At 44.4% G+C, this 122,581-nt stretch overlaps 2 protein-coding genes and 2 long non-coding RNA genes across 4 annotated transcripts; 2 read left to right on the forward strand and 2 right to left on the reverse strand.

Moving 5' to 3' along the window:
- Positions 1–14,685: 14,685 nt before the first annotated feature.
- Positions 14,686–52,835, reverse strand: LOC143829787 (acyl-CoA (8-3)-desaturase-like). The gene is made up of 12 exons (XM_077321189.1): positions 52,614–52,835; positions 43,629–43,739; positions 41,542–41,739; positions 32,930–33,031; positions 28,482–28,610; positions 27,891–27,948; positions 27,226–27,302; positions 25,798–25,895; positions 24,641–24,737; positions 21,984–22,063; positions 20,582–20,707; positions 14,686–15,244 (listed from the first exon to the last, which is right to left on the reverse strand). Exons 1-12 carry the CDS (start codon positions 52,833–52,835, stop codon positions 15,193–15,195), a joined length of 1,350 nt encoding a protein of 449 aa, XP_077177304.1. The 3' UTR covers positions 14,686–15,192.
- On the forward strand, positions 39,863–58,933 carry LOC143829789 (uncharacterized). Its single transcript, XR_013228232.1, has 3 exons — positions 39,863–39,999; positions 52,569–52,767; positions 56,985–58,933. It is a non-coding gene; the product is annotated as an uncharacterized LOC143829789 (long non-coding RNA).
- A 3,987-nt stretch (positions 58,934–62,920) lies between these two features.
- Positions 62,921–72,913, forward strand: LOC143829788 (uncharacterized). The gene is made up of 4 exons (XR_013228231.1): positions 62,921–63,003; positions 71,154–71,394; positions 72,005–72,051; positions 72,194–72,913. It is a non-coding gene; the product is annotated as an uncharacterized LOC143829788 (long non-coding RNA).
- A 3,466-nt stretch (positions 72,914–76,379) lies between these two features.
- On the reverse strand, positions 76,380–107,334 carry LOC143829786 (acyl-CoA (8-3)-desaturase-like). The gene is made up of 12 exons (XM_077321188.1): positions 107,043–107,334; positions 93,113–93,223; positions 91,458–91,655; positions 90,834–90,935; positions 90,571–90,699; positions 86,919–86,979; positions 86,304–86,380; positions 85,664–85,761; positions 85,021–85,117; positions 80,568–80,647; positions 79,540–79,665; positions 76,380–78,704 (listed from the first exon to the last, which is right to left on the reverse strand). Exons 1-12 carry the CDS (start codon positions 107,223–107,225, stop codon positions 78,653–78,655), a joined length of 1,314 nt encoding a protein of 437 aa, XP_077177303.1. The 5' UTR covers positions 107,226–107,334; the 3' UTR covers positions 76,380–78,652.
- Between the last annotated feature and the right edge of the window lie 15,247 nt (positions 107,335–122,581).

Genomic DNA, 122,581 nt, shown 5'->3' on the forward strand with positions numbered 1-122,581 from the left:
CTGGTCATGTGCCCAGACTCAGTCCCGGCACAGCCAGAGTCAGACGACAGCATGGAGGAGGTGGTTGGGCTCTTAGAGAAGATGCACTATGGCCATAGAGTGCAGAAGAAGCGCAAGGCTGCTGACTCGATGTCAGCATAGACCAGACACAGCTGATGCAGCTTCGGAGGAGAGTGATTGATAGTCCAGCTGGAATCACTCAGCTCATTATCAGGGCTGCTTTTAGGCAGGGCTGCAGCAGCGTTTCGGCATGGGTACAATCTGCAGAAACCCTCCTGTCCAGCTTGGATTCCTTTTGCCCTGCAAACTCTTGTGTGATTTCCTATCAGCTTCCCTGACCTTGGCATACGGCTTTCAACTTTGCTCCTTGTAACTGGACTGGCTTTGACAACTACCCCTGCTTATCTGGATCCTGACCTTGGCTATCCCTCAACCACTCTTCGCCTCACCCCCGACTCTGTTTGCTTCGGTATGTGTAACAATCCAGACAGGACACTGACTTTGCTCTTGTGTGGTGACTCAGGCTTGGCTCCACAGACAAGGCACCTTCAGCCCAGCTGCCACTGAATGTAGCCAGATAGGGCAGCACAACCATAGTTGGAACAATAAGGAGCTTCAGGACGAGAGCTATGACAAGTACAACAACCTGTACCGCAACCCAAAACTTAAGAAGCCACTGGTACTACACAACATTATGGAGAAATTAAATATACTCTCAATAAACTTTAATGGTCTAAATACATCTGCGAAACAAATTAAATTTTTCAATCAGCTTTAAAAATTTAGGGCAGATATTATCTGCCTACAAGAAACCGATGTTAAACAAAAACATTCTAAGATCTAGGAGATTAAAAAAACTATGAAAAGTCTTTGCTGCCTCAGCCTCAGTCAAAAAGAGAGAGGTGGCAACCTATGTAATGAACCCAAATATCAAAGTTGAGTCATTAATGCAAGACCTGGAAGGACGTTATATTACTCTTAATATTACTTTGCTAGATGGACAGAAGTTTATTTTTGTAAACATTTATGCTCTTAATAATGCAAAGGATAAATTTAATGAAGATTTCTTTTCTGAAACAGAAATTGCAGATACTGGATTTTTTATAATTGGAGATTTTAACGCAATTGCAAACCCCTTGACCGACAAGCCATGTAAATGAGCTGGAGCCAAATTTCCAAGATCTGCATTGTCAAACTTTAAACTTTCCCCCCTAGTTGATGTGTGGAGAGAATTCAATCTGAAATATAGAGTACGCCAATATACTCATTAGGGATGTTCATTTTGGTCCGCCTCAGACAAAAAAACCCTCTGAAGCAGGGCCATCTCAGAGACAAATCGCTCCAAGGAGGTCCAAGCAGTTCAATCCCTACGTCTAACAGATCCAACATGTGAAACATGCTTCAGAGCCAACTCAGACTGCCTCAGCCGCTTCAGACCTGCCTCAGACCTCAGCGAGGTGCACTTTGGAAGCAGCCATTTAAAGTTTAAAGGGAAAGGTATACACTTACCTTGGCTTCTTTCACACTCCGCCTTCCCCGCTGTTTGTCTGGAGTTACCAGGCCCTGGAACAAAGGGAGGGGGGAGTGAGAGATACAGACAAATGGCTGGGCTTCCTGATGGAGGCCAATCAATCATTGCAATGCATTTTGCATTTGCAAATGTATTGCAATGATGAGGTTCTGCAGCTTTCTCTTCTTGCTTGCTAAAAAGGAAGACAAGGTAGGTGGGGGGAGGCTGGGGGGAAAGTTAGCCTATAGGGAGGCATGTTTTGGGAGAAAAGGGTTTTTCCTTTTTGAAATTTTTCTGTGCTTGGCCAGGAGAGTATATAAGGTTAGGGGGTCTTCTTACCTGCTTCTGTTGCTGGCTGCTGCCTCCTGGCCTATGCTACCCTGGCAGAGCAGACTCTTACAGTTTGACGCCAATAGAGTATGCTGGGCCTTGCTGTGTAGCTGGCTGGCTGGCTGGCTGGCTGGGTGGGTGGGTGGTGCTGCACTGAACATTGGAGGATCTTCATCGCTGGAGAAGACATCAAACGGTTTGACTGAGGGACTCTGATCTTTTTTTCCTCTTCTCTTCTCACTTTTCTTCTTCCTCTTCTTAATCATTTCTTATTTTCAAAGCAAACTATTCTTTTGGTTTATGTGGGTGGGGTTTGGGGATGCTCTGGGATTCACTGTTTCTTCTCCTTGTTCTTTCTTTCATCATTTTTATCTGACTGAGGGGCAACACTGTTTGGCTTTTCTTCTTGGGGTGCTGTTGTGTTGCTTTTAAAAGCTGATTTTTATAGTTGCTTTTTACAGATCTTTCAGTGTTGTTTTTGTGGTGGGGTAGCCCTCCTTTTGGTGGGTGGCTTGCTGCCCTGCTGTGGTTGATGCTGTTTTGTTTGGAGTGCCACTGTTGTTGTTAGAATTATAATCCATTTTCCCATTTTGGTAGCTGTTGTACTTATTGTTGTGGGTTGCCACCTTTGGGTACTATTGTTCCCTGAGTGACTGCTCTGGTTTGTCAATTTGGTTGTGGCCTGGGGGGGCACTGTTTGGCTTCTTTTCTTTGGGTGCTATTGTGTTGCTTTTAACAGTTGATTTTTGCAGTTGCTTTTTACAGTTGTTTCTTTACAATTGGTGTTTTGTTCTGGGGGGCACTGTTTGTTGATGGTTCTGGGGTGCTAATGTTGTTGTTAGAGTTGTAATCCATTCTCCCAGTTTGGTAGCTGTTAAACTTGTTGTTGTGGGATGCCCATTTTGGGTAATGTTGTTCTGCTCTGGTTTGCTGTTGTTGTGGCTGTTGAGTTAGAGGCTCCAAACTTTCAAGTTAGTTCCAGGAGCCTCTTTTCTGACTTCCCCCCAAGTCTCAAGAAATTTGGAACAGGGGGGCCAATTCTAGGGAGTCCCCATCTTCTCTCCATTATATCCAATGATGAGAAAAAACACCACTGGAAGTAATGGGCCCATTATGTCCTATGGTGTTTTCTCACCATAGGATATAATGGAAAGGATGGGGAACACCCTCTTTGGAAGCCCCTGGAATGGAACACCCTGATCCAATCTTTTTGAAACTTTGGGAGAGTCAAAGAAGAGCCTTCTGAAGGTACCCTGAGAGTTTGGAGCCTGTACATTTAACCCCCACTCCCACTGTGGAAATCTATCTCCTCTAGCAAGGAATTTTTTTTTCATGCAACAACAGCAGCGAGATTGGTGATAGCAAGTAACTGGAAATCACTAGAACCACCACCACTATCAATGTGGTTTGATAAATTGGCAGAACTTCCTGAAGTGGCCAAATTAACCAATATGTTATGTTATGTTTCAATTTATACCCTACCACTTTCAGCAAGCTGGCTCGTGGCAGGTCACAATAAAAACCCCAATAAAATATACAACATTTGTCCCCATGAAAAAAACATTTGTCACCCATTAAAAAAAACCTTATGGTGGCGACAATTCAAGTACCATAGAGCTAGCTAAAAATCCATTAAGTTAGTTAATGGAAAATCTTTGGAAGATCTTCAAGAACAATGGCACTATTATGCTGATTACCTTGCCAAATAGAAGACTAGAACAAGATTTTGAATCAACATCAATCTGATGGATTATACTGCTATAATGGGGGAGGGGGATCAGAGATCAAAGGAAAATTATGTACTCAATAACATCTCTTTTTCTTTACTTTTATCTTTGTTACATATCAATGAAGTCTATTATAACAAAAAGCAGTGAATGTAGTATGTTGTCAAATTAATGTTTGTAAAATGCAGACACTTTGCAAAATCACTAACAAAGACATGTTTAACAGATTTACTGTCTTATTAAAGGGAAAAGAAAGTCATGGTGTACAAAAAAAGAATGACTACGAAGAAACTAGGAGAAGAGGTACTGGAAGACGAAGATCACCAAGTTGATGTATCCAGATAATGTGGGGTCAATCAATCAATCAAACAAGCTTTCCTATAGTTGTTCAGACCAAGTTATATGAAGTCCTTACATAAGAGACCAAAAGAATATGGTCATTTAATATAATACAGTTTAAAACAGATCATAAAATAAAACTTAAAACTATGCTAATCTGGAGCATTGGATTTTTATGGTGGCAGCACAAAATTTAGCCAGCTGAGTTGTCCGAGGGGGACTCATCACTTAGCAGCCTCTTTGCTCGATCTACATCATGATGTTCTGGTAACTTTTTAAGGAGTAGTTCAATCAAGTTGCTACAAATGTCTACATATGCAGGCCAGTGGAACAATATATGCTCTCTTGTATCAATTTCACCACTCCCACAAAAACATTGTCTCAGTGTAAGGGGAATGTTCTTATAGCGACCCTCTAGAAGAGCTGAAGGCAAGAAAGAGCATCTTGCAATGGTAAATAACCTTCTTTGTTTACTTCTGTGACAGATAAGTGGCAGGGGCCAGAAGATATCTTGTTTTAACAGGTGAGTGGGGAGAGCCCCTTGGGGGTCATACTGCCCGCTTTGCGCCTGTGAGGATCCAGCGTGGTCTACTCACCGAACAAAGTGCAACCTGGAGGGGAAGGAAGCCAGGAGGGCTTCCCCTTTAAAACCTTCTCTAGAAGAGCGGAGAGTAAAAAGTGGAGAGTGGAGTCTCCTGATTGCCACCCAGAGGCTGACAGGAAAATCTCCCAGAGCTTGGCCTCTGGGTTTAGTGTCTGTCTTTTGGCGCCATCTGGTGGCTCTGGTCAGAACACCGATGGGCCTATTTCTATTTCTCTCCCGGCTTTCCTTGCTTACCAGTGTTGGAGTGTTGGATTGTATAAGGAAGGAGGTGGAATGTAGTTGGAGGAACATCACCAAGAGAGAAAGGGAGATATAGGGCTGGTCCAAACTGAACTGAGGAGGGAACAGACTGGAGTGGCAGAGAGAACCCCTGTAATAGGTGGGATCTCACCCTGCAGCTGGACCCTACCTCGCCAGCTGCTATATTAGGTCGGGTGGGAGGAGGGGGGGTTGGGTGGTTATAGTAACTGAGGGGTTGGGAGGCTTAGGGTGGGTTAGTGCAGCTGGGGGGGAGGTACTAGCTCAGGAATTAGTGTCCTCTCTTGGGAGGCGACAAGATATGGAGGGAGAGGGTAGGCCAAGGGAGGCACATAAAGGGGCCGGGATCCCAACGATCATGGGTCAAGGGCACTATGGTTGGGGGAGGAGGCTGGACAAGAGAAGGGCTGGGAGCACTGGTGTCCCATGTAGGGCCCGGCCATGGAAACACGGCCAGCGCTCTGGGTGTGCTCGGTTCCCTTCTAACCTCTGTCCCATCCCCAGGGATGTGAGGGTGGAGGCTAGGGGAAAGGGCCTTACATTGGTCTTGTGCAACGCTAGGTCAATTAATAACAAAGCCGTGACTCTGCAGCACTTCTTTGCAGAGTTGAAAGCTGACCTAGCTTGCGTGCCCGAGACATGAGTGGGGGAGGGAGAGTCAGTGGCCTTGAGAGTTCTGGCCCTACCAGGCTACTCTGTCCTTCACCAATCGCGGATCCATAAAAGAGGAGGGGGTGGCAATTCTGGTCCAGGAGGCTTTCTCCTACAGGGCTCTCCCAGTGCCGGAAATCAGCGAAGTGGAGTATGTCAGTATTGGTTGGGACTTGGTCGAGAGCTTGGCTGTCTGGCTGGCATACCATCCTCCCAACGCACTACCATACACCTTGCCCCATCTCCTGGAGGCGGTAGCTGCCTGGGGGTTGCAGTTTCCCACGCTCTTAATCCTGGGTGACTTCAACGTTCATGCAGACACGCCCCCTTCAGGTTCTGGTGGGGACCTAGTGTCATCTATGGCAACACTGGGGCTCTCTCAATTTGTTGCTGGGCCCACCCATCACACCGGCCATACGCTTGACTTGATTTTCGGTGCCAGCTTAGAGGTAGATCTGGATGCAGCCTTGGCGGTGCCATGTTCATACCACTATGCCCTGCAGGCCCAGCTCAGAATACCACCCATTCCCCAGTTGGGCGGCGGGCGCACTGTGAAACATTCCTCCCAGGGAATTGCTGGTAACTATCCCAAGGCCAGGGAGTCAAACTCAGAATTCCATTACATTCCCATATCTTACAGTCACATTATCACAAATAAAATAAATAGTGAGGAATATGGATACACATGTTGAACAAGGTTAGCATGAATAGTGAGATAAAAAACCTTTGTCCCTGTTGAGTCCTGGGTATATCATAATATTGAGTTTTGTAATAACTTGCATTTCTGCAGTCTCCCTTTCTAGCCTGTTCTTGAAGTTCCTTTTCAATACAACAGCTACTCTCAGGTCCGTTATTGAATGTCCTGGAAGGTTGAAGTGCTCCCCTAAAGGTTTTTCAATTTTGTGGGTTTTGATGTTACACGTGCCCATTATGATGTTAAAGAGAGTGAGGGATAGCACCACCCCCTGAGGAACTCAGGTTGTCATAGTTGCATTGCATACGGCACTGGTCAGACCACACTTGGAGTACTGTGTGCAGGCCTCACTTCAAGAAGGACGTAGATAAATTTGAAAGGGTACAGAGGAGAGCGACAAAGATGATCTGGGGCCAAGGGACCAAGCCCTATGAAGATAGGTTGAGGGACTTGGGAATGTTCAGCCTGGAGAAAAGGAGGTTGAGAGGGGACATGATAGCCCTCTTTAAGTATTTGAAAGGTTGTCATTTGGAGGAGGGCAAGATGCTGTTCCCATTGGCTGCAGAGGAGAGGACACGCAGTAATGGGTTTAAACTACAAGTACAACGATATAGGCTAGATATCAGGACAAATTTTTTCACAGTCAGAGTAGTTCAGCAGTGGAATAGGCTGCCTAAGGAGGTGGTGAGCTCCCCCTCACTGGCAGTCTTCAAGCAAAGGTTGGATACACACTTTCCTTGGATGCTTTAGGATGGTTAGGGCTGATCCTGCGTTGAGCAGGGGGTTGGACTAGATGGCCTGTATGGCCCCTTCCAACTCTATGATTCTATGATTCTATATTACACAACCTGAAGGTATTAAGCTCAAAGGATAGGAGCATTTAGTATGCATGTTGCACAAAAGCCTGTATGGTCTGACGCAAGTGGCCTACATGCAGAATGAGAAGCTTACCTCACTCCTAACCAAGGAAGGGTTTAGAAGGAAGTACAATAGATATTTTAAATTTGTCTTATGCTTTATAGATGAACTGTTGATTTATTGTAAAGTCAAGGCAGAGAAATTGCCCAGATATTGGGAAAGGATGTTGAAGTGAAGATGATGGGAGAAATCAAGCATTTCTTTGGAACTGACATTGAGAACACACTCAGTGGAGGCTATTTGCTTAGCCAGAGACAAAAAAATATTGGAATTCATAGACTCTGTTAGCATGAAGCAGTGCAGACCACTTAGGACAAATCCTGAAGAGTACTACCTAAAGTTAGAAGGGGACAACCCCCTAAAGCAGTGGTCCCCAACCTTTTTCAGGCCAGGGACCGGGGGGGAGAGAGAGAGAAAGAGCAGCGCTCGCTGGCGTGTGCAAATGCGCAGGCACGGAGCTGATGCACCTGTGTGTTTGTGCCTGTGCTTCCCCCCCTGCAGCATGGCTAGGCTTGAGCGATTCGGCTGCTGAAGCAGCCGATTACTCCCGGTGCAGCGAACGCCACTCCATGGGGGGGAGGCGCGCCTGCTGGCGTGCTGGCACTGGCTTTGGTGCCTCTCTCCCCCTGCCACAGCCCGGTACAGAGGGCTCCATGGCCTGGGGGCTGGGGAATACTGTCCTAAAGGACAACCAAAATATAGTGAAGCAATTGGAAACTGCAATATTTGAGTGGAGTTGCTAGACCAGACATTAGTGCAGCAGGTGGGAGAACTGCAAAACCCAGACTGTGACTGGAAGATGGGGAAAAGGCAGGCAATTGTGGATTTTAAACTGATGATTTTACCTTGATTGGATACATGGATGCCAGTGATGGGAATGATCCAACTGACAGAAGATCAGCCGGTGGATTCATGTACTTCTATTACCTTTTTAAATGAACAGAACAGCCTTCTTAAATGAACAGTGCAAACAAATAGAAGAAAACAATAGAATCGGGAGGACCAGAGATCTTTTCAAGAAAATTGGAGATATGAAGAGAACGTTTCATGCAAAGATGGGTATGATAAGGGACCAAAATGGTAGGGACCTCACAGAAGCAGAAGAGATTAAACAAAGGTGGCAAAATTATACAGAAGAACTATACAAGAGCGAGCTTAACATCCCTGATGACCACAATGGGGTAGTTACTGACCTGGAGCCAGACATCCTGGAATGTGAAGTCAAATGGGCCTTAGGAAGTCTGAGCAACAATAAAGCTAGTGGTGGTGACAGCATTCCAGTTGAACTATTCAAAATCTTAAAGGACGATGCAGTAAAAGTGCTACACTCAATATGCCAGCAAATTTGGAAAACTCAACAATGGCCACAGGATTGGAAAAGGTCAGTTTACATTCCAATCCCAAAGAAGGGCAATGCCAAAGAATGTTCAAACTATCGCACCATTGCACTAATTTCTCATGCTAGCAAAGTTATGCTCAAAATCCTACAAGCTAGGCTCCAGCAATATGTGGACCGAGAACTTCCAGAAGTACAGGCAGGATTTTGAAGAGGCAGAGGAACTAGAGATCAAATTGCCAACATACGCTGGATCATGGAGAAAGCTAGGGAGTACCAGAAGAACGTCTACTTCTGCTTCATTGACTATGCAAAAGCCTTTGATTGTGTGGAACACAACAAATTGTGGCAAGTTCTTAAAGAGATGGGAATACCAGAGCATCTTATTTGTCTCTTGAGAAATTTATATGCAGGTCAAGAAACAACAGTGAGAACTGAACATGGAATCACTGACTGGTTCAAAATTGAGAAAGGAGTTCGGCAAGGCTGTATACTGTCGCCTTGCCTATTTAACTTGTATGCAGAGCACATCATGAGAAATGCGGGATTAGAGGAGTCACAAATTGGGATCAAGATTGCAGGGAGAAATATCAACAACCTCAGATATGCAGATGATACCACTCTAATGGCAGAAAGTGAAGAGGAACTAAAGAGCCTGTTGATGCGGGTGAAGGAGGAGAGTGCAAAAGTTGGCTTGAAACTCAACATCAAGAAAACAAAGATCATGGCATCCGGCCCTCTCAATTCCTGGCAAATAGAAGGAGAAGGGGAAGAAATGGAGATAGTGACAGATTTTATTTTCCTGGGCTCCAAGATCACTGCAGATGGGGACTGCAGCAAAGAAATTAAAAGACGCTTGCTCCTGGGGAGGAAAGCTATGGCAAATCTAGACAGCATCCTAAAAAGCAGAGACATCACCCTGCCAACAAAAGTGCGTTTAGTCAAGGCTATGGTCTTCCCAGTTGCAATGTATGGCTGCGAAAGTTGGACCATAAGGAAGGCCGAGCGTCAAAGAATTGAGGCTTTTGAACTCTGGTGCTGGAGAAGACTCTTGCGAGTCCCTTGGACTGCAAGGCGTACAAATCGGTCAGTCCTAGAGGAGATCAGCCCTGACTGCTCTTTAGAAGGCCAGATCCTGAAGATGAAACTCAAATACTTTGGCCACCTCATGAGAAGGAAGGACTCCCTGGAGAAGAGCCTAATGCTGGGAGCGATCGAGGGCAAAAGAAGAAGGGGACGACAGAGAATGAGGTGGCTGGATGGAGTCACTGAAGCAGTCGGTGCAAACTTAAATGGACTCCAGGGAATGGTAGAGGACAGGAAGGCCTGGAGGATCATTGTCCATGGGGTCGCGATGGGTCGGACACGACTTCGCACATAACAACAACAAATTACCTTTTCTGCATGGCAGCAGCCACACTGGGCCACTGCCAGTTTCTTATGATGGGGCAATTAGCCCCACCGCTTCCCGGGTCCTCACGGGGGAAGATTTCCCCCACTGGTCTGGGTCTGCCCAGGATTTCTGCCTCCACATGGAGGCAGCCAAGGGAGGAAGGTGGGGGTGTAGGTCGGTTTTTAATTTTAGCAAATGTGTGGAGTCAATGTGTGCAAAGTGCCGTGGAGCCAAGTGTCCCCTCCAGGATGCTGTAGGAGGGAGAGGACAGGCTCAGCTTTTCCCTGTCCACATGGGCCTGCTACGGGATAGACCTCCGTTGGCCCTTGCAGCAGACATGGGAACATGGAAATATCCACATTCCCTTGCCACAGGGCAACTAAGGGCCCAGAGCACGTGAGGGATGGGGCTAGGCCAGCATTGATGTTGTGTGGAAGCAGGGATTAGCCCCACTGCCATATGAGTGTAGGCCATACGGAAAAGGTCTAAGGGGGAATCCTCATCAGCTGGAGGAGTGAGAAGCAAACCACAGTGGCAACCTCTACCTCAGTGGCTGAATATGTCTTAGTGGCCTGTGCCTTCCCCAAGCTGGAGCGGATAATGTTCCTGCTAGAAGATTTTGGAATAATCTGTAATACTCTATGAGGAATAATCTGTAATACTCTATGGAGATTTATTGTAAAGTTATGGGATTTTAATGGGGGTTTCATTGGGGCTTTATTGTATTTGGACTGTTGTGTAACCCGCCACGAGTCAATTTCCGAGAGTGGCGGGTAATAAATTACATAATAATAATAAATAATAATAACAACTGCAACTGTATCATCTGGTCTGAAACTGATGATATCAAGGCATCGGCCATAGCCACAGTTGTGAAATATCACTCTGTAAGACAGAAGCATGAAGGACAGATTAAACTGACAAAGTGTGAAATTAATGAGATGGTGGCTAATAACTTGACAAAGCCACTACCTAAGGACAAGTTTCAATATCTCAGAAGCAAGATGTGCTTAATAGATATGAAGAACAAACCATAGTATTAAGCTTATAGTTGCACAGGAAATGTTCGTATATCTGTGTTTGTTGCTAATATGTCTTTTCAAAGTTTCTGATTTTTAGGTGCTGTCCTGAGTCCAAATGTCTTGCTGCTTGAGAAGGGGATTATTGGAATTGCAATCAGCAAGTAATTTAGTGAAGTCAGCCTTAAAGAGCTGTTGTTAAGCTGTTAAATTGTTAAGCTGTTAAACTGTGCTACATGCTCACTAGTGGCATCAAATGGCATCATTGACCTTACAGTGGAAAAATCCCAAGCACATGCTCTGGGGATTCTTTTGTTTAATGTGGGCTCCACCTTGCCTCCTCCTTCTTCAGAAAGAGAAACGCAGTGAAGCAAGGAACAGCCACCATTAGGTTCAGCTCTCTCCATCTGCTGATGTGTGGCATGAAGTCATGCCTGTAGCCTAGTCATAGAGACTTGCAAAATGCTGCTTTTGTAACTACTCTGTCAGTTTTTTGTACTCTGCTTCAGTAAGGAGACTGAAGCAGATGAATATGATATATTTGTAAATAATCTTTCCAGTTGGGTGGATAGGGAATTGGTTAGAGAACCACACTCAAAGAGTTATTGTCAGTGGTGTTTCATCAGACTGGAGGGAGGTGAGTACCAAGGTACCTCAGGGCTCGGTGCTCGGTCCGGTACTTTTTAACATATTTATTAATGATATAGATGTTTGCAGATGACACCACATTTGGAGGACTGGCAAATACTCCAGAAGATAGAATTCAACGAGATCTGAACACAATGGAAAAATGGGCAAATGAGAACAAGATGCAATTTAATAAAGATAAGTGTAAAGTTCTACATCTGAGTCAGAAAAGGAAAAGCATACCTACTGGATGGGGGTTACGCTTCTATGTAACACTGTGTGTGAACGAGACCTTGGGGTACTTGTGGATTGTAAGCTTAACATGAGCAGGCAGTGTGATGCAGCGGTAAAAAAGGCAAATGCCATTTTGGGCTGTATCAACAGGGGCATCACATCAAAATCACAAGATGTCATGGTCCCATTGTATATGGCACTGGTCAAACCACACCTGGAGTACTGTGTTTTGGGCTGATCCTGCATTGAGCAGGGGTTTGACCTAGATGGCCTAGATGGCCTCTTCCAACTCTTTGATTCTGTGATTCTGTGGTGTTTCCAAGGCTGGAAAATTCTACTCTCCCTGTTGACTTGGAGTTTTGTAAACAGTTTAGTTGCATGGAGACAGTCTGTTTAGAAATGGAATCATCCATGAACCATCAGAAACCACCACAAACAGTACCAAAGCTTGTGAAATATTCATGCCAGTTGCCTTTCCATGAACATCACTTCACAACCAGCCACAATTTTGACAAATTTTAGTTCATGAGTTGGTTTGTGCCCATCTCTAGTTTTAATGATTATGGTTCAATTGGCAAAAGTTTAGGGTGGGCTGTCAGAATCACTATGCTTCTTTGCAACTGGACCACACCAGACTCAAGCAAAATGTGGCCTTGGGCAAGTAGGTGGTAAGTGTATGTGCCTACTGAGCTGAGCTGGCCAGCTGCTACTCAAGCTTTGGAGGGAAGGACCTAAATGGTCTGGGATCATCATATCTACAAGACCCTTATATACTCAGCGTCCCTAGCTCTAAAGAGGTGAAATTGGCCTTGACCAGGGCCAGGGCTTTGGTAGTCCTGGCCCTGGCCAGGTGGAGTGCTCTGCATAAAGAGATCAGGGCCCTGTGGGACCATAATCAGTACCACAGGGTCTGCAAGACAGAGCTATTCCACCAGGCCTGTGGTACAAAATGACCATCAAGAGGTGCTGGTCAGAAAACTGAAGGAAGATCTGTTCCACCCCCACCCCCACCCCACTTGTCAGTTATGAGGGAAATTAGATAATATTTTATAGTATTACCTGATAGTTTTAAAGATGTTGTTAGCTACCTTGAGCTTTATTGGAAGGGCAGGCTAGAAGAATAAAGATTTATTTATTTTATTTATATACAGTGGCTGCTGAAAGGGCAGAAGTCATCATTAGAGATGCCTCCCAACAATCCCTTTCATTGTCTGCCAGTGCCTTGGGAACCTGCATGAGGTAGTAAAGGTGAAGGAATTGGCACTGGTGTTTTGTCAGGATGTTTGTGTCACTTTCAGTTAGTTGAAAGGGACATGGTGGTTCAGCTCCTGGCATTCTTGGAAGAAACTTTGGCTCTCGATTCACATCAGTCTGGCTTTTGTCCTCGCCACGGGGTGGGGACGGTGTTGGTCACTCTGACGGATGATCTCCGGTGCCAGCTAGACTGGGGTGGGTTGGTCATTCTTGTAATGTTAGATCTGTCAGCTGTCTTTGACACCCATGAATTATGCGCCCACCGCCTCGCCAGAATGGGGAAATGGGGTACAGCCTTAGGCGGGTTATGCTCTTTTCTTCAGAATGGGGCCCAGAGGGTGTTAATGGGGGATGAGCAGTCGGGTTCCTGTTGGCTCCCATGTGGAGTTAGAATCATAGAAATACTGCCTTCTATGACTATGACATCTTGTGATTTTGATGTGATGCCCTTGTTGATACAGTCCAAAATGGCATTCGCCATATTTTCTCATTTAGTTCTCAGAAAGGCTGTTTTAACATCAAGTTGTTGCAAGCCTTTCGTTGCTGGGAGAAGGAAGCGACCCATGCCCCCAGGCTGGAACGTGGCGGGGCCTTCTTCCAGGCCAAGGAGCGGGCTCGCCACATTAGCGATGCGGCAAGGGTGCTCCTGGGGCCGGGAGAAGCCGGGGAGCCAGCGGGCAAGGACGGAGCATTGCGGGGCCTTCTCCCAGCCCCAGCACAAAACCCATCATATTATTTTCATTTTTGCATTGCAAATGCTGCCCACAATTCCAGCAGTGTTTTTTCAGCAAAGCTTCTGAAACTAGTTTTACAGTGACTTTTCTTGTGTGATGGCACTCAGGACGGTCTTTTTTGATGCATAAATGTTAGCGTGTTTTTGGTCTCCTCCCCTTTTCTACTCGCAGTCTCACGTCCACCAATAGGAGCTTGAGGTGCTTGCTGCTGATTTCTGCCTCCTCATTGTCTGCAATCACATGAATATCCAATTTGATTCAGACTCCTATTTCCTGTAATAGCCTGAGGACTGCCTGGGTGCTTTGCATGGCTTTTTCTTAGGAAGGAAAGGACTTTGCCTTCACTCCGAGTGGCTCTCTAGCATCTGGGTAGTTTAGAGCAATTTCCCCCAGGATCTCTGTCTTAAAGATACTGGCTGCAACTCCAGGTGAAGCTCCAATTGAAATGCTAATTGAAGACAAAACTGGTTGGAATGTGAATGGTGTTGGCTAGCAATGGAATTCCCTCCTTGAATGTTCCTGAGACTACAAAACTAACTTCTGTGTGGAACTCTATCGCACAAGTAATTACTTGCAACAGTAGTCTACCTCTCATCAGTGACTATGTGGGGGGCTGTTGTTTGATAATTTATCAGGCTGGCAAAGTGGAGGGGTCCCCATGGAAATTTCTCATTTGGTCTCTATGTCCATGAACTACAATGTGCATGAGGTCCTGCCAGCAGCACATACCAGAGTGGCAGTCAGGTGACAATGCAGCACAACAGAGAAAATCCCCCTCCCAGCATCGGAACATTTTCAAATTCATAATTGTGGCAACGCAGTATCAGAACACATGCATTAATGAGAATGTTTTAAAAAACAATTTAAAAGGGTTGTCAAACTGACTGCCATGAAAAGTGATACATTAATAATGGGCCCTAGTCAAGGAGCTTTAATCAGAGGAGAGGAGTATGGCTCGTATGGGTATGCTTTTTTTCATTGGATGAAATCTGCAGGACTCCATATTAGAACTAGATGCACAACAATTCCATTCCAAAACTTTATTTGTATCTTAAATTTTTATCCCACCCTTCCTTCAAGGAGATCAGGATTTCATATATAGCCCCCTCCCTTCCTCCACTTACTCACAACAGTCCTGTGATGTAGGTTAGATTGTGACAAACTACTTGACCCAAAGTCTTCTAGTCAGTTTCTTGACAAGTCTAGTCAGTTTCTTGACAAGTGGAAATCGGGGGTCCCGAACCTTCATTTATACTCTGATTACTTAATAATTTACAGACAACTGAAGACCCCAAGTCATTCCACTTGGAAAAGAACTCATAGAAACTTCCCTAAGGCAAAACCAAATAGCTTCTTATTCCAAATCAATGTCCATTCTCAGCCTGATTCATTCATAAGATAGGCAATAAGGTCCAATGGTTAGGTCAAGTCTCAGCTGTTGAACAGAAAGCTCTTCATTCATGATGTGATGACTTCAAAGCCAGGACTGCCTTTCCTCCCAATTGCTGGAACTCTGTAGTAGCAGCAGTATGAAGATTGTCTTTTCTGAAGATCTGTCTTTTTCTTATGCATGTAAATAGGCTTCAAGCCAGGTGTCTCCTGATTCCTTTAGAGAGCTGTTAAAAGAAAAGGTAGTTCATTAATTATGGCACAGATTTCTGAAAATATAAGTGGGAAAACTATCATACACAGCAGGCAGGATCGCAGCAACATACTCTGACCTAAATGTATTCATTAGAATATGCTACAATATACGGCATGTCTCAGGAGCTCCAGAGCACACACAAAATGAAATTATTCTCAAAAACACTGAATACTTCATCTTAGTAAGTAAGTGTCAGGAGATGGTCTTGACCAAGACATCATGGGGGATTAGGGGAGGTGTCCCTGTACTTTCAGCTAAACAAATTGAGCAGCTATGTGTCTCACCTTGAAGAAACAGCAGCTTAGATTCTGGAACAAAATGTGGAGAAGCAGAGAGACACCACTGAGTTTTGACTGGAGCACCTTGGGGGGGGGGGCACATCCTCTCTTACTCTGGGATGTGATATGGAATGGAAAATCTCTGTTGCTTTTGCTCTGGCCCTGCAGATGTGCTCTACCTGTCTGTTTTTAAGTAGGGTAAATACTGCAAAAATACTGTCTTCCATTCTCTTTCTTCCAAAGGGAACCAAAATACAAATAATGTCAGCATTAGTACACTTGGCCTCAACCAGGGTAACAGTTTTTAAAAATCCTCTCCCCTCTCTACTGTTGCTTAGAGGTCATGAACCCTAGCCTTGACCAGGGCTTTAGCAGCTCTATTCAGTGGCCATGTTCACAAGTTATGGTGAACACACATAATATCCATATGTACTCTGTGTTCTGATTCATAATGCATTGGCTGTTTCCTATATACAAGTGTATATATTTCTAAGGCTTCCTAGAAATTAAACCATTAGCTCCCCAAGAAGAGCCAGCAAAACCTCAGACATGGATGGCCCACAAACATCGGGCTTAATCATAGTCGCAACATCAGCAGGGGACCCAAGGGGGTCAGGGATCCCAATAATAAGGGGAAGAGGCAGAGACAGCGGTGGGAAGAGATTGGACAAAAGAAGGGGCTTGAGATACAATTTAGCTCGGGCCCCTTATAACCTCTGCCCCATCTCTCGGGCCACTAGGGTGGAGGCAAGGGTGAACAACCCACCTCCGACACAGATGCTGTACAATGCCAGGTTGATCAACAAGAAAGCCTCCACTCTGCAAGCCTATTTTGCAGAGCAGGGGGAAGACCTGGCATGCCTGATGGAAACCTGGACCAGGGATGGCGAAACAGTCACCCTCAAAGAACTGGCCCCTGCCAGGTTTTCCATCCACCATCAGTCGCGGACTGTGGGGCGGGGAGGAGGAGTGGCAATCCTAATCTGTGATAAGATCCCCTTCAGGGCTCTCCCTGCACCAAAAATCCAAGGAATTGAATGTGTTGGCCTTGGGTGGGGCACAACTGAGAGCGTGGCCATCTGGCTGGTGTATCATGCGCCCAATGCACCCCCAGATGTCCTGCCAGCCCTGCTGGAGGTGGTGGCCTCCTGGATGTTACAGTTCCCTAGACTGCTAATTCTGGGGGACTTTAATGTCCATGTGGAACTGCCGTCCTCTGGCAATGGGCTGGACCTGTTATCAGCCATAGCGATGCTAGGGCTCTCGCAGTTTGTTGTTGGCTCTACCCACCAGGCAGGCCACACCCTGGACCTCATTTTCAGTGCAGGGGTGGACCACTATACCCTGAAGACCCAGCTTAGGTTGCCACCTCCCCCTCAGTTGGGCACTAAACACATGTCAGCTCGCCCTCTGAGACTTAAGGATCCAATTGGATTCCTGAATGCTCTGTGGGACCCAATGCCTCCCAGCACATCTCTAGATGGACTGGTCAGCGACTGGCATGACAGGATGCAGGCCGCCATCGATGAGATAGCTCCCAGACATCCTCTCTGCTCCCGTCTCAAGTAGGCCCCCTGGTATATTGAGGAGCTACACTGGAAGAAGTGGAAACTGAGATGATTAGAGTGAGTTTGGAAGAAGACTCATGACGAAGAATCAAGAGCATCTTATAGAATGCCTATGAGATGGCGGTGAAGTCAGTGAAATGCAACTTTTACTCGAGATGCGTCGAATCTTCACACTCATGCCCAGCACAATTATTCATGGTAGTTCGATCCCTCACTGCTCTTGATGAGGAGCAGCAAAACAATAGCCAATTGGATATTAGCTGTGAGGCATTTGCGAGTCACTTCGCAGACAAAATCTCGACTCTCCGCCATGACCGTCCTCCAGCCTTAGATACAGAAAGTGAACTAGAGGCCCCTTGGCCATCTTTGGAGAGAACACTGAGTTACTCCAGATGACTCTCAAAAATTGAAGTGGACAGGATGCTAACAGCAATGAGGTCAACCAGTTGCTCATTAGACTCATGCCCATTGTGGCTCCTAAAAACAACTGACATAAGAATTGGGGCCCCCCTCCGGGAAATAATCAACCTCTCTCTTACAATGGGAGAATTCCAGGAAGGACTGAAAGAAGCAGTGGTATGCCTGTTGTTCAAAAAACCATCCTTTGACCCGCAGAAGCCTGACAACTACTGCCCCGTCTCGCACTTAGTGTTCCTGGGGAAGTTAGTTGAAAGGGCTGCAGCAGACCAAATATCAGCATTCCTGGAGGAAACTTAAGCCCTTGACCCATTTCAGTCAGGTTTCCAGCCTGGCCACGGGGTGGAAATGGTGCTAGTCGCCCTGATGGATGACCTCCATCACCAGCTAGACAGAGGCGGGTCAGCGTTGCTTATACTATTAGACCTTTCAGCAGCATTTGACACTGTAGATCATGAGCTCCTAGCTCACCGCCTTCCTGATGCTGGGATATGGGGGACAGCTCTCAGATGGCTGATCTCCTTCCTCCGGGGTTGTGGGTTGAAAGGAGAGAGAGTATCCAACCGTCATCAGCTCACATGCGGAGTCCCACAGGGAGCAGTCCTCTCTCCTATTTTATTTAACTTCTTCATGCGCCCTCTTGCTCAGCTGGTATGAAGGTTTGGGCTGGATTGCCACCGATATGCAGATGACACCCAGCTCTTCCTCCGATGACCGCCCCGATTCCCCCCTAGAAATCTTAGCCAGATGCCTGGAAGAAGTGATGAAATGGCTCAAGCAGAGTCGTCTGAAGCTCAACCCTTCAAAGACAGAGGTCCTGTGGCTGGGTAAGAAGGGACCAAATGAGGAAGCACGCCTACCCTACCAGGATGGAGTGCGTCTAACAGTAGCCCACTCTGCCAGAAACATGGGGGTGATCCTCGATGCCTCCCTTTCCATGGAGGCACAGGTCACAAGAGCAGCAGTGCAGGCCTTCTACCACCTACGCCAAGCCAAGCTACTAGTGCCCTACTTGGCACCAGAACAGTGATCCATGTGATGGTCACCTCTAGACTGGACTTCTGCAACTCACTCTACGCAGGCCTTATCCTTGATCCAGAAAATGCAATTGGTCCAGAACGCAGCAGCCAGGATTCTCACCAATACACCGTGGAGATCTAACATCCGGCCTGTACTTCAACAACTCAACTGGCTTCCAATTGAATTCCGGATCAGGCTTAAGGTTTTGGTTCTTACCTTCAAGGCCATACGCAGTCTGGGCCCAGTGTACCTAAGAGACCGTCTCTCTGCCTATACCCCCAAAAGAGCATTACGCTCTGCCAATGCCAACTGGCTAGTGATCCCTGGCCCCAAAGAAGTACGTCGGTCTTCAACGAGGGCCAGAACGTTTTCTGTCCTGGTCCCCACCTGATGGAATAAGCTCCCTGAAGAGATCAGGGCCCTGTCTGAACTTCCAAAATTCCATGGGGCCTGCAAAAGGGAGCTCCTCCACCAGGCATTTGCCTGAGACTGTCAACAGGTCCCCCCTCAGACATCCCTCCATGGCCTGAACCAGTCTGTCCTCTCAGGAACCTTGGCTGGGTTCAATTCCTGTTGTATGATCACTGAAATTGCATTATTGGGTGGTTGTTGTTGTATTTGTTTATATTATGTACTAATTTATTCCATGTATCCCCCATGTTGTATGTAAACTGCCCTGAGCCATATGGAAGGGTGGTATAGAAATTAAATAAATAAATAAATAAAATACACAGAAGATGCTTGTTAAAACGCTGCAGCGTCATAGCACAATAACCTTGTTTTTTAAAAATAAAGCATTTTGGTCTTGGAGTGGGTGCTCAAATGTCACAAAATGGCACTAAAGATGATTGGGAATTTTTGCCACATGACTATGATCGAGAAGTTTTTTAAAAGGTGGGAAGTTTCACTTTATGTCCCTCAGGTAATTGCATGTGGACACAAATCTGGGGGCAAACGGGGGGTGGGGAGTGGGGCAAGGACACCCCTATGTGGGCACAGGAAAAGATTGGGAGAGCCACCCCAATGCAAAAAAACAGGGGACTGCACAGCATAATAGCTGGGTGAGTCCTCTATGCGGAAAAGGTCTGAGACAGAGCTTTAGACTGGCAGGATAGCATTTGGCTAAATAAGACACAACACAGTTTTTTGGGTAGTAATATGGCCACAGCTTTATTGCTTTCCCCTCCCTAAGCCAGAGGGTTGGCCCAGCACAGGAAATGAGCCAAACCCCCACTGCAGCCATTTGGCTGCTACGTACGTGGGCTCCAGAGGCCCCCTGGGATCTGACTCTTCCTAGCCAGGAAGGCAGATCCCTTGCCTACAGAGTTCTCACCATGAGGAATCAGTGGTACATGAGAGCCGATGGGTTCCCACCTAATTTGGCCTCATTCGCTGCCTGGTTCTGAGCCCCTGATCTGCCCAGCCAGGTCAACTACGCTCACTTTCGTGCCGGTCTCTTAATGAGACTCCTCATCCTCAGGGATCCAGTGCGCAAGCTGGGTCCCCAACAAAGGCTCATTTCTGTGCTACTAAACCACAGCTGTGACAAGGAACTTCAAAAACATGATACAAATGCAACCAACTTCAAACCCAAAGACAAACGGCAGGAGGGAGGGGAACTGTTCAGGCAGCAAATGTGGCAGAGAGGCTAAGCACTTCCATGTGGTACTTTAAATAGGCAACCACGCCTCACCCCTTATGGTGCCGCCTAGTGGCCATCACGTCTTCTGAGAGCCAGGCCATCCACAGTGTCAACTGGCAGCCATTTCTAAATTGCGGTCACTCTTAATAAGGGCAGGGCAAGTGAAATTTGAGAGATGCAGAAAAATTATATCATGACAAAAATAATGATATGTGATTATTACTCTTGTTATTTCTGTATTTACCTGAGGGGTGCAATTTTATATTCTTGCCTCAGGCACAAAATTAACTAGTTTTGGCTCTGCCCTGAGTGCACAATTCATTTTTAAAAAGGTTGGGACTGCCGGTTCTATTTATGTATAGTTGAAGTCAATGACTACTTACTGTAAAATGTCTGCAAAGGCAGTGAGCAATGACTTGCATTGGTAGTTCACACCATGCTTGGCACAGAGGGATTTCACCAGGGGGGCCACTTTCCAGTAGTTGTGACGAGGCATCATGGGAAAGAGACTGTGGGAACAAAAGAGGAAGATGCAGTTATTTGATTTATTAGTTGGTTGACTTAAAATACTCTTAACCCACTTTTGTCCTCATAGCTTGCAGAAAGAAAATTAGAACAATTCAGATTACAAAATACTAAAATAGTAAAGGTAACAATAGGATGATATAGTGCTTCCACCAAACTGGCCTCCCAGTCAGAGCATATTTGAAATATTGTATTTTTAAAAACGTGCAACATCATCATGGGTGACAACTGAATCACTGTCAGTCGGAGACCTAGGTCGATTCTGCACTTTGCTTTTTATCCTCTCCCAGCCCGAATAAACCCCTCCCCTCCGCACTGTATTCAATTTCTACTTTGATTTAAATTTTCCCTCTGCAACATGCATGATAGATCCACAGTGACCCTACCATTCTCCCACAATATCCAGGAGCGGATATAAGTCACTGTATTTTGAAAGTCCCCAGTATAAGTAGATCTCCCTCCAACGCTGACCTAGTGAAATACTCTGTCCCTGATTGGCTGGGCACCAATTCAAACACTTTCTGGTTCCCGGTTGCAAGGCTTCCCCCCAAGACTTTTTTTTGCCCTGTTTTAAAGTGACTGTGCTCCAGAAGCTCACACTTCTCTCAGCATAGACTTGTCTCTTGGATTTATTTTTCTCTGTGAGGCTGCCACTCCCTCCCCCCTTTATTCAGGAAAAAACACAAAGCACTCTCCTTTAATACTGTCTGGACTTCACCCAAACTCCCCCCCCCCTCACTCGAAATAAGCAGCTTTCCAACCACCGCTCCCCTCCCCGCTCTGAGCTTCCCCAATCAAGTGCAGAACCCTTTCTGTTTGAGGAAGACCCAGGTTCAAATTGATCTGGATTCAGCAGGATCGACAATGGAAAAGAACAAAGTAAGTGCAGAATCAGCCCTACACTGTGGAGTTGTTTAATTCCAAATTACCAACTAGTCTTGGAAGCTCTTAGGTTTCCAGAAGAATTCAAACTATTTGAAAGCCCCACAGTGAAATATGAAAGGTTTTGCAGCTGTTGCTCACATCCTTTCCCCCTCTTCCACACATCTCTCTAGTAATGTGTAGTAAAAGAATCTAGTGATGTTTTGTCATTGAGTATGTTGTTATTGCACTGATGCACTCCCATTTTAACAGTTTCACACATGTGCCAACTATTTTATAACTTATAGTTAGGCTAATAACAACCAATTCATTTTGATGAAGATCTCCACCAGGAATAAACTCAGAGCACATCCTTTTTCATTCATGTTCTATACTCACTGGTGTTCAATCTGGAAATTCAAGTGCCCAGTGGACCAGTCATTGAACCAAGACTGTTTAACATTACATGTTGCCGCCAGCTACAGAAGAGAGTCAGAAAGAAATACAGAAGAAAGTCAGAAAGTTTTATTTCATAGTCTTGTTTATTCCTACTCAGGCTCTTGCTGTTTTTCCTTCTATTTATTTCCTGCTATCTAGGGCTTCCCATTTGCCTGCCTGCAGCAAGCAAACTCCAAACCCAGCCCATAGTCAGCTATACTTGATCAACTGAACAGTGAAGGGGGGCAGGGACTGAATGAAAACATTGCATATCTTGTGATGTCACTTCTGGGTGATTACCTGAAAGTAAAGTCACAGCATCTGTGATGCTCTACAAATTACCTCTGAGTAGGGACTTGTCATGTCACTTCCAGATAATCACTCAGAAGGTGTCCCCAACACATCTCTATTTAGGTTGTCCCTCCCATTTAAAAAAAACTCCCATGATTCACAGGCATGGGCCTAACAATCCTACTCTCATTTATTTTAAGTCACTGGGAGAGATTCTCAAGAGATCTGAGCTAAGTTACCACCAATATGCAAGTAACACTCAGCTCTATCTTGCATTTTCAGCAAATCCAAGGGAGGCTGTGGAAACTGAAAAATGGAAGCAGCTTTGGGATGAATGAGTGCTAACAACCTGAAACTGAATTTTGACAAACAGAGGTACTACTCATAGGGGGAAGGTGTGACATGGGAACAGTGATGTCTCCTATTCTGGATGCAGTTGCACTCCCCCTAAAGGAGCAGGTTTGTAGTTTGGAGTGTTGTAGGACCTGGGCTTCCTGTTGGACAAACAGTTGACAGCAGTCGTCCAGATGGAGTTGTTCCTCAGCAGGAAAGATCCTGCCAAAGCCCTGCTAACATCTAGACTAGATTACTGTAGTGATCTGTATGTGAGGCTGCCCTCCAAGACTGTCTGGAAGTTCCTGTTGGTGACTGTGGTGGGTTGTATGGACAGTATCACTCCAGTCTTGTACCATTTATAATGGCTCCTAATTTGCTTCCAAGACCAATCCAAGGTGCTAGTATTCTAAGGCTCTAAATGGCTCAGAGCCAGCATATCTGAAGGATCACTTACTCCCATATGAACATATCCATCCATTCTGATCATCTTTGGAGGCCCAGTTTCAGATGCTCCCACCAATTAAGACAAAGGCCTTTTTTGTTATGATACCAAAATTTTGGAACTCCTCTGCAGGAAGGAGTCTCCTTCTATCGCTAGTCTTCTGTTTGTTTCGTTTGGTGTTTCCTCTCTAACTCTTATTAGCTCAGCCCCCGCCCCCCCCGGTCCATGTGTTTTTTATGTTTTTATATTATTTTTATATGTATTTAAACCACCTTGAGGACCCTAAATTGGGTGGAAAGGTGGCATAGAAATGTCTTTTAAAATAAAATAAATCCCCTCCTACAGCATTTGTGCCACAGAATCTCACACAGAGGGTTCTGAAGACATCCATGAAGGAACAGAATCTGATGGGATCACCACTATTCTCTGACAGTCATGCAGTATTGGCCCTGATACTAGCTCTGATTTAAGAATTCCCCAACCAGTAATACTAGAATAGGGGAGTACAATAGTGAAAAAATAGATTCCCCAAATGTTCTTAAATATCCATGAACTAGAATCAGATATCATCATCATCATCATCATCATTTTAAGATACTCATAAGGACTGGTTGCTCTGATATGGCCCTGCCTATGTTAATGGCCTTTACAGGAGCTCTACCAGGATCTTCAAAAATGAAATGGGGACAGGAACTTGATTGTGGCACCAGATTACAGAATGCTGTCCACTGGTGTAAGTGCCACAAGCCCCATTGCTGCTGTTTCCATATCCACTGAAGATCTCTTTTCATTGACTCAGCAGTTTAGCACCTTGTGATGATCTGTTTGTGAATTTTTGTCCATGGAAGTGAAGGTGCCATTTTCTCCTTTGAAGCCCTGGTGTTTGTTACATTGTTTTATGCTTAGTGTGACTGTTTAACATTCAGTAGAAAAATGAAGTAGTCAATGGTAATAAACTATTCAAAATAAACCTGCCTTAAAAACAACAACATATACATCTGTTTACCTATCAAGCCTGAAGAGCTTTTCATGAACAATTAGGTATGTATCTCTTTTAAAAAAAATCAAGTCAAAGTTACTAAGTGCGTCAAAGAGACACTTTACATCCAGGCAGACATATCACTAACACACAATTGAATTTTGCCTACTTTTGTACATATTGTCTTGACCTGGATAGTCCAGGGTTTATCCTGGTTAGTACTTGAATGGGAGACCTCCAAGGAAGGGCAGGTCACAATGCAGAGGCGGACAATGGAAAACCACCTCTTGCCTGGAAAGCCCTATGAGGTCACCTGTGACTTGACAGCATATATATATTGAAACCATCTTCAGATTGTGAGTTAACTAGAATTAATCCTATTACAATGCAATAGGTTATTAAGGAATAATAATAATCTAAGCATGAATGCTCTAACATGTCAGGATCCACAAATATCTAGGTAAGTGTACCCTAGTACAAAAAATGACTTGTGAATTCATCTTCAGATTGTCAAAATATGTGTTTGGGGAGGAGGTACCCATTCCCAGCATGATGCTTCACAGATAGTACCTGACCCGAGACCCAGTCCAAATTCTTGTCATAATCAATTTGCATTGGGATGTGGTTCATTTGTGTGACCCAGATGAACCAACAAGCTTGTAGGAACCTGTGGAGAAAAAGGTCTTGCAGTTAGTGAAATAGCAATTTTTAGATAGGGATATACAACCTCAGACTATAGGGGAGAGGGTTTCATTTGGCCAAATGTCTCTCTGTACAAAAATATGTCCTATGACCAAAAATCAGTATGTCTCAGACAGCAAGGCTGGAGCTTCTAGCCTGTTATTGTTTTATATAGAGTGTTTTTTTTACTTTTTCTGTAAGAAGGAGCAACCAGTCCTGTGACCCCATACATGCATTGATAAACCCCAGACACAGTGCTCTACCAGGGCAATAAAATATGTAAATCATCTTGTTCTTTCTGATCCATGTCATAATTAACCACTTGCTCAATAACATAATTCTTGCTTATGTCCAGGTTTTCTTTTATTCATTCTGATCAAACATACTATATTGCTACTGTAATGGGTGGAGTCCATACCCTCATAGCAACAAGCTATTCCTAAATTAGGAAGAGGGCACCAGCATTCCTTCCCCCTCCTCTGGCCTCATCAATAGTTGGGAACCCAAAGGTTGAACTGCAAAAATAATATTTTTTAAAAAATGCAAATATTTCTTACATAAAGGACACTAATCCAAAAATTTAAAAACTTCTATAAATCATATAGTCAATATAATTTTAAAACATCACAATTCTTACTACACATAGAATAAACCAACATGGAATGGACCCAATGCATTTTGACCCCAAGGGGGTCTTCCTCAGTGGTCAAATTGTTATGGGAAATGCACTCATGCATAAAATCAAAGGGCTTGCTGGGTGGCAAAGAAAAATCTGTTTGATGCTGCTCCAGCTAGTTTTTCTAATATAAAAATATCTGATTTGGAGCCCACCACTTAAAATCTATACTTCCAGAGGCCACCAATCTCTGCTTTTGCCCAGCTCTCTATCACCAATGCATTCCCACGTGTGTCAGAAAAAGCTTTTTCTTTAATGTTCCACAGGACTTTTGCCATACCATATTAATGTGGGCACCCTTCTGAAATGAGACTTTTTGTAAATTCTTTAAAACTCTTTAAAAAAACAAGATAGGAAGAAGTTTTATTACCTGGCTGAGAAGTAGTATGCCACGAAAATCTTAAATCCCATTAAAGGAATATACATGAGAAAGTTGCGGACCAGGAAGAGAACTATGAAAAGAAGCTCCTGCCAGATAGTAGATTAAAAAAATTTAAACAGGAAATTCTCTTAGACTACTACAACTTATCCTTTATGTGCCAGAAGGCAGTTTATAAACCTATAGAAGATCTGCTTGTTAATATAATCATAGTGTTGGATTAGTATAGCATAAAACTGGATTTAAATCCCTTCCTCCCATGAGGCTCACTGGTTGACCACAGTCTAGTTGCCTCATCAAAGTTTAAGGCTGCTTCTAATGATTGTTGTAATAATCAAACCCATGTACACCAACATGAACTCCCTGGCAGATACCGGTATGCTGCTAAAACCTCAGGTCTGAACATGACATAATTTGTAACCCTAGTCTAGATTTATCTTTAATGCAATCCCTTGCCAACCCACATCAAATTCTCCATGCCATTGAAAATTGTAGAGAACCTGTTCTAGCATGATGTTCTTCTAGAATGATTTCCATGGAAGAATACAATAGAAACGTTCAGTTATAATTTGTCATTCTCCGTTTTTTTTCTTTTAGGACATGTCTAGAATCGTTTGTTCTGCCCAAGAGGATGGCTGATCCAGGTATGACTTCACAGACATCTTTTCAATTGTATCCTCACATATTAGAAACAGACCGGATAGTTACTTAAAAGTTGTTTCCAGTGTACTTCCTAAGGTTGACCAAACAAGTCAAAGTTCAATAGAATACACCCCTCTTCATACAACTATTTAGCCTTTCTTGACCAGTTTAGTGTATTTTTATGTACCTATTCCAGAACTACAGTACCCTTTTCAAGATATGGGAATAGGAACTGTCCACAGTATTTCAAATGCAGCTACATTCAAATGCAGATCTATATAAATGCATTAGGATACCAGCTGTTCCATTTTCAGTCCCTTTCCTACCTGTACCTAGTATATAGTTTGCTTTTCAATGCTACTATACATGGAGTTAACATTTTCTCCAGTCTACTCCCCATGAGCCAAGATTGCGTTCCTGGTTAGTTACTGTTAGTTTGGACTAATGATGGGTGTGAGCATTCCTGTTGAACAACTGGAAATACTTGACAGGCATTAGCAAGTGTTTAACAGGATGATTACAAAATTGTTGTATACACTCATATACATATCACCTCATACAGAATAATCTAGTACCATCCCTATCACCAGTCCCAACCCACAAACGTCATTTATCCAAGAGTAACCTGTACAGGGTATGTTTCCTTTTTTATAAAGAACTGGCCTGGCTGGGATCTGTTTTTCCTGTACAGTACTCTTCCCAGTTTTCCTCTATACAACTTCTTGCTACGTTGGCAAAAGCTATAATTAGCAGGCCAAACTAACGAAAAATACATACCAACCATTTTTTCCTTGTGTATGTGAAGTAGAATATAATCAATTGAAAGAAAGGGACAATTGCACCTGGAGCAACCACTAGAGGAGGAAACAAAAATGTTGCTATTACAAAGAATGAGAAATGAACATGTGTACAGTAGGCAAACTAAGATCTTTCCGCCAAATCTTTGGAAGACTATCCTATATTCAATGCATAGTCTAAATTCTCAACCCCATTATCCAAGTACAAACATTTTCAAAGCTTCCCACAGTCCATATTTGGTAGGAAAGAAATAATGATGTGATATGAGTAGCCAAGAGATTCATACATTGTTAGTAGCTTTTCTCCACATGTACAACATGCCCCCTTGGTATAGTCTGCAATCCTTATCTATTCTGTGTGAAAAGATGCAAGGGAATCAGCAGTGCAAGGAAATTATGGAACTCAAATGATCAGGTGTACAGAAGGAGGTATCCCGCAGGAGAGATGGGGAGAAAGAATAAGAGAAAGAACCGGGGATGCAGGAGAAGGAAGTAGGGGAAAGAAGGGAGAAAGTGGGAACCAAAAGCAGGGTGAGATATCTGCTCCGTCTTACCTTGGGAGCTCAACTGGGCCCAGCAATAAGGTTCAAGAAGAGAAAAGAAATGGCAGTGACACTATTTGGGGAAGGTGGCAAAGACACTCACCACTGAAGTACTTGTGCTGGTGGTTATAAGGTAAAGATTTCTTCTTCATTTTCCCAAGCTATAAATGGAGACAGCACCACAATAAGAAAGCTGAGCAGGAGAGGCAAGACCCAATATATTTCTCAATATGTCCTAAATGCATTCATATCAATGAATGCTTCCCCTCTTATTTGTTCCTTCAGCAAACAATCATCCACATGCCCTGCACTTAAGGTTACACTGTTATCCTTTAACTCTGTCTGAATTTATCTTGCTCTGTGCCTGTTTGTTTTTTTTGTTTTTTTTAATTTCCTCCAATCCTGTAGTATGGACATCCTTTAATCCAGCATATTTGGATGAGGGGTCCAATTCCCCACCAGTTCCAGATCAGTGGCATACATTAAAATGAAAGATTACACTTTCTGCTTTCTCATTCCTTGTTACAGAGGGTGAGGTAGTAAATCTGACACTAGCAGGCACATAGGAAAAGAAGAAAAATCTTTCTTTGGAATCTTATCAGTTATGGACCTTTGTTTCTCTCCACTGTCATTCTATGCCTTGAAACAATTGGCTATAACGGTAACTGTACAATAACACCATGTATATGCTTACCTCCCAAGAAAGTGGCTTCCCCAGGCTGAACAGGAGGGGATGCATATTGAGATCAGGGTCCTTGCGGTAGCAATTGGGTTTAGCATGGTGTTGGTTGTGCATATGTTTCCACCAGCTAGGTGTTCCACCCTGTGGAAAAATCAGGAATGAAAACCTTCCAAACAGAATGGTACCCAAAATAAACAGAATTTAAATCTTTTGTTTCTTGATTCATGTCAGGTACAACCATTGAATTGCATTCCCTCACAGCACTCACTTGTGAATCCTTCCATCTTTCCAAGGAACCTTTCCATGATGAAACAAGCACTTCTGACACTGGAAGGTTGCTCCTGACTCAACTGATAGGGCAGAACCCATCCATGTACCTAATATAGTCAGGTTGGCCACCGTGTGAACAGTATGCTGGACTATATGAACCTCAAGCCTGTCCAGCAGAGCTCTTCTTGTGTTCTTTAATCCTGCCCCCATGGGTATAGAGAAATTCATGCAATGGAGCCAGCCACAGAGAAGGGGGAGTGTTCTGCATATATAAAATAACCTCTAGTTGCGCAAAGAAATACTATTTTACCCCTTAATCCCCTAAATTGAGGCAACTTGCTCTCAAAAGTGGTCTTGCAATCTGTGCATGCTTCTGGGATACATCACAAACACTAAGATTACAAAGACAACCAAAATACTTCCAGAAGTCTTCATAGATGTCCAGTGCCTTTTTGTGCTGTGGTAGCAATTCACTCAGGCCCCAAGATCTATTGTACAGCAAAGCTTGTCTGAATGAGACCATTCAGGTGATGTTTACCCAAATGCTCTGTACTCAAATGCCACACACCTCAGCATACGTAGATTATTATGACAACTGGAAATGCCATCTGAAGTTTCACACTGCTTGGAACACCATTGTGAGTTGCCACAATAACTTGCTTTCCCAGTGATAGGAGCCCCTTCCTGTGTTTTCCCTTTGCTCCATTGCGGCTTTTTGCCACCCAGCAAGGCTACAAAGGAAAACAAGCCAAACTTCTCCCCCAGCTCCTTGGTTTGTCAATCACAGCAAACCACAAATCACAGCACAGCAGTTCTCTCATGGACTGAAACTTTGCCACATCCAAAGTGATTTAAGTGCCGACTTTCCTTATGAGGGGAAAGATTTAACCCACACATTACTGATTGTATGAGCAGTGAAATTAAACTGTTTTCATTGCAACAACCAAGTCCATCCATAAACATGTTTTTGGTGGAAGAGAAAGTGCTATAAAATGAGTCTTCTCCTCATACATTTTACAGGCTAATAGTGAAGAGATCAATGCAACTGTGGGTTTCTGGATAGACAATAATCTTGCCTAATTTTCTGCTGTAGTATGTTAAGAACATGTCATCTTGGGTGAACATCTTCTCCTCCCTTTTTCAAAGCTTGGACTTGGCCAGAGGCTTGGGTGGAAATTAGTAGAAGGAATTAGGAGAAGGAATTAGGGACATCTGCAAATCAGTTTTAAGCCTGGGCTTGGTCAAAGGTGCAGCAGGGAGGAGAGTGGGAATATCTGAGCATCCATGTAAGAATCCTGTATCCCAATAAAAGTCTGAACCACTTGAGAGCCAGTTTGGTGTAGTGGTTAGGAGTGCGGACTTCTAATTTGGCATGCCAGGTTCGATTCTGCGCTCCCCCACATGCAACCAGCTGGGTGACCTTGGGCTCGCCACGGCACTGATAAAACTGTTCTGACCGAGCAGTGATATCAGCGCTCTCTCAGCCTCACCCACCCCACAGGGTGTCTGTTGTGGGGAGAGGAATGGGAAGGCTACTGTAAGCCGCTTTGAGCCTCCTTCAGGTAGGGAAAAGCGGCATATAAGAACCAACTCTTCTTCTTCTTCTTCTTCTCTGAGAACTATTGGCACCAACCAAGTAGTTTTCAGAATCTTCAAAAGAATCCATATAGATTAGACCTGGTAAAGAGGCTAAGCTACCTGGAATAGATCAATATTTATAAGTGACCTCTGTGTCTAACATTGTATCAGCAAACCTGATAGAAACTTTTATCAGATTAATGATCCTAACTGCAAAAAAGTCATCTCTCTTTTTTCAGCAAAATGAGAAGAAATAAATACAGGTACAAATTAACCCTATGAGTATAGAAAGTTCACATGCAAAGTTTTTTTGAGCATAATTGGTTATATGAGATTTAAAGTAAATCAAAGAGGGTCTCCCCCCCCCCCCAATCAGAATACCTTTATTGGCATAAAGAATTGACAAAACAAAAATATCAATATCAACTAATAATATATGGGCTAGTGTATCTGGGACTTTGCACCCAATGGAGGCACAGGCTCTGAGATGAAGGAATTTGTTGGAATCTGCCCCGGGTTAAGTTAGATGGAAAGATATTCAAATGAGCTAACAAGTATGCTCTTTTTGGTGAGTTTACATTCAGAGTCAGCTTGGTATAGTGATTAGAAGCACCGACTTCTAATCTGGCAGGCCAGGTTTGATTCCCTGCTCCTCCACATGCAGCCAGTTGGGTGAACTTGGACTCGCCACAGCACTAATAAAGCTGTTCTGACCGAGCAGTAATATCAGGGCTCTCTCAGCCTCACCTACCTCACAGGGTCTCTGTTGTGGGGAGAGGAAAGGGAAGGCGATTGTCAGCTGTGTTAAGACTCCTTCTGGTAGAGAAAAGTGGCATATAAGAACCAACTCTTCTTCAAAATATGGGGGTACATTGGCAAAGTTTTATATATTAATGGAATTTCCCAGAACTGGAGGGAACATACACTGTCTTCTGAAGAACCCAGTGATTGGGCTTCCATATCTTCCAATCTCTGGGTTATTAGTTTTTTAAATACCACTTCCTCTTGGACTAAGAGCATCAATTTTCTGAATAGGGGCGGGGAAGATGGTGGTCTGAATAGATCACCCTTTGGTGAGCTCTCGATCTGGACAGAGGGGGCCGAACACATTAGCATTCAGCAGAAGAAAACAAGGCATGTGAGCCTCGTTAAACTCCCCCTTTAAGGGCTCTGAAAAGTCTTGGAGCTCTAGGGGCTCATTTTTGATCTATGGAAAGGCAGTCTCTAGATCTCAAGCTGCCCATGATTGGAGCCCAGAAACTGCCACCGCCGTCATACTCCTTTGTCTTTTCTCTTTTCTTTTTCTTTTCTGACTGTTGAACAGTTTTTTTGGACGGATTTAATCCTCTTCCTGGACTCTCTCTCTCTCTCTCTGCCTGCGGCTTGAAAGACCTGCGCTTCGTTGGTTAAGCCTGAGGAAGCGTGAGTAAAAACTTTAAAGTTGGAGTTCTCCCCCCCCCCCCGCTTGGCTTTCTTAGAGATGGTTGTGAAGCCATCACTTTACATAGAGGCTTCCCTGTCAGTGTTCTTCTTCCACTATTGAAGGGGGAGAGTCTGATATAAACACCTTTAATTTGGAAAACTCAAGAAGAGACTTTGCCTACCTTGTTTAATTTTCAGAGATCTTAACTCTGATACTGCCTCCATCACAAGACGCCTGGAGAGTTTCGTTTACATGTAACACTGGAAAACCTGGTATTTCCTTGTTCTTGGTCATATGTAATTGGCTGATGGGAGGCCCCCTCTCAACTGTCTACAATTTGGCCTGCTAACTTTTTTCTCCTGTGACTGGGGTGTTTTTATTCCACCAACTTCTTTTTCCTTATTTTGGTTTGCTTGTCTTATGGGTGTGGATTACAAATGAGGTGCTTCTCTGATCCTGTCTTTTTTTTTTTTAATTCTCTCCTGTACTGCCATTCGCCTGTTTCCAGAGGGGTCCTATGATTTACTTAAAAGGCCTTTGCCTGGCTGTCTTCACCGGTGCCTGAACACAACTGGATTATAATAGACCTGGTCAATGAGCTCCATCTTACAGGTCCTGTGAAAAGCTGAAAGCTACCACAGGGCCCATAGCTCATCCGGGTGCCTCATACAGTATCATCTGAGCTCTTCATACAGTATCATCCACCTATCCTGAAATTGGGGTTCGACTTTTGTCATGTAGGGGTGGATGGTCATTCACTTTTTCCAGATCAAGTTTCAAATAACTATCTCAGAATGCTTTAGAAACCTTTAGGTGACCAATACACACAAGCACATACATCTTACCTATATCTGACAGACATTCCATTCCCATAAATCCAAGTAGCTCTTCTATGTGAACTTTCATTTTTGTGAGAAACTGAAAGCCTAGGCTTGAACCATTGGCATGAGCTCAAGGGTTCTTTATTGTCCCATGATCTTCGGCTTGAAACTTGAGGCCCTGTGTAAGTTATGCTTCCAGAACCAGCATTACCCCCAGGATATCCTTGAGTCTCATTGCTGGGTTTAAGTTTGACTACAGGCTGCTTGGTTGTATATTTTGTTAAAATGTGCATTGTACTGTAGAGCCACTTTGAGTCCCATTGTGAGGGAAATCAAAATTAAAATGTTTAAATAAACCTGATACTTGCCTGAAGGAGACCCATCACAATCATGTGGGACCATTGGTTCCACTTTGTGCTCTGGAAGACTGAGATATGCCCCAGATCATGTTGGAACCACCCGTACTGGACCTGAAAATGAAAACACATTGCTCATAAAGATCAAGCTGACTCACAGAAATTAATGTTCAATCTATGCCTATTCATTTACATGTATGTGTTAATAGCAACTCTTGTTATCCTCCTACTACACTCCTCCTACTATACTCCTACTCACAATGCAAAACTTGATGTTATGTAATATGATATGGTTAGTCATACATCAAAGTATAACAGCCTGAGATAAGAAAAGAATGATAAGAAGCAAAATGATGCAGGTAGTGCTGTGTTGAAACTGCTGTTCCACTTATGATTTCATTTCACCTATGAAAACAGCCCAATTTATGGCTGATAGTAGCCACCTTCTTTTGTCAGAAATTTTCATCAGTTCTTAACATCATAATCCTTTAGTGTCATCTTTGTTTTTGATGTGGAACACATCTTCTAACATGCCCCCTAAAACGGATGTGAATATGGTCTTGACATCCATAGCCCGTCCCAAGGAGCACCCTAGAAGAAGCAGGGGGTGGCTGGTGGAAGAGGCCAAGGCTGCAGCTGAGGTGGTGACCACAAAACTCTGTGGGCCCAGGTGTTTCCTGCAAAGCATCTGCGGACCCAGGTGGAGGCCGCAAATTTTCTGTGGGTGGAGGCAGTGGTTGCTCATCCTATGCAGGCCCAGGTGGCAGCCACACTGCCTCCACAGGCCTGGGAGCAATGGCAGAAGGCCCGGTCAGCACCACCACAAAAGGTAAGGAGAGGCGAGGAGGGAGAAGGGAGCCTCTGTGTGTGTGTGACGGGGTTGGAGGTACCAAGGAGTCCAGAGCAGGTATGTGTTCCACATACCTTGTGAGAGTTGGGCTGTCACTAATTTATTAGTGGTGATATCTTGCTTTCAAACAAGCCTGTTTGCTGCTAATGGCTTGCTGCTAATATCCTGGAAGATCCTTAGACTCTCATGTTCCTTCCTTCTCCTCATATGCAGTCAGCTAATAAGAGATTTTCAGTTTTGCAGCAAATCACAGGGAAGGAAACCAAACATGAAAGGGATATCTTTGACCTCCAAACTGATGGTGAGAGGACTGTATACTATTCTATTCCTTCTCCTCAGCAGGGCTGCCAGCTTCCAAGTGGGGCCTCTATTCCCCTCAAGAAAATAGCTGCTTTGAACACAAATTGTCAACACATGTTTTGGGGGGAGCAGGCATGCATGATGGCGCTAGGTGGCTTCTGCAGCAAAGCTACAAATGTTGCTCTGCAAGTTTCAGATGGAGGGGTTGGGGGATACTTCTACTTTAGTAAACACCTGAAGCAGGGGAAAGGTGCCAAAGTGGTGATTCCCTTGGCCCCAGTGGGGGGTCTAGCATCCCTAAATACATGCTTCTCAAATCTTGAACTTAGGTGTTTTGTTGGACTTCATAACTTTAGCCTGATCATTTTAAAGGGATAAAGCATATTTTTGTGCATTTCTTTATTATGAACTATATAATCCTGTGGTCTTATTTGGATTTGGGGGCTTCAATCTAAATCCCTTACCTTGAACTACTTTGGATAAGCTACGAGTAAGTTTTTTGTGGAAGTCAACTTGCAAGAGTTGTGCTTTGGAGGGCTGATTTTTTTTTTTTAGTAACACCCAGTAGGGCTGGAGACTTGATTCCTCAGTCTCTCAGCTGATGGTTAGCTTAGAAGCACTGGTAGTGGCTCATTGCCCTGAGTAATGAGGATTCATTATCCAGTATAGTGCACTTTACTCTTGACCTTGACCTTGCTCTTCTTGTAGGCCAAGGGATTTTCAACAAATTGGGCCATAGTTTTCTCAGGGTCAGGCTGCCAGAGTAGAAAGGAAAGTTGAAAAGAGGGCAGATAAGCATAGGTTGTCTGTTGGGTAGAAAGGAGGGAAGCAACAAGAAAAGGAAGGGAGGCGATGGGTGTTTTGGGGGAAGGAAAAGAGAAAGTCCAGGAAAAAGGGAAATGAGATACCCCCACAGGGCGTTGTGGGTCCTCTGCTTGTAAAGATAATTTATTTGTATTTTTTATTCTATTAATTAGATTTCTATAACTGCAACCTCTCAGCGCAGCAGTCTTGGGGTGGCTTATAACATAAGCAGTAAATAATAAACATAAAAACAATTGGATAACAAAACCATTAAAAATGAACGAGTACACTGTAGCTGCCAGATTTGCCAACTGAACAGCTCTGCTCCCTTCTCAGTCCAGAGTTATAGAGGAGGGCCCTATTGATGGTGTTCTGTTAGCTTATTGTTCCCAATCAAATGCCTGGCAGAAGAGCTCTGTTTTTCAGGCCCTTTGGAACTGCAGCAGTTCCTTCAGGGCACTCAGTTCTTCTGGTAGTTCACTTTACAAAGTTAGGGCAGGATCAAAAAGGCCCTCACTATGTTAGAGGCCACGCATATGTCTCTCAGGCCACAGATCCCCAGTCTGTTCACATTGGCTGAGTGGAGTGCTCTTTACGGTATGTGGTCAGTAAGGTGGTCCCTCAAGTACACTGGGCCCAGACTCAAGTACTAATACCTTGAACAGGATCCAGAATTCAACCAGAAGCCAGTGCAGCTGCCTGAGTACAGGTCAAATATGGGCCCTTCAAGGTATTCTAGTGAGGACCTACTCCACTGCATTCTGGACTAGTTGCAGTTTTTGGGTCAGGGCCAAGGGCAGGCCCACATAGAGTGTATTACAGTAATCTAACCTGGAGGAGACTATGGCATGGATCACTGTAGCCAGGTGATCTGGGGCCTATTGTTATTGTTGGATTTATTTCCCGCCTCTTCTTTTAAGCTCGAGGTGGGTCGCAATAGTCTCAATCCCATTAAAATCCCCATTAAAAGACATTAAAAATACTAGCATGGCGGCAAAAAGAAAGAATCCCATCCCTCCCCCCTATCAAAACAAGAAGATGGAGGGGAACGATGTAACTTCCAACCCTGGCTCCCTGGGGGGTGGGGCGATGTCCCTAATTCGCTGACCCCAGCCTCAACCATAGACCTGGTGAAAGAGCTCCATTTTACAGGCCCTGTGGAAAGCTGACAAATCCCGCAGGGCCCGCAGCTCACCCAGGAACTCATTCCACCAGATAGAGGCCAGGACTGAAAAGGCCCTGGCCCTGGCAAAGGCTAGGCACACTTCCTTGGGGCTGGGAATGACCAATAAATTCTCACCCGCAGAGTATAAAGCCCTGCGGGGAGCATAGGATGGCAGGCGGTCCCTCAGGTATGTGGGTCCCAACCCATGTATGGCCTTAAAGGTTTTAACCTTTAAGGCCACTAGTATCTTAACTTGATGGAGGTCCTATGTCTGGGCAGGAAAGGTCCAAGTGAGGAAGCGCACCTACCCATCCTGGATGGAGTGCAGCTATCAGTGGCCCACTCCACCAGGAACCTGGGAGTGATTCTTGATGGCTCCCTCTCAATGCAGACTCAGATCATGACAGTAACACGGATGACATTTTACAACCTTTGCCAAGCCAAACTACTAGTGCCTTACTTGGTTCCAGAACACCTCGCCACAGTGATCCATGTGACGGTCACCTCTAGACTGGACTTCTGCAATTTGTTCTACGTGGGCCTGCCCTTTTCCTTGATCCAGAAACTGCAGCTGGCCCTGAACACAGCTGCCAGGGTCCTCACAGCAACACCTCAGAGGTCCCACATCCAGCTTATCCTCCAGAAGCTGCTCTGGCTTCCAGATCAGATTTAAAGTTTTGGTTATCACCTTTAAGGCCACACACTGTCTGGGCCTACTATACCTGAGGGACTGCCTCTCTTCCTAGACCCCTCAAAGAGCTTTGCAATCCACCACCTCCAACATCCTAGTGGTCCCTGGCCCCAAGAAAGCCCACTTCACCTCAACCAAGGCCAGAGCTTTCTCCATCCTGACCCCCACCTGGTAGAACGAGCTCTCAGAGGAGATCAGGGCCCTGACGGAATGTGAACAGTTCCACAGGACCTTCAAAAGGGAGCTCCTCCACCAGGCATTTGGTTGAGATCAACCTCCACCGCTTCCCATTGGTTCCCAAGCCTCCCTCCTATGACAACCACTGAAAATTTGTTCAACCCAGAGGACCTCAGTATGAGTTGAATATAATGCTCTTTGAAGTATTCCACCATTCTATAATGTTGTTATTGTTATGTTAATATTATTGACATCACCATGTTATTATTACAATTTTTTTTTTGTTCTCGTTTCATGTAAACCGCCCTGAGCCTCTGGGAAGGGTAATAAATAAATAAATAAATAAGAAAAATCCCCCAGGTTTCAGTATCAGCAAGGTGGTGAGCAAGAAGATCATGATCTACCACACCGAATGCCGCTGTGAGATCTAGCAGCACAAGCAGTTCTGGACCACTTTGGTCCAGCTGGCACCAAAGATAATCTGTCAGGGCAACGCAAGCCATCTCAAGAAGAAGGAGGCTTGGTTTTTATATCCCACTTTTCCTGCCCAAAGGCTTCTCAAAACAGCTTACAATCACCTTCCCTTCCTCTCACCACAACAGACACTCTGTGAGGGAGGTGAGGCTGAGAGAGCCCTGATATTACTGCTTGGTTAGAACAGCTTTATCAGTGCTATGGCGAGCCCAAGGTCACCCAGCTGGCTGCATGTGAAGAAACAGGAAATCAAACCCAACTCTCCAGATTATAAGCCACTACACTTAACCACTATACCATGCTGGTCAGGTTGGAAATCAGACTGGAATGGATCAAAAACCAAAGCTTCCTCTTGGTATGCTAAAAGCTGGTTTGTGACTGCATTTTCAACTACTTTCCCCAGGAATGCAAATTGCAAAACAGACAGACCTTCAGGGCATAGTGGTCTGACTGTGGGATGGGGTTTACTGCTATCAGATCCACATCTATCCCTGGACCAAGGATCAAATTCACAATACCAATCCTTGTGGGATCCCACTGCTTACTTCCCTCCATTGTGAGAAATGTCCATTTATCCGTATTCTTTGCTTCTTGTCATTTAACCAGTTCTTAATCCTTAAGAGAAGCCATCCTTTTATCCTATAAGTGCTAAGTTTACTCATGAGTCTTTAGTAAGGTACACTGTAGTGAGGTACATTGATAAAAGCCAGAAGTGAGAACAACCCGAACTTCTCTCCCCACTCCTCGATTTGTCTCAATCAATTTTATTTATGGTCATAAATAAAATCAAGGCAAGCCACCAATCCCTTCTTAACAGCAGTTGTTTTGGGGACTCAAACTTCCATCCCCCGAGCCCCGAAATTAATTTTTTAAAAAAATGCACTTCTGTGTTACTATGGGGAAATGCCACAACAGTAGGACATAAAAAAAAAAAAATTACACGGAATCACGCCACACCAAAAAAAACATTTATTTAGATATCTTTTAAGGATTCAGTATAATTGTCTCTTTATGTTTGGGTATATTTGTGATAGGCTGGCCATGCTAACTGGACCCCGTGTGTTCACAGTAAAGATATAAAGACAGAGGTCCCAAGACGGAGGTCCTGTGGCTGGGGGGAAGGGGGCAGGAACAGGACATCGCTCCCCCCCAGGAGTTGGAGTGTACGCTACTCCCCTATCCTTTCCTCTTCACCTCTTTATTAATTGGGGGAGGGATGGGATTTTTAGTCGCCATGTTAGTAGATTGATGTTTTAATAGGAATTTTAATGGGATTAGTTGTGACCCGGGAAATAAATCTAATAATAATAATAATAATAAAACAAAGAGCATGGACACCAAGCTAACAGGGAGAGGGCTGCTTCATCACATGCCCCCCTTTTCCCTGTTCATACCCCACTGCCAGAAAACACAAATGGGAATGTGTTTTGGCTGCTTGATCCCAAAATTTCTGTGTGCAATGAGAACATTTATTTTTACTGAGGGCATGTATCTTTGCAGTCCTGCAGCAACACAGACTGTGCCTTTTAAAAAAAAAATCTCGATCTGGAAATGGAGTGGGGAGGGCGGGTGCAAGGGCAGGCAAAACACTACCAAGACTGTCATGCATTTCTCCCTCCAGACCAGCTTGCCCCTGTTTGCACCCTGGATTGCAGCACGGTAAGAATAGGCAAATTGGGATTTGGTGATTTCTCTCATTGTGGAGCAAATCAGAGTAAAACTTGCACCACCCACTGGAGAGCTCCAGGTTGCTGCCAATGTCATGTGGAAGCAGCACTAAAACCTACGACCAACAGGAGGCTGTCCAGGGAGCAAATTCCTCATGCGGAATCAGTCCTGCATTGTTCAACATCCACACAGGCCTTCCAAACTTGACAGTGCATTTTGTAGCCTGTGGAATGCAATCTATTTGGGTTTTAATTAGTGTGGTTTTAAATAGCTTTCAAGCATCCACTAAGGATTTGACTCATGTTTCCCCTTCAGCTTCCTTTTTAGTACTCTCCTCATTTTTGTAAGGTTCCCTCCTTTGAAATCAAACATTTTTTGGGTTTTAGGAGTAACTTTCCATCGACCTGAATGCTGAATTTAATAACATTGTGGAGTTTGAAAGACATAGAGTACAGTGTTGAACTCTATTGGGAAATATAATGTTCTTTAATATGGAAACATATAGCCTCTAGGTGAGGAATTATGCAATATTCTAGAGCTATGCTAAATTTATTTATTTGACTTGTTAGATTCTGCCTTTTGATTAAAACTCTTCCCCCAGGCTGCTTTTATAATGTTAAAATGCTACAATAAAACAGAAGGCTCTCACCCAGAATAATTAAGGATGCCTGAGGACTCACCAGTACAGCTCACATCTTGCCTTCTGGCTATAACCAGGAAACCATCTGCTCAGCAGGTTGTTCTTTTGTGCATGAGAGGTCACACTCTATTTGTTGGGCCTGACCCCTTCCCTGCTGCTTTACAGGTACTCCTGTATTAAAGTCTGGCCATCATCAATACCGCTCCACAGGGACCTTTGTGCCTACTCTCCTGCACAAAACCGCCACCATCACTAAATACCACCTCCCATGCCTTCCTTGACACCATTTGGCTGATGCTGAGCACTGACCATGGTAAGGCTTGTCCTGTAGTCTGTCTTAACAGTCAACATCTGTGTACTTGCCTACCGAATCTGCCCAGTTTGTTTCTTCTCAATATTAACAAAGCATCTCCATCTCCACTAACAATAATTCTGAATTTGGGCATGAAATATAGATTGATAAATGTGCATTAAAAGTCCATGATGGATAAGTGGCATATTTCTACAGCCCAGGTTTGCAGAAGAATACAGAAAGATTTTTTAGAAGGTGAATGGTAGTTAATATTTCTCCAAAATGGAGAATGCTGACTGAGATGCCATGCAATATTCACAAGATTACAGAACCCTCTGTAGGAACTGTATAGCAATCAAGTGAGGCATCCCCAACATGGTGCTCATGGAGCCCATTACACATGCAGACACCTTTTCTGGTGCCCACCAAGTGTTTTCAGGAAATGGGTGGAGCCGGGCACAGCTTTTGGCCAGCAAGGCTTCTGACTGGCAATGAAGATTTCTTTTAAGTTGCTTTGGCAGCAACTGCCAACACAGCACCAGGATCTACACTTTGTTACTTAATTTAAGCCATGGCAGTCATTTTGTGATAGCCATTTTGTTGCTGCACTCCCCATGCTGATATTATTTCATGTGGAGACCTTCCCAATTATTGTTCAGATCTGAATGTTCCTCATAAAGATGTGCCTTTATGTCAGTGTGCCTTAATGCCCTACCATCTAAAGTTTTGCAAGGGAGATATTTTAAGTAGGAACGGGCATAAACTGGCTGACAAACTAAAGTTCATCATGAATTGTTGGGATTTGTAGACTGCAAAGCAATATTTGTGAACTAAAGAATCACCATGAACTTACATTAATTTTGATGTGGTTCTTGGTGGTTTCTGAATACCATTTAAACCATTGCTTTCTGGTCCCCACAAAAGCTTTTAAAGTGACTGCCCAAGATAGGTTGATAAAGCTGAGCAGCGGGGGCTCCCTGCTCCCTGCCACTCAGCTGTTTTTTGAGCTTTCTGAAATCTCTTTTGGAAGTGATTGCAGTCCCTTTCAGTGGGGTTTGTGGGGCCCCAACCGTGAACATGTTTGTATCACAAGTGAAACTTTTTGTTCATTTCACGGTTTGGCCATGAACCAACACAAAATGCATTTTGCTGATTCATGGCCATACCTAGACCCAGCAGCTGGGACAGGAACATGACAGGATGAGTGGAGCAAAGCAGAGAAAAAGCCAAGCAGGCAAACAGACAGGGAATATAAAAATGAAGTAGGGAAATAACAAGAGCTAGATATGAAGATAGTGAGTGGGGTTGGGGAGAGAGAGAGCAAATGTAAAATGGGAGAGAAGGCTTCTTCAAAAGTAGATGCCAGGAGAGCCACACTGCAGTGGTTTCCAGGCCATACATAGGGATTCTACATTGTGGTAAGAAGCATTGCCAACACCAACAGTAGTTAAAATGGAGTTCAAGACGGTAATGGCTCAGGGCAGAGCATCTGTTTTGTATGCAGAATGTCTGTTTCTGAAGTTAAAAGAATATCAAATAGTTCGTTTGCACTGGTACATTTACCTGAGCAGTTGCAAATGCCATGATACTAAAAATAAAAGGCATCCAGGAAATTCCATAGTAGTAGATAATGATCCAGGCAGCAAGGTCCAACAGAATGATGTGTAGGAATATGAGGGCAAAGAAAAGATAGTTGGCATTCATGAGTCCCATCTTTTTGACAGTAACACAGAGATCACGAAAATCCTTTATCAGTGACTCCTAAGGGAAGAATCAACAAAAAATTATTTTCTGGGTATGTGAACAGCAAGATCATTCTGTGTTAAAATGATTTAGATCCATATATCTACAACACTACACAGAAGGTTGTTGTGGAAGAGCACATGGGGAGGGTTCATTATTATTCAGAAGATGAAGACGTGTTGGTTCTTATATAATGCTTTTCTCTACCCAAAGGAGGCTCAAAGCGGCTTACAGTCGCCTTCCCTTTCCTCTCCCCACAACAGATACCCTGTGAGGTGGGTGAGGCTGAGAGAGTCCTGATATCACTGCCCGGTCAGAACAGTTTTATCAGTGCCGTGGCAAGCCCAAGGTCACCCAGCTGGTTGCATGTGGGGGAGCGTAGAATTGAACCTGGCATGCCACATTAGAAGTCCACACGTCTAACCACTACACCAAACTGTCTCAGTATCAGTGTACTTGCCACACGGTTCAGTATTATCCCTAGTATTGTTTAACCATTACATGAAGTCACTGGGAAAGATCATCTGTGGATTTGGGGTGGGATGTCATCAATACGCTGATGACATGCAGTTCTACATTTCATCAGTTAGACTACCAGAAGCAGTTATTTTCATCCTGGAACAGTTTGTCAAAACTGAACAAGAATCGTGGCAGGACTGAGGTGATGCTAGTCTGCAAAACTGAGAATTTTGAAGGTATCAGTTTTGATGAAGATCAATTGAAAACAGTTCAGAATTTGGGAGTCATTGTTAGAATCTGTTGCATTACTAGAAAAGCAAGCAAGTGCCATCTTCCATTTTCAGCTTGTATAGAAGATGGCCCTCTATGTTGACTTAGCTGGCCTGGCCATTCTGATCCATGACTCAGAAAGATTAAGATAAAATGATTGCACTATTCTCTGCATGGGACTACTCTTGAAGACAATTTGGAAACTCTAGCTGGTTCACAATGCACGGCATGTCCATAATAGGAGGCAATAGTACATCTCCAGGCACTGTATTGGTTGCATACTAGTTAATGGGTTCAATTCAAGGTGTTGGCCCTTTGCACTACAATATTGTCTTTATGAGTGTTGACCTCTAATCTGGAGAATAAGAGTAGGTGATTGTAGGATGCCTTGAGACTCCTTTGGGTAGTAAAAATCAGGGTCCGAAAACCCAGCTCTTCTTTGTCTGCTCAGAAGAAACCTCCCTGTATTTATTAATAGGTACTCCCAGGTAAGTGGAAATGATGGCATATTTAAAGTTCTTCATGGCCTGGGACATACATATCTACAAGACAACATTTCCTGGTACATCCTCCCATGGCAGCTCACCCAAACAAGCACTGCTAAAATTCCATTCTGCAGATCCCACCTCATCCCCAGCAGCCATGAGAGCTAGGTCCCAGCCAAGAAGCTCCCTGGATGTGACTATGGAGCAAGCTTACCTGTCACTTCCTCCCATACCACTGCCGGACAAAGAGCTCTGGACTCAACCAATAGCAGAATGTGAGGAGGATTATGCCTATTGTAAATGTCTAACTAATTGGCACAGGCTTCTCTGTTGCCACATTTGTATTACCGCCACCTGCATCCAAGCCAAGAAGCTCTTGGACAAGCCTCTGGACAGTGACAAGAAGCACAGGCTCACCTATCTCCATCTTCTTCTCCATCTGCCATCAGTCAGAAGACTAGAACCTAACTGATTCCAGTACAGGAGGACACAGTGGGCAAGCCTATGTTCACCATTGCTGCCAATGGGATGGGTTTGAGTGGCCGTCCAGAGTAATGATCTAGCAGGTACCATTCAGCCCCATTCTGGTCCAGAATGTACAGATATATCTTTGAAGTTGTGGGTTGAGATAACTACTCAGTATATTCAAAAGAGATCAAAATACATCATAAACATAGCCTCTGAGGCACACACATTTTTGTTAGGCTCACAACACGGTTGATCCGGTGCCAGTTCTCCAATTAGCAGTGAGTTTAAATATTTCTTCACCAAAGTTTCATTCTTGTGAAAAGCTGCGAAGGCATCCTAGGAAACACAATAGAAATGAAATATAAATGAAAGAAAAAGCATGACCAAAATATTTCTCGCATGAACAATCAGGAAAGCTATTTGGGGATGTCAGCCACAAAGACCTTAGGAAAGTGTGATCAGGTAAAAAGGGTTGTGCCCTGATCAGACTTGCCTGATCTTGTCAGTTTTCAGAAGCTTAGCAGGGTAAGGCTTGGAGGTTTGTGGGTGCTATGCAGAGGGAGGCAAAAAATATAGCGAAAGAAATGAAATGATGGCTCTTCACCAGCCTATTCCGGGCTCCTGCCCATTTGTCTATGTAACAGCTCTGTGTTTCCTCTAAAATCCTGGCAAATAGATCAAAGTTGATCTCTGAATTTCCTTCAAAGCCATTGTGACCATGGGGCCCTTTGATTGTAGATATTGTACTGCTCTCTGCCTGGGATAACCCTTGAAAACAATTTGGAAACTCTATTTGGTTCACAATGCACAGGAATGTCTGTAATAGGAGGCAAAGAATAATACTCATGTTACACCTGTGCTGTCGAGTCTAGACACCTTGTTGTTGTTAGGTGCGAAGTCGTGTCCGACCCATCCAGCCACCTCATTCTCTGTCGTCCCCTTCTTCATTTGCCCTCGATCGCTCCCAGCATTAGGCTCTTCTCTAGGGAGTCCTTCCTTCTCATGAGGTGGCCAAAGTATTTGAGTTTCATCTTTAGGATCTGGTCTTCTAAGCAGCAGTCAGGGCTGATCTCCTCTAGGACTGACCGGTTTGTTCATGACCTTTGCATTGCAATCTTATCCTTGTCTTATCAGAGGCAGCTTGGTCTAATGGTTAACAGTAGCAGCCTCTAATATGGAGAATCTGGTTGGATTCCCTGCTCTTCTACATACAGCCAGTTGGATGACCTTGGGCCAGTCACAGTTCTTTCAGAGCTCTCTCAGTCTCACCTACTTCACAGGGTGTCTGTTGTGGGGAGAAGAAGGGTAGGCAAACGTAAGCTGTTTTGAGACTCCTTTGGGAAGTAAAAAGCAGGGTAAAAAAACCCTTCTTTTTTACCTACTAAAAAGAAATCCCACTGTGTTTCATAACAGCTTCTCCCATTGCTCACACTATGCTAGCCTACGCAGTTGGCTAGAACGGGGCTGGGAGGCTGGTCCAAGGGGCTGGTGAAGGCTCAGTGGGCTGGGGCACTCCTAAATGAGCAGGCGGCATGGCTGGGAGGAGAGTTGCCGGGTGGCTGTTGCAGTGGGCGTGCAGGCAGGGGTGCGGGAAGGCTTATGCGGCTGGCGGCTCCATCTTCAAGCAGGTGGGCTTGCGGAGGGCTGTGAGTAGGGCTGGGATGCCGTGGAGCGTGGGCGCAGAGGCGCAGGAAGGGTCCGGAGGGCGGCGGACTGAAGCAGCAGGCCTCAGGGACTGGGTGGCGGCGCAGCATTTGGGCAGCTTGTGGTGGGGCGGGGCTGAGCTGGGAGCAGGTCATGTGGGCAGGGGCGCGAGAAGGCTGACCTGGCTGGCAGCTCCATCGTCAAGCGGGCAGGCTGCTGGAGCGCTTGGAGCAGGCCGGAGGGCTGCAGGGGCCAGCGTGTGGTCCTCTTCCTGATGAGCGGGCGGGCTCCACTGGCAAGTTTTGCAGAGTGGGTGGCCACGCAGGTTTTTGGGTGGCTTCTGGGGGGGGCGTGGTGGGGCTGGGAGCAGGGCCGGCGGGGAGGTGTCGTGGCAGGCAGGAGCATGGGAAGGGAAGCGCTGGGCAATGGTCAGGCGGGTTGTTGGGCGTGGTGGGCATGTGGGCAGGGGCACGGGAAGCGTCAATCGGGCGGCGGGCTCCTTGGCAAGCGGGCAGTGTGGCAGAGCGGTGGAAGCAGGCCCGAGAGGTCCCCGCGTAATGGCGGCAGCCGAGTGAGGGCGGGGAAGTTTGGGGTGGGGGCGGATTGGTCAGGGCGGGGCCAAGGGGCCAGAAAGACAAGCAGAGGGCTCAATGGACAGGTGCAAAGGAACTGCCTATTGAGCCCTCTGCTTCTCATTCTAGGGGAAGGGCCAATGGGCGCCTTTCCCCATCACGGACAGGGCCCACCCCAAGGGCCCTTAGAGTTTTATTTATACCACTCCCGCAGAGCTGTTAGAGATTCTTTATTATACTGTATTATACTGTACGATCACACTGTCGTTCATTTTGTTCAGTTTTGTACTAATCTTAATGCATTATCTATTTGATGTCCTATACTGCATGATTACTTCTCCCTCCCCCTCTTTTCTGTACTCTGCAATCCACCTTGAGACCCATTGGAAAATGTAGACTGCAAATAAGCTAAATAAATAGTTAAACATGTGTCCTCAGGGTTCTGTGATGGTAAGAGTCAGTGGACTAAGGATGCCAGATTGGGAAATTTGTGGATCAGTTTTATACATGACAATAAAATTACTTAAGTGTTAAGTCAGCAACAGTTGGACTATGGCCACCAAACTATTAATGAAAGAGTCACTATCCTTATGATGTGAATGATTCAAAGTGAGATAGCAGGCAAGAACTCAGGCATGCTCACAGTGGAAGAGGTGCGCTTCAGCATGGTAGCTGAGGTATGGGCCACCTCTCTCGCCATAAGAATGTATGTAGCTAGGAGCCAGGGGCCAGGGGCAACATCTCTGTTGTCTCTGTGTTCATATAGGGCACTGCTGGGCATTCAGCAATGATATACTGCTACAGAGCCACTTTCGGCCTCAGCTGCTGTTTTAAATATCCCTCCAGCACAGATGTGACCAGGATTGATGTTGAGAGATTGGGAATGACAAGGCATCTAGGGCCAAGGATCTTACAGCTGTACAAAGAGATTGCATAGCAGCACAGAACCTGATATGGTACTTCTGCCAGTCCCGTTTGTGGCCCAGGTACTGTTAGGAAAGTTATCTGTCACTGTTCAAACTGCATAAGCCTGTACAGTCACTGGGTCCAGAACTTTCCCACACATAGCTTTAGAGGGTGTGTGCACACATGCACACTCGGTGTTAAGGCCCAGCCCGAAACCTTCTACTCCCCAGTCTGAAGCACTGTTTCAGATGCTTCATAGTGGGGCCAGTTCTGCAACCTGCTCCATCCTGCATGAATGAAAGCAAACTGTTGTGCAAAGGAGCTCATTTTTGTCAGGTTAATTGGCTTGCAAAAGACCTGACATATTGCCAAGGGTTTCAACTCTTCATGTTACTAGAGTGTTACTACAACTGTTACTAAAACTGTTAGCAATGATTTTTCAGGTTCCCATTGCCACTGTTTCAGTCCTCAACTCATTTCAGTTTGAGTCTCGCTTACCTAAGGCAAATATCTCATTCTTTATTTTCACACTTCATAGATATCTAGCCCATAAAAGGTACACAGTTCTCATAATTATTAGAATCAGAGTTGGAAGGTATCTCCAGGGCCATCTAGTCCAACCTCCTGCACCATGCAAGATGTCAATAAATCTGAATTGTATGCTATAATATGTGCATACATGACGTACAATATAAATTGCATATGGAAGTCATAAAATGTATGTACAATACAAATAATTAAACATAATAAAATCCAACTTGCAAAAGGACAAGTCATCCCCTCCATGGCATGGGCGTCCAATAGGGAACATTTGCTTCACCATGGAGGGCCAACAGCAGATCTGTTCTGCCCCTGGCTGCCTCTCCCTCCTCCTTCTTCCACCTGGAAGAAGAGTTGGCCCACTCTGCTAGCCCACCTCAGAAAGGCAAGCCAGCCAGAGAGCAGGGGGACTGGGAGGGATGCAGAGGCTGGGCTGCAGGCCACCCCACGGAAGCAGTGCAGCCTGTAAGGCTGGCCGCTCACCAGAGATCGTGGGAGTGGGGGCAGGAGGCCAGGAAATGGCCACCCACTGGCAGGACAGGGCTTGCAGTGGCTTGGAAAGACTACTACACAGCCCATCTGACTTTGGGGGGGGGTTAGGAAGGCCCTACAAATGCCCCTACTTGCCAGACCAGGCCTGCCACAGCCTGTGCAGTGCAGGCCTTGGTATGCCCTGTCCAGGGCAGAGTCTGCACTTACTTTCTTTATTCCATTGTCAATCCTGTTTAATTCAGATCGCTTTGAACTCGGGTCTTCCTCTTCCCCTCCCCCCCATTGAAACAGGAAAGTCTTCTGCACGTGGTTAGGGTAGTTCAGAAGGGGGGGGAGCCAAGCCTCTTTCTTTCTTTTCTTGGAGGGGTGGGGGAGAAGATCAAAAAAGGCAGAGGAGGGAGGAAAAATCCAGGACCGACAGAATTTGAGAGAAATTAGGGGGTCTCCTTTAAGGCAAGCATGTCACATGACCAGGTGTCGCCTATCAGAGGTTCTCTACCACGGATCTTTCTTTCCCAATCCAGATATTGAGGATCAAAAGCAGTCTGAGATATCGCACAATAAAGGTAGGGTCACTCCGGATCAATCCTTCTTGCTGCAGAAGGAAAATTTAAATTGCCCAAAATCCAAACGGAGATCGCATTCTGTGTAGAGGGCAGGGACTGAATCAATCTGGGGTTGGAATAAAAGCTCCGTGCAGTTTACACCCAGGTTAGGGTGGTGTGGGTGTAAACTGCATGGAGCTTTTATGCCAATCCCAGGTTGATTCAGTCCCTACCATCTCCACTGAATGCGATTTCCATTTTGATTTTGTCTGATTTAAATTTTCCCTCTGCAACAAGCATGATTGATCCGGAGTGTACCTACCTTTATCCTAGAGTGGATATAACCCTCAATATTTGAAAAATCAGATTGAGAAAGCATGAGAAAACATGTGGAGCTCTGCCTGTTTTGAATTTGTTTCTGAAATCAGTGGTAGAGAAGCCCTGATTGGCCAGGGCATCAGTTCCTGGTTTCCTTAAAGGGGAAGCCCTAACTTTTCTCAGCAGAACCTGCAGAAGCCTAAACTTCTCTCAGTAGAGATTTGCCTCCTGATTTTTTTACTCCCTCCTCTGCTCTCTCCAATCCTCCCCCCCCCCCCGCCTTGTTCAAGAAAAGAAAGAAAGAGGCTCCTGCTGCACTTGGCTCCCCCCTCCCCTTCTGAGCTTCCCTAGCCACGTGCAGAACACTTTTCTGTTTCAATGGGGGGATTCAGCGGGATCCACAATGGAATAAACAAAGTAAGTGCAGATTCTGTCATGGAAGGCCCTGCAAATGCCCCTTGGTAGCCTGACCGAGCCCACCATGACCTGCACAGGCCTCAGCACACCCCACAAATACACCCCGCCAGCCCAACCAGGCCCACTGTGACCTGCACAGGCCACAGTGGGTCCCATCTGGGTCTGGGGGGGGGGCTGGAAGGCCCTGCAGATACCACCACCATCCCACTGGCCCGACCAGGCACACTGTGCTTTAACAAGTGGGAGGGGCAGAAGACAGTCTTTCTCCCTTCTTTTCTCCCTTCCACCAATCCCTTCCCCTCTTTTCCCCTTCCTTTCTCTTTTTCTGTAATCCCCTTTCCTTCTTTTCTCTCCTCCTTCCCTCTCTTGTTTGCTTGCTTGCTCACTTGCTTGCTTTCTCCCCCCCTTCCTCCTCCCTTTTTTGTCTTCCTTCATTGTCTTTCCTTCTTTCCTTCCTTCCTCCTGTTTTCTCCCTTCTTTCATTCTTTCCTCCTTCCTTTCCCCTTCTTCCTTCCTTCCTTTTTCTTTCTTTCTCCCTTCCTCGCTTTCTCTCTTTTCCCCTTCCTTTGTCTCCTTCCTTCCTTTTTCTCCCTCCCTCCTCCCTCTTCCTTCCTGTCTTCTTTCTTTCATCCCCCTTGCTTCCTTCCTTCCTCTCTTTCTTTTTCTTTTCTTCTTTCCTTCCTCCTCCTTTCTTCTTTGTTTCTTTCCTTATTCATTCTAGCTGTTTTTTCCAGAGAAACCTGTGCATGGAGATCAGCTCTTATTCCTGAAGATCTCCAGGCCCCAATTAGAGACTGGCAGCCCAGCTACCTGCACATGGAGGGGGGAGGAGGATCAGACCCGATCCTTGGGATTAGAGTCTACTACGCTTTAACTACTTTACCATGCTGGATCTCAAGTTCATACCAACAGAAAAAATAATCTATCCCAGGCTGTCAAAATCTATATACAGTATAATATTTATACAATACACACCAGTAAAATATTCAATCAAATATCAAAATATGTCTTATGTCTATTTTAATAATTAAAGAAACAACCGAAATGGACTCTAGATTTGTGCTGTTTTCAGTGTTGAATTTCATCAGTGGTTGTTTCCTCCTATATTTGTCAAAATTATCCTTGTAAGTTTCCAATATTCCAATATTTTTCCTATTCTATGTTGCTGAGAATAAAGTCTTTTTACTATATATGCAACTCAAAGTTGTAGCATAAATTCTACTCATATAACACTGGCCTTCAGCTCAGAAGTATGGGTGAGCTTTGTCAAGAGACCGATCTCAAATTCAGGCAGGGAGCAGGGTGGGAGAGGACCAGCACCTAGGAAGGACACAGTGCAAACCTGTGTCCTAGTGCCTGGTGCATCAGGGTGCAATGGGCTTTGTCCCTAGTTAATCTATAAAACCGACATCAAAAAGAGAAGATCTGAAACTACCGACAAAAATATATATATTAAAAGACATTAAACAGGGAATATTCCCTTATCCCTAATCAAACTAAAGAATGACTGTTTCATATTTAAGATAATATGAATGAATCCTTAATGTCAAAAATGTACCCAAGAACTGTAAAAATGTCACAGTGTCCATGATTAGCAGATAGTACATCTTGCATGATCATAAAAGAAGGGTGTGAACTTGGCAGTAAAACAAAATTCGCCCTATGTCTGTGGTCTCAGCAATCACAGGAGGAAATAATGGTTTGTTGGTTAAGCAAACCTAACTGGACTTCTTTTGAGAAGTCTCATAATGAGAATATGATGCTATAATCACTTGTAGGAAGAGAAGGGGATTTGATCATATACGCTACTGTAATCATCCCTGTTAATCACTTTGCAAAACACCTAAGCCACTTCATACATCATGCTACCTCTATTGCAGATGTGCATGAGTGTTGTAAGACTAAAATGGGTAGCCGTGTTGGTCTGAAGTAGCACAATAAAATCAGAGTCCAGTGACCCCTTTAAGACCAACAAAGATTTGTTCAAGGTGTGAGCTTTCGAGTGCAAGCACTCTTCCTCAGACTAAGGTCACATAGGGAGTTCTTAGTCTGAGGAAGAGTGCTTGCACTCAAAAGCACACGCCTTGAATAAATCTTTGTTGGTTTTAAAGGTACTACGGGACTCTGATTGTATTACTGTTGTAAGTTCATTTTTTACTCCCTGTAAAAATAGACCTATTATCAATACTTTGTCATCCATTGTTCCCAAGAATCTGGTACACATGCTCTACGTCATCATGGAAAGTCCCCTCTACCTGCTACTTCCACATGAAAGACCAGGCTGTAAGCTGCACGGAGCTTTTATTCCAATCCCAGGTTGATTCAGTCCCTACTATCTATACAGAATGTGATTTCCATTTTGATTTTGGGCGATTTAAATTTTTCCTCTGCAACAAACTTGATTGATCCGGAGTGACCCTACCTTTATCCAGCAATGTTTAGGAGTGGAAACAACCCTCAATATTTTCAGAATCGGATTGAGAAAGCATGTGGATCTCCGGCTGCGTCGCATTTATTTGTTTGTTTGTTTATATACTTCCCTCCCCGGAGGCTCTGGGCAGTTTACTTGAAACATATGAACTAAGGTGGCCAGATTGTCCCACTTTTGGAGGGATATCTGGGGGTACCTGGCAAATTGTACTTATGTTGAAATTAAAATATATATATTACAATACTATTTTTGCATTCTATGCGTTCTATGAAACTTTTTGTTGCTCCATATAGACCAAAATTTTAATCAAGAACCCCCCCGGTCAATGGTGTCCCGCTTTACTAGTGTTAAAATCTGGTCACCTTACTATGAACAATACATGAAACAATCCATAACATATGAATAACCATAACAATAAAATTAATAATTGATAGTGGTAACAATATAAATAGTGTAAACAATGCAACAGTGCAAACAGTTCCAGACCGCTCTGGTGGAGTTCTGGGAGGGAGGGGAGCAGGGGACCTTCAGTTGCTGTTGGTTATACCTGGCCTCAGCCAAATGCCTGGCAGAAGAGCTCCCTTTTGCAGGCCCTGTGGAACTGTTTAAGCTCCGTCAGGGCCCTGATCTCCTCCAGGAGCTCATTCCAGAAGGTGGGAGCCAGAACAGAGAAGGCTCTGGCCCTGGTTGAGGCAGGGTGGGCTTCTTTAAGGCCAGGGACCATTAGCTGGTTGGTGGTAGTGGAGCGTAGAACTCTTTTTTGCCATGGTAGATAAAGCCCTGATTGGTCAGGGCTGACTCCCATGGTACAGAAGCCCTGATTGGCCAAGGCTGCCCGGTCTATAAGCTTTTCTTAAAGGGGAAATCCTAATTTTCTCTCCCCAGAAGCTGCAGAAGCAGTAAGTTCTGTGGGTAGATATTTGCCTCATGTTTTTTTTTTCTCTCCCTCCTCTGTTGTCTTCAATCCTCCCCCCCCCCTTTCAAGAAAAGGAAAGAAAGAAAGAGGCTCCATCCGGGCCTGGCTCCCCCCTCCCCTTCTGAGCCTCCCTAACCTTGTGAAGAACATTTTCTGTTTCAATGGGGGGGGGGAGTTGAAATCGATCTGGATTCAGCAGGATCCACACCGGAAAAAACAAAGTAAGTGCAGAATCAGCCCAGGCCTAGCAGAGATGCACCCATCATCTGCAACCTTTTCTTTGGAATTCCCTCTCCACTGGCATCCCAATTAGCATCTCTCTCTGTGTCCAAGAAATTTTTCCCATAACAAGTTTTCTCTCTTTTCTATTGCATTAAATCCTAGGCAATCTTATATCAAATGACCAAAAACTCTAATGAAGAATCTCACCGTTGCATCCTGTCCTGCAAAGTGGCTGATGACACGGCTTCCTCCTGGATGCTTCCGGTAGAAGCTGCTGATATCATAAACCTTCCTGTTGATGACCAGCCATTGGTCCTGCTTGGAAGACCCCTGACCTGAATGAATTGCAATCTCTTCCCAGGTAAACAGCTGCAGAACACTGGCACCTGTTTCTGGTTTAACTTGTGTAGTTTCTAACTGTGGAGGCATTCTGTATACCCAGTTATGAGTGTCTCCTCTGCTGCTCAGCTGGATTCTGTTTAGTTGTTGTAACCTCTACCAATGTCATGCCACCACTTAACGGAAGAACAGACAACGCCTTCCACCTGCCACAAATCATCCAGCCCCAACTGTTTCCAGTTCTGCTCAGTCCTACACAAACTCATGCTATTTCTTCATCTCACACTGTGACTTCTCTAGATAATATCTATACTACTCCGTAAACATATAATTCTATTGCAAAATAGACATGAGATTAAAGAGGTTCATACCATCAGTTAAATCGAAGGTGCCACAGGACTCTTTCATGACACTGAAGGAGTATCAGTTAAGGTGGTATCAAAACAGGAATGTAAGCAACATAATGAGAGAAAAGCTGAATGAGAGAAAAGCTGAGATCATTCTCATAAAATTAAAACTAACAACTATGTTATCATTTGGCCATAGCTTTAAAAACAGTGTTGCCCAAAATATTTTGTCACTCCACTTTTCTGGAGGCACTCTTACACTCAAAAGAGTTTACTTTAGCGGATATATACTCAAGCATTATCTACTCTCAAAGGAGGCTGTGTTTTCTTGCAATAAGAGCCAGCTTGGTATAGTGGTTAGGAGCACAGACTCCAATCTGGCGACCTGGGTTCGATTCCACGCTCCCCTACATACAACCAGCTGGGTGACACTGATAAAGCTGTTCTGACTGAGCAGTAATATCAGGGCTCTCTCAGCCTCACCCACCTCACAGGGTGTCTGTTGTGGGGAGAGAAAAGGGAAGGCAAAGGTAAGCTGCTTTGACACTCCTTCAGGTAGAGAAAAGTCACATATAAGAACCAATTCTTCTTCTACTACTACTCTAGTAGTTCCCTCTCAGCAAACAGTTTGAGACAGTAGTCATTATTGACTTTCATGGAACCAGGCTATTCAGATTATATTCTTTTCAGACAGGCCCTGTAGTGATAAATCACAACCTGCAGGATTGGAACAGTGGCAATCTGAGACCAAATCAGTCCACAATTTAAGGGTACAAAAGGCCAAGATGGATTTTAAAATGGGTGTCTTGCCCAAATGAGAAAAATAAAAATGAACACATGGCCCGTCAAAACAAATGTTAATTAACCATAAGGAAAACTGAGAAGTATATTGCTAAATACAATAAAACATATTTAAATACATCACAATTAGAAAACCAAACTGAAAATAGCTAGGTCATTAGGTACCAAAGTGGTAAAAAGACTACTCTGAGCTGGATACAAATGGTCTGGGGTGGGTTTCTGCAAGGATCCTGTCTTTGATGTATTCCAAATATCTAGGAACCACTTAACATGCTGCTTGGTGAATATGGCTCACTCCCAGGCAGATTCAGAGGATTGTTGCATTAGGTTATTTCTGCAATCCCACTCACACAACAAAATGTTCTGAAATGCACAGCAGCTATTAGTTTCAGAAAGGGACATTGCAACCCCAGACAGAACTTTTGGAGATTGTGCTTAGTGGAGTTTTGAACCCCAATTGCACAGAACATATAGTGATCACCATTAGCAGCCAAAACACCATCAACCTCCACTCTGTACCTCACCAAAAACTGGACATTTTAATGGCCAGGTTGTAGGAACGTTGGAGTCAGGTTTTATTGTATTTTAATATTAATTTTTTCCTGGGTTTTTATTGACTGGTATAAGCTATCCTGAGTCCACCCAGAGAGGGGTGGCAAATAAATAAATAAATAAATAAATAAATAAATAAATAAATAAATAAATAAATAAATAAAACACTACCTGCAGCCTGGGAAGCAATTTGATGTTATAGTCAAAAGGACAGGCAAAGGAGATGTGATACCCTCCCCTACACTTTTTAACATCTATATGCTCCCTCTAGCCCAGCTGATCCGGGGCTATGTGCTGGAATGTCAACAATAAGCGGATGACACCCAGCTCTACTTCCTAATGGACGGCCGACCGTACTCCTCCCCAGATACATTCACCAGTTGTTTGGAAGCGGTGGCTGGATGGCTCAGGTAGTGTCACCTGAAACTCAACCCCTCCAAGACGGAGGTCCTGTGGCTGAGGAGAAGAGAGCAGGATCAGGAAGTGTGCCTCCTGTGCCTGGACAGGGTGCAATTAACACCTGCACCAGTCGCCAGGAATTTGGGCATGATTTTTGATATCTCCCTTTCTATGGAGGCTCAGATCACAAAAGTAGCCAGGACAGCTTATTACCATCTTCGCCAAGTCCGGCTATTAGCGCCCTATCTGTCATCGGAACACCTGGCCACTGTGGTCCATGCAACGGTCACTTCTAGACTAGACTAGTGTAATTCGCTTTACGTCAGCCTAACCTTTTCTTTGATCCAGAAGTTACAGCTGGTACAAAATGCGGCTTCTGGGATCCTCACTGAGACATCCTGGAGGGCCCATACTCAGCCGGTCATCTGCACTGGTTACCAGTCTGTTTCTGGGTCAAGTTCAAGGTATTGGTATTAACCTTTAAGGCCATACGTGGCCTGGGTCCTGCCTGCCTGTGGGACCACGTGGTTGCTTATGTCCCCCACAGGGCTCTCCGCTCTGCGGGTATGAATTTACTGGTGGTCCTGGGCCCCCAGGACATATGCCTGGCCTCAACCAGGGCCAGGGCCTTTTCAGTCTTGGCCCCGACCTGGTAAAATGAGCTCCCGGAAGAGCTAAGGGTCCTGTCAGATTTAGCAGCTTTCCGCAGGGCCTGCAAGATGGAGCTCTTCCGCCAGGCGCATGGTTGAGACCGGGGCAGAGTCCTAGGGAGTTTCCAACTGGTTCCCAAGTTCCATCAGACAGCTCTGCTCTCACCAGATTAAGATCAGTGCCCCACACTGAACAAGGTGGGATTAGAACAGATTTATGCCGCCATTGTGTTGTACTGTGCAATTGGAATTTGATGGGTAAATATTGTGGGTTTTATTGTTTTATAATTTTTATGATGTAAACCGCTGTGAGGCCACGGCGAGCGGCGGTATAGAAATCTAATAATAAATAAATAAATAAATAAAATAACAACATCCCCCAAAAAACAAACATATAAAGCCTTCAGAAACTTTATCCCAGTTGATGTTAGGGTATGATATATATCTATTGAACTTCGTTGCATTGTCTTCACCCACAATTCCTAGGTGGCTTGTAGTTTCACAATATGCAATGGAAAGTATGAGTCCAGTTGCACCTTAATGACTAACAAAATATGTGGTAAGTTATGACTTTTCATGTCACTGCGTCACACCCTCACTGCAGCCTCCAGACCTGCCCCCACACCTAACCTCCATGTCACTGGCACAGCACCAGGACCCAGATGCAGCCAACCAATTAGTGCAGCCAGCTTCACTTCCTTCAAGGCTGTCAGAACAGGCAAAGGAGGGAGATCGGCACCCAGAGGAGCAGCCAGGACCTAGCCACAGGAATGGACTGGTGCCTCCGCCAGACTCAATCCCAACCCTGCCTGCACCGCAGGACAGCCCAGACAGTTCACCAGAACACAGAAGACAGCAAAGGAGGTCAGACTTCACAGAATATAGAAGAAGTGCCCAGCTTCAGGCTCTCTGTCAAACTAGGTGGGGCCCAGCTGAGGCCGCTTTGAGGATGGATTCCCCAGGTACAGCCAATTGACTCCTTAGCCAGACTGCACTTCGGCAAGGGGAGAGGGGACATGATAGCCGTCTTTAAGAATTGGAAAGGTCGTCACTTGGAGGAGGGCAGGATGCTGTTTCCATTGGCTGCAGAGGAAAGGACATGCAGTAATGGGTTTAAACTACAAGTACAACGATATAGGCTAGATATCAGGAAAAGAAATTTCACAGTCAGAGTAGTTCAGCAGTGGAATAAGCTGCCTAAGGAGGTGGTGAGCTCCCCCTCACTGGCAGTCTTCAAGCTAAGGTTGGATACACACTTTTCTTGGATGCTTTGGGCTGATCCTGTGTTGAGCAGGGGGATGGACTAGATGGCCTGTATGGACCCTTCCAACTCTATGATTCTATGTTTCTATAAGGCAGAAACAGCTCCCTTAGTGTGGGTGCAATCTATGTGAAAACCCTCACATTGGTCTGATCGCCTGTCCCTGACCCACCCTCAGTACAGCAAAGCTCTGCCAGTTTAATCCCTGGTTTTTGTCTCCTGCTCTCAGCTCCTGGACAACAACTCTGGTAAACGGACTGCCTTTGATTCCTGAATTGGCTTTAAGATTCAAGATTCCTTGACCTCTTCTGGCTCCTTTGACTCTCTCACTTCAGTGCCCCTTGGATTTTGGTTGCTTAAGCAAGTGTTAAGACCCAGACTGGACTTTGACTCTGTTAAATGGTTTGTGATTCAGGCTTGGCTTCCCGGCCAACTTCTTCCACATTCTTGTTCACCAGTTATTATTATCCGGCACACAGGTTGAAGGTACTCTGGGTAATCTAATGAGAGAGGCCTATTACTTGCCATGACCTTTGAGTTATTTAGTGTCTCCGTTATCATCCTATGCATTTCTACATGTGTAAATTGTAGCTGGACAGCCTCTGAATGTTGGCGGCATATTCAGGCCCCCTCCACATGGTATTGCCATCATCCCAAGGCTGCCTAGTAGCCAGCTCGCAATTTCACCATTTTTAAATCTCAGTGCAGTAAATCCAGAAAAGTGGATTTACCGCCCTAAAACATGCGAGCCACCAGTGAGAAATCAGTGAAAAGACCATATGGAGGGAGAAACACACTATAATCTGGGCAGCTTTGTCCTGCCCTCACATCCACCCTAACCTCTCCTCCATTTCCCAAGTGCCTCCTTTCCTCCCTCCTCTCCTGTAACAACTCCATCCCTTCTGCTCCTCCTCTTCTCCCCCTCCCCCCCACAGGTCTGCCAACCTGCTGCTCAGAAAATGGCAGAAAAGCCTCTCCGTGAAGAGAAAGAGAAAGGTCCAGCTGATCCCCGCAAGTTTTCATATGCAGGGAGTTATGTATGTCAATATCAATGTGGGGATTTTTTTAAAGCCTTGGACTTTTGCCATCTCCTCCCCAAGCAATTCTGAAGTGGGGGCAGCACTGCCTAAGCTGCCACCACTGCCTCCCTCACACGCGCACACATACACACACACGCTTGGCAGCAGAAGATGCTTCCTCACAAGGCCTTGCTACCTGAGCACGGGAAGCATCTTCTGCTGGCAAGCGTGTGTGTGCACGCATGCTGGGGAGGCAGTGGTGGCTCAGGCAGCAAGGCCCTAACATGGGCCAGGAGAGGGCCTGGACAGCACCACTATAAGGTGTAAGTGGGGATTAGTTGCATTGGCATGCAGGCACCAATCCGTCTTTCCTGGCCTGTGCATAATCGGTCTATGAGGAACATTAGACTGAAAGTAAGGCTGCCAAGCCCCTAGTGGGGGTGGGGATTCCACCCTAGGTCCGGTTTCTTCTGCTGCTGGAAGCAGTGGCAGCAGAAAAATTATACAGAAAAACAGGACATCTACTTACAGGAAGTTCTTACCATAGAATTTTTGTAAATTCCTAGAGTTTTTGCGAATACCTATTTGCGAATTCCTAGCATTTTTGCTAATTCCTACAAGTATCTTATGTCAATTTCGGGTAGTTCTAGTAATTTCCAAAAACATTATGGAAAGAACTGCCTAAAAGTAGATGAGGCCTTATTTTCATTTTAACTTTTTTTGGCCCCATGTCAGTCAGTGAGTGTCGTGGTTGGGCAGAGATCTGAACCTGAATTTCCCTAGTAGAAGCCCATCACTTGGGACACTACCCAACATTGGATATTTTTTAAATTCCACTAAAAAAACTCATCAGCTTGTCAGTTTGATATTTTCTTCTGGGTAGATTCTGCACTCATCATTTTCTAAGCAATATAAGAGCTGTCAATCCTAAATCAATCCGTATTCAGATCCTATTTTTGGATCTGCAAATGTTGTTATTCCAGATTCTGAATTGTGATGACTGAGTGCTCCTTTCTGCACCAAAAGTGGTCATTTAAAAAATTTTAAATAAGAAAAAGGGGTTAGCATGGAGATGTATGAACACCAAAAGAAATGCCTATGCAATGGCTTAAAGCAGCGGTCCGCAAGCTTTTGGCCGCTGCGGACCACTGTGGCGGAGTGAGGGGAGAGGGCGGCCCAGGGGCCCGTGCACGCGCGGCAGCCCCAGCGCAAACGTGCATGCGCAGACTGCCGCAAATGCACGTGCACGGCAGTCCACGCATGCGCGTTTGCGCCATCGCCATGCTGGCAGCCACGGCTTCCCCTCCTGGCCCCTCCGGGCCGCCAGCAAATCGGCTGCTAAAGCGGACTATTAGCTTGTGGCTCGGCAAGCTTCTCTTCCCTCCCCTCCCGAAACAAGAAGCTTGCCGGTCCGCGAGCTAATCGGCCGCTTTGGCGGCCGATTTGCTCGTTGCCTGGCGAGCTTCTCGCTTCGGGGGGGAGGGAAGAAGGAGCCGCAGCCCAACGCCAAGGCCTTCGCGGCCCGGCACCGGGCCACAGCCCGCGGGTTGGGGACTACTGGCTTAAAGTATAATCAACAATTTCTGCAAGAGTTGTTGTCCAAAGTTTTTTCCTTCAATTTATTGCTTCAAGTGTTCACAACAAATTATGAAGATGATAGTTTCTGTCAATATGATTTTTCTCAATTGATAATTCATACAAAAACAGAGTTTTTTATATACTCCCAGAATTGCTTTCCAAAATATGCAAAGAGTTTCACTGGCACCTACAATTAACCCTCAGACTTCTGTGACTATCAAGCTGTTGGAAAGCTCTTCTTGGAGTACATGAAAAACTTGGTTTTTATATGAATCAGTCCTGGAGGTGCAGCCGGGATTGGATGGGGAGAAAATCTGAAAGAGCCAATATATCAGCTCCCAGAAGAGTGTACAATGGATGCATATTTGACCAATCAAGCAGAGAATATCCATTCTTGGGTTTGCCGGGGGATAAGTGGGGTGACTCTGTAGTTAATCCTGAACAGTGCAGAAGGGGGAAGCAAGTAGCATCAGAGTAGACACTAGCATCAGGTGCAGACTAATTTTTTTAACTGAGCCGAATGAACTTCAAAAGCCCAGATACTGGTCTTCCTGATACTAGTTCTATAATGTAAGTTTAAGGTGGTGTGGGTAACTGAAATATTCCAGCTGGTAAACTTGTAAAAAAAATCATTTGTGCTTTAAAATAAATTCATTTATTAGAAGCATGCATGAAGGAGCCTACAGCCACCCTTTGACTTAACAGATGGGACAGGTATGTATGTGTATGAAAAGAAAAAGTAGATCTGGTATTGGGAGGGACAGAAACTGAAAACCAGACAGACTCTACAGCAGCCTTTTTCAACCTTTTGACCATGGAGAAGGGCCTGAAATAAATTTTCAGGCTTTGAGAACTGTCAGAAGTTATGCCAGCTGGTCATGCCTCCCTGCCATGTCCCAGAAATGAAGTAACCATCTGCTCCCTTTGCCCTCCTTTTGCTCCCTCCCTCCACCTTTGCCACTGCTACGGTGGCTCTGCCTCATGCAGGCCAGAAAGAAGGGCAGGAACTGAGAAGACAGCCTGGACTACTCACAGGACACCATAACTGATTCCCCATCTTTGATTTTTTTACACCCATGGCCTACCCACCAAGCCCTCCGGGTGGAGGCTGCCAGTTCCCTAGTTTGTGATAAAGTCCATCAAGACAGGAGGGGAAAGACTGCAGGCGCCCTCTGGTTGGGAATCACTGCACTACAGTGTGTAACTTGGCTGAAACACCTTAGATGTTCAGGGTCTCATTCTCTGCCTCTCCCCCTTTCTCTGGGTTCTGATGTGGGGTAGCAGAATCACTGACACACTGGGGTGTCTTGAGTTGTCACCTCTTCACAGCTTGAGTTGTCCCCTCTTCACAGCTTGTCACCTCTTCACAACTTGTCAATGAAACAAATACTACAAAAATTCTGTAATTCTCCAGTGACCTGTCCTCCAAACAGAATCAGCCAGAGTGAGAAGGTAACATCTCACATGCCAGAGAAACGAAGCACAATTACCCTTTCCACTGTGTTCAGTCAAAATACAATGCATGCTAATTATTCTAGCATTTGCATACCGCCTTCCCCTAAGGCTCAGGGTGGTTCACATAGAACGTAACAGGAACAATACATCAAACTTGATGATTATAACAAATGAAGGTAACAGTAATAATAATACCAATAAACAGAGGAGATAACATTTTAACAGGGTAAACAACCTAACAGGTCCATGATTGGTCAGATACATTGCATGGATTCAAAGAGGGAGCTTTGGGGCCCAGTAAATGCTGTTTAGTTTCGATTGACCTCAACCAAATGCCTGTTGGAGGAGCTCCTTTGGCAGGCCCTGCGGAACTGTTTTAGTTCTGTTAGTACATCCTAAAGGATCTAATAATAAATTCTAATTTTAGAAAAGACCTTTCCCTAGCTTCTGTAGTTATGGCTCAGTTTCACATACAGGTAGGAAAGCATTACTTTAACAATCTGCTGGTAAGGGTGTGGCTTCTAGGTAGTAATAGAGTGACTTAATACTGGGTGTGAAATGAAGCTACTTATTACTCCAATGAAGGAATGTATCTGGCAAAATACAATGAAAGCTGGTATTTCCATTTCCACAATGCTTGCAAAACTGAGTGTAGGAAGCGAGATAAGCAGGAATCACTTGTTTCCAAAGCAGCCACAGTGGATTTACAGCTATTACTGAGTGTATTATAAACACAGTGCCTTCCTACCACCTAACTTCAGAATCTCATTATCATCAGGAACGTGCCAGTTCTATACCCCAGACACAGCCGTTATGAATTTTGCTTCTGTGTGAGCGTCAGATACCTGAAGTGCAATTTTTATGCACTTTCATACAAAAGAATCCCTGTGAGGATCAACACCCCCCTCCTCCATACACTCCCACAGATCAGACACATTCAGAGACGGCATGCCAAATCAGTACGGGATGTGAAAGTCTAAGTGTGTGATTTATGAGCTGTCAATTTGCTTCTGACCCACTGCAACCCTATGAATTAATGATCTCCAGAACATCCTGTTAATAATAAACAATATAAAATAATTTTATTTTTATAGCCCACCCTTCCTGGTTTGGATTCATTCTAGCAATCAATAGAGGGGTGTTTTTCAGTTTAGATTTTTATTAGTTCCCCTCTGAAGGCACATCCATGGAAGAGAGTTTTATTGTTGAGAAATCTGAAAAGCAAGTTCATCCTCTCAGCTGTTGAATCAGTTATGCACCACATCCTGATTTAATCTTGTGGTATATCATCCTTTGTTACATTGTGTTGCAATGCAAGCTCTGGGTGGCTGTAGTTATACAGGTAAGTGGGAGATTATAGAACTGGTATTTCTGGTGTCTGTCGATTAATGAGGTGTTTTGGGGTACAGACTTGGCAGCAGATTTTGACTCCTGTTCAGGTGCATGCTTACATCCTCCATTGTGGAAGAGTACTAAGTGGCAGGTGCTTGTCCAAATTAATGTCTATGGCATCATACATCTTCATGCATAGCTGGGCACCAGAAAGGATCCCTAAAGGGCTTATGCAAGGAGGTCAAAACAGCCCTGGAAAAAGATTATGCCTCCTTCTACCACCACATCCCCTTCTCCTGCCTTCTTAATGGTGGAAGGCCAAAGAGCCAGCTGAAGAGAAATGAGGTGCTGCCATGCTAGTTTGGTGTAGTGGTTAGGAGTGCGGACTTCTAATCTGGAGAGCCGGGTTCGATTCTGCGCTCCCCCACATGCATCCAGCTGGGTGACCTTGGGCTCGCCACGGCACTGATAAAATTGTTCTGACCGAGCAGGAATATCAGGGCTCTCTCAGCCTCACCTACCCCACAGCCTCCTTCGGGTAGGGAAAAGCGGCATATAAGAACCAACTCTTCTTCTTCTTCTTCCTGACCATCGACCATGGCCAATATCAGGTACAAAAGTGGACCAGTGGCTCCTTGACCTTGTACCTAGAGCTGACCAGACACTAGAGCAGGGCTCTGGGCTTACAGTGTTCATGTCCAACAATGAACAGACAGATTCACAAGCAAGGATCCTATCAGTGAAATAAAGCTTTACAGAGAACTAATCTCATTCAATTTCAGCATTTATGCATTCAAAACTAATCTCAGTTGCATTCCACTGACCCGAGGTTGGCTGAGCCTAGTTGCATACAAGGATTGCCAAGTAAGTGAACTCTGTTAATGATGACAGATAGAACTCTGCTATGGCTCATATTCACTCCATCCTTTGTAGGGCTGGTGATATATGGGAGCAATGGGGGCAATTTTGGAATGGATTTCAGCTATCAACCTGAAACTTAATCTTGACCAAGTAGAGGTGCTACTGGGGGGGGAGTAACTGAAGAACTGAAGAATTAGGATGTTTACTGTTTTTGGACAAAGTTTCACTCTCCTAAAGGAGCAGGGTCATAGCTTGGAGGTGCTGCTAGACTTGAACCTCCTGTTGGAAAAAGGGATGGCAGCAATGGCCCATGGATGCCTTTCACCAGCTTTGGGTGGTGAGCCAGCTGCAGCCCTGCCTGGACAGGAAAGATCTTGCCACTGTGATACTTGCCATGATGGTATTGAGAACACTGCAATGTGGCCTAGAGTAGACTACAGCGATGGGCCTGCCCTTTAAAATGCTCTAGAAGGTATAGTTAATACAGAATACTGTAGCCAGAATGTTTACTGGAGTGGGTCAGAGGGGCTGTTATCCCAACAGTCTTGCTCCAGCTATACTGCCTTCCAGTTTGCTTCCTAGTTCAATTCAGGTACTGGTATCAATTTTTATGATAATTATGGCTAGCAAAACAAAACTCTAAAATGGGTGGTTTGAACTGATCTAGAACTTCCTTTTCACTGACAAAGCTCTTATCTTGTAAACCTACTTGCTATGGGCTAAAATGATACACTTGGGACACAGACTCTCTCCATTTAAACAACTCAGGATGTAGAATATGTTGTCCCACCTCTGACCTCCTTGCATTCAACTGAGCATATAATTTGGGCACAATCAGTTTAAAACAACTGGAGTCTATCTTCCATGGGAAGACCCATGTGCATGCCTTCCAGTTCACATGTATGTATGCATGCATGCTCTTTCAACTGAATGCATTGAAGTCTGGGGCACAGTCAACCAGAAAGGCTGAGCTTCTCCTCTTTCTGTATTTATGGATTGTGCCTTCTGGTTAGAGATTAGCCATAATCCACCATGGAATTAAGCATATACCACATGCAATTCTTTAACATTACTGCAACAAGATGAGATAGAAAACAACATGGGAAAGAGATTTACAGTGTATCTTTAGATCTGTGAAATTAATCTACTGTAAAGGAAACTGAAGAAAGGGTTTCTGTAACATAATTCTTGCAGAAGTGTTAAACTCTTGATCTCTTAAAGATAAAATAATCAGCAGCTGTAGAAAATGTTTAACTTGCTTGTTATTTCTTGCATTAATAGTTATTTCCTATGCTGATAATTTGGGTTAGGGTTAGGGATGAGGTGACATCATCTGAAGGTAAAAACTTGGTGAGCAATATATTATTAGCATTAACAGTAAGAGAGTAATAACACTAAATTTTATTCAACAGTGATTGTACTGAAATCTAACATATTAGAATGGACAAGGGGAACCCACAAGAACTTGTGTGAGGCATCTTATTTCCCCCTCCCTCACTGTTTCCTCTTTCCTCTTCATGAAAGCCTCTCTGGTTCCTGCTCCCTTCTTGGGTTGCCAACAAATCACCCAACTACAAAGATCAGTTTTTCCTTAGGGTTGCAAGCTCCAGGTTTGGAAACCCATGGAGATTATTAAGTACAACCTTGGGAGGGCAAGGTTTTGGGAGGAAAGTGACTGCAGTAGGGTACAATGCCTTACAGTCCACCCTCCAAAGCAGCCATTTTCTCCAGGTGAGCAAATCACAGAATTACAGTTAACTTTTCTTCTGCTATTGGAGGAAGGAGAACTAGAAACATTACTGATTTGGTAGTTTATACCAGGCAAAAATTAAAGGAGAAAAGACAACTTCCACCAGCGGTGAATCTGCAGTTACTTTGTTTATTCCCTTGTGGATCCTGCTCAATCCAGATCGATTTTAACTCAGGTCTTCCTCCCCCGCTCCCCATTGAAACAGAAAAGTGTTCTGCACGTGGTTAGGGAAGCTCAGAAGGGGAGGGGGGAGCCAAGCGCAGCAGGAGCCTCTTTCTTTCTTTTCTTGAATGAGGGGGGGGGGATTGCAGACAGCAGAGGAGGGAGAAAAAAACCAAGAGGCAAATCTCTACTGAGAGAAGTTTAGGTTTCTGGAGGTTCTGCTGAGAAAGGTTAGGGCTTCCCCTTTAAGGCAAGTTAGGGCTTCCCCCTTAAAAGCCTGGAAACCAGGAACTAATGCCCTGGCCAATCAGGGCTTCTGTATCACAGAGTTCAGGAACAAATTTGAAACAGGCAAAGCTCCTCATGTTTTTCCTCATGCTTTCTCAATCTGATTCTTCAAATATTTAAGGTTATGTCCACTCTAGGATATTGCAGGATAAAGGTAGGGTCACTCCAGATGAGTCATGCTTGTTGCAGACGGAAAATTTAAATTGGACAAAATCAAAATGGAAATCGCATTCAGTGGGGATGGCAGGGACTGAATCGACCTGGGATTGGAATAAAAGCTCCGTGCAGACTACACCCAGGAAACCACAAATGTACTGGATGTAATGTTTGTGATATTAATGGAAATATTATTTCAAATGTGAGAAATCTCGTTTTTCTTTTAAAATTAAGGACTTTATAAACTGTAATACTGTTATTTACATGTAAACCATGAAAAGTTTCAGTTGGTCAAATTCAGTTGGTCATTTTCCAACATTACGCTTCTATTAAACAGACAAGAAATTTTCTTTTCTGGCTTGTTGGCTGCTATGGTCACCAGTGAGCATGATGCTATCAAGGTGGGATGGTGCCTGATCATGCCCCTTAGTTTTTGTCTTGCATATGGATGAAATCACAATAAAACCAAGCTAACAACCCTCCCAATAATCCGATTACCCAAGTCAATGGGCCCCCAACCCAGTAGGCCTGATGTCTTGGAGATGCGCAGAGGAGGAACCCAGTAGATCTTCCCAGCCCTGACCTCAACCAAATGCCTGGTGGAAAAGCTCTATCTTGCAGCCTCTGCAGAACTGGGACAACTCTGACAGGGCTTTAGCTCTTCTGGGAGCTCATTCCACCAGGTAGAGTACCTTGAGAGAGGCATAGGGAGATAGACGGCCCCTCAGTTACTCAGGGTCCAGATGGTGAATGGCCTTAAAGGTCAAGACCAAAACATTTAACTTGATCTGGTATACAACTGGCAGCCAATGCGTCTGCCATAAAACTGGCTGCATATGGGCTCTCAACTATGTTCCTGTGAGACCCTTTGCCGCCGCATTCTGTATGAATTGCAACTTCCAGGTCAAGAACAAGAGCAGGCCTGTGTACAGCAAGTTACAGAAGTCTAGCCTGGAGGTGACCATCGCATGGATCACTGTGGCTAGGTGAACCAGGGCACTAGTATAACCTCACTTGTTGAAGATGGAAAAATGCCAATTGGGCTTCTTTTGTGACTGCACCTCCATTGTTAAGAAGGTATTGAAGGTCACTCCCAAATTCCTGGCTGAGGGCAAAAGCTCTAACTGCACCCCATTGTGGCTGGGAAGTCATGCTTCCTGTCCTGGCCCTTTCTTACTCAGCCATCTTGGAAGGGTTGAGAGGTTTCTGGTTCCTTCTTGAGCCAGACCATCAGCACTTTCAAACATCTGGCAAATGTTTTTTTTTGGGGGGGGAGTCAGAGCAGCTGTCCATAAGGAAATAGAGTTGGGTATCATCAGTAGTTGGGCCAGAGGGAGAGTACTGCACCTTGTGGCACTCAGCTCCGAAGTTGATAATAGTGTGATTGGTTCTCTCCCACAGTGATCCTCTGCTTACACTTCTGGAGAAAAGAGATCAGCCACTGTAAGGCAGTCCCCAAAAGGCCACTGTAAGGCCCGAAACTCCAGCCCCAGCAAGGTGGTGGTCGAGCAACTTGCAGTTCCTTTACTGTGTTAATCATGGCAGGAGGGTGGTAGATAGATAAATAGATAAAAAGGAAGGTCATGGCAGAGTGTCAAGACTTTGTCCATGAAATAGCTTGCTAATGCAGTCAGAGTAGTTCACAGAGTAGTTCAGCAGTGGAATAGGCTGCCTAAGGAGGTGGTGAGCTCCCCCTCACTGGGTTGGATTCAAGCAAAGGTTGGATACGCACTTTTCTTGGATGCTTTAGGATGCTTAGTGCTGATCCTGCGTTGAGCAGGGGGTTGGACTAGATGGCCTGTATGGCTCCTTCCAACTCTACGATTGTATGATTCTATGCCACTTGGCTTAATTCCAAATACCATATTTGCTGGTGTATAAGACAACTGGGCGTATAAGACGACCCCCCAATATTTCCACTCAAAATATAGAGTTTGTTACATTACATTACAGTACTATGGGCCAATATGGGCAGCTATGTCTATCCCAACTGAAGTGCACCCGGCGTATAGGACGACCCCCCCCCCACTTGGAGGCATGTTTTTCAGGGGGGAAAGTAGTCTTATACGCCAGCAAATACTGTATCTAAAATTTTAGTGTCCCTCCAGTGATCAAACTACCCTAAATAATTGTGCCAGGCAAGAGCTCCCACATGTGATGGAAGTTGCAAAAAACTCACGCTTTGTGGCCTTCATCACCATTTCATACACCAACATAAGTGTGCAATAAGATGTTCTTGCAGCTTTGTTTCAAGTTGTCCTCCACATTCACTCTAGTTGTCTCACTTCCCTCTTCCTCTCCCGAAGTTTCTTGATATACCAAGATGACAGCTTGAGGCAAAGACAGAGAGAACATTGGGGGTGATCTTGTCAATGGCAGTTGACAGGTGAGAATGCCAGTCCACCATTAGAGAATTGCTGGGAGGCACTGGGTCCCACAGAGCATTCAGGAATCCAATTGGATCCATAAATCTTCACGGGCAAGCAAAAATATACTCATGGCCCAAACAGGGAGGGGTGGGACCTAAAGCTAGGCTTTCGGGGCATAGTTGTCTGACCATGGAATGGCATTTACCTCCATCAGGTCTGAGCCAAGTCCTGGAAATGACAATTCTGCATGGACATTGAAGTTCCCCAGTATTAACAGCCTAGGAAACTGCAGCGCTTTCAGCACTTTTTGCTCATAATTCATGAACTTGCATCAGTGAACTGATTTGTGCCTATCCCTAGTGTATAGGATTAGAAAATATACTAATGCAGAAGGTAGTGTGAACAATTACTCAATATACTTCTGACTCACTGGCCTGCAACAAGTACATCCATAACAAATGAGTAATAAATTAAATTAGGGCTAGACTGGATAGCAGCAAAGATAACAAAGATCTGATGCAAATACTGTTGAGGTAAGAAAGTGATGTTGTTTATTGATTCTTCTTTACTCTGTTGAGAAGGCCAGTCAAGGAGCTCAACAAACTGAGAGCCAACATTTTATCTTTCATCTTGGGAAACATTCTAAAGGCTCTCAGGTACCATGAATTCAACCGCGTTATAGTTATTGATTCTCATGGTCTGTTTATCTCACCAACCTCCTCCCGTTCAACAGAATACAATAAGAGTTGCTAAAGCAAACCAAAGGCAATCTGCTGTCACAATAGGCATGCCATCCATCCATACAGAGATCAATGGACCTATAGGTGGACAATCAGGAATGGGAATGTTGCAGCTTATTTATTTAATTGTACAGTCATAGACTAGTGTACAGGAAGCCCGCTTGACCTCAACCAGGGCCAGAATCTTTTCCAATCTGGCCCCCACCTGGTGGAACGAGCTCCCAGAGGAGATCAGGGCCATGACAGAACTAAAGCAGTTCCACAGGGCCTGCAAAAGGGAACTCCTCCACCAGGCATTTGGTTGAAGTCAACCTGTCCATCGCTTCCAATTGGCCCCCAAGCCCTCCCTCCTACCATGACTGTGAACAAATCCACCCAACCCCTGGGTCTCAGTACAAGTTGAGCTAAGGCTATTGCAGGTTCACCTTCCTTTAATGTTATTGTTGTTATTGTTATTGTTATTATGTAAATGTTATTGTTATTGTTACCACCTTACTGTTACTTGAATGATGTTACCTGTACTATTTTGTTGTTTCCTGTAAACCACCCTGAGCCTTTAGGGAGGGCGGTATAGAAAATAAATAAATAAATAAATAAATAAATAAATAAATAAATAAATAAATAAATAAATAAATAAATAAGATGATGCAATAAAAGTGCTATACTCAATAAGCCAGCAAATTTGGAAAACAGGATTGGAAAAGATCAGTTTACATTCCAATCCCAAAGAAGGGCAATGCCAAAGAACTACTGCACCATTGCACTCATTTCTCATGCTAGCAAAGTTATGCTCAAAATCCTACAAGCTAGGCTCCAGCAATATGTGGACCGAGAACTTCCAGAAGGATTTTGAAGAGGCAGAAGAACTAGAGATCAAATTGCCAGCATACGCTGGATCATGGAGAAAGCTAGGGAGTTCTAGAAGAACATCTACTTCTGCTTCATTGACTATGCTAAAGCCTTTGATTGTGTGGAGCACAACAAATTGTGGCAAGTTCTTAAAGAGATGAGAATACCAGAGCATCTTATCTGTCTCTTGAGAAACCTATGTGCAGGTCAAGAAGTAATAGTGAGAACCAGGCATGGAATCACTGATTGGTTCAAAATTGAGAAAGGAGTTCGGCAAGGCTGTATACTGTCACCATACCTATTTAACTTGTATGCGGAGCATATCATGAGAAAGGCGGGGTTAGATGAGTCACAAATTGGGATCAAGATTGCAGGGAGAAATATCAACAACCTCAGATATGCAGATGATACCACTCTAATGGCAGAAAGCGAAGAGGAACTAAAGAGCCTGTTGATGTGGGTGAAGGAGGAGAGTGCAAAAGTTGGCTTGAAACTCAACATCAAGAAAACGAAGATCATGGCATCCAGCCTTCTCAATTCCTGGCAAATAGATGGGGAAGAAATGGAGGTAGTAAGAGATTTTATTTTCCTGTGCTCCAAGATCACTGCAGATGGGGACTGCAGCAAAGAAATTAAAAGACGCTTGCTCCTGGGGAGGAAAGCTATGGCCAATCTAGACAGCATCCTAAAAAGCAGAGACATCACCCTGCCAACAAAAGTGCGTTTAGTCAAGGCTATGGTATTCCCAGTTGCAATGTATGGCTGCGAAAGTTGGACCATAAGGAAGGCCGAGTGTCAAAGAATCCCCCTGATCCAGAAAGGTAGTGACTTTCTCAAAAACAGAGATGTTAGTCTGACATGATTTCTTGTTCAGGGAGCCATGCTGACACTTAGTAATCACAACCATCTGCTCTAGCTGCACAAAGACTGAGTGTTTGATGATTTGTTCTAAAGTTTTGCCAGCTATAGATGTCAAGCTAATGGGTCAGTAGTTACCTGGATCCTCCTTTTCCCCCCTTCTTGAAGAGGGTGACAACATTGAAGATTGTAGGGGGATCCCTCCTTCGTGCCCCTCACACACATCTCCCAAAGGACAGGCTGAACAAGTAAGGCTGTGGGGAGCTGCCTCCTTCCATCACCCCACATATTCCCAGGATGGACAGGGAAGGATGCTGGATCTCCCACAAGCCCCTCCGAGGAGAGGGAGGCTGGGGAAAAGCAAAGAGCATTTTGAGGGCCAGCCACAGGGTCACGGGGAGGTGTTGTGAGCCCAGGTCCTGTTAGGGAGGACTTGGAGGAAAAGTTTGCCAGGAGCTCCCAAATTCACCCAAGCTGGATCAGTTTAGCCCAGACAGATGTTCAACAGGCAGAGAGCTCTAACCAGCAGGAGGGAATGGAGCTGCAGACAAACCAGCTTAGATTCCAAAGTTGTTGCAAGAACTCATTTCTCTGTCCAGCCTCCAGCTGCAGCTCCCTCCTGCCTTGTCATACCACAGGCTTACCTGAGCCAATTAAGCAATGCCAGCTACATGCTGGAAGAGAGCTCCAATCTAAAAGGTACCACACCACGGTAGCAGTTTCTAACTGCAGATGATGAGTCATCAGAGTAAGGACTGAGAGGCTACTGACAGCCTATATTAACTTGAGGCTGGGAGGGCTGGGTTGTGGACACAATCTGTTACCTGCTCCTTCTCTGCTGATGCCCATGTACTGCCTGAAGAAACCCTTGGTTAACTCACTGGTTAAGACATTCATTGTATTATGTTTTTCCCTTGGCATTGTATTTTTGAAATACTTATTTTCTGTACCACCCAACAGCTTGTCTGTGCTTCCTTCCAGTAGAGAGCTGACATCTGAGACCAACACAGGAGCCAAAGGAAGTAGCTGGCTTCCCTGCCTTGCCTCAGGAGATGGAGAGTGGGAAGAGGATGGAGCAACTTACCAGTAGCAGGACCTTTCAGACAGGCCATCACCTCTTCCACTCAGCAAGTAGCAGGAAGAGAACAGATAAGCCCCACAATTGGCCCTCATTGGAAAAGTGCTCTCTTCCTATTGGTGGCACACCCCCAGGGAGGTCCAGGTAGGGAGTCAGTTGTTTGCATGCAATTTAAACTGATTGGCCCTCCTTGGCAGAGTGAAATTTGAACTGATTTACCCTCATTGGCTGAGTGCGCTCTCCCTATTGGCAACACAGCCCCAGGGAGAGCTATTCAGGTGGGAAGTCAGTTGTCTGCATGTAATTTGAACTGATTGGCCCTCATTGGCAGAGTGTTCTCTCCCTATTGACAACACAGTCCCAGGGAGGGCCAGTCAGGTACGGAGTGAGTTGGCTGCATGCAACTTCAATTTTACAATGTTTAGTGATAGTGATTTACATGCAACATTTTCTTTAGCTATCTGAACCTTTTCCCCAAACTGGGTAGATTGTGAAATGTTTGAGGAAACTTCTGTCTTAAATGCTTTACAATGTTTTGATGTTTGTTGCTTGAGAGACCTTAATTGGTTGGAAAAGCAACATAGAAATGTATAAAATAAGTAACAAACTTGGAGAGAAATGTTCTGTTCTTTTAATAAAAGCTCATGTGTGGAAATAGTGTAAACCTTTTCAAGACACGGAGGTACAAAACATCACTCAGAAATGGTAATCCCATTAATCCTTTTTAAAACAGGAAGTATGTATTTTTATGCAGGTTGTTCACAACCCTATGGACAAATGAACTTCAGCAGGAAAGATCAGGTAAATCATATCCTCCTTTGCAAGTTGTTAGTAGGGGAGGGAGGGGGAGGAAAGGAATTCAGACAGTCCCTCCTTTTCTTTACTGCAGCCCCCCCCCATACTGTGGTCCATTTTGTTTAATAAAGTTTCTCCTAATCCTCAGGAGTATTTACAGAATAAACTGCATGAAAGAAAGATCTGCTGTATTACCTCTTTTATAAGCTTTTCTGCTGGATTGAACATGGAAGTTTGTTACATGCAAGAAAATGAAATGCACAAATCAAATGCATACATCCTATAACAACCTTCCTGCACCAGTCTCAGGAGCAACAATTCCATGTTGTGGTGTCTTTAATTAAGCAAGGATCCTTCTTTAATATAGATGGAGTTTGAGATATCTTTCTCTCCCTTGTCTGGAATCTTTGGGAGAAACAAGAATTTTCAGATGAGCTGGTCTAGCTGAAGTACTTGTTTGCTAAGTACAGGAACTCCATATGTGTGGTAAAATGAGAATGTCCCTCTCCATTCTTATCAGTAGAATTGCATTAATTACCCTAATACAATTACACCTTTGCAATAGAGAAAGCGCGTGAGCGCTCTGATCATGGGCACTCTGTAGATTGAGATCTGCTACTAAGAAGCAAAGTCCCACCTCCTCCCACCCATTTTGTGCTTCTTTTGAGAACAAAAGTAGGATGTGTTCTGTCTGTGGACATTCAGAGACTAAGAGCTTGGAAGCTGAACTTATCCAAAACCTGGAAGAGAGGGAAGTTGTTATGGGTCTCCTGGTTCCCAGGGTACAACCAATCAGTAAAGAAGGACTAATCACAAGCCCCCATTAATGGCCAATCACACATCTTGGTGGGAGCCACAAATGTGTATATACGTTCCACAGTTCTTATTGCTGTTGTTCAGTATTTCTGGTTCCAATAAAGTTTTCTGATTGTTGGAGCTGCGTGTCTGTGGTCTTACTGACCCCAAGGTTTTAATAAGATGAATATTTTATTTCCCAATACATATACACAACTTGAGAAATGCGGTATGCCTGATTAGAACTTCTGCTACTGGTCTACTGATCAAAAGCCCTTTATAGCTGGGAGTGCTCTGATATCACGTCCTCTACCCTCCCAATACGCATTTGAAGGACTCCATACTGCAAAGGCAGCAGAATGAGGGCATTGAAGGCTGCATCCATGATTGTGATCTTTGGCAGTTTTTAAAAAGCTAATTAGCAGTCACGAGCTGCTTATTTGAAGACTGAAAAGCTGCTGGGTGAGAGCACTTTGAACTGTTCCCCCAAAGCCTCTTCCATGATTCAAAACACCCCACCAAAGTTGCAATACGTTCATTGAGTTGTGAAAGGCAGGCACAAATGTACCACAGCTTATCTTTCCTACCCTTCCTTTAGAGCTCTCTGCAGCTGGGAAGAGCTTCAAGCTGAGTAAAGACCATGGAAGAGGGGGAACAAGAGGAACTGGGCACCCCTAATGCACACCAATATCACATCCCATAAGTGTGGTGCTTCTCCACCATTTGCATTATCCATATTGCAAGAACCTATACAGGAATACATGTCCAGCAAATGTTTCATACTTCATGGGTAATGAAACGTGACATACCCTGCCATATATGCTCCCTGCCATAGTCAAGTGGTCCCTGGCCAGATTTGTGATAACATCTGGATTGCCTGTCCTCTTCACACCCGAGTGATATTGGAGGCAGTTGATCAGGTCTTCTCTATTGCCCCAGCTCTGGCACATCAAAAACACTTTGCTAATTATAAATGGGGATGGCGACTTGGGTGAGCAGCCTCATTGTGGGTCCTGGCCTCCATTCTCAAGGGCTTGGCTGGTGCACTTTGGGTAAGGGATCTCCCAAGAGAAATCAAGCCAGCCTGGACCTCAATCATCTCCCGGCTGTAGGGGAAAATGGGACTAGTTTATTCTTTGTAACATGACATGTCTGCATTGCTACTCTAGCTGGCTGTAGCTTTAGAACACCTTCTAATACACTTTTTTATAATCATCATCTGGCTTCAGTGTGCTTATGGGCTGTTTGCATTTGGAGGGACCCACAGTGGAACAGTCTGAGTCCGGCTCACTCCACAGGAGAGGGTGGAAGGAGACCCCTAAATCTCACTTACAGGGACCCTTTGTTTTCTTGTCAGCCTAAGGACTCCATGAAATGGGTGGTTGGACTTCATAATCAATCCAATGCTTTCGTTTAGTTTAAAGGCTTCTTGGTTATGGAGTATGTGGAATCAAGCAGAGCAGGAAGTTACATATAGAGATTTCTACATCATCATGCCATATAAAAAGTGTCCTCTCCCCCACTGAGGGCCAATCAGAGGATTTTCCCCACCCAAATCCTCCTCCTCCTCCTCCACTGTGCTGCTTCCCAGCACTCGCCATAAGGAAAAGCCAACAGGAGGAAGTTGGGAGGCGATACATATGCAATCTGCCCTGCTCCACTCGTCTTGCTGTGCTCCCCAGCTTCCTGCCCACCAGATCAGGGAAGGCCCCCTGAGCACACTCTGTGCCTGCTGCACCACTCTTACCAGCCTCCTGGCCACCAGGGGAGGGTGGGGAAGGCCAATTAGGCACACTCCATACTGGCCGCCCCACTTTCATTGGCCTCCTAGCCACCAGGAGAGGGCACGGGAGGCCAACCAAGTGCTCTCCATTGCAGCTGCACTACTCTCCGCAGCCTCCAGGAGAGCTGTGGGGGGTGGGTTACCAGGGCCCCTAGCCCTTTTTAAATCAGGCTTTCCTACTAGTAAGAACATAAAAAAGAGTCCTTCTGGATCAGACCGACAGTTCATCTAGTCCAATATTCTGTCCATCACAGTGGTCAATCAGTTCCTTGGGAGGGGCAACAACAGGGCATAGAAGCCAAGGCCTTCCTTCAATGTTGCATCCTTGCTCTGAGATACAGCAGATCAGTGCCTCTGTATTTAGAGGTTCTCCTCAGGCACAATAGCTAGTAGCCATTGATAGGTTTATCTTCTAGGTGTTCCATACCAAATGAAATGTCAGCAAATTATATTGTTTGCATAAAGATGCCAGCTGGCCTTGGGGGGGGGGGGGACTGTCCTGCCCCTTTAGTAGAGGCTTAATAGGATGTTGGGGAAATAGACTTGAATGGTGGATTGTAATATATAGTATTATGTAAGGTAATTTAGGAGACTGGAATTTCATTCTCAGATGTGAGGGCAGAACTCTACAGTGCTGGTCACTTGCAGGGATGCCTCCATGTTTGGGTGGAGATGAATAGAGCATAGTGACAGGTTCTCTTGTCATTATTCTCAGGTTCCACAATTGTGAATGCATCTGTCCATCCATCTTTAATCTTCAATCTCTTGTATTTCATTTACTATTTTTCACCAAAGTTGAACCCAAAAGATTGATAACCTTATACATTTAGCTTGTTTTTTTGTCAGCTGCTTGTATTTGTTAAACAACTTCATTACTTCTAACCCATGACCCACTCTTGGCTTACATATGTGGTTCTGTAACTTCCATTTCATTGTCTAATGAAGTGTTCTGTGCACACAAAAGCTTACACCTTGATTAAAACTTTTCAGTCTTAAAGGTGCCATTGGACTTTGTTCAGTCCATATGAAAAGGTGGATTTTTCTGCAGGCCAGTTGGCTACTCTAACTGTGCCTCTTCCAAGTATTCAAATTTATGTGGCTTAAACAATTAGACCATGTAATCTTTAGCCTAGCGACCAAATGTATAATGCAGCACCACATGTGCAGGTTATGAGTAATTTAATGAGATCTCCAAAGCCAAACTTCAGAGATTTTTTCCTTAAAAACTTTTCGGCTGGAGTTCCCTAAAGACACGTCACAAACCATGCTGACAGTCAACCAAGCAAGCAATAGATCCTGTTGCTGGATGGTTTGTTTTCCAGGCAGAAGCACTTCCCAAGAGACCTTAAAGTCTTCCCAAAAGGAGGTGGCAGGACTTGTAGTGGTGGCAGACTTTTAAAGTTAAGAATAGCAGAGGAGGGCATTAAGCAAGGGTGGTTAATCTCTCCCCCAACATCATTTTTCCACCCTAAATTGTTCCTTGAATATATTTGCCTGCAATGCAGCTTCAGAGCAGGATTTAGATAAAGAAAGCAATGTAGGGGGGAAAGGGACATCTTCCTGTCTACCCATCTGTTTTTAAGCTTCCTTTTTATTTAAATCAGGTGATCTGATCACAGACTGCCTACTGAGTCTTCTATTTGGATCCCAACGCCATTTGGACTGGGAGAGAAACAAGGAATCCCCTTCAGACCATCTCCCCTAGGACCATGAAACAGGAGGAAAACAAATGAAACGACAGAAAGGAGGCACATGCTTGCTGAAACTACTCTGTTATTCAACATTTCAATTAGATTGTGCAGCTTTTTATATCATGATTTAACTGCAGTTTTTTAATTCCCCATAGAAAATGCACACACAACACAACAGTCCATTCCTTTTATCCACAGGGAGACAATCCTTCCTCTCCCTCCCAGTTCCCCATCCCTTCATATAATGATGCCAAGGGCAAGGGGAGGACTCTCAGGCTGAATCCTTCCAAAAGGTAAATCAGTCCCACTCTCATTTGGAAATGAACCAGCAAGTTGATTGGCTGCAACACATGCAAGGGCTATCCAAGGGACAGGATCCATCTTACATCACACGCGTCTCTCTGTAAGAGAGGCAGGTAATGAAGAGAAGTAGAAGGAAAGAACTGAGGCTCAAAAAAAAGGCATTTTAGAGATTTGGGGGTTTCATCTTAAACTACATGTTGCAAGGGGCTACTCCCCTCTCACCATTTCCCTAATTTGGCAGTTGTGCTCTATTGCCATCAAGTGGCATAAGTCTCTAAAGGCAATTCACCAAATAGCTCCTTCCTTCCAAACCATGATTTGCAGGCACCTCTTACAAGAGAATCAGAGGTGCAACCGAACAGCTTTCTTTGGATGGTTGCACCATTGCTCTCTGTTGGCTGGAATGATAATGCTTTCTAGAAAGTCCAATTGTGCCTTCACCAATGTTCGGTATGGGTCTTCAAACATGTGCATCTCCCGGAGGAGAAAAGAGCAATTGTTGGGATTAGAGGATACCACTATCATACACGATGGGTGAGGGTTCCCTACAGCCAAGGTCATGAAAACAAACCCCCCCCCCCAAAAAAAATACACATTCCTGTTTGTTAATCTGAATGGCGCTGCAGAAGTCTGAAAAGCGATCTAGGGCTTTGGATACAGTTCTGACTCCACATATAGTCGCTCCTGTGGGAAATACAAAGCACATCTGGTTCCAAGCCCTCAGGTTGGTGTTCCTTAGAGAAGAGGAAGAGGACAATCCAGTGGATTTGCCTACGCTCTGCCCCAAGGAAAGTTGCACGATCAGCTTCGGTGAGCAAAACATGTTACCATGAAGGGGCAGTAGTTTTTCTAGATTTGAACTTTCTTAAGGCCATGTCTTATTATTACCATGTGGGGAGGTGTTTGTGCAACTAAGTGGCCATGAAAGAAATTACAGGGACAGGTCATGGTGGCTCTTCTCTGTCAAAAATAATGGTGAGGGTGTTCCCCTCCTTTACTCAGAGGTCAGCTTGAGCTTGGATATCTCTGTTCCAAAGTGATGCAAAGCATGCCTTTATATAGCCAAGAGGCATACTTTTCACAGCAGACACCTGAGTAGGTACTAAGTATTCTCTTTGCAGAGTGCAGACAAATTGGTTGTGTGGTAGATAAAGAGCCCTTAGTAACTGAGCAAGGTGGAATGTGGAAAGAGCACCATTCCAGGTAAGAAAAGTTTACTTTGGCCCTCCTCCTCAACTGCTGGAGGCATCTTAGCAACTAAAGTAAGAAAGCGCGAAGAGTGTCCACCAGCATCAATGTCTCCCTCTGTAGAGGATCAATAATCCTTCAATTGAAATCCATTATTCTTGAATCAAAAACTGTCCTGTGGATTGACAAATGCCTACAGTTAGCTACAGCTCTTCTTGGTCTTTGTGAGAAAAATACAGCCACAGATGTTTCCCCAATATATTTCTGCCACTGAGAAAGTCCAGTTGCTGTCTGGTATTTCTTGGGCACTTGTCCCCATGTCAGATTTTGGCTGCTCTCTTCCTGCAGTCCTTGTTCTGAGACTGAGCATCTATGATCTTCTCTGGTCCCTGCTGTCCCTTGTTCTTTGTCTTCAAACTGTTGCAGCTCTCAAACTCTGTATATTGTTTCCTGCCCCACCCAACCCCTTTCCCCCCTTTACTTCTCAGACTTTCACTTCATCCTGGGTTCCTTTTGCTCTGAGAAGGAGCAAGGCAAATTAGACAGCAAGGCCAAGAGAGTCTTTGTATGATTTCCTCTCTACACATGAAGCATGTAAAATGACAGCAAATAGAAGGGAGTTTGTTTCCTAGTCCTACATATGTCTCCAGGGAACTTCTCAGTAACTCATGAGGTCCAGAGGAGCAATGAGAAAAGAGCAAGGGATAACACATCACATCCAGCAGCAAAATTCAGCTCAACCGGCTGCCCACCCCCAACCAAGTGAGGCCCTTGCTTGCTTCGCGATGCCAACTGCTAGAGGGGGCAAAAGTGGGCGGCTCCGCTCCAATGGGATGTTGCTTCCTTCTTAATTATGCATGTATGCGTCCAGCCAGAGTTCCCCGGAATCCTTCAGAGAGCTGGAAAGGGGAGGGAGGGAGGGAGGGAGGGAGGGAAAGAATCATGTTGGCTCAGAAAACAACCGGAAATAGAACATAAAGGGCAATGAGATAGTGGCCAGGAATTCTAACAACTCTAGAAAGTATGAAGAATAAAATATTAAAATACCCTATCCTCAGAATGGGAAGGGGAGGAGGCACAAGGAGAGAAGCAGTGTCATCTCCTAGAAAGAGCCACAGAGCCTGTTCAGATATGCCTTGTTTGCAACATCCTGGTTGACTTGCATATGTGAACGTGCTAGTCCAAAGGAGATCCCACAGAATTTTCATGCAGCCCAAAGCCATAGATTGAGTTTCTATCTGCAGCACTTCCCCTCCACCTCCTCCCTCCTTCTCAGGGCTCCTAAACCTCACCTCAGCTGCTCTTCTGTGCCTCAGCTCCTCTTCTCTGCAGAGCATCCATCACCATTGCATTCCAAATGCTTGACAACTCAAACACCTCTCAGACAAGAAATCATTTTGCATGCATATGCCATATCTGCCTAATCTCTACAAAGCACAGATTGGAGAGATGGGACTATCCAGCACACCTAGCCCTAACAATAACTTCTACAAGGAGGTTGCAGAAAACTCTTCCAAGACTGCTGCTTAAGGAACTGGGACTTTCATGAAGGGTGTTTCCCCATATTAAACACTTCCTAGCTATTGGGTAACATTAGAAGCCGCAGCAAGAGATAAGAGGCACTATGAAACCCCACCTTTTCCATTCTGCTTATGGCCCTTTCACACTGCATCTATCTGATATGGCTCCCCACCCAAGATGGCCACAAAACTATGACATCACAGTGATACCTACTATACAATGTCTGCAAAGGCTGTGAGCAGAGGCTTGGACTGGTACTCGATGCCGTATTTTGCACACATGGACTTCACCAAGGGTGTTACCTTCCAGAAGTTGTGTCGAGGCATGGTAGGGAAGAGGCTGCAGAGAAAAATCACACCATAGGATCATGTGTCTGTCCCCAACACTCCCCTCTCCTATGAAGCTTGCCCCAGAGCTCTCCATGCTTACAAGGCTTGCCAACTGTCCAGGGAAGGGAGACAATGGGTACACTTTAAAAGTTCTCGGAAGGCCCACCCAGTCGAGGCTGCAAGCCCATTTCCACGCTGGGGTCTATTTGTGTAATTTCAGAAATCAAGACTTTTTCTTTCTTGACACACTACCACAGTACGCATGGGATGAGACTACTTGAGTGAAGAAACACATGCATCTGAAGGGCCGTCTGACTCCCTATGCCCCACGCAGAGCATTACGCTCTATGAATCTGAACAGGTTGGTGGTCCCTGGCCCATGCGAAGTAAGCCTGGGCACAACCAAGGCCAGGGCCCTTTCAGTCCTGGCCCCAACCGGGTGGAATGAGTTCCCAGAAGACCTGAAGGCCCCCATGGGGCTTTCACAGTTCCACAGGGCCTGTAAAATGGAGCTCTTCCACCAGACGTTTGGTTGAGACCGAGCAGCGAAACATTAGGGCCCTCCTCTCAATCCCCCTCTGTTGGGGCGAGGGAGGTACGTGCAGCCCAACTGCTGTGAACCGCCTCAAGCAGGCTGCCTGGAAGGGGCTGTAAATAAATGGAATAAATAAATAAATGTTACAAATTTGTTCTAGGCCTGGAGAAATAATGCTTCAGTCCTGCTTGCCCAAGCAGGAATTAGTAAGGGGCCTCGGAATGAGCTCACAGTTACAGCCTGTGCATTTTCCTCTTTGTCTGTCTGATGGTTTAACTCCTCCCTGATTCGAGCCTGTTTTCCCAAACTGTGTTGGCAGCTGTAATGACTGCTTTACCACAAGAGATCTTCCTGGCCTTCAAAAGGGATGTACTCACTGGTGCTCAATTTGGAAATTGAGGTGTCCACTGAACCAGTCGTTGAAAAAAGACTGGTGCACGTTACATGTTGCCTGGAGCTGCAGAGGGAGGAGAAAGAGAAGCATCCACATGACAGTGTTTCAATTTCTACGCCTGCTGCCGGCGGCACACCCTTCCCCACCCCGCTCCTACTTTGTTCAAGGAGTTATGATTGCAAGGAGAAAAGTCAAGATAAGGAACTGGTATAGGAGCCCCTTGTAAGGAGGGAGGTTCTAGTGTGATCACTATCTCCAGACTGGTTGCTCAATTTCCAAGGGAAAGTCTTCATCACACCACTCAGAAGAAGAGACACAGATTGAAAAACAACCACCAGATATCCAGAACAGAATTATCTCCATTGTCAAGGAAGCACTTTAACCAGAAGGACAGAATCTACAAAAATGTGTCATTGGGAAAGAGTGGATGAATAACATACGTACACCTGGCTGTGCCAATGACACATCTCCTATTTGCTGAGCGGTCCTGAGAAGGTCAGGATCCACCACAACAATGCCACCTCACTTGCATAGTGGTCAGAGCAGAGTCCCCATGAGATCCATAAAGCATCACAACACCCAACCATCAAACACTACACCACCAATTTATGGGTATTTTAAATTGTTTTACTTGTTTTGACGTTGTATGACTTATAATTGTTACATGTTGTAAGCTGCCCTGACATGGCAGATCTGATAGGGGTGGGCTATAAATGTGAAAATAAATAAAAATAAATAAAAATGTGGTCTATCTCCTGAATTGAGCTACAGTATTGAGCAAAGAAGTGAAGCACAGATGTATCCTCAGTTTTAATTTTTTTTATATCAATGACCTATGATCTTATATTTTCAGCAATGAATCACATATGGTTTATCTACATGTTAAATTGCCATATCCTTTCTATATGGACAAAACAATTATTCTCTCACAATCAATGGTTGACTTATGAAAACTTATAGTCTCCTTTCGTGAGTATTGCTCCAAAAAGGATCTCAGTTAAAGGGCCTTCTGTTTAGTAAAAAAATACAGGAAAGTAGCAGGTCATTTTATGGAGCAAGTAGAGAAATTTAAATACTTAGGAGTTATATTTCAAACTAATCTCTCTTGGAGGATGCATATGAATAGCTATGAGTACAGGGAAGGCTATTTTTGAGGTGTTTTTTGCATGTGTTTGAGGAACAATAGGCTCCTGCAGGAATTCAAACATTTAAGGCTAAAGTTTTGGGGCAGTTATTGTGAGCTGTAGAAATTTGGATTAGTCTGGTAACAGATAATATTGATGGTCTATTGCTAAGGTTTTTATATAACATTCTGAGAATTCCAAGATATGTGGCAGGAATAGTTTGGAGAGCTGATACAAGCAAAGGCTTGTATGAAGCAAAGGCTTGGTAGAGAAATTTAATCTGAAAAAAAAAATAGTATGTTCACATTGAATTTAGAATCAGGTTTTCTGGGGTTAGTTATACTGGATCATCACATGAGTGACTGGGATAAATATTTGGAATTTAAATTATGATGTCTGGGCATTACCAATGATAAGATAGAAACTATGAGTAGTTGTGAATTGAGTCAATCAATTAAAAGGTGTTTGAGGGATCTTGATTATAAGAATATGTTGGTAAGACCACTCAGACCGTTTCCGCACTGGGAACTTGGCTGCCCCAGCTCCCATGTGGGAGCACAAATCCGGGGCAGATGAGGTGCGCCAGGCCAAATGCTTCCCTGTGCAGGAGCAGGAAAAGGCAGGGCAACTTGCCCTGGCTCAAACTCCAACCTGCAGCCCGGCGCAGGACCTCCAGCGTGGGAACAAAGTCAGAGTACATTCATCCTTTTTAGTTGGTATTCTTCAACTAATAAAAATGTCAAACCACCTGCCTGAATGATCTCTTCCAAAGCATAGGACATTTAATTTGTTTGCTATCTTCAGTTCTGTTGGGCTGTTAGAAAGTGTTAATGGTATTCCATACTCTAATGCGGGGTTAGTCAACCTGTGGTCCTCCAGATGTTCATGGACAACAATTCTCATGAGCCCCTGCCAGCATTTGCTGGCAGGGGCTCATGGGAATTGTAGTCCATGAACATCTGGAGGACCACAGGTTGACTACCCCTGCTCTAATGGACTTGTGGATGCGGTACTAACTAACTTGATTCTATAGATCATATTCTTTTGGATTGCCTGAACATTCAGATTTGAGAGCTGATTTGATCTTTCCTTTGCTTATGAAGAACTCTGTCTCTTTAGAAGCAAAGTCTTCTTGGTTACTAAGAACAAAGTTCAAGTCCAGTGGCACCTTTAAGACCAACAAAGTTTTATTCAAGGTATAAGTTTTTGCGCTGCATGCACACTTCTTCAGATACTAAGAGATTAAGATAAACAAGTAATTACGTGACCCATTCTGCACAGGCAGTGGCATGCCAGGCTGCAACCAGGTGTTTCAGCCAGAGCAGGTTGCCCCACCTCTTCCCAGGTCTAGATGGGGGAGCACATTCCCCACTGGACCTGGTCTGCCCCTGATTTGTGCCTCCAGATGAGGCAGATGAGCAGCAAAGTTCTGCCACACTGCAGGGTTTTAAGAACAGTATATTGCAATACAATGTAATACCTTGTTCTTAAAAATAAAAAAAATTAAATGCCCCAGGTGGCTCTGCCACACTACACAGTGAAGCCACCTGGGGCATGATTTGTCTCTCCTGGGACACTGAAGTCATGGCCACGGGTGGGGAGGAAACAGGTCAGGATTCTTCCTTTCCCCATGGCCTACACCCAACGTAGGCCCCAGGGCAAATGAAAGCTTGAGTAGGGCCAAGCTTCGGATGGCCTCAGACCAACCTTGATGTCATTTGGAATCAGGAATTTGCCCTGCCTCCAGATGATTCCCAGTGCAAATTCCCAGTGCGGAAAAGTTCTATGTAGCTACATCTTTGGTGTCTGTAATAAAATCATGTTATAACTCAGAAAGCAAATCTTAGGCTTTCCTTTTAGTGTGCATCTTCATCTTGTAAATCTCTGTTTATGACTTCTGTCATGAAAGCAGTAATTAAGAAAAAGAGCTTCTACCTATAACGCTGAAAATTTACTATCAGAGTTATGCATAAACCCTGACAGTCTGTGGTTGGCTCCACCTCCTGGGGCAACCATTTTTGGTTGCATCCATCACCATCTGTTGGAATTCCAAAAGAGCCTACAGGTTCAAAAAGTCTGGGAACCTCTGGGTTAAGGTGTCAGACAAGGATTTGGGAGACTCAGATCCCCACTTTGCCATGGACGTTTGCTAGGTGACCCTGGCCTGATCATATATTCTCAGCCTAATCTACCTCACAGGTTGCTACAAGGATACACTAGAGAAGCAGAGAATTATGTTAATCAGTAGGAGCAAAGCCCATTGCACCCGGGAATACAACAGGCACTAGGACACACACTTGCACTGTGTCCTTCCGGGCTGCTGGCCCTCCTCTCCCTGCTCCCTGCTTGAACTTGAGATCCAGCACAGTGAAGTGGCTGAAGAGTAGCAGCCTCTAATCTCAAGGGCTGGGTCTGATGCCCCCACTTCTCCTCCATGTGGGTTGCCAATCTCCAGGTGAGACCCTGGAGACCTTCAGGAATAATTGATCTCCAGGCACCACTTCCCCTGGAGAAAACTGCTGGAAGGGAGAAGGAGAGAAACAATGAAGGACAAAAGAAGGGGGGACAGAGGGTAGGAGAAAGAAAAAGAAAGGAAGGCATTTCCTCCATCTTCTGTGCCCCCCAAGGGCCTCTCACCCCTGCCAGCTCCGCGACTCTATGGAGACAACAAGGGCGACCACCCCCCCACCCCCACCATGGTTGGAAAGCAGCATGCTGCTCCCCACCATCCTGCAGTGGGGCCCCTGCCCCCAATCCCCCCCAGCCGCTGCCACCGCTTACCAGCACTCCTGGTGCTCCCGGCCCTGCGTTGCGTGCACGGGGCCATTGTCCTGGCGCAACTGGCGGAGCTCCACCCCCGTGCGTACACAGGGGACAGCAGGGCTTTTGGCCCCGCCGCAACGGCACAGCAGCAGCGCAGCATAGCTGCCACCGTGCATAATTGGTCACAGGGTACTTTCCACCAAATCCTCCTGTGTTCCCAACTGTTTGTCCTTGTTATTGACTCCCTGTGCTCTCCCATATTCCTTACTATCAGTCAGGCTGCTTTTCAGATAATTAATGCAGCCAGATTGATGGTAAGGAATAAGGGAGAGCACAAGGAGTCAATAACAAGGACAAACAGTTGGGAACACAGGAGGATTTGGTAGAAGTCCTTCGTAATTTTATCCACTCTATGATGATACCGACCCACTCTGACAACCAAATACTATTCTTAACCCTTTCCTTCACAATGCCACACATCTCTTCTATTGCTCGTTCACTCTGAGTTATTTTTATAATAATGATTACTAGAAAGAAAGCAGGTCTCACCTGGGCTGAGAACCATTCTGCATTCCTGTCATAATCAATGTTCATTGGGATGTGGTTCATTTGTGTCACCCAGACAAACCAGTGGCTCTCTATAATTCTGTGCAAAACAAAGGAAGGCAGTGATCACGTTCTTGGCTACTGAATTCAGTGGAGAAACCACTGAAAAGCACCAAATAAGTCCATTTCCAAATAGCCCAGACATCTGAAGGTTAGTATAGAGCTAGAATTAGGACTGCAAAATCACACCGGGCAAAAGAAAATGAGCCACAGTAAAAAGCATAGGCATGGGGAGATGAAAAGTCTTGCTCAACCAGCAAGAAAGAGTTATTAGGAAAATGTACTCTACATCATTGTGTCTAGATTAATTACTCCTTTATGAGCATGGCACACTCACACTCCCGGCACAGCATTCAAATGTGGGCATCCTACCCCTCCCATGAAGTCTTGAGAGGGAAGTGGATAAGGCAGCATATGTGTTCATGCAAAGACCCATTGCACAAACACACACACTTATACACAAGGCCTCTCTCAAGGAAGGCTGGATCATCCATGGTAATTTAAAAGTTCTGTATTTTGATCATTGCACATTGGCATGAGATGATAATCCCATGAAACAAAAAAAAGGGGTCCAAATCCGATTTACCTGAGCATGAAGAAGAGAACCAAGAGACTCTTGGGTTCCAGTAAGAATGAGTAAGTCAGAAAGAACCGAATATAAAAAGTCACCATCCAGGCCAGATCCTGCCACAAAGTAGAGGAGGAAAGATCTAAAGAAAAGATTATTATAATACCACACTTCCGCCTCCCATTTGCTCAGGCCGCAGCCTGCCTGCAGACTCCTACTTGACGTTATCCATGCTCTCCCTTCCCTTGTGCAAGACAGGAAATGAAACCCCAGAGTTTTCTTCCTGGGGTTCCTTGCTAAACCGTCCACAGGTGAAGAACTGAGGGCAGACCACTCCCAAGTCCCAAAGAGGTAGACACTAAATGGTTTTACTTTTGAGGAAAACAAGAGAGAGGTGGGTAGACTAAAGGAATGTGAATCATAAAGCAGCTGCCTTTGTGGAAGGAAGAAAGAAAACAAACCATGCGCTCCAATGTGCATTTACAAAATTCACAGAACTACCCTCCTGCTGCCCCTGCCACCACCCCCACCACCTAACTGCTATGAGCAAGGGCATGCACTGTACATAACCAAGTGACTACTGGATTTGCATCTGACCCCCGGCCCGTGCTGCGGATTTTAAAGGCCCACAAGCTTGCAGAGGACAATGCCTACTCACCGCCCATTGTTTGCGCTGGACCACAAAGTAGAAGATGTACCACTGTAGGTAGAAAGGCACCAGAGCTGGTGGTCCAACTGGGACACATTAAAAAGGGAATTCAAGAACCTATTAGAATCTGAAATGAGCACTAGAAGACATCCTCGTTCCTCAGCTCATTTGTGCTACTTCCCCCTCCCCCTGCTCTGGCTGCACAGAGTTCTTGCTCTCTTGTGCCAATTTTTCTCTCCTGATTTAGCATTAGACACCGGGCCATTAGAATGAAAAGCCGCACGTGGACATGCCTCCTCGTCCAGCTGCTTTATCACCCAACTCTGCTTCACAGACACTGAGAAGAGGGTTTTGCCCAACCGGCTACAACTAGTTGTCTTTGGCCAGACTAATGCAATCTGCTGTAAGGCTTGGCTGTGAAAAGTTATAAGCACTGCGGCCTAAAAGAGGCTCATAAATAGTTCAAAAGAATTAGTGACAGGTAACCAAGCATGAATACATCTTTTTATATTTTATGAATTGTTGCCGTGTGTGGGCGAACAATGTTGCAAGACGTTGTTATGATACATGTTGTGAGCTTGCAACACTCGCCCTATTCTGCAACAGAAAGGAAATTATACTCACGGATAAAGAAATACTTGTGCTGGTGGTTATAGGGCATGAACTTCTTTTTCTTCACACCCAGCTGGGAGAAGGGAAAGGAGAAACAGCAAGCCAGCAGGGTTAGCATCAGCCAAGCATCCCTCACTATCAGATACTTTAAGCCTAAATCTCTCCACTAGTTTATCTCTTTGAGGAGAACTACTGACCTCAAGGCCCAACCACAGGGATGCAGAATGGATAAACTTTGCCTAACCCAGGGCTTCCAGTGAGTGGGCAGTCTGCACTGCAATCCCACTACCATGATCTGATCAACTGAGGTCCTTCCAGATAGAATATAGTTTCCCCCACCCCCGTGATTCATAAGGCTATGTATATATGTGAGACAGGAGACAAGCTGAATGTTACCAATTTGTACTGGACTTGGAGAATTTTATAAGAAGAACTGATTTCTTGCTACCCGAAGGATTCTCAAAGCAGCTTACAATTGCTTACAAAGCAGCTCACAAAGTCTCAAAACGGCTTACAATCATGTTCCTTTCCTCTCCCCACAACAGACACCCAAGGGGCACCAAGCCAGCTACATGTGGAGGAGCAGGGAATCAAACCTGTCTCTCCAGATTAGAAGCCACTACCCTTAGCCACTACACTACGCTGGCTTAAGACAGTTGTACTCTCAAGCTATGGTTCTGCAGGAGGCTTTTAATTTCTCAATGCCACCACCCCATTCCCATCTAATGATGATTCTCCTGGCCTCCGCATGACATTATCTTTCGGGTATCTGTGGTTGCCAATATTCCAACAGAAGCAATGCTCAAAACAATTCTGTTTTAAATTACAGATTACTACAAATGAGGGAAAGTGAGTCCGGAACACTTTGTGCTTTTGCCTGGTGTTCTAGTGGGAAGTACTACCTCCTATGACTTTTTTTTTATTTAACAAAGCCCAGCAAGTGGGGGTGGAAAGTCCCATCATCTCCCAGCCTGCTCATGGCAGTCCCATAGGATTTCCAAGGCGAGAGACATTCAGAGGTGGTTTGCCATTGCCAGCCTCTGTGTAGCAACCCTGATCTTCCCTGGCCCAAATACTGACCAGGGCTGGCTGTGCCTAGCTTCCTAGATCTGATTTTTTTTATTTTAGACATAAAAAAATAATAAGAACAGTGTCATCACGAATACTGTGTAGGCAAACAACAACAAAACCCCCAAACAACAACCACGAAACAAACATAATATGATTAACTAAATACCCAAAGTTTCATATTTATATAATTAACTCCCAAACACTGCTATTTAAAGTTGTTGTTTGTTTTTTTGGTATTTTATTACGTTTTTCCAAACTAAATCAAATTCATTCCTTTTACAGACTCCTTGAATTAATCTTATATTGTAAGTTATTTTTTCTAGTATCATAAGTTGCATCAGTTTATTCCACTACTTATGGATCACCAAATTTTCAGCATTTTTCCAATTGTTAGCAATAACTATTCTGGCAGCTACAATCATAAAATTAACCAAAGTTTACAGCATATGTTATTATTCAAAAATAAGTTAAGAAGAGCTAATGAAGCTGATGGTTCTATCTTGTCTTTTATCATTTCTTCCCCCCCCCCCAAAAAAAAGATCTGATGAGGTCAGAAAAATCAGAAAAATCCAAAAAGTGCTCTTTAAAGCGCCAACATCGCAGTGTGCCAATTGTCTCCCATCAGGGGGCAGCAGAGCCACAAAACAAGGACCAGTTTATTCAGGAAAACTACTCAAATTATGGCCACAAGTTTAAGCAGTACAGGAATGCCAAGAGCCTCAACATGAAAATATGCTTTGCCCTTTGGAACTGGATCACAATTGGTGAGCACATGCAACAGAGAGCCCACAAGCACCAGATCAAAACAGAAATACAAGGGTGAGTTTTCTAAGAGAACAAGATGAGCTCTTTGCATCTGCATCTAGGAAACTAATTTAAATGGCAAAAGAGAGATTGACACAACTGCAAGCTAAAAACGCACAGTCAGCAGACAGGGCCAAACCCCCACTCAAATGCATCTGACTGCTGTTCAAATGCATCTGAAGCAGTTCATGTCCTCTCGGTCTAATTTGAACTGAGACCCCTCCTCTCCAGCCATTCCTGCCATCCTGCTTGGTGTAGTGGTTAGGAGTGCAGACTTCTAATCTGGCGAACCGAGTTTGATTCTGTGCTCCCCCACATGCAAGCAGCTGGGTGACCCTGGGCTCACCCCAGCACTGATAAAACTGTTCTGACGGAGCAGGAATATCAGGACTCTTCAGCCTCACCTCCCTCAAAGGGTGTCTGTTGTGGGGAGAGGAAAGGGAAGGCGAATGTAAGCCACTCTGCGACTCCTCCGGGTAGAGAAAAAGCGGCATATAAGAACCAACTCTTCTCCTCCTCCTGCACCACACAGCTTCCCATTTCCCTCCCTCAACCTGTGTCAGCTCTTGCGCCTTTAAAATCACAGGTATTAATTAACACCCTCTCTCAGAAGAATATTGAGAGGGAAAAGGACTGATGACACCTATAGCACACTGAAACCAGTCTAAAAATAATAAGGGCAAAGGCATTCATTCATTCATTCATTCGTTCGTTCATTCATTCATTCATTCATATTTTGGGGCTTGTATCCTGCCACTCTCAAGAGACTCGTGGCAGCAGGTAAGCACAAGGCCATTTGTCAGAGAGGAATTAACTCAGATCAGCACAGCCTGACATTCAGAATGAACTGCTAGAAAACAGAAATGAGACATCCTGTGTTACCTATTGGCTGCTGTTATTTTGGAGTGAGTTGGAGACTGACTAGGAAATGAGGCCATGGCTAGAAATTGCCATGGTTTCACCACCAAGTTTCTGTCTTTGGTAAGCAAACTGGTTTAATAGATGAAAGGAATGCCTTAGACAAAGCCAGTCTTTTGAAACCCTTCCAAGCACCGTTCTCCAGCCCAAGGTGATCAAAGCAACAGAGGCTGAAAGAAGTTACTGTGAGCCAGTCTACATGCTTCCTTTCATGTCTAACTAATCAACCCACTGAAAGAACTCAATGTTGTTGCTGTTGTTTTAAATCATTTGGATTTTTTTAATAGGTGGAGAGTGTGTGGAAAGAATATATAATAAGACAAAATACCAGAGACTGAGGTGGCAGTTCAGGACAGCTAGAACTTAAAACTTTAAGGAAAAAAAACCTTCAACAAGGCAAGCAACTATTTATATTCACTTTTTATCTCACAACAGCCTTTCTACAGAGGAAACCACAATACAACAGAGAACAGCCATGTGCTTTGGGTTAAGTTTTGAACGGTTGACAGTTTGGTCGCTGTTTTACTTGGGAGGGATTGTCATTATTTAGGCTAGTAATACAAATAATTATAAGAAGAACTGCCCTGATAATATTATTTCAAACAGAGACCCAAAAGTAAATCCATCCAGCAGACTTTATGAATAAATCCATTTTGAATCAGGTCATCGGGGTTTCCAAATTCATTTGTCTGCCAGAACAATATAATGGCAATAGAATGTTCCTTCTTGGCTGTGGAAGACCTCGCAGTCTTTCTCTCATCTCAATTTGAGCAAGAGATCTACAGAACAATGTTTCCCCCTGATACTAACGTTGTGGTCTCCAGTCCAATGTAAATCCTGGCAGGGTTATCCAAAGCTCTACAAGACTCACCTCCACTGAGAGCTTCTTTCCCAATGCAAAAAACAAAGGATGCATATTGAGGTCGGGGTCCTTGCGGAAGCAGTTAGGTTTAGCATGGTGCTGAAAATGCCAATGATTCCACCAGCTGGCTGGTGCTCCCTGAAGACAGTAAAAGATGAGAAGTTCTAATTGGAAATCCTGGGCCTATACATAGTGATGCCTCAGCCCAAGCATCCCAACTGTTTTTAAGCCCTGGTGAAATGCGAAGGGAAAAACCTTACACCAATACTCACTTTCAGGTGTCCAATCACAAATTTGTGGACCCAGTGGTTCCATCTGGACTTGCCAAAGACTGAAAGGTGTCCCAAATCATGCTGCAGCCAACCAGCCTGGGCCTGAAATGCAGAATTATTAATGTTATTTATTATTCCTAATACAAAGTCACCAATGCCATGCCACAAAGCGCAGCTCACTGTCCCAAGGAGTGTAGATCTGAATCCTGGGAACAGCAGAGGAGAGGGGAATGGAACAAACAGGAACAGGGGCAGTCACCTACATACAGATTTCAGTGGGCGGACTAAGAAAGTGGGGATATTCAAAGAGACGGTTTCAAGAGGTGCCCTGGAAGGGAGCTCCTCGCATAAGAGGAAGTGAAGGAGAATGGATAGGACCCTTTCAGATATCAGGAGATTGGGGGTGGTTGGAGGCGGCATATCTGGAAGAGCAAAATGGATATCGCAGAGAAGAGAAAGTAGCAGCAAGGAAAAAGAGAGACCTTTTTTCATTAATGCCCAGACATTCCTGGTTCTGCTGGTGTAACCTATAACCCCAAGACAGAGCATTCCTAATTTAAAAGCACAGATACAGCCCTGCAGCGAAACCGTCCCTTGCATGTTCTGTGAGAGCCAGTAGATTACCTGGACTGTGCCAAGCAGCAATCCAGAGATGAGGAAAGGCACCAAGGATGGCCCGAAGTACCACAGGTTGAGCCAAGCAGCCACATCCAGCAGCAAGATGTGAATGAGGTACAGGAGGAAGAAGAGGTGGTTAGGGTTCAAGAGTCCCATCTTCTCAACAGTAGCACGGAGCTGACGAAAATCCTCTACAAGCAGCTTCTGTGAGGAAGAAGAAGAAGAGTTGGTTCTTATATGCCACTTTTCACTACCCGAAGGAGGCTCAAAGCGGCTTACAGTCGCCTTCCCTTTCCTCTCCCCACAACAGACATCCTGTGAGGTGGCTGAGGATGAGAGAGCCCTGATATTGCCACTCAGTCAGAACAGCTTTATCAGTGCCGTGGCATGCCCAGGGTCACCCAGCTGGCTGCATGTGGGGGAGTGCAGAATTGAACCCAGTTCGCCAGATTAAAAGTCCGCACTCCTAACCACTACACCAAACTGGCTCTCAAACTGGAACACAATGTTATAGCTTGAAGGACACCTTTCAGGAACTCGAGTTAATTCAGCTTCTCTCCCTCTGTTAATCTTGATTTTCCAAATGGGGTTAACCTAGGAAATAAAGTGGGAACCAAATGGAACCTGTTGCCAGAATTTTGCTATGCTTACTGTTCACCATAGACAGATTCAAGAGACTTTTAAAATGCCACTGCAGTGTTATGCCTGTCACTATTTGTCCTATGAGAACACTGTGGAGTGTTTGCTAGCATGCTGGGGACCAGGAACACATGGAAGTCAAAAAAGGCAAGGCTACTTCCCCAAAGGTGGGGAGCAGTGCAATGGACAAGATGGGAAGTCTCTCTGTAAAGGTAAAGGTATCCCCTGTGCAAGCACCGGTTCATGTCTGACCCTTGGGATGATGCCCTCTAGCGTTTTCATGGCAGACTCAATTCGGGGTGGTTTGCCATTGCCTTCCCCAGTCATTACCGTCTACCCCCCAGCAAGCTGGGTACTCATTTTACCGACTTCAGAAGGATGGAAGGCTGAGTCAACCTTGAGCCGGCTGCTGGGCTTGAACTCCCAGCCTCATGGGCAAAGCTTTCAGACTGCATGTCTGCTGCCTTACCATTCTGCGCCACAAGAGTCTCTCTGCAGCTAGGAGCTAAAGGTTGGCCCACTTCAAATCACTACAGTGAGAGCAGCCAGTGCCAAAATAATGTTGTGTTTCAATGGCAACTCCAAGTAGCACACAAACACTAGCAGTGGCCAGGTGTTTAAGCCAAATGAGGTAAGGTGGGGACCAAAGGTGAACATAAACTAGAAGGGTGGAAAAGGTACGGATGGCGAGGCAATAAGAAGTGGACGTGTTAAGGAAAGGAACAGCTTATGCTGTTCTCCTCCAGCCTAACATCTTATTCTGTTGCTTTTTTTGAATCTGCAACCATTATTCAAAATTAAGAAATTACACTGGACATTTCTTTACTATGGGATTGGTTGCCCTGGCCTATTACTTACTTTGCATATTTCCTCTCTCCACAAAATTTAATAAAGGAGGAGTCCCATCCCATCATGTTGCATTATCCCATCATGTTGCAACATGATCCTGAAACTCACTTTTGGTCTATGCTATACCCATGACAAAGACCCTTTCTCCTGTCCACCTCTCAGAGAAAACTCACATTTTTGCTGGGCTCAAAGCTGGGCTGATCCTCTGCAAGTTCCCCAATTAACAAGGGTTGCATAAACTTTCTCACTAGAGTCTTGTCCAGATGGAAGGCTGTGAACGGATCCTGGAAGGAAAAAAACAAAAATTAAGGGAAAATGGTAAATACCCATGCAGCAAGAGATGGTAAACTGCGGCCCTCTATTGGTCAAAGAAAGAAATGCAGTTACTGCTGCTCCACTCCAAAACGTCTTCCATTTCATAGAGTATTAAGACTTTATTTTAGAAATTCCTCATCATTTGCTTATAAAAACTCCTATCTTTCTCCTTCCTTTTGCTTATATTCCAATTGTCTCCAGTTAAATTAAGCTTTGTGTTTTTCACATTCCTTATTAATACTGAGAATAAAGTTGAAAATATTAGATATGAATAGGATTTTGGAAAATAACCTTGACTCACCCTCAGGCCTCACTTCTCAGATACCAAAGATCTTAAAAAACTATTCACTCAAGAAGAATATAGTTTTTATTCCCATAGCCATAACTCACATTTTAGAATATACATTTTTGTAAATTCAATCAAGTTAAGAAGTATCAAGAATATCTCAGTTTGTGCAATAATCAATGCCATTCATTCGCCTCTACTTTTTGAGTTTAAAATTCAACATGGATTTTTAAAAAGAGAAATTATTGTTCCAAGATAAAGATTTGGTTGAAAAGATGAGGGTAGAAATAGTAACTTTTTTCAAAATAATGAAACTTTCTATGTTAATTTCAGGTACCATTTGGATGAAGTTTAAAACAGCATCCCTAGAAGACTACCTTTCGAACGATGACGTCCAAATTGACAAGGTCTACAGAGTTTACTCCATAGCAGCAGCTCACAAAAACCAACCAAGTGAAACATTGATAAGTTTTGACAGCAAACTTGTGAGAAATGCTCTTCTGCAGAAAAATTGTACTGATCCACCGAAGCTAGCTAGGCAAGAGGTCCAAATCTCCCAAGTCATACCTGCTGACACCTTATGGAAAATAGCACAATTTAATTTTTGGCACCAAATCTTAATTTGTAAAGACATAAAATATATTTTGAAGCTCCCCTGTGCCCTGGAAGTAATTTTACCAACAGGGAGAAGAGTCCTCAAGACGGTCCCGAAAGCACAAGAATTAGCAGATTTTTTATCTCAAGAGTCCTCTTCAGCAAGTCCAACAAGGAACCTCAAGGCAAGAAACAAGACCACAACAATCTGTAGCACAATCAGAATCCTAAGGTGCTGCCGGCACCTCTCAGCACTATGGAGACATTAAAGATACTCTCCGTAAACGTTAAAGTTTTAAATGCATCTGCTAAAGGATCCAAATTATGCAACCAACTATTTGACAGAATAGATTGAACATTTCTTAGAGACATACTGTACTCATTTAAGTTTGGAGACAGATTTTACAGTTGGATAAATCTAATTCCTTACCATGGGCAAAAACAGCAATGAACAGAACCTGTTAGGTGAGGAAAAGGCCTGATAATACATTTATCTGGTAACCAATAGAATAATCTCCATAAAAGTACAAGGAATGTTTCAGTGAATGTAGGAGTAAGAGGAAATATTATTAAACACATATTGGTGGCAGTTGATACCAGACAGGTTAAAGAAAATATCTTCCACATCAAATATAGGTTGGCAATATAAAAGACATGGCTCATCCATTCATTCATATATGGCAACAGTGCCCAGTTATAAAAGGCTTTTTTGAACAAGGTGTTTAGGGAGTTAGTGAGAGCAATAATGCATATAGAAATACAAAATGATCACAGTGTAGCTCTTTTGAACATTATGCCTAAAGGAATTTCAATTAGCAAGATGTGGTTAATAAGACATTTATTCACCACAGCCAGAATGTTAATAGCTGTAGTATGGAGACAGGAAAAAGAACCAGCAATTGAACATGGCTAAGGAAAATATGGTATACCATAGAGCAAGGGTAGTCAACCTGTGGTCCTCCAGATGCCCATGGACTACAATTGTTGTTTACTGGTCTCCTGAAAGGAAATTGGCTTCCTATTAGAAAGGACCTCCAAGGTAATCTAGTCCAACCCCCTTCCAACACAGGAACTAAAGTATAATATTCCTGATAAGTAGATAGTCAATAGATTCTTTAAAATATCCAACAAAGAATCTACCACCTCACTAGGGAGACTGTCCTATGGTCAAACATACCACATAATCAGGAAAAAGTTCCTCAAATTTAAACAAAGCCTCCTTTGCTGTAGTTTATATCCTTTGGTATGAGTCCTGTCATCCAATACAACTGAGAACATATCAATTCCATCTACCACATGGCATCTCTATAGGTATCAGATGGTGGCAATCATATCAACTTGCAATTCTTCTGGTTCCAAGACTAAAAATAAAGGTCTCTGGATGTCATTATTCCCTCTGACCACTAGGAGATGCTATTTGGCTGTTTTTCCACTTGTGTCCACCAACCATTCCCTGGTGGCTTCCTACAATTGTGACAGACAGAATAACAAGATGAAAGCAAGGCTTCATGGTATTTTAAGGGTAAATAAAATGTACATTATAATATTTCTGAATGTCTCTGAAAGCCCTTCCTCCCAGGTTCAAGTATGTGAAGGGAAAACCAACCTCATTCCATATGAAGTTCAGCTTTTCTGTACTGGAGTGTTAGCTGTATGTCCTGTTTTATGGCTTTTCTAGTAAAAGGTGTGTTGTAGGCTATCTACCAAATCAGAGTTCCCTGGCAAGCTGAAGTATCATAATTCACTGTGTAAGCCACCCCAGACCATGAGGAGAGGGGCAGCCTATAAACTGAAACAGACAGACATAACCTTCCCTCTTTTTTTCCAAAAAGAGGTGCAAAAAGTTCTCATTTTCACATTGTCTAGTAACCATAGACTCTTAGTCCTCTCATACATGAAATGTCAGCTTGCTAGCTAAGAAGTATCAACACATAGAAGTATCAACAAACATCTTTATATATACAAGAAAGAAAGAAAGAAAGAAAGAAAGAAAGAAAGAAAGAAAGAAAGAAAGAAAGAAAGAAAGAAAGAAAGAAAGAAAGAAAGAAAGAAAGAAAGAAAGAAAGAAAGAAAGAAAGAAGCACATATGTGACTGGGGTGGGACATCTATTCACAATTATATCTATTTGGAGAAATTACTCCAGGATGCCACTTTAGCAGCAGACGGCAGTGGCCATTCTAGATTTATCCAAGGGTTTCAAACTGCAAGCTTGAAGGCGACAATGTGCCCCATAGCTACTGTCAAGACTTGTGTGATGGACAGCACTCTGAAAGTCAGGTTCCAAGTGCTGAAATAGCAGCAATAGAATGTGAAGCGTTAAAAATCTTCACTAGGCAGAGAAAGCCAGGCTGCTCTGAGCACTCTGGCTGGCCTGCAACAGCTGACAGGGGATTAATATATTCTAGCTGTATGCTGAAGCGTTGGACCTGGATGAGATCCTTAGCTGACCATCCATTCTGAGAAGAAACTCTAGTTAGATAACTAAGTTTAAAGTTTTATCTGCATTCTGGACTGCGACTGTGTAAATAAACTTGACAATGAAGTTTTCTATTACATACAGTATCTGGACAATTAGGGCATATATTTGGCACCAGGCATCTGAGCAGTGAAGTGTTAATTCCCATTCAGGTCAAATTGGAAGGAGACTTCTTCTAACAGAATCCGTGAGTGTATTTCCTCGGACTCATGCGTGTGAGAAAGTGCTTCAGACTCCCCCACAGGCAGCTGGAAACTGATTCTTCTAGGAAGGAAAAGTGGCAGTATTAGGAAAGAGTGCCCACTTTCTAGAAGCCAGGGGGGTACAGGGGAGCTCAACAGCTAGAAAGATAAAAGAAAGAAAAATGGACATGTAACATCCAAACACAGTAACACAACTTCTCAGTTAAAAATATATCTCAACCACTACGAATAAGCCTATGAACATCTCAAAAGCCTATAACAAAGAACCTGAAACTGTAAAATATCTGATCTCTATGTAATAGCTTTATTCTTCATTCCAACTATCCCATTCCTCTTTGTAAAGCAAAATATTCTAATTGGTTGTGGTTAAAAATGCCTCAGTGCCTTTCTGATAAAGAGTTACAAGAAAAGGGGCTCTACAACTTCCCAAAAGGGTCCCAGGGCTGTGTAATGGTCCAAAGATCCAAAAGTGGCCATGTGGGACAATGGGCTTCATTTTTTATAATTAAGGAACCATGCTAGAGGACTAAGTATCTGTGAGGAAACAACTTTTTTTTTCCAAAGTGGGAAAGTGTGTAGAGATAACAGGCATAATTTAGTACAAAGAAAAGACATTTTTAAATGAGGCACTGACTTTTCTGGTACAATGTCTAGACATCACTAAAGTAACAGGCTATATCAGCTGTTTCCAGCACAATATGATAACTAGCTGAAAAGAAGAGAGTGGTTAGTAATCAGGTTAGAAATCAAGTCTGTAAAAGTTAGAAATTAAGGCTGCAAAACCAGGGGTGCCATGCCCACACATGATGCTTCCTTACACTCAGTCAGACCCTCGGTCCATTAAAGCCAGTATTGTCTACTCAGACTGGCTGTGACTCTCCAGGGTCCCAGGTGAGAGATCTTTCCATCACCTACCACCTGATCCTTTTACATGGAGATTATCAAATGCCCACTAAGCTGACTAATGGGGATTTCAAGCAGCAAGCTCGAAAGGGTGCTAGAAGAAGAAGAGTTGGTTCTTGCATGCCGCTTTTCTCTACCCGAAGGAATCTCAAAGCAGCTTATGGTCGCCTTCCCTTTTCTCTCCCCCAGCAGACAACTTGTGAGGTAGGTGAGGCTGAGAAAGCCCTGATATTACAGCTTGGTCAGAACAGCTTTATGAGTGCTGTGGCGAGCCCAAGGTCACCCAGCTGGTTGCATGTAAGGAAGCGGGGAATCAAACCCAGCTCACCAGATTAGAAGCCGGCACTCCTAACCACTACACCAAGCTGGCTCTTGGTTCCTACATTTCTGGCAGAACTTTAAATTCATACAAGCAGAGAAACACATACACAATAGGACAGTGATCAATTTCAACTGGGCTCAAAACGAAATGAACACATGAATTATATCCTTATTTCAGCAAGGTATGTTTTTCCTTCTCCCATATGTGATTAAAAACATCACCAGGCCCCTCTGACTAGTGTGGCAGAAGCCACTCACCTCATTGGCCTTTCCTTGATGCTGGCCTTCCCTACTCTGCAACTACATTGGTGTGCAATCCCATTATGGATGTGGTTGGTGATAGCTGAACAGTGTGCAATTTATTCTGCAGAACCTGTCTATCCACCTCATCACCTCTTTCACTGTCCCCTGTTCCCTGTGAAACAGGCATGACGAGGGGAAACCTAAATTACTGTAATGCCCCTTTCTGATCCCCCAACTCTGTGGATTCCACAGTCTTTTGTATCAGGACGTGAGTCAACTTTGGTGTACACACATGTTCTTCTGAAGAGGAGAAAAGTGAGCAGTAAAAGTAATAAAAAAGTTTCTTGCACTTGCTGCTTTTACTGGGGAGGAGGGAGATAGATGGTAAATAGAAAAGGCTGCACCCCAGAGATGCACCCTGTCATAGAAAAGGAGATGGAATCAAGTACGGGAAAAGCTCCATGTCTGTTAAATGTTGCAAAAGTATTGAAAAAGGTAAAGTTAAAAAAAATTTACATGGAAATGAAGACTAAAAATGCACTTCACACAATATTCACAAGTGACAGAAAATATTGGAATATCAACATGCAGCTATTAATCCACTTTTTTTGCATGCCCATCAAACAATTACAAGTTTGGCACAAGCACTTTTAAAACTGTGTATCTACTTTTCACACATGTACATGGAAAGAGCAGCCTAAAGTGTTTTAAGTGGCATATCTGAAACTGATACAAGAGTCAGAAGGATGCAAAGTTACTTTCATCCTATCCTATTTAGGGCCAAGGTATTTTTTCAAAATCAACTCATCTCGTAAATCCAGACCCCCTACTCCCCCCCCCCCAGTCTCTCAGCACAGCACCCTCTCTGTACCTAACTGATCATATTCTCCAGCTTCATTGGACTCCAAAAAGAAACAACATTTCCCTGGTCCCACTACGTAGCTTTTTTAGTCCATCCCACTGCTAAACATGGCACATGTTGCCATATACTTCCGAGTTTTCAGATGATGCTTGATTTTTTAACTGGTCACCAGCCAGGACAGTTGAAAATGCAGCTGATTCAACCATTTCTAGCTCAATGTATCTCCTCAAAAAGAAAGGCTGATTTCATTCTCTATGCTCACGTTTATCTGTAGAAAGAATGTGGGAGGGGGAAGAGAGTGGTATTTTCCTGTCGGTTTTCTTATTGGAACAGGGAAAGGGGTGGTCCAGAGACAGAGCAGTAGACGGTGGTACCACAAGTTTCGACCAATCATTACAATGATGGTTGTAAAACCTGGCAGAAACGTCTAGCCAAGAGAGGAGGGAGAAACTGAGCAGGGGGTTTCAATGCACTTACTTGGAATCACAGTACTCAGTAAGGCAGCAAGATACAAATACGGAAATGCTATTTTTCCTGATATATAACAGCTTGGTACTTTGGCTTTAAAAAAAAAAACAAAGTGCTGTGTAAAAGATCCTTTTTAAAACTGGAATAGCTCCAGTTTTTCCCTTAGAGGAACCATACGCTCAGTTTTACACAGCTTCATTTCAGAGTTTACAAACATGCTTTTAGCATGCTGCTAAATCCAGGCTAAAATATATAAGCTCTGTGAGCAACGTATTAAGAGGCAGTTTACACAGCCACTATGCACGCTGCTTGGCTGTGTGTGTGTGTGTGTGTGTGTGCGCGCGCGCATGCACATGGACATATATTTATTTTTTTTAATTTATTTATATTTATATACCGCCCTCCCCTGAAGGCTCAGGGCGGTTTACAGGGAGCAGGAAACAGGTACAGATATGTGTCTGGAATACACTGTTTATAATAAACCATAAATCTTCCATTCTTCCACCATCTTCCAGCTATAGTTGTAACAACAAGAACTTTGCATGTGGTTGTGAAAGTATATGAGGGAGGAAATTGGGTTACCTGTCTTGAGGCTTAAAGCCTAACCACAATTCTTGGACAAATGTCCATCAGAAAATCCCAAGTGCCACTCTTTAAGATGAAAGCTACTTCAGATTTTGAACGGGAGAAGTTGTGGACATTGAGAAAATCTTAACTGTTTTTCACCAGCAGTTTTTCCACTCCTGATGCCCCCCTTCCCCCAGTGAGTTATGCCATTCCAAACCAGAACTAACGGGATGAAATTAATTCAAAATAATTTTCGGCTAAACATCCAGAAGTTCCTGACAGTTAGAGTGGTTCCTCAGTGGATTCTGTAGAGAATCATCTCTACAGAGGAAGCTGCTGAAACTTAACAGGGACAATAAAATCACCACACTTTACTGCTGTGAATATTACTCCTCTGCACTTTAAAACATGAAAACTGTGGCATGCACAGTGACATCAAGATCACACTAAGATAATTGAGCTCAGCTCTGAGTCAACAGGGTCATGCCTGTTCCAGCTGGCCTATATAACTTTTTTTTTAAGTAATTTAAGGTCACCCTACAACCCTTGTAACTGTTTAACCAATTGCAGTCATAAGTGTGTGTGCATTTGCATGAACACGACACTTGAATGCATAAAGAGGATGCTGAATGTGCACTCCTGAATTAAGTAACTCGGCAATGCTACAAAATATTGCCTTGCCTATAGGGGAACGTATCTCCTCATTTTACAGGCAGCATCATTTTGAATGTTATATCTGTTCTTACAAAGCCCTTTGTGAGGGTCCATTGATATACTCAGCAGAATCAAGCAATAAAGACTGTATCATCTGAAGGGATTCTGTGGATGCCTCTGCAAGGTTGAGAAATACCAAACCAGAAGGTTGAGCATACCAAAAATCAGCATGTCTGGAAGAAAAGTTCAACCTAGCCTTCTACATGATATGTTCATTTTCTATGAGAGGGGTTTTTCCCCATGAAGGAGTAATGGAATACTCCCCACAGCATGAAGGGGTACCAGCTAGGAAAAGCTTTGCCACCTGATTTGCTTTGCTTCTGCTGACTGACCCACCTAGCTCTTACAGAGGTAGCCGTTAGGACTTTAAGTGCATTTAGCTCTTCTTAGTGGAAGTTCCACTCTTCTTAGTGGAAGTAAGAGCCTCTTGTGGCGCACAGTGGTAAGGCAGCAGACATGCAGCCTGAAAGCTCTTCCCGTGAGGCTGGGAGTTCAATCCCAGCAGCCCGCTCAAGGTTGACTCAGCCTTCCATCCTTCCGAGGTCGGTAAAATGAGTACCCAGCTTGCTGGGGGGTAAACGGTAATGACTGGGGAAGGCACTGGCAAACCACCCCGTACTGAGTCTGCTGTGAAAACGCTGGAGGGCATCACCCCAAGGGTCAGACATGACCTGGTGCTTGCACAGGGGATACCTTTACCTTAGTGGAATTTATCATACTTTCAACCAAGGAATAGGAACAACCCAGAATTGAAACTAGAGAACCAGAATAACATACTGGTTAGAATACTGAGCTGTGGTTGGGAAAACCTGGATTCAAATCCTCATTCAGCCATGAAGTTCAGATCCTGAGCTAATAGCTCACTCTCTAAGAATCACTTGCACATGACTCATGAAGATAAAGGGTGGGAGGAAACAGCTATACATGCCATGATAGATTCCTCAGGAGCTCCTGGAAGTGTATTGCATTGACACAGATCATAAGCACCAGCAGTTAACTAGATTGTCTAAAAAGTTGTCCATATTTTTATTTTATACACCATATAACATAAAAATAACTTATGGACTGTGCTTATGCCATTCACATACATGAGCAGTGTACTTAAAGAAATGAAAAAAGGTGACAGTCTACTGAACCACCAGAAGACTGATGAAGGATGTGCTGACATTCGAATGAACACCATTCTTCCAATCCTTAGAAGAAAAGACAATGAATCGCAAATGAATGTTTCACCTTGGCAGAGAAATCCTGATGTCTGTTCAGAATTATAATAAGGATGTGTATGTAAAACAAAACTGGTTTATAAGTTATGCTGTCTTCTCCAGGGTTTGGTATTTAGGAGGTAGGAACATCTCACAGAGGTTTTTCTAAATGCGCACCACTCTACATTTTCCAAATTTGTTTTGGAAAACCATGACAATGATATAAAATTAATGTGTGTGGCATAAAGTTTCCTATTCCCCCAGCTCTGTCTGCTCTCTTGGTTGTTTTTTGTTAGAGATCAGGGCCAAACTAGATGAATGGCATCCATGAATCAGGCCCATGGACAGCACTGCAATTTTAAAAGGATAGTTTTTAAAACTTTTCATGTTCCCTCAACAGATGGTTGTCTGGAAAATGAATGGGGGAAGAAGAACACCTTGGCCCATCAAGCTGGGGAGGACTCACTTTGACACTGCAGCAGTGTACACAGGTCAGAGTATGGACCGCATCACATCTAGTTTGGCCCTCGGTTATTCTCAAACAGGAAAGCTGGCCTCTTTGTGGAGTGCAGAATATAGATCCTCTCCACAGCAGCCAAAACTTGAAGATGATAAGCGGCATGTAGTCAGAGAGGCCCAGTGAGCAACACCTGCAAGATGGAATAAGTCTGGAATGAGGCCTTTTTAATCTCCTGTGCTGAAGCTTACCTCCCTCTTGAGCTACTGGAGTAGCATACCAAAAGGCATGGTGACTGCCAAAACCCTTTTGTTCTATCTAAATAAAATGAAGGTCTTGTCACATCTAAAGACTGGCGTGTTTTTTCAGCCTCCCTGGTAGTGAATGGAAAAAATCTGAGCAAGCTGTAAACTAGAGACCACCTTGGGTAAATAACGTAAGCTAAGTCTCAGGACTACATAGTTAACCTGGACCTTCATAAATGGATGGTCAAGTCTCAAAGCTGCTAATGATTGGCACCAAAAACACAAGTTTGAAAGACAAGAATCATAAGTTACAAGATAGTGTAAAATGCAGTATGGATCTCATCACTGTTAGGTGGATCGATAACTGGTTGACAGTACATACCCAAAGGGTGCTTGTTAATTGTTCATCATCCTCTTGGAGGGGAGTGACAATTGGAGTGCCTCAGGGATCTGTCTTGGGCCCTGTGTTCAACATATTTATAAATGATTTGGATGAAGGAATAGAGGGGGTGCTTATTACATTTGCAGGTGATACTAAACTGGGAGTGGTGGCAAACACAGCAGAAGACAGAATCAAGATCCAGAATGCTCTTGACAGGCTGGAAAACTAGGCTAAAATGAATAAAGTGATAAATGTAAAGTTCTGTATTTAGGTAGGAAAAGTTAAATGTGTCATTATAGGACGGGGGAGACTGTCTTGGCAGTAGTATATGCGAAAATGATCTAGGGGTCTTAGTAGGCCATACACTGAACATGAGTCAGCAGTTTGACTTGGTGGCTAAAAAGGCAAATGGGATTTGGGACTGTATCAAAAGAAATATAGTGTCCAGGTCACGCAAGGTGATAGTACCGCTTTACTCTGCTCTGGTTAGAGCTTAGTTAAAGTACTATATTCAGTTTTGGGCACCACAATTGAAGAAGGATGTAGACAAATTGGAGTGCATCCAGAGGAGGGAAATGAAAATGGTGAGGGGTTTGGAGACTAAAACTGAGGGAGCTTGGTCTGTTTAAGAGGCTGAAGGAGCTTGGTCTGTTTAAGAGAGAAGATGACTAAGAAGCGATATGATAACCATCTTCAAGTACTTTAAGGGCTGTCACAGAGCAGAGTTGTTTTCTATTGCCCCAGACCAGAACCAATGGAATGAAACTAACTCAAAAGAATTTTCGACTTAACATCCCAAAGAAGTTCCTGACAGAGTGTTTCCTCAACGGAATACGCTTCCTCAGGAGGTGGTAGGTTCTCCTTTGGAAGTTTTTGAGCAGAGGCTACATAGCCATCTGGCAGAAATCCTGATTCTGTGAACTCAGGCAGGTGGGGAGAAGGGATTGTGTCTGATCTTGGCTCTTGTGACTCTTTCTTACATGCCCAGAGAATGCTGCTTGCCACTTTGGGGTCAGAAGGTGAATTTCCTTCAGGTCAGACTGGCCAGCGAGTCTGAATTTTTTTTGGGGGGGAGAGGAGTATCATCTGGGTATGGAATTGTGGTCACTGTAGGTGGGGCAGGTAGTTAAGCATTTTCTGCATTCTGCAGTAGTTGGACTAGATGACCCTGGAGATCCCTCCCAACTCTTATGATTCTATGAACCACAAAGATGGGTTTTCTTTAAGTTGTATATAACATGTGATCTACAGGTGTGATATTGGAATTAGTAGATACGACAGTCTTGTTGCACCCCACATAAATTCTTCACCTTTTTGGATGTGGCAACCACGCTAACTGGTTTCTGCCAGAGGGCCATGGAGATAGGGAAAGTGATTATACCCAAAGACTCAGCATAGATCTTGCCTAAGATCTTGTCTTGAGGTCTTGGATTGCTGGAATTCACCTCTGACTCTAACAATTTAGCCATCCATATCATTTGCTCTACAGAAAGTTTCTGTGCTGGCCGGGCAGGTCAGGTGTGCTGCTGCCACAGCAGCATTGCTGGTTCAGAGGAGACACCTGGAGCTGCAGCAGCTGCTGAATGCAGTCTGGAACTGGAACTCCTACAGCCACAGGTGGCAATGAAAGGAATGTCTAAATTAGCAGAGTTGTAAACAAGCTCAGAAGTCAACACCAGGGATTATCAGAGCCAGGAGTGTCCAAAAGCAAGCCAAGAAGTCAGAGCGGTGTAATCAAGATGGCAGTCAGGGAGTTTCCAAGTTCAAGGTTGCAGTTCCAATCCAGGGTTGTCAAAAGATCCAAGGCATGTAGATGGAGTCAGGCTGTCACAGTTTGATGCACATTGATCCTATGCCATGTTCTTCCTGGGTGTGCCTTGAATCCAGTTTGCAGTTTGCCTGAAGATGGTTTCTGCAATCACCCAGAGTCTGTGCAGACAACACTGGCTTTGCAGGTGAGCAGATCTCCACCTACTGCTACTCCACCTACTGCTATTGCTACTCTGAGTTTCCAGCTGTTCCTATGAGGTAGGGGGAAGGGAATCAGAGCTGTCAGTGTCCAAAACTGACTAACTGCTTCCGGCTGAGCATTCTCCAACACATCGCTGCTTGTTTCTGGCTGGGCTGGAGGCTGAATAGTTTTCAGGTTCCTGTACTGCATCTGCAGACACCTCAAAATCTTCCTCTGAGGAGCTCTCAATGCTGGCAGGAGGAGCTGTGGCAGCTTCAGAACCTCACTGGATCAGGGTCTCGTACAGTGTCATCAGGAGATGGGTCTGATGCTAAGTTTGAGCCTAAACCAGAAGGAGAAGCTTCTTCTTCCTCAGAATCTCAATGCACCATAAGGGAGTGAAGAGAAACTGCAGGCAACTACCACATTGGCAAATCCACAGCTTCACGGTTCCATGTCAAGAAGTGCCTCAGTTCTGGAAGTGCTTCCCACAACTGTCAATCACCCTATTCCTGAGGTATCAGGGAAGGAAAATAATAATGGTAGCTTTGCCAAGGAGGTGGAGGTACAGAGCTCTGCCATGGAAGATAGCCCCCTATGTGCCCTGGCCGGTCTCCAGTTCCGCTCTGGAGAATGAATGAGCTGGGGAAGCATGTTGAGAAAGTGTCTGTGGTGAGGAGATTTCCCTTTTGGAGAACTCTTGCCACTTGAAAGAGACTTCCCTACATTCCATCAGAACCGATGAGCATCCAGGAACTGTAACACTATTCCTCCTTGTGTTTGAGCTTTGAACATGCCTTCCTAGATGCAGATTTTGACATGCAGCATTCAGTTGAACGAATGGGTGATGGTACCCAATGCTTTGGTTCTGTCTCCAGAACCAACACACTCACAAGTTGGTTGGTTCTAACTGGTGATTTGGAAGGCAAAGACTGTGCTCTGCCTGGACACATGTTTTGCTGCTGGTTTCTTAGCGGAAGAGAGTGATTTCTCCCATAAACGTACCTTCAGGTGTGCTGCTCAATCTGAGTAGGCCTTCAGAGTAAATCCAAGGCAGATCTTGCACGTGCCAGGATTATGTCCCTCACCCAACCAGAAAAGGTAGAGAATGTATTTACCTGAGAAAGTCACTTTTATACCACACTGGATATTTTTTAAATAAAGCCTTCTGCAACATTTCAAATGAAGGGGAAAAGCTTAGTGGAAGAGAACACATCCTCACAACACAGGACTGAAAAAAGAACTCAGGGGGCACTCCTACCTTGGGCAGAAAAGTGGCCTCTAACCAGCTCTGCAGGGAAGGGGCTCCCTTGGACTTGTTAAAGAAATACAAAAATAGCCATGGATATTTTACACGGATCCTGCCTTGAACAGGGGGTTGGGCTAGATGGCCTGTGTGGCCCGTTCCAACTCTATGGTTCTAGGAATACCTGCAAGACAGCCTCCAGTGGCTGGCCAGAGCAAACACCATCAATGCAGGATGGCACAGAAGACTGAAAATGAACCTCCTCCTCTTGGTATACCTCATGCATAAAGATGCCTGTCCAGTGAGGACCTCTTACACAGTATATAAGGAACTGGGTTCTAGTCAAGTAAAGTTTATGAGGGAATGAAATCTGGTCCGGATTTATGGTGCCATAAAATTCCTGTTCGGGGAAACGCTGCCAGTCCCTTTGGACTTAATTCCGAATCAACGGCTTTTGTCACATCGGTGCAAGCATAAGTAATCCGGCTCTGGGCATTGCGATCAGTAAATCCCACCGGATGCCGCCCTCTTACTCTACGTCCTCAGAAGCCCCCTCTCCATCGCCCGCACTCCAGCCACGCTTCCGCCAACGATGTCGCCCCCGTCCCCCTAAGGAGCTTAGCCGCACCACGTGCAACGCAACCCGCCTCCCCTCCCCGCCTCTCACCGTGGCATCCTGCCCTGCATAGTGGCTGATCACGCGAGAGCCCCCCGGGTGCCTCTTGTGGAACCGGCTGATGTCGTAGACCTTCCTGTCAATCACCAGCCACCGCTCCGACTCCCTGCCCGAGCGAGGCGTGATCTCGTCCCAGGTGAAGAACCGCGGCGGGCGAGAGGCCACCTCCGCCATTGCCGACTGTCACCGGAGCGGCAATGAGCTCCGAGCGCGCGGGAGGAGGATGCCACAAGTCCCTCGCTGCCGTCGGCTCCGTCCCGGCGCCCTCCCCGGAGGACAATCCGCCTGTGCCGCGCCCCCTTCTCAGCGCCCCATTGGCCAGCTGTTGCTGCGGGCCACGCCCTTCCGAGAACCGATTGGACGGCCGGTTTCATGGCCCTTCGAAAGAGCGAGAGGAGGGCTCTGGGCAGCATCGTCGGTGCAGCCCAGCCCCCGAATTTCCGCCAGTGCATCGCCCAGGGAGCAAGCCCGTTGGTCGCCGAGTTCATTCTGACCATCTCGCTTGGCTGCTGGCCTCTTGCAAGCACCCGGCTTTCCAAAGAGTGTTCGTTGAGTCTGCGCTTCGTCGCCTCTGAATTGCAACACCGTTATCTAGAGAGACCATAGTCCGGTAAGACCTTAGTTGGTCTATTTACTGACGTTAAAGTTACTCGGAAGCTGCTGCACAGGTCTTTAGGATGATCATTGGCATTCTGACCTTTGTTCTGTACCCGCTGGGTGCTTAGCATCAGAGTTGCTCCTCTGCTAATTTGTTCTCCATAGGTATCAAACCAGTATAAGTCCTCCGCTACTGAAGAGGCAAAAATAATATATTTTGTCCGATCCTATGTCAGAAGCTTTCAAGCTTTATGAGATTCTTTGGAAGGCTTTGGGTCAGACAAAGAGTAGTAGGCACATCTGCATAGCACATTTTGGGCATGCCAGTGGGCTGGCAGTGCCACTAATTTTATACCTGTGATTCTGCCCAGCCTGATCCTTGGTTGTCCATATCACTGATGAAGGGAGTAATTCCAGTCATCAGAAATAGTTTTGTTTTTACTATTCAAATACAAAATTACAAAAGAACCACAGAACATCAGTCACAGTAGACCCACTCCAAAACTCCTTTATACTGCAAAGAACACTCTTTTTATCCATATTCTAATATACAGTAATAAGCTCAACAGAAAAATTATAATCATTTGATAAAATTCCGTATAAAATGTATCCTTTTATAAGGAAAATCTATAATTCTGGTAATCTCAGCAATATCCAGCAAGTTAATCTGAAAATGAAGTACGTTCTAAAAAGTGACATTGTTTCATTAAGATTTTTGTAGCTACACGTACATTCCAGATGTGTTGATTTATTTCTTAATAATTCTGTCCTGCCTTTCAAAATGGAACATTTACAAAGAAGTTAACATTAAAATGTAGCTCAAATCACGGAAAGTAATTAAAATAGAATGCACAAAAAAAAAACATAATTAAAACCCAGCAGTCATGGGAAGAAGATTTAACAGTTGTGGAAATCCAGCAGCTCCTCCAGCAACTCCACAGGATAATCAAAGACATGCAACATCTATAAACCAACAAAATACAAAACCCAAACCCAGCAGTTCATCCACTAACAAGCTCATCCATTAGCTAACTTAAAATCCCTTCAGAAAACAAGTGTGTTTACCATCCTGGTAAAGAATAGGAGGAATAGAGCAGGAATCTCCATGCTGCAATCAAGAAGGTCCCATTGTGTACAGGTGAGAGAAACTTATACTCAGGATTTCTTCACACAAACTGTAATCTTTATTATGTGTTTTATAAAGTCACACTCAAGGATTGTTACCAAATACACTGTTCTGTTGCAGACACTTAAAAACATTTCTAACCTGCCTTTCCCTCTGGCATCTTACAAATCATAATTTAAAACACCACAATTTGAAAGTGACAAAATGAAGTCCCAAGAGATACATTTTCAAAAGCCACTTATTCTTCCTAACGAATCTTCCATAGCATCATCAGAGGTTTTTCTGGGCAGAACCCCACAATCTTAATAGTGTCTGCTACTAGAGAGGAGACCTTCCTGGGAGTAGTGTTGCATTTCTGGGCTGTTCTCTCAAGGGAAATATATGCTGCACAATCCCTCTTGGCCTTTTTTGCCACATCAGATCCCCACTGAGGAGAAAGGCAGGGTATAACTGAAGTATATGAGTAAATACATGGGCCATTTCCTCACGTGGAATCTTTCCCTGGACAGCCTCCGAATGTTGGTAGTTTTTAGAGCTCCCTCCACATGACGTCACCTGCATCCCAAATCTGTCTAGGTGCTGGCTCAACTTTTGGACAGATGTAGCTTGTGATGAGAGAAATTTCCAAAATTTGATTTGCCACCTTCAATCGTATGTCCCATTGGTGAGCAACGAGGAATAAGCCCATATGGATAGGGGAAATGTGCAACGGGAGCATTGTCCCACCCTCACACCTGCCTCCCTCTCTCTGGTTCCCGGTCCTGGATTTTTGTTTTAATGGTGCCGTACACGCAGCAACGCATAGGCGCATGTGCACACATGAGAAACAGCAAACTTCAAAATCATTTTAAAATTACAGTGTTACATAAAGTGAACATTAATACATTTAGGATAAATAAAATTAATCTACAGACATGTTATCATTTAAGGTCACATGGTTATAGTAGGAGCGGGCAGCAGCAACCACTGATACACATTTATCTATTTCTATTTTGTTGGGTCACTGGAGACTTTCCCTCTCATGTTCCCTACCCCTCCCACCCTCTGTGCATCCAGCTGGCAGCTGAAGGAAACTTTTCTGGGCTGCTGGCCACAAGCTCTGCTTTTAATTCACAGCACATCCTCCTCTCGAGGAAGCACCTTCTGAATCCCAGGAGATGTCTCCTCACAGGGAGAACTTGCAGGGCAGTGATTCATCTGCCATGAAGATAGGTGGATGCCGGTGCCCATCAGCTGGTCTTGGAAGGGGGGGGGTCTTAGTTATCCCGGAAGCTCACAAGAGAGGATTCTCTGAACAGAAGGCTTCAGAAAACCTCTACATGGCTCCTCATTGCTTGCTTTGAACTGCTTCTGATGTCTGACCAACCTTCTCTCCCCAGACTACATCCTACCAACACCTCCGAGGGTGCAGTCTGCAGCTCTGGCCAGGAGGAACATTGCCCCAGCACACCAAGAGATTGCAAGCATCCCTTGTTCTGTACCCCATGAAGCAGTGTTGGTCATTCCACTGGATCCCACCCATGCCAGTGTCTTCTCCCAGGCACACACTTGGCATCCTTTGTGAAGCAGACCTCCAGCACAATCTCTCCAACAGTGGACATGCCCAGCCTGAACTGCTGGAAGACAAGTCTGAATGGGATGCTGTTTGCCAGGTACTATAGAGCAACAGCAAGCCTCTTCTCCACCATGATGGACAGGCACAGGTTGGTTGCCTGGTACTGCAACCTCCCTCTGCGCATGGAGATAAGCTCCCTGAAGGGGCCTCTAATCATCCTGAAGTTCAGGATCCATTTGTCATAACTCCAAGTGGACAGGACAAAGTTCTCCCACCAGTCAGTGGTTCTCCTGGCCACCCACACCTGTTTTGGGAAGCACACCTCTGTGAGAGCAAACCACATGTGCCTTGCTACTCTCCTAGACCTTAGGGATATCCTAATGTACTGGAAGTTCTGGGCACACCTGGAGAGAGGTCTGTGTGGGGTCCACATGCACCTTAGATGGATCATCCTCCCATAGAAATGAGCTGTGTCCCCCGTGATGCGAGCAAGGGTGGAAGAGATGACTTGGACGATGGATGCCACCAGAACCAGCATAGCCATCAAGAGATTCTCCATTCGCAATAGACTCCCCAAATGGCTACTCTCAAGAAACAAAGGAAAATGGTGAAAAGTGTGCTGCTGGGTGGGTTTATACAGGTAACGTGGGGTGTATTCTGGGTGGGGATGTGTGCTCACCTGAGCAGTGCATGGCAAAATTAAACTAAAAAGTTAATCCCTAACTTAGAACAAGGCAATGCTTCAACCTTATGGTGTTAATGCATTGCAGCGTGTAAGTTTCCTTTTTTAAAAAATAATAATTTTGCAACTCAGGGACATTTTTGAGACCCACAAACCTCCACTGAGTGGGGATTGGTTGCCACCAATGATTGACAGGCCAAGGAACGGTAAGTAAAGCTCACATTGATCTCTCTTCTTCCTTCTCCTCTGCCTTGTATGGAGCTGAAAAGGAATGACGAAGCGGCTGAGAAACGCAGGACGAGTGTACCGTTTGAAGGGCTGCAAACACGAGGTTTACAATCCCGTGTTTGCAATCCAGAGGCTACATGCATTTTACTCCTCCGTGCAGAGATGGTCATGGTTGCTAAAGATGACCTTAAGTCAGACAGAAAATGTTTCACAAGCTCAACAAATAAATAAGATTATTTGATGACTTCCCTTGTTCTTGGACTCTCTAGGAGTCACTTGTTACAGGTTCACTTTCCTCACGAGCAGAGTATTCTGAGATTTTTGTCAGAATGTTTGTTTATTCATATTATTTATTAATTTAGACATTTATACCCCACTTTTCTCCACAATTGGGATTCAAAGCAGCTTACCTACTTTCCTCTATTCCAGTTTATACTCATAGTACCAAACCTGTGAGATAAGTTAGGCAAAAAGTGACTAGCCCAAAGACATCCAGCAAGCTTCCATGACAGATTAAGAATCTAAACTTAGTTCTACCAGATCCTGTAGAACATGTTATTTATTAACTTAGATATTTATACCCCACTTTTCTCCACAATGGGGATTCAAAGCACTTACATAATTTCCTCCCTTCCAGTTTATCTTCATAGCATCAAACCTGTGAGATAAGTAAGGCAGAGAGAGAATGACTAGCCCAAAGACATCCAGCAAGCTTCCATGACAGAGTGAGAATCTGAACTTAATTCTACCAGATCCTATTCTGCCACTGTAACCAAATCCACAATATATATTGAGCATGAGGGGGAAAGTTGACATTTAGAATCCATGCAACTCTTTCAAGCAGCAAGAGTTCTCCCAAACCAATCATGTATACAAGTTAACCTCCTCAAATCTAACTCATGCAAGCCAGTTGTTGAAAATAAAAATCTGTTTCTGGCAATATTCCAGTGACCAAACTATTTCCACCCTGCAATCAAACAGTAGAGCCTTTCTAGTAACTAGCAGCCACCATTATCAAAAGTCATCAGTGTCCAGTTACATGACTGACAAAGCTCACTGATGAATATTTACAGCTATTCAACTACCGAACCACCAAAAGAAAATTTAATCTTTTCCCTCTGCATGGACATAATAACATGAATCAACCATAAAGGAAAAGGTTGTATTTGATTGATCAGCCAGCATCCCATTCAGATTGGTGCACAATTGATGGCAAGATGAAAGTACTGTAAGAAAAACTCAAAGTGTGACGTTTCATGACTAAAGTGAGCAAGTGCAGGACTAAGGATGCCAGCCTCCAGGTGAGACCTGGGGATCCCCTGAAATTACAGCTGCTCTTCAGACTACAGGGAGTAGGACTAGATGACCCTGGAGGTACCTTCCAACTCTATGATTCTCTAATTCCATGCAGAGATCAGTTAATCCGGAGCAAATGGATGCTTTGGAGGTTGGACTCAATGGCATTGTACCCCAATGAGGTCTCTATCCCCCTCCAGCTCCACCCCCCTCCGCCCGTGGCTCCATCCCCAAATCTGGAGTTTCTCAACCTAGATCTGGCAACACTTCTCCCCCATCCCCTGCTGGATATCCAGGAAGACCTATGAACTCAATGCAGGACTGATTTTATTACTAGGTAACCGCAACACTTCACCTTTAGTAGGAATTCTTCAAAGATTTTTCGGAATAAAAATGCTGGCTTTGCCCAGGTGCTTTGGAATTCCACAAAGAATTACAATTTATAAGCCAAAGCCACTTTTTAAAGTTAGGGGGGGTAGTGTTTACAGAGAAACTCTGTAGTTTATTCATCTCTGAGCATGAAATTATTTACTAGCCGGCTTCAGACATGGTGTGATTTCTCACACTGAACAAGGTCTCCAAAGGCCTTTGGCAGGCAAGAATAAGGCCATTGTAATGAAATCTCCATGAGAGAAAACAGCTGCTATTATACACTCACTAGAATATAGCATCCAGCTGTGGTCATCTGCATTTGCAGTGAGTTCATCTCCGGTGAAAAGTAATTGATAGAAACATGCCAGAACAGGCCACTCAATTAACTCTGCTACTCCAGCAAATTTTCTCTCCGCATCCCTGTTTGTCTGATTTGCCTAGTCTGGTCTCACTTCCGTTCTCCTTGTTTCCAAGTCAATAATTTCACTGATGTGACAAAGTTTATAAACTGTTGCCTGTAAGAGCTCACATGGTGCACCACCAAAAATGATTTCAGGGCAGTATTTGGGTGAATAGGTGTTTCAGAGTATGCTTATTATATATTACTAGGGGCAAGGTCCATTGTATCTAGGAAGATAATGGGCACTAGAGTGTGGGGGTGGGAAAAGTAAGTGGAGAGGTGTCCTGTCTGGAAGGACATGTGGCTACAGGGGTGTGTTGTGTGGGTTGTAGTGGCATGGCCAGGAATGGGGGTGTGGGAATGGAGAGATGTGCAGCAAGGATATGTACTCCTCTTACACTTGATCTTACCCAAAAGGCCGAGAAGCCTTTGTAATTTGATTACTGGTCTAGTACCGTAATAATAATAAAGACAAATGTTCCCAACCACAATAAAAACATGAGCACATTGTTAATTGATATGTACTCCTCAGGCTTAGTAGAGTGTGGAAGAGGACTGACCTGTGGTAAGCGTGGCATGGCTGTTGTACTGTCCTCACTGTCCTCTTTATCATAATGCAAGGAGCATTCCCTGTTCTGATCCAAGGGCAACATGGACCCTGAGGTCTGTGAAACATCTGACTCATGACATGGTGACATATAGTTGAGTTGAATGGGGGTGAGGGGCTGCAGGCTTAAGTAGGGGAAGGGTGACTGGATTTTGCAGTGTGACTCTGAGGCACTGTACCATTTTGAAGTCCTACCTCCAAACCTCAAGGAATATTGCCAACCTTCAGGTGGGACCTGGAGAGCTCCTGGAATCACAACTCATCTCCAGACTATAAAGATCAGCTCCCCAGGCAGAAGGGGCTGCTTTGGAGGTTGGACAGGGTTGTTGTGCAGAAGAAAGATTTAAGGCCTCCCATGGAGGTGGTTGTGGAGCTGAAACACTTGAGGCCTACTATACAGGGTTGTTGTACAGGAGGCAAAAGAACCTCAGCAACAGCATCCATTTTCATCTGCACAACAACCCTGTGTGATATGCCTCAAATTTACAGAGAGTCACAGAGAAGAAATACACGTGGCTTGGCTGCGTCTTCCCTCCAGCAATGAGATCAGCCACAGCAGTATTTTAAGTTAGAGGGGCATTGTCTGTGGCCTCCCTGTCAAGCAACTGTTAGGCAGAAAGGAAAAGCCCTTCACCAAAGGAAAGTACAAGTACGCCTACAGACTCCTCTGCATTGCTTTCAGAAACACCTCCCTCGCCTCAGTCAGGAGTTGTTAGAGGCTTCCCTCACAGGCCTGAAGGGAGGGGGGGGAGTTAGCTGCCAAGGGCGGCTAACTCACTGGGTGATGTAATCAGGTGAACTGAAAGAACTGTGAGGTGAAAGAACTGTGAGGAGATAGTCAGGGACAGGACACACATGCTGATTGGGTGGCTGTTGGGCGGATGGCCAATCAGGCTGGAGGAGGACACAGCCAGGAGCCATACAGGCAACCCAATTGGCCTGTAAATGGTATGGCCTAACTCCTCCCACCAACCCCTTTCCATTTTATTATATGGTACAGATACAGATGCCCTTTGATTTAAAGAAACCATCATGAAGGCAAGATGTGTGATTGACTTTCTCAAAGGCCAGTCTGTATTTAGAATTAATATTCTGCTCTATTCTTGGAAACTCAGTGTAGATCCATGTTCAGTAAATGCCTGGAATGGATAGCTTGGATTTACATGTCATAATGGTTACACAAGGACAAAGAGAGTGTTAAGACACAGATTAGTGTTAGTGTAGAAAACAGTAGTTTTGAATGCAGAGACAGAGAAAGGAACAAAGGCTGTGAACTGATTGACGGCAGAGTACCTTGGAATGCAAAGTCTCACTCTGACTGATTATGCACAGAGGATGCACAGAGGATGGAGAGCCATTTGAGAGTCAAATTAAGAGATATTCTGGCTTATTTATTAAATATCTGCCCTATATATGGCTGGAGGTGGCAACTTCATTTAAAGAGACAGACCTGGTTTTGTCACATCTAATTTGACTTTTTAGGGACATTTTTGGTTCCGTGGTTCTTTCTAGCCAAACAAATTTCTGAACCACTAAATTAAACCTGCAAAACCTGTTTACCAAAGATGGTTTTACTATTTGGGGAAATGACAGTACATCCTCCAGAATTCTGGGGGGAAACCTCCGGTATACTCAAGTCATTTAGATTTTAAGAAAAAGCAAATTGACCTTGTTAAAAAAGAAAAAAAAACATCTTGTACAACAGGGAAAGTAGTTGCACTTCAAAGTAACCAAGCTCTTAGACGTACAGTCTGTTTTTGCCTCAGGGTCAGAAAACAATCTCAGAATGTAATTCAGATTCTTTTGCAGCTGAACTAATGGGAGAGATGGGGAAAAAAAGGTTTTTTTCTTTAATTAGGAAGTCCATGCGAGGACAAGGGGAGGGCATTACAAAGCTGTACATCACAGCCTCCACATCTTAAAATGGATCTCCATTATACAACACTGGACTGTTTTTGAAACTGTTGTCAGTCGCCACACTCAGATGACAAAGGGTGATCGGCAAGGCATGGAGCAGCAGCTTACTGTAGCCAACTGCATCACTGAGGGAGGGGGCTTCCGAAGGGCCTCCAATGTAGTGTAGGTCCTTGATGCCTCACATCTTTAGCCAGCCAATCAGATGTTGGCCTTGCCTGGCTGATGACAGGGCTCTGGTCAGTGGCCCTCAAGGAAGGATTTTTCCCTCTGGTTCACCTGGACAGGATGAGAGGAGGCCCAACTGCATTCAGCCCCTTGGCTTATGCAATATGCCCCACCTTTACACAGGTCCATTTTGATGGTAAATTGTTGATTTGTCCATGGTAGTGTCAAATTTGTTTTCTTTGTCCCATTGTCACAACTATGTTGAGTGGTATCATCTCTGGGCCAGAGCCATTTAGTGAGGAATATGGCCTGTGTGTCCATTTCCCTAACTCTGGATCTGCTGCCCCATGTGCCAAAGCTCTGTCAGCTGTAACCAATCAAGCTGTGACTATTTCAACTCTAACAATGTGTTTATTGTCTGTTTGCCTTGCCCTTCCCTTTTTGGTGCTTGTCTGCAATCCATCTGAGTTACGGAACAGTACCATTCAGAAGTAGAAAACATATTATTACCATGATTTTCAAGGTCAGGACACTGCATGTGAGGCCTGGGTGTTCTATCCCCCAGTTCATGGGTTCTCCAAAATCTAAGGTTTGTATAATCCAATAGAAGTTGGACAACAGTCCTTTCTGACCCCAGTAAAATATATCCCCATGGTCACAGGATCCAAATAGACAAATAGCCATGTGGGTTGGGAGGCTTCAATGAGGAAAGGGACAAAGTTGCCCTGGTGGAAAGAAGCTGAACTGATGGAAGAGATTTTTTAAAAGATAATCTGATATCTTTCTCTTCAGAAATCTCCCAAAACTTTTAGGCTTTTAGAGTGTGCGGGTCCTCTATGTGCAACAAGAACATTTCCAAGGGCTGAAAAGGGCTGCTATAGAGAGAGGAATGCAGAAAAGATCCCCAGCTGTCACCATCTTCTACCAATAGATGAGAGGATGTAACCCAACTGAAGCCAAATTAAGTAATATTTTCTAATGGATGGAGGACAAGTATTCCCCTTAAGCAAAGTTCCATTTGAAGGCCAGTCTTCCTCCAATTAGTATTATTCTCTTTGAATCTCTTCATTTGGTATTTCTCCAAACAGACAACGGTTGCATATGATTGATTTGGCCCGCAGACAACTTCCCAAAACAAAGGTCGTATAACTTTTATTACCACCCAAACTGATGCTGGCTTTTGCGTTTATTAGAGCTCTTCACGTGTTTATCTCATGTGTTAGTTCATATTGGTCCCTTATTTGTATCTCATTCCTTTCTGCTTTGACCAGCTCACATCTCTGCTTAGCTGTGCCCCATACATGGTTATATTCCACCAAAGACAGTTTGCATAACAACTACATCTGAAATGAATATCTAAACATATTCAAAATCAAGTGAACTTTCCCATTTTTATGCTCAGGTTTCAGATGAGAAATTTCATATCCAAGAACTGACATTTGAAGGCTTGGACTGGCTGGCATCTCTTGCTTTTTCTGGTTTTGGCAAACTTTCAGATCCCCTCCCCCCACTGCTAACTGTCCGATAGTAATTACCCCTTTCACCTTATCTGTCAAACATGATCAGATAAACTGTACAATTATAAATGAGATCTGATAAAATGTGAAATTATACAACTGACAAATACTGTAAAATATCACACAGTACTGTCAGCCAGACATTAAATATGCACATTCTGTGGCAAACTTGTTGGTTCTACAATATATATTGCTGCTTGACTTGTAACCAAAATTTTTCAAATGGACTTATAGAAAACCCCAGTTTCTCTGTATGCTTGTAGGAACATAAGCAGAGTCTGGTGGATCCAGCATATTTTGTTAACATTATGTGAATTTTTCTGTCCATATTTAATAATTATTTATTTTAATGTGCATCAAAGTTAATTTGTGAAGTTTCACATTTTCCTGCAAAGCCCACATTACTGCTTAGTAATGTGAGAATGGTTTTCAGTCCTACAAACTTTCCCCAATAGAAGTCACATACACATCGAAATTCTATTAGGTACTACTATTGGGGTGAAAGGCCCCCATGTTATAGCTGTCTTTCCCCCCTGCAATACAAAAACCTGTTGCATGCCAGCTATCAAAACCCCTCCAATGCCAAATTTTGATATCTGATACAGACTTCAAATAGGTTTGAAAATACCTGGAAAACAGCCCACACCAACATTTTCAAAAGAGAATTCTAAGTATGAATAATTTAAATTCAAGTGACAGTGTATATGATTAAAGGACAAAAAGAAAGCTTTAGCTCATGCTAATTTTCAAATGAATAATAGTGACCTTGTTGATAATACTGTTTTGAATATGAATCAGACATAGATTGCAAAATAGTATTGTGAAGTTATTACTGCTGGTAAATAAAGCATTAAACATTGCAACCTACCCAAGCTTTTATAAGTCATGTTAATTAAATTAGCATCTACTCTTATTTCTGTACTCATAGTCACAAACATGGATGGAAGCCCTGATTTCACTCAAAAGCATGGTTGCTGCATCGTAAACCAGAGACTGATGTTGTATCTTTAAACCTCTGATGAATCAAGAGTCCTGGCAGCTCATTTGGACTAAATGACCCTGGAGGTCCCTTCCAACTCTATGATTCTATGATTTTCTCTCCCACACCCCATGTTATTTTATCATTCCCTGTTTATTATATCAGGTGGGCAAGGATGAGGAGCAGATAGCAGATGCAATGGCTGCTGAATCTTTCAGTCCCTCAAGGGATTCAAAAGTACACCAATTTCTAGTTTGCAGTCTAGTAACTCTTCCCACAAGCACACACCCAGGACCAAACTATATATTATATAGGACAGCCAAGACAGGAATACCTGATATTTTCCTTAACATTAAAAAGAAATGGTCAGGAGTCTGATTTGGATTTGGATTTTGATATGATGGCTGTGTTTAACTATGTAAAAGGTAGACATGTTGAAGAGGCAGCCAAATGGTTTACCGTTGCATAAGAGAAGGACAAGAAGCAATGGGTTCAAAAAAAGCATTTTCTGATGGGGAGGGCTGTTTGTAGATGAATTACATTGCCTTGGAGGGAGGTGGAGTCTCCACTGGAAATTTTTAGGAGGCGCCTGGATGAGTACCTGTCAGGAGTATGTGGTTTTTAAGTCCCTGAGAGGGGGGCGGGTCTGGACTGAATGGCCCTTTATGGTCTATTCCTGACAGTATGTGATTCTATGATTCAAAGCTGTGAGAGAATGGTTAGGCTTTTCAGTCCTACAAACTTTCAACAGTTGAAGTCACACACACACCAGAAATTCTATTAGGTACTATTGGGGTGAAAAGGCCCCCATGTTATAGCTGTCTCCCCCCCCCTCCTACTGTAGCTAATAGTAAATCTAAAGATAATTATATTTTGGAAATATTATGGGGGTGGGTACCATTCCTCTACTCCCAAAGTCATGGCCCAGATCTATAGAGAAATCCCCCATGGTTCCTTTTCAGTGTAAGACTATTAGCTCTTCTGAATGGAGAGATGCCCCAACATCCTCTGTATAACTACAGAAGCCAAAGGGCAACCTTGACACCAATACCAGTAAAAGACAAGGTACAGCTCTTCAGCCCAGAAGCAGCAAGTGACCAAATGTTACTAGCTCAACCTGCACCCCTCACTATACTGCACTGCACTCCCTACTTGAATTGCACTCTATGCTTGTCTTCCCAGGGCCTTTGTGATGAGGAAAGGATCTTTGAGGAACTTCTCCCTTCAGCACTGGGAGGATTGGGAACTGCCTATATGGTTAGTTTGGAAAAGACAGCTTGCAGAGATTATTGTAAGCCGCTTTGAGGCTCCTTCGGGTAGTGAAAAGCAGGAAATAAAACCCAAAACAACGTCAACCTTTTATTCAGAAAGCTTATACAAATGGAATTTTAACATGGAATTCAACAGAATTAATATGATGGGATGTTAACAGGATTGAAATTAATGCATTTTTAGAAACTGCTAGACATGTTTTATTTTACTGAGTTTACTACCCTATGATTTTCCATTGTAAATGTTCTAGATAATGCTATGGAAAGGAGATTGTATTATGAAGATCCCACATAGTCATTTTTTTTCTTGTTATAGATGCCTGACCTTGTAGTTTTTAGTCTCTTTAGTTCTTCAGTTCTTTTGTGTCATCTTTTCTCTCTGTATCATTCCTTCTCTTTCCCTTGCCCATTCTGTTTGCAACTTTGTGTTCCTCTCTGGCTCCCTAACAGGCAGTCTTTTGTCTGCTTCTTACATTTCCCATGCTGCAGCTACAATGGGCCTAGCCTTTCCCCTAATTGGCTACTGAAACAGCCTTTGGAATAAATATGGTGAATTCATTCCACTTCCCTCCAGTACTTCTTTCCACTGAAATGAAAACCTTCTTGCCAAATGGCACCAGCAAAATGGAGCTCTGAATACTACTGCAGTGTTATCAGAAAGCACTTTTTAGAAGGACTTTTAGTGCCATTATAAGCAGAGCCACATATTCTCTTTGCACAAAAAGGGCAACCAAGATGACAAAGGGGTTGGAGCACCTTTCCTCTGAAGAAAGGCTGAAGCGTCTGGGACTTTAGAAAATAGATGTTTACGTGTGATAGAGTTGATAAAATTATACACTGGATAGAAAGAATGGACAAATTATTTCCCCAAATTCTAGAACTCAGAGGCAGTACATCTCTGAGCACCAGTTCTTGGAGGCAATGTCGGGGAACGCCTTGGCCTATATGCCCTGTTTTGGGCCCTCCAGAGTAACTGACTGGCTACTGTGTAATACAGAAAATAGTTTAAATAGACTACTGGTCTGATCCAGCAGGGGTTTTATGTTCATGTGTATCAGTAGGCTTGGAAGGGTATAACTATGCTTAGGATGGCACAGTTTGTAATGCATAGGAACTGTGCTGGTTGCAGCATATTGGCCACCATCCTGCCCTAGCATTGGGGCTCCCAAATAATTGAAATCACACTGCACAGAGCAATGTTATATGGCAGAGGTGGCCAAACTGTGGCTCTTCAAATGTCCATGGACTACGATGATGCTGGCAGGGGTTCATGGTAATTGAAGTCCATGGACATCTGGTGAGCCACAGTTTGACCACCCCTGTTATATGGATTGCACCAAGAGGCCACATTCCTCAACACTGAAAGTGTCCCCTAAGCCAGTGGTCCCCAACCTTTTTCAGGCCGGGGGTGGTGGTGGAGAGGGAGGCCTGGGGACCAGTGGGGAGAGGGAGAACGGCACTCGCTGGTGGGCACAAACGTGCAGGCATGGGCTTGACTAGAGGGAGAGTGTCCACACCCGAGATGACCCAGGAACTCAGGCACCCAGCAACGGCACAAAAAAGCACAAAACCCCACAAACAAAGAAGGCCAGATGACCCGCCCTAGTGGTGTGATTGCAGGCGTGGACACAATGGGCAGTGGACCGAGTGGGAAAGAAAGAGGGGGAGGAGTAGTTAGAAATGAGTGAGGTCAAGAGAAACACAGATGGGTGAGAGTGGTGAGAGGGAGGGAGGATTAAAAAAAAGGAGCCAACAAGGCACTGGGGTAAGTCGTGGATGTGAGACTGGGTGAGAAGGAGAGATGGAGGCACGAGAGGATGAGTCAGAGAGAAAAATGTGGCAAAGACAGAGGGAGTCGGAGGAAGTACTGGGACGAAAGGGGGGGCAACCCAAACAACCCATCCTGTGGGGGAGCTGGCATGGGGGCACAGAGGAGGAATGCAGCTCAGAAGATTCTTTGGAAGGGTCTGTGGACAGCGTTAGGGAGATCCCACTGTATTCTGTACCCATACCCTCTGAGTAGTTTCCCATGGAGGAACTCATAGAATACTTACTAGTTTCATCATTGAGAGACTCTCCAGATCTCAAGCAGCCAAAGACAGGTCTCTCCCAGCTTCCCTCCCATCCTAATCTACCTGGAGAGTGGCAGAACCCTGACATTTTTTTTTTACAAATCTAGAGCATAAAGGTCTTTCCTCATATTCATACAAACAATTCTTTCTGGTTAACATCCTTCCATACTGTTCACAGTGGATACTGGCTCATATGTGCTATAGCACCACTCAGGCTCCTGAAGGGAGAATTCTTGCCCCATCCTTGAGTTCATAAGTCCCTGAAGTAGCACAGGGGAAGTACCATATGGATTAGAAACATGAATCTATGTTGGTACATGTAAGTACAAGAATTTATATGGCATAGGGTCATGATTGCAATAACCATTACCATCCCGGGTACTGGTGTACACATATACCTCCTGTTTAAAAAGCCTAAATTTGATACAGTGGCATTCGTGTGGGAGGTCACATACATCCTTATGCAATCAAAGTTTAAAAAAAAAAATCTGCCACTGCTTATGCAAACTAGCCCTCAGAGAAATAGTGTTAATAGCAGATAATACCCTAACTCCTGCAAATTTTGCTCATGTGAGCATTACACAAGTAAGGGACTACTTTCCCCTTTCTCAGGGTGCTTATATTTATCCTAGAGCTTATGGTTATTTGTACTGTATGAACTAAGAAAGCAATGGCAAGAGGATTTCCACGATATCCCTGCATGACTCCGTTAAAAACCAGGGCTGTACTCCTTTTTCTTAAAATGC

This window comes from Paroedura picta, chromosome 2 (genome assembly GCF_049243985.1).
Source record: "Paroedura picta isolate Pp20150507F chromosome 2, Ppicta_v3.0, whole genome shotgun sequence".
Classification (NCBI taxonomy): Eukaryota; Metazoa; Chordata; class Lepidosauria; order Squamata; family Gekkonidae; genus Paroedura; species Paroedura picta.

What these genes read in the sequence shown, in the direction of transcription:
- LOC143829786 (XM_077321188.1), bottom strand. Translation starts at nt 107,225, where the DNA reads ATGGCGGAGGTGGCCTCTCGCCCGCCGCGGTTCTTCACCTGGGACGAG. An exon ending in ATGCAGGGCAGGATGCCACG is followed by an intron (nt 93,224 to 107,042) that starts GTGAGAGGCGGG and finishes TTTTCCTTCCAG; the next exon opens with GATCCGTTCACAGCCTTCCA. An exon ending in TGCTGCTTGGCACAGTCCAG is followed by an intron (nt 90,936 to 91,457) that starts GTAATCTACTGG and finishes TCTGCATTTCAG; the next exon opens with GCCCAGGCTGGTTGGCTGCA.
- LOC143829787 (XM_077321189.1), bottom strand. Translation starts at nt 52,835, where the DNA reads ATGCCTCCACAGTTAGAAACTACACAAGTTAAACCAGAAACAGGTGCC. An exon ending in TTGCAGGACAGGATGCAACG is followed by an intron (nt 43,740 to 52,613) that starts GTGAGATTCTTC and finishes TGTGTTTCCTAG; the next exon opens with GATGCCTTCGCAGCTTTTCA. An exon ending in GTTGTGAGCCTAACAAAAAT is followed by an intron (nt 41,740 to 43,628) that starts GTGTGTGCCTCA and finishes TTCTTCCCTTAG; the next exon opens with GAGTCACTGATAAAGGATTT.